The sequence below is a fragment of the Gouania willdenowi genome, chromosome 11, assembly GCF_900634775.1.
Source record: "Gouania willdenowi chromosome 11, fGouWil2.1, whole genome shotgun sequence".
Lineage (NCBI taxonomy): Eukaryota > Metazoa > Chordata > Actinopteri > Blenniiformes > Gobiesocidae > Gouania > Gouania willdenowi.
The window spans coordinates 20,342,505-20,486,683 of NC_041054.1; the positions used below are offsets into that span (position 1 = coordinate 20,342,505).

Below are 144,179 nucleotides of genomic sequence, written 5' to 3' on the forward strand. Positions count from 1 at the left end.
TAACTAAATACTGTCATTATTAACACTGCAGTTTAAACAAAATGAATCAACATCATTATATATATATATAGGCTATTAAAATAAAATGAAAAATTAGATTTGCTATCAACAATTTAGTCTTATCAATAAATCTTTGGGTTTATCTGCTATATTGAAATATTTTTCTAGAATTGCGGGAATCTGGTAGTATTATTTTAAACACCCACTTTCTGTGAGATGCAGTGAAATTAACTACACTTTATTATTTAGTTTCAGTGCTGTGTAAAATGACTACACTCTAGTTGATGAATTCATGAATTAACAACTTTTCCATTTCATCTTTAACAGTTGTTCTTCTTCCCTACAGTGGCATGCTGTGCAGCAGCGCCCTCTACTGTTAAGGAGCTACAGCAACTATCACATTTTTGCATATTCCGCATTGTTACTGTGAAATGTGCACCTATTTAAGACAATTTATTTATTTATTTTTTTTTTCAATTTGATCACCTAATGTTTTTAGAAATCTCTTTACTGAGATTTGTGTCATTTATCTGGTTCAAACATGTTTTAATTGTTGTTCTCCCTCCATTTAGCCTAATGCACCTCCACCATTGGCCACCTGGTTCTGCTCATTTATTTCTAGTAACTAGGGCTAACCTGATCCGATATTTATGTCGATATCAGAAAAAAAAAAAACCTGAGTATTGGATTAAAATTGCAGATACAAGCACTCCGATACAAGCAGTCCATTCGTTAGAGATTCCAGTAGCTGACAGAGGAGCTCAATATAAAATTAAAAATAATTGTTAAATCTATATTCGTTCATAGAGGATTTTTTTAGGCTAAAACTCTGGGAAACAGGCGAGTTTGGGAAAATAAAACTCAAATACTATGATTTTTAAGACATGTGTCAAACATAAGAGAAGCTAACAGAAAGCTAACACAAGAGGAAGGTTATGTTTTATGCGGTTATTTATTAAAGATTTAGTCATTGTGGTTAATTGCAATTGTACTTCAGTAATTTCAGGGGATAAAAAAACAATACTGGTAATTGTCATTTTAATTGCAATTGGAAAAAATGTTGGTCACTGTAATGTAATTGACCCCAACCCTGACTTTATAATAAAATAAAATAATACACATACGATTAGTGGCAGTTTTAAAATCTTTATTAAAAAATAAAATAGGAAAAAATATATTTACATAAAAATGTCCCAAAAAAAGAAAGCTGCTGTAGTTCCCTCTGGTCACTGGAAGCTCTGTGTCCATTTTAAAGGCCACACCGGAATCAACCAGGACACAATAGGGCTGCAATCTTTAAACAGCAGCCGCCAGTTTAAAATCCCTCATTGTAATTCAATGGAAGGACGCATTACATTTGCATCTAAATGTATGTGTGTACATTATAATCTCAGCGATCCAAGTCATCCAGGGAAATAGTGACCTGTATGAGCACTACCAAGACTTTTCAATCAACACATTGCAATTACAACCGGCTAAAGCACAGAAAAGAAAAGAGAAAAGTAACTGTGGAGCGTTGGACCACTGAGATGCACCATTTCAATCCATACAGACATGATGGAATACTGCATGTCAGTCTGCGTGTTAAATATGTTCCACACATCTGCTGGTGACACTCGTTCTGATCTGTCGGAGCAGGTGCGGAGGCAGTTTTTTTTAAGGGTTCCACAGGCAGTTGATGTTAATCTGAATTTATATCCAATTTATACTGCATAGCATCACATGTAATGTCTTTTCAATGATTGGAAAAAAAAAAAAAAAAAAAATGACGAGATTACACAATTTTTGTTGTTCTGAGCAAACGGATTTGGTCAAATCAATGCATGTGAATTCCTCCATTTCCTGTACGTGAAGACGAATTGATTGGACATTGAGCTGCAGCCCGGACTGACAGATCGCAGTCGCCACACGTTTTAAAAAGCAGATTTATAGGAAATGAAAAATAAATGTGACGATGTAACAGTACTGAACCAGTCTCCGTTAAAAAAAAAAAGGGTTAAATATGGTTGGCACCTACATTTGTGAAGGACACCTACAGAGAGCAAGTCGCTCTCTGGGGGCGCACACGTCGGAATTAAAGACCTGCACGAGGCATGAGTTTGGATAGTTCCTCACACACACGTTTCACAAAGTCACGCACGCACACACACACACACACACACACACACACACACACACACACACACACACACACACACAGACTACACAGACCCGACTGACATCAACATCCTTCGTTCCTTCCGTCTGACTCAGAGGCTTAGAAAACTAGACTTTTAAACACATCGCTGTGGGGGTGGGGGGGGAGAGAAGCTGGGTCGTGAGGTCAGGGAGTCGGACACACTCTGCCGTGTTGTTCATTAATGGCAAACCAACCCCTCAATGGGAATTTTTTTGTTTTGTTTTTTTACCAGAGTGGATGCAGAATTTAGAAAAGAATCCACTTGCATAGTAATAACACCAGTGTGTGTGTGTGTGTGCGTGTTGTCAGTCCTCTGAGAGTCACACCATGTGCTCGCGAGAAACGCCGTACACACACTCCAAGTAAACACAAAGAAAGGCATTGCAAACAATTGGCGGAAGTACCTGGCGATCAAATATACACAAGATTCCTGAATGGAATCAAATTATAATTCCCTTTCGCGTCGGCTCAGGAAGTACAACCCCCCCCCCCTCCCCACCCCGACCCCTCTTTCTCCTTTGTGCTGTAGAAAATAAAACCTTATCGTCGCTCTGCACTGCTGTACAGCTGATTTACTCCAATATTTCCCCCCTTTTTTTTTTTTTTTTTTACTTTTTTTTGGAAGCAGAGTGAAACTCCCACCTGACACTCAGCCTTTTTTGTTTTTTCATCCTTGATCCGCAAATTCAAGTGAAACGAGCTGCTGCCGTGTGGGCTTTAAACCGTCCAATTGCGCCAAAGCCTGCAAAATAAGACACGTGTGTACACCGTGAGCAGAGCCAACTCAATCCTCCAGGAAAAGAGAGAAACAAAAAGGTGACAAAGAGGAGCCCAAAGAGAGAAGACCCTCTCACAAAGTCCAGGTGGTTACTATCTAGGTAAAATAGCTCTACAGCTAGTGTGAGGAGAAATATATATGACAGATGGGAGCACCTGATCTCACAGGAGGAGGAACACACACGCCAATATCTTCTTCTTCTAACACACACACCGGTGCTCAGGAGACGCTGCTCGGGGGAAAAAAAAAAGAAGAGTTTTGTAAACAAAAAAATTTAAAACCTCTAGAAAAATAAAAATAACCGTATAAAAAGCTTTTACAAATACACACACGGAATTAAATAAGCATTCGGTTCCAAAAAAACAAAAGAAAATTATTGCACGAAATAAAAAGGTTTCTTTTTTTTCCCCCAGGTGTAAACTTTTTTTTTTAAAAAAACAGGAAGCTTAGCGATGAGGCCGAGAGAACTCGATAATGGCCTCCACCACCGAGTCTCACAACAACAACCGACCGGGGGGGGGGGAGAGGGGTGAAGCCATGCAGGGATGGAGGAGGCGGAGGGGCTGTCGTGGCCTCAGAGTGAAGGCTGCTGGTCTCTGGTCCTCCTTCAAGACGAACGAGGAGTCTGGGCTGAGCCGCCGCTGGAGGAGGAGGAGGAGGAGGAGTGGGTTCTATCTGCTCAGGCTGACGGGCAGGCTGTCCCTCTTCCTGCGTCGCCACGTGGTGCGGTGATACTGTGTGTGCGTGTGAGTGCGGTTGGCCGCGGCAGCGTTGTTCACCAGCGGCGGGTTGTGGAAGCCCTTCACGTTGAGCTTAGCGGCGTTCTAAGTCACACAAAGAAAACACACACGATTATTAGGTGCAAGTAACAGAATACAATTACTCACATTACTGTAACTGAGTAGCTTACTGTATATGGGCACCAGGGTGTGGGTCAATTATAATCAGGGTTCCCACACTTTTTGCACAATGACTTTTCCAAAATATTTTACCAAATTTCCATGACTTATTTCTGAACTCCTGAGATCTATTTATTATGTCATGGTATATAATATCGCGATACTATAAAATGCAATTTTGTAATCGGAATATTTTTTTTTTGTAATAATTTATTTTAAGTTCGTTGGGGGTTTGATTTACCTAAACAACGTCCAATTGGTCAAAGCAGACATTAGTTCTCTATACTTTTCCTGCAGTTTAGTATGTGTAATGTAAATGACTGAATATTAGTAAGCTTCTTTATATATATATATATAAAAATAAATATCTGTTTATTTTATGTATTTATAGACTGTCCTGTTAAGTTCAGAGAGTGTTTAAGAAGTACAGTCCACATGTTTACATGTTTCGTGAAACGTGAAGTTAGTTAGACATGTTGAAGAGGTAAAGCCACATATTTGTTTGCTTTATTGTTGTAATCTGTGCTTTAAAATGTATATTTTATATTTGTTTAAAGTTTAAATCAATTTGAAATTGTTTATTATGAAACAGATTGATCTATTGCTTGTTTTCATTAAAAATAGCATATTAAATCACAATCGCAATATTGAAGGAAAAAAAAAAAATCGCAATTAGATTATTTTCCAAAATCGTTCAGCCCTACTGTATTTCCAAAACTGTTAAATTATTCCATGACTTTAAGACTGGAAAATCATTTATTTTATTTTTTTATTCCATAACTTTTCCAGGAATTGCATGACCGTGGGGACCCTGTATAATTGTAATCAAGTAATTGATAATTACTTACAATTATGGCTTGATTAGTGAGGATGCAGAGCAGCCGTAATGAAACCGTAATGAAAATGTAATGTAGTTTAGATAATTGACTTTGTAATTGCCATGAAAATTTGCAACATGAAAACTGAGGAACCATGTAGTTAATTATTATTAAAATGTGTTTCATATCAAGTTTTCCCACATATGATCATTTAAAAAAATAATAAATTGAGGTGAATACAGACACAAAAAGACTCAGATGCCCACACCAAAAATATTAAAACATGTATTTACATGTATTATGAAGCCTAACAAGGTAATGAAGAGATGAGAAACTATTTAGATGATAGATAATGTATTTGTGTGTATTTTACAGCTGATTTAAGACATGGGTCAAAAGTGAGCCGTTATCATAAGAGGTTGCTAACAGAAAGCTAACACAAGTGGAAGGTTATTTATTAAAGCAGAACTAAGTAACTTTTTCACCTTAATAAATCCTTCGCTGTTGTAGGCACGCGCACACACTCGCAACCCAGCGCTCCATCAGGCAGCACACACACAAATATCCATCCATCCATTTTGAGAGCCACTTTGTCAGCACGCAAACAAACACATCACACACATTTCCACACTCCCTTCCATATTATTCCCACATCATTCATTTATTTTACTTGTCTCTCTTCCTCATACTGTTCACATGGTCACATGGGACTATATGTGTGAAAGCACCCTTAGTGTCACTGTTGTATTAGGATTTTTCAGTGATCGGTTGCTACTGTCTTGGGAGAGCAAAGGTGCGCATGTAGCGATGGGGTGGGGCAGGGGGCGGGGGGTGCAGAGTTTTTACGACAGTGACATAACCAAAAGGGACCTTTAGTAATTTTGATGAATTGTAATTGAACTTGAGTAATTAAGAACTTAATTGTAACTGAACTTCAGTAATTAAGAACTTAATTGTAATTGAACTTGAGTAATTAAGAACTTAATTGTATTTGAACTTGAGTAATTAAGAACTTAATTGTAATTGAACTTCAGTAATTAAGAACTTAATTGTAATTGACTTTCAGGTGGAAAATCATAATTGTAATTTTAATTGGAAAAAATGCAGGTCACCGTATTCGTAATGCAGTTGCGATTGAACATGAATAATTGAATACATAATTGTAATTGACACCAACCCTGGTCAGTAGGTTTCCTGTCCTGCAGACAACAGGACATCTTTCTCAGTGAGGAGCAGCGTCTGAAAAACTTCAACGCTGCTTTCAGCTGAGATATTTATCAGCCATAATATTTATTTCATATGTTTGAAAGAACATGGGTCTGAGAACCTGCATTACAGTATACTTCTTTTTTTGTTGCACTGCAGCAGCACAATCGTTGGACAAAAAACCCACGTTGGTTTCCAGGAATGTGTGTTTTGTAAGTATTTGAGCAAGTGTGAAATATCTACAGGAAATAAAAAAAGTGTGTTTTATTGTTTTAAGCTTTTACGGGTCCGGTTCCATGTATAGGCAACCTTAAACTGCTTCTGTAATTATATTAGCCTTCATATCTCACTTGATCTGATATAAAGTGTAATTAGCATACATGGAATTCTAACAAATTAGACGTTTTATAATTGCATTGCACCAGTACTGGCAAATAGTTTGAATGGGTAGGATGTTGTTTTCCACCACGTGGAACTGGAGGGTTGCAGCAGAAGTGATCTGCCACAGCTCATTGAATATTTATGCACGAGTAATAACTCATCATTTATGGCATGTAATGAAAAAAGAAATAAGGCATAAACAAGGGCACAAATATTAACAAACACCAAACAAACACAAAGAGAGACGACGTGAGGGAGTGAAACTCATGTGTATGTGAAAGACGATCTGTTCTTGAGTGTGTTCACAGCATCCGTCGCCTACCTTGTGTGTGTGGCTGGAGTGGGGGCTGGGCGGAGTCTGGGGACTGGAAGGGGCAGGGGCATGAGCATGGGCTGGGGGTGGCATGTGGAAGAAGGGGGGGAGCCCGGTGTCTATACACACCTGTCTGCCAGGTATGGAGTGCATTGACAGGGCACCGGGCAGCGAGACGCGCGCCTGCAGGACAGAAGCGACAACACGTCAAACTCATCCAGATGTTTGTTTAAACGCCATGCAGCAGCAGCAGCAGCAGCAGCAGCTAGAGCTAGGATGTGACGCCTCTCACCTGGGAACCAGGAGCCAGCAGCAGGGGGTGTCCTCCCAGGCCGGGCTTGCAGGCGCTGATGTTGAGACCTGGAGGTAACGCGAGGCCGAGCGGCGGTAATGAAAGGTACGCTGGCAGGGCTGGAGGAGGGACGGGGCACGGCAACGCGGAGTCTGAGTCCTGAACGGTCAGAGAGAGAGAGAACGCTCAGAGCTCCTCATGGCATTCATATAAACACCAGATCAGAATTATAGGCCAGACATTCTGGCTCACATTTGCATTTCCCTCAGAAGCACATTAAATATTTACACAGTTTGATTGAGCCTCAATCTTTCTGTGTGAATGAATGCAAGAACACGACAAACGACCTCACGGAGGACATCCCTCTGGTCGAGTGGATTAAATTCATTATAAATTATAAAACATGTTTAACACTATTACATTAGCTGTTAAAGGGATCCTCTATTGTTTTTACAAATGTGGCCTAAAACCTATGTAATGTCCTTATTAGAAGATCTATGCCTAACAAATTGCATTATTTTCATTTTATTAACTTTTAAAAATGGGACTACCCTATTGTTTTCTATTGGAGTGAAGCATTCCGTCTGTTTTTTTTTTTTAGATAATTTAGAAGCTTTTTCAGTCAAAATGTCAATTTTTGCTGCTTTTGGTCGCTCTAAATAATCAGGAAAAGTTAAAGATGATGATGTAACCCTCTTGTTTGCCGAAAGAGGATAAAAACAGTAAAATAATCTATGACTGTAGGGGCTGACAGTTCCAACTCCACACTTTGGTAGTCGACAATGAAGCAGAGAAGAAGAGCTCAGTGAGAGGCTGATGCTCTGATGGCTGAACTAAATCACGGTCAGTTGAAGGACTCCCACCCAAAAGGACTTCTATCCTCAGAGCCTTCAGAGCATCAGCCGCGCACTGTTTAAGGGGAAGTAAAGGTCCCTTAGGAGAGCTCTTCTTCCCTGCTTCATTGTCTAATACCAAACCATGGAGTGGGAACTGTCAGCCCGTGGGTCACAACTTTTTTTATCCTCTTTCGGTAAATAAAGGTTTTACGTGAACATTCTTAACTTTTCCTGATTATTTAGAGCAACCAAAAGCAGCACAAATTGGCATTTTGACTGAAAAAGCGGCGAAATGATCTAAAAAGCTGCTAAATGATCTATAAAGCAGCCTGAATGCTTCACTCCAATAGAAAACAATGGGATGCTTACAGGCTAATGAAGCCATATGACGTCATCAATCATGTGATTTCAAGATGGCGGAACACAGGCTTTAAAACGGTAAAGTAGTCCCATTTTTAAAAGTTAATAACAAATATGGTGCAAAAATAATGTGTTTTGTTAGGCATAGATCTTCTAATAAGTACATTTAAAAGATTTTAGGTCAAATTTGTAAAAACAGTGAAGGATCCCTTTAATTTATTAATTTGAGGCAAGGAGATAAGGTTTTGTGATACAGCTACATGTATTTTTGGGACTTTAACATCTCTTAATATATCAATTCATTAGTTTATTTAGGAGGGACAGTACAGAGAGCATTGTTACATTTAAAAGAAACTGATGCCATGTCCATGGGCCATCAAAGGCTAATTTGTAGATCCGGTCCCCAACATAAAACACTAATACATACAGTAGTTATATACACACAACATGCTAAAATATAAATAGTTTACAATCGTGTTCGCAGGCTTGGTTTAACTTTAACCCGCGCTTCACTTTGCAGTGAAACAAGTTTAGATCTGTGAGGGTTTTCAGTTTGTTTTTCTAGATCTATGGACCCTTTACTGTGAAGGCGCTTTGACCCAAAGTGGTCTCACGGCAGCACCTGGGGGCTACATTTCTTTATCATTTTACTTACAATGTCTGGCATAAGATTATACACACATTTAAAATGTAATGTTAAGAAAGCATATTTACCTATCTAGACTTGGGAAAAAAAATTGTTTTCTATAATTGTACAGTAGTGCCACCTCATGGACCTTTGGTCTATTACTTTTAATGCCTGTTTGTACAGAGAGATGACACTTTTTATGGCCGACTGGGTAGCCAGTCCCCAAACAGTGATACAGTATGAATAATGGGAGAGAATCTTTAGTCAAATTAAATTCAAGACTTTTTAAGGCTTTTTATTGCCATTTGAAATTCAATTTAAGACCAAATTCACAGTAAATATAATTGCGGGAAAAAACACCCCACATCATTTAATAAGGGTCGGGGTAATTTTTTTCCAGTGTCTAGTGCAGACGTACAACTGGCGGCCCCCCCAACGTAAACACACAAAATGACAGTAAAATACACAAAACAGACAAAAATAATCTAAATTACTCCAAAAACATAAGATGACTCCAAAAATAGCCAGAAATCTATAAAACAACAACAACTAAACCACTAAGAAAAACCATTAAGAAAATTATTTGTTGGAGAGGCAATTTTTTGGTAAATTTACATTTTTCCATGTTGTTTATAAATAACAAAAAAAAGAATCATACTTATGAGTTAAAATTTAAGACTTCTGAAACATTGATTCAAGACATTTTAATGATAACTAAGGCCTTATTCATAGATTCATGAATTTAATGCCTTTTAAGACTTTTTAAGGATCCGTGGTAAACCTGGGTTTTAGGAGTCGTTGCTTTCACTACTTCTCAGAACAGCATGAAAAGCCCCTTAAAAAGCAACACTACAGAACTCACTCACACATGCTGTCCCTTAAAGCCAAAGGTGGCACATATTGTGCCTCAGCAAATTTGACCCAGAATGATCTTTCTGGAAAAACTTTATGAGTCAAAAATATTGAGATGTAAGTTTTGGTGAATACGGAGCACCCCTAAAAACAATGGCGTAAGTGTTTTTGAATGATCTAAAGACAGGCAGTCGTTCCTCTAACCACTGAGACACACTGACCAATGGATTGTTTAGTAATCAACCGTACAGATGCGTATTTGGCTTCCTGGCTCTGCTATTCCTGGAGTGTGGAGAAGTAGGAGGTTTCCTTACATTGTCCGACCCCGACAGCGATGAGACGGAGGAGGCTGATGAGTGCTGCTGTGGGCTGGAGATGGACATGGGTGAGTCTGCACTGTGGGGCGACACTGAGTCCCGCTGCTCCTCTGAGCCCACCGCTACGGCCCCGCCCAGCACACACGACTCCTGCTCCGACCCAGGCTCCTTGGGAGGATGTGCTGGACGAGAAAAAAAGAAAGAGAAAAAAGTGATTCGACTGCACGAACCAGGGTTGGGGTTAAACTATAATTGGAATCACATACTAATTATGATGTAATTATAATAGCAATTGAAAATATCTGTTTCTGTTGGAATCATAATTGAATTTAGATAATTGACTTTTTTAAATTGTGATTGTCATGGAAATTCTATAAAAGCTGTCAATTTCAATGTAAATAAACGCAAACCTGTGGAAGCATGTTATAGTTTTATGGCTTTATTAAATTATTAACATATGTCTCATATAAACCTTTTCCAGTGCCTGTCAATTCTCTCAGAGATCATTTTATCATTTTTTAAAAATAATATAAATCTAGAGGTACACTGACAGAACAAAAGGCTCACACCAAAAATATTAATACTAATGAATAATATTTTCATAGATAAGAAAGCCTAACAGTGTAACTAATGAGATGATACATCATCTTTTTAGCGTAAGAGATGCTAACAGAAAGCTAACACAAGAGCGGGGTTAGGTTTGATGAGGTTATTTATCAATAGCTCGGTAATTGTGATTAAATATAATTGAACTGAAGTAATTGAGAATGTAATTGTAACTGACTTTCAGAGGGAACATAATCATTTTAATTTTAAATGGAAAAAACACCGGTTAGAGCACCGTAATCATAATTGACGTGGATAATTAGAGATGTAATTGTAAATAAAAAATGTAATTGACTAACCCTGAACACAAGCACGGGTTCAATTACAAAACAATATCATCTATTTAAAAATAGATATCTAATTAGATTATTTACTGAAAATAAACTCCTTGGAGTAATAATTGATGAACAATTATGAAAAAAGCTAAACATTTTCTGGATCATGATGCTCTCTGATATTGTTCCTTAGTACTTCCTTATCTCACTTATTGCATTAAAGTGTGAGGAAACAATTAATAAAGTTCCATACATGCATTATTCCTAAAAATGAGAAAATATGGAACAGCCTGGATTCACAACAAAAGCAATGCCAAAGTATTCAGAGTTTTAGTTTTAAGTCACCTCATAAATGTCTGGTCTGGTTACAGTACAGTGAGGATGGGGGCGGAGCCTATTACATTTATGGCTAGTCTTGTTTTGTTTTGTTGTAAATGCATAATCATTGTTGGTATTTTACTTTGTACTCTTGTAAATCTTAAGTTACTGATTATCAGTGAGTGAGTTTTTTTCCTATTGTCTTTAGTATTTGTTTGTATAGTTATAAAAGTCCAAACAGACAGAAGCAATATGGTGAAAATTGTAAAATTTACACCATATATGTTGCTTTTTGAGCAACATATTGTTGCAATTATAAGTGTGCATATATATATAATCCTGGCTGCTTTAAGTACAAAATGTCACTTTTATTATTCTTTTTTTAAATTAGCTCTTTAACCTTTTATTTATGTACTGTATATACCCCTTCTGGGTATGAATAAAGTATATATCTATATTTTTAAATATCTTTAATTGTTTTCTCTGCTGGAGTTTTTTTTTTTCATTATTATTTCTTTTCCCTGCTCGAAACAAACAAATAAATCAAATTAAATTAAAAAAAACGTGAGGAAATCCCACCTCTGCTGTCGACCCGTGACAAATCCCTGCCCCCCCACTTCTTAATGATCCACTCCCTGTAGTCGATCACTTCCTGCGTCAGCCTGATGATCCTTCCCAATGTGCTGCAGGAATGACAAATATATTTTTTTTTTTTTTTTTTTTAAATGGAATTTTCCTCTGAACCAGAATCTGTTCATCCTGTGGTTGACAGCAGTGATTTCTCACCTTTCACAGTCTTTGTTGGGATACGATCGTGCTAGTGGAGACACAGCGTGACTGAGGATGGTGTAGGCGTAGTCAAACACCTGCTTGACGTGCATAGCTCCGTAGGATCCCCTCCCCACATCATTACCTACAATAAATAGAAAAGTATGAAAGAAATTGTCCCAATGACTGTATTGCACCACAACATTTTGAACACTTTAAAAAGTGATACAAGAAGGGAACACTACAAAACTATCTTGAAGATTAGATACATCAAAGATTTATATATTAAAAGAAAATATTCTGGTTTATTTTTTCATTACTTTTTGATACAAACGAACATTAACGATAAAAAACATATATGGATATTGTACTGTATATATTTTTTTAGTATTCTTACATAATAAAAAAACAAATGTGATTTTTTTAAATGTTATTTTGTGAAGGAGGGGTAGGCACCTCTAAGTTCCTTGAACTTCTGCCTACTCCTTTTGAGCACTTTCTCCTTTGACTACGTGTTATCTATTGTACATAAAATGTGTTTTTATGTTGCTCAAATAAATAAATAAACAAAAACTGTAATAATATTTCCTTTTTAATGTGCTTGATTTTAGAAATATGTGACAGATTCTAAGTTTTAAAATGCATGCCTGAACTGGACATGTCAGGACGAATAATAAAGTATGATAGTTGTTAATTTTGAACTCCATCCACACACCTGGGAGCAGGGGGTCCTCTATGCAGAGCATGGATGGTCTGTATCCATTGATCATGAGCTTCATCATCTCCTCTTTGGCTATGTACGCTCCGCCGTTTTTGATCCGGATCCCCGTTTTCAAGTAGTTGAAGTGTCGGCCGTAAAGCTCGAAGAACTCGATTAGCAACACGCCCAGATTCTCACTGGGGTTCCGAGCGTCGATCCGAGGGTGCAGCTAAAGAGATCACACACACACACACACACACGATCAGACAATCTATACCCGCTCCTGTGTTTTAACCATGTATGCATGCTCTCCTAATGTTTCACTATTAGCATTTTGTCTGCATGCATCTTTACACCGGGCGCCACATGCAGTCCTCGGTCTAATTTCATTTGGCCTCAAAATACAAATACTAAAACCAAACAAAAAAAAAATCTATCTGAAAATCTACAGAATGACAGAAAAGTTTACAAAACGCCAACAAATATACACAAAGTGACTCCAAAAACACAAGGAGGACCAAAAATATACACAAAATGAGAGAAAACTATACACAATGACAAAAAGCATACGCAGAATGACACTAATAACCCACAAAAGGACAACAAATACACACAAAACAACATCAAAATACACAGAATGACGAAAGACTTTACAGAATAACAGAAAAATATACAAAATGACCAAAATTATACACAAAATGACTCAAAAAACCCACTAAAGGACCAAAAATATACACAAAATGACTCAAAAAACCCACTAAAGGACCAAAAATATACACAAAATGTGAAAACTATACAAAAGAACTTAAAATCTACAGAATGACAAAGGAATACAAAATGAAAACAAATATGCACAAATTGATTCCAAAAACGCACTAAAGGACCAAAAATATACACAAAATGAGAGAAAACTATACATGATGATAAAAAGCCAAAGCAGAATGACACTAAAAACCCACAAAAGGACAATAAAAACACACAAAATAACCACCAAAATACACAGAATGACAAAATAATTTATAGAACAGAAAAAATATACAAAACGATGACAAATATACATAAAATGACTCCAAAAACACACTCTACACAAAACACCAAAATACACAAAATGAAAAGAAAGAAAAAAAACACAAGATGACAGCAACACACCAAAATGACTCCAAAACACAAACATAATGTTTCCCAAAACACACAAAAATGACAAAATTATACACAGTGAGAGAGAAATGTACAAAATGACAGACATACACCAAATAATAAACACCAAAAATTCACCAAAATGACAGATAAAGATAAAACGACAACACTCCACAAAAAACACTGACAAAAAAAAAAAACAAGACAAACAACAAAAACATACAAAAATGACTCCAAAACACACAATAATACACAAAATGATTATACAAAGTAAGAGAAAAATGTATGTTTCATTTCCTGTATTATTGTTTAGTTCAGTTATTATAACTGTAAAATTGTAGCACCTTGTATTTATGACCAGGCTGGACCAATCAAAACACGTTCTCTTAATTTATTTAAAATGTGTTTGAAAATAATCAAATTATCTAGGGAATATTTCTGTACATATTTACACAAACTCCTGCAAATTAGTATTTGCACAGCCCAGGTTGGGGGTCAGTGTGTACCTGCAGGAAACTGATGACCATGAGGATAAGGCTGTAGGAGCTAATGCCCCCAGTGAAGACTTCATTCAGATCCCTCTGCAGCAGGAACTGCTTCAGGACAAAGATGAGGTAAGGCAGGACCGGGTACTTCTGAAAGGAGACAGCAGCGAGTGAGAAAGGCTGGTCACGTCGTCTATTAGCTTTAAATGATACATGTGTGTGTGTGTGTGTGTGTGTGTTAGAATGGAGCATGGTTGACATGCTCAAAGAACAAAAGAACACCCTGAAAAGTGCAAAAGTTGAGCATTAGGTTGCACATGCTTAAATAAATGGCAACTTTTTACATTAACGTCAACAAACCACATTTGAAAGACGTGCGATACTTTTGACCAGATTTACAGCAGTATTTGTGATATTTAATTTTCTTGTAAAAATATAATGTCAATGTTAAATCTAAATGTTGAATATCATATCGAAATGTAAATGTTAAATGTAAATCTTAAATGTTAAATCTAAATTTTAAATTTAAATGTTAAATGTAAATCTCAATTGTTAAATCTAAATTTTAAATCTAAATCTAAATCTAAATGTAAATCTAAATGTTAAATGTAAATCCTAAATGTTAAATCAAAATTTAAAATCTAAATGTTAAATGTAAATCTTAATTGTTTAATCTAAATGTTATATCAAAATTTTAAATGGTAAATGTTCAATCTAAATGTGACGAGTGAAACTAAATATTTAGCTAATCTGCAAATTCACCGGACGTGCCAAAAAAAAAAGCTCAGAGACAAGAACGAGCACTATCCACAGACTTCATCTTAACATTTAAGGTTAACATTTAAATTTGAATGTAACATTTAGATTTAACATTGACATATTTTTACAAAAAAAGTAAATATCACAAAGTTCATAAGTACTGCTGTGAATCTGGTCAAAAGTAACATTAAAAACATTCACTAACATTTTTTAATCGTGTTTGTTGCTAAATGTTTATTTTAGCATGGTCACATCGTCTAACAGGTTTAAATGATATGTGTGTGATAAAAACAAACAGTGCTTGTGACATGCTCATGCACAAGAAAAGAAAAATCCTGAAAAGTCTAAAAGTTGGAAAAGGCCTGATTAATTTCAGCTTAACTGTGCAGAGTCAGCATTCACACAACTAAACACAAAAAAAAGAAAACGTCATGTACTGTATGCTCATTTGCACTAAATGTGGGGACAGCTTCTGGGGAACTTTCCCAGAAGATTTATACTCAGCATGAGGGGAAAAGCTAATGTGGAAGCTATGAAGCTAGCTGAGAATGAGACGGTGCAGTTCCAATACTTCATAAATGACTGAAACGTCCTGGTGTATCTTTGAGCTTTAGCTACAACCTGTTATTACTGCTCTACTAAACTGCCAAATGGGACAAACTCTGTGTTTATATGATTGCAGTAGATACTAAATGAAGACTGGGGCCTAATATTCGCAAGTATCCCCACTGAAAATAGGGCATGACTTCATTCCTCACAGGAAACATGCTCTGTCCTCTCTTGCTACATGGAAACCTTTAGATAACCTTTAGATGACAAGACTGCACTGGAGTCTGTCACACCCAAGCAATGACAACAATGACTTGAGTTGGGTTGACTCCGAGCACAGCTGTCAGCACCATGCTTTCAGGCCCAGACATGCTAACCTGGAGAATCCAAACGTAGCAGCACTACAACAGCAGTAGACATAAGCCAGAGGCTGAAGGCTATGGCAGAACTCCCTCTGCTCTGAGTTAGCAAACAAGCGTACTGTAGATCCACCTTCACGTCAAGTAGAAACTAGGAATGTAAGAATATCTAATGGTTTCCACTAGGGATGTAACAATTCACTCAACTCCCGATACGATACGATTCACGATACTGGGTTCACGATACGATTCTCTCACGATTTATTTTACAAAACGGGACTGTCGACAAATGATGATTGAAAAATATTCTTTTATTTTTTTGGGGAAGAAAACTAGAAAATACGGTACTATTTTCCTTTTATTTTTCATTGTCAAAAGAATTCCTTGATAAACTATTCAAAACAATGCAATTTAACTAAAAATAAATCTTGAATGAAATAAATAAAGGAATTACACAAATGAAGAAGAAGCCTATTAATTTAAATTCTGGTTCTATAGTAAACAATGCAAAACTACAAAATAGTTATTTTTCTTTTTAAAAGTGCAACTGAAAATGTGTTTTGTGCCTTAACAATTGGACTTTTAAAAAAAAAAAACAGTCTGCATTGTATTTATGTCAGATATTTGTTTGAACCAGCAGAGGGCGCTGGTAACCCAGTGGCCGGTTGGAATGCAGCTACTCTGTGCAGTGAAGAAGAGATGCTACGCTAGAAGACAGAGCTAATAGAAAAACGTGACTTTTACAGATATTCACGTAATATTACAGATATTCTTTCAGTGCTAAGGGGGCAAGGAATCATTTATGAATATGTTTGAGAGTAGAAGGTGGCCAGAAAGAAATTAGTAGCAGACTCCGCCCGCCACCTCGGCATTTGGACAAGAGAAGGATAAATATATAGCGCCCTCTGCTGTTTATAAAAAGTACTAGGATTCAATTTTCAGAGAATCAATGTGAACCGTGATACCTATGAATCGATTTTTAACTGCCTAATGATTAATCGTTACATCCCTAGTTTCCACTGACGGTATCGGCGCTAGTCATGTTACAGTTCTATGTACAGTTCTACACGTATATAGTTAACAATTATTAAAATATGTTTCATATTAAGCTTTCCCACATTTTACCATTTTAAAAAATTGAAATCTAGGGGTATACTGACACAAAAAAGGCTCCGATACCCACACCAAACATATTAAAACCTATATTTTCATTGATTAGGAAGCCTAACAAGGTAACCAATAGATAGGACAGAGATTAGATGATAGATATTTGTTTTCAGTGTATTTTACAGCTGATTTAAGACCCGTTATTATAAGAGATGCTAACAGAAAGCTAACACACAAGAGGAAGATTAACTTCTATTAGGTTATTTATTTCAGGCTCAGTAATTGTGATCAAATGTAATTTAACTTTAGTAATTGAGAACGCAACTGTAATTGACTTTCTGAGAATAAAAAAAAATAAATAATTGTAATTTAATTGTAATTGGAAAAAATGCTGATCACTGTAATGTTAATTGAATTGTAATTGAACATGGGTAATTGAAAAGATAACTGTAACTGAAAAATGTAATTGACCTCAACCCTGGCTACAGCCAACCCAAAACGTGATGTAACCACGGCGATATTGAGGCACTTGTAACACCGTGGTATGGTGATGTTGTCAACACCGTGACATTTCTATAAGAAACTGTTTGAGCTTCACTCCTGCACTGATGCCAAAACGGTTCAAATCAATCACGTCTTTTTAAAATTCTATCAACTACCGTCTATTGACCTTTTCCTTTAATGCTTCCTGTGCAGTCATTTGTGACGTGTTGTCGCACCTTTACATAGTCTTTAATAAAACACGCCGCCTTGACTCCCGTCTCGACGTTAAAACTGATGTCCACCTTCACCTCGGTCTCCTGGTCTGTCAGTTTGATGATTGGCACCTGGAGGACAGAAGACATATTGACATAAACGTTAGGAGTCGTGTCAACAGCTGAACGCGTGCAGACTGCAGGCAGGATTCTGATTTCATTGACTGGCAGCTAATACAAAGAATGCCGCTCCCAAAGTAACAACATTCAAAGTGCAACATAAACACTGCAGCATTCCTATCATATTGGAATATATGCTGGTTAAAAAAAAAAAAAAAAAAAACTACCTTTGAAAACACATTAAATCTCAATGGGGGACAAAAGAAAAAAACAACCTGTACATCTTTCCTAAAAATGAAAATAATCTACCTCTCCAAAGCTAGATTGAAGGATTTCCTTCTTATATATAAATGTGTCGCAGCCTTCTGTAAAACCATTCCTGTTAATATCCCAGGAGTTGAATTGACTTGATGTTGAATATACTGTGAATAAAAAAGAACTCAAAGAAAAGACTTGAAGATTTTATATTTACTTTTGATGTATCGCTGATTAACTGAAGTCTAAGAGCTCTCACTTTTCTGCCAAGCTATGGCGTCACTCATCCATCATTATACTTTTCCCTTTTCCTCCACTGAACAGATTATAAGATTACAATTTCATTTAGCAGACAATTTTATCCAAAGTGACGCACGACACAAGCAGTTAGGGTTAAGGGACCTCTATCTATCCTTTATTTATCCCTTATCCTTTATATCTATCATTAATATTCCTTTCGAAAACAAAAACGGTTTTTGGGAGTATGTTGGTCAGTTTATTTGCGTGAGTGTGTTTGTCTGTGTGTGTACACGATAACTTCAAAACTTATGAACGGATTTTGATGAAATTTTCAGGAACTGTTGATATTGGGTCAAGGAACAGCTGATTACATTTGGGTAATGTTCTGGCTACTAAAATAAAATATATAGATATACAGTATATCCCATTTATTTTCCCATCCACACTGTGGAACTCCTGTTTAAACATTGTTTTAGAACAATGATGATGTCATCAGTGTACACAGACACACAGACACACACTGACCAACATACTTCCAAAAACCATTTTCGTTTTTGGAACAGTGTCTCTGTGGAGACGTACGAATCCGATCGGACGTTTTCGAAAGTCATTATTACTGGCTTATGTTTTGTTTTTTTTTATTCTGCCGCGACTACCGAGTCATATTCCCTGTGATGTTTTTTTAAAACTGTACTTGGTAAAATAAACTTTTCTGATTCTGATTCTCTACAGCCCACAGTGATGGACCAGGTTGGAATCGAACCCGTGACCCTCTGATTACAAGCCTGCTTCCTTAACAGCATTCTTCCCAAACTGGTGGGCATCAGAACAGGAAGGGGGATAGAATGGCTTTGCTGAAGCATGAAAAATATTATATAATATATAAAATTGATTTTTTTTTTCTTTGCACTTTATTGATAACAAGTTTTATTACTGTTCTAAAATACAGTATGTGCTACTCTGTAGTGGCCCCTCAACAAAAACGAGTAGGGTGTCCCGTTCTGATATTGATATCGGATATCGGTCCGATATCAACCAGAAAACAAATATCGGATTTTATCGGACTGCATCTAAACGCTCCAATATCATAACCGATATAGTAATTTCTTTTTTTATTTATTTTATTCAATTGTAGAATACTGTATATATCATGTTGAAGGTCAGTTTTTCTCATCCCTACTGTTGTTGACTATTGTTCTCTGTTTGAGTGACATCACCTGATCAAGCCTTTTCTAACATTCCACACTACATAATAAGTCATAAAAGTATGTATGATTCGTGTCGATATTGTACCGAATCAATATCGGTATCGGCCAACACTCAAGCCTGAAATATCGGATTGGAAGTGGAAAAGTTGTATCGGGACATCCCTAAAAACGAGTTTGACTCCCCTGGTTTAACGGATCAGGAAACAGGATTTTTTTCACAAGTGTACCTTGATTTTTCTTGAATTGCTTTCAAGGACGTAATATTATGATGGAGCTTATTTATTACTTTTGAAAACGATTTACATTTTTAATATTTGTAAATATCTGCCAAACAGGATTTCTGGCGTTTGGCTGACGTTTGTGCACTCAGTGATCTCCTTTTGTATGTTTTGTATTATTTTGTGTATTTTTGTGGTCCTTTTTTTCGTGTATTTGGAGTCATTTTTGCATATATTTGTTTTCTTTTTAGATACTTGTCTCTCGTTTTGTTGTTTTGTGTGTTTTTGAAGTCCTTTTGTATACATTTAGTTTAATTTGTTTCATTTTTAATATTTGTGAATATCTCCCAAAGAGGATTTCTGGCGCTTGGTTGACATTTGTGTTCTCTGAGTGATGTTGTTTTGCATATTACTTTTGTTTTGTGTGTTTTTGGAATTATTTTGTCTATTTTGTGGTCCTTTTTTGCATCATTGAAGTCCTTTTGCATATATTTGTTTTTACTTTAGATATACCTGTATGTCTCCCATTATGTGTAATTGGTTGTTTTGAATGCTTTTGAAGTCATTTTGGATACATTTGTTAGTGTAATTTATTACATTTTTAATATTTGTGATCTTGTTTCGTATATTTTTTGTTTTGTGTGTTTTTGGGATTATATTTTGCATTTTTGTGGTCCTTAATTGTGTTTTTGATGTCATTTTGCTAATATTTGTTGACATTTTTGATATACGTCTCTCATTGTGTGTATTTTGAAGTCATTTTGTATACATTTAGTTTAATTTATTTCATTTTTCATACTGTATATGCTCTGGTTTAGTTTTTTTGTGGGTTTATTTATTTTTTTATTTGGGTATTTTTGTGGTCCTTTTTTGTGTTTTCACTTTAGATATAAGTCTCCCATTGTGTGTATTTTGTTATTTTGTGCATTTTTGAAGTCATTTTGTATTCATTTAGTTTAATTTATTTCATTTTTCATATATGTGACTATCTGCCAAAGAGTGCTCGCTGTTGTTGATATAATTAGACCTGCTGTCTACTTTGTGGTGCTAGGGTGTGCTCACCTCAGGTTTAAACGCTACACTTCATTCATTTACAATATGCATCAGAATCAGAGCTTACTGTAGCTTTGTCCAGCACTTTGATGGAGAAAGGTTCAGCCACGTTGTGTTTGCGTAGAGCTTGTTCTAACTCCTGCAGCGGAGGACGATCCCATTTCCCAAACACCACCAAGTCAATGTCACTGATGTTCAAAAGAAGGCGGAAATAAACAATATGAGCTCCCTGTTGAGAGAGATGCGTGCTGGACTCATTTTTCTTACATCCAGTCAGTCTTACCTAGTTGGCAGGTAGAGTCCAGTGCTGAAGCTGCCAAAGATTTGCACCTAGGGTTTAAAAATGGAGACAAGAATGTCAAACGCTAAACCACTCAGTCACGTTTAAAAGGGGAAAGAAAGTGAGAACAGACCACGGTGGGGCTCAATTACAATTGTAATTGTAGTTTAAAAAAGATGTTGCTGTCATGATCATAATTAAAGTGTAATCAAGTTTGGATAATGGACTTTTTAAATTGTAATTGCCATGAAAATTCTATAAAAATGGTCATTTATAATTTAACGCAAAACTAGAGAACCATGTTACAGTTCTATATACAGTTCTACACATATATAGTTAACAATTATTAAAATGTGTTTCATATCAAGCTTTCCCACATTTTACCATTTAAAAATATAAATCTAGATGTATACAGATGCCACACCAAAAATATTAAAACCTATAATTTCATTGATTATGAAGCCAAACAAGGTAATCAATAGATAAAAAAAAGAAATTAGATGATAGATATTAGTTTTAAGTGTATTTTACAGCTAATTTAGGACCAGTTATCATTAGAGACGCTAACAGAAAGCTAACACGAACGTTAATTTTTATTAGGTTAATCATTAAAGGCTCAGTAATTGTGATTAATTGCAATTGAACTTTAGTGATTGGGAACAAAATTGTAACTGACTTTCTGAGGATAAAAATGATTTTAATTTAATTGTGATTGGTCACTGTAATCGTAATTGAATTGTAATTGAACATTGTAACTGAAAAATGTAATTGACCCCAACCCTGGTTACAGTTTTATGTATAATTCTACACATATGTATTTAACAATTATTAATATGTTTCATATCAAGCTTTACCGCATTTTACCATTAAAAAAATTACTAATAATAACCGAGAGGTATACTGATACAAAAAAGGCTCAGACGCCGACACCAAAAATATTAAAACCTACATTTTGATTGATTAGGAAGCCTAACAACGTAATCAATATATAGGAAATAAATTAGATGATAGATATTCTTTTGTAGTGTATTTTACAGATGATTTAAGACCAGTTATCATAAGAGATGCTAACAGAAAGCTAACACAAGAGGAAGGTAAACTTTTATTTTATATTTTTATCGGTAACTTCAGGTTTAGTAATTGTGATTATCCTGGTCACTGTAATTGTAATTGAACATGGGTAATTGAAAACGAAATATAAATTATAGTACTTCAAATGTATCTGGAAAAAGTTCTCGTCACTGTAATTGTAATTGAAAAAGTAATTTAGAAAATAATTGTAATCGACTTTCTCTGGAAAAAGTGTTGGTCACTGTAATTGAATTGTAATTTAACAGGGGTAATGGAAAACATAATTGAGAACGTATTTGTAATTGACTTTCTCTGGATAGCAATGAATAGTAATTGGAAAAAATGCTTGTCACTGTAATTGTAATTGAAAACGTAATCTAGCACGCATTTGTAATTAACTTTCTCAGGATAAAAAAAACAATAGTAATTGAAATGTAATTGGAAAAAGTGCTGGTCACCGTAATTGTAATTGAACATGGGTAATTGAAAACGTAATTGAGAATGTATTTGTAATAGACTTTCTCAGTATAGAAAATAATAGTAATTAAAATGTAATTGGAAAAAATTCTGATCACTGTAATTGTGTAATTGAACATGGGTAATTACAAAACGTAATTGAGAACGTATTTGTAATTGAATTTCTCAGGACAGAAAATAATAGTAATTGAAATGTAATTGGAAAACATGCTGGTCACTGTAATTGTAATTGAACATGGGTAATTAAAAATGTAATTGTAACTGAAAAATGTAATTGACCCCAACCCTAGAACAGACCATAGACATTGGAGCATGTATCAAGTTGAAATGTTAACGATTCATTTCTGGGTATCAGTAAGCCCTGCCAAGATCAGTATACAGCCAAACAAAGTGTACAATAGCAACAGGGTGGGGGGGGGGGGAGGGGGGTGCACCCTGAAAGGAAGCCAAGGGGAGTTCTTTCCTTTTCCGTCTGCTAAATACAACAAGGCAACAGCACAAGGACAGGCCAGGATGAATGGGCTGGAGTGAAAAGGGAGGCTGGTACAAATCAGGGACTTGATCCATTTATCTGACTGTGTGGCTCACAGTGGAAGTAGAGGAAGCCTGGAAGCCAATAAATCACCGCTGCGCGTGTTTTACATGATTAAGTAATCAGAGTGAGTTTCCATCAAGTCTGCGGGTTTTTTTTTTTTTTTTTTGGACCAGCCTCTGGATCCGCCCTCACATTTTTCACACACGTACCACACAAGTGCTTTTGCCACATTTTTCAAAACAAAGAGAATTCTACAGGCTTTTGTTCACATTTCAAGAAAACGCTTTTAGAAAAACAGGCCAATGTGGCTGCAACAACTCAACTAATGCAAGAAATAACATCTGAAAACTAATGTAGACAATTTTTGATTTATTTCCATAATATGGCAAATCTCAGGAAATGCATTGACCTTTTCAATATGTACATATAGAGAGTTTAATAATTCTAGCAAGTTCATTTTGTTTTCTTTTTTTTAATTAAGATGTTGAGGTTTTATTAATTCAGACATTTTTTACTTTGATCTCCTAACATGTCACAAGAACTCCCAAGGACACATCAAAGCAATCAGCAGACAACTCTGAGGAAGACTGACAGCTGGCAGTCGAAACATGTCAGGAGATCAAAGTAAATTTCCTGAAAAAAGTTGTCTGAATAAATGAAACCTTAACACATTATTCAAAAAAAAAAAAAAAAAAGACATATACTTGCTGAAATTATTGAACTTTTTATTAATTTGAATGAACAAATTTAACATGCATACACTAAGTGGATAATTGATAAGGCTTGTTGGAACATTCGATATTAGGTTTTCGCCAATATGTCAATATTGTCCAACACTTTTGCACATTTGCACCACGTGTTCAAATATGTACATGGACATGTTTATGTGTAATTCATTTTCCCACTGGGTTTTTTGAGTTTTTCCTTGCCTAAGGAGGGTCTAAGGACAGGGGACGACATTTATTATACATTTGCTTAAGTCCAGCAAACATTGGTGCAAACTTTATTTATCAATTTATCATGCGCATGTCCCATAGAATTCAATCAGGGAAACTGCACACACTATTTCACTTTGCACCCACAAATAAACCCCTTTATAACGCTACAGAGTACAGAGTATGTACACCTCTATGTACCTTCAAACACATTCATTTGGCCATAATTGACAACTCTACTTAAGCTCCTCCCACTATATGAATACATATTTTTGATGGACACTGTACTAGTGTTATATATTAAAAGTATTCTATACTTTCACTTTCTCAAATATACATTTAGTTTAAATAAAATGCAGTATAAAAAAAAAAGAACATAATTAAGAAAACACAGTATGACAAAATGTGAGCTGGCACATCTCGTCCCTTTGTGGACTAAACCTACCCTGTATTTGTATATATTTTTTATTACGATATAACAAACATAACTAAAAATCACTTCTAGGCAAAAAAAAAAAAAAATCTGGGTCTTCAGGGTCGCTAAAAATGGGGTTCACGTTCCAAAAAAGGTTGCAAACCACTGAAACAAACTCTCTGTAGTTTCAACACGTCCTGAAAATTAGCGCCAGCATCCACAGATGAGGGCAGAACCCCTCCATGTTTTCACACCTGGGTATCAACCTTCATGACATCTGCTGCTGATTTGAAAGACAAAGGGGGGGCTGTCCTTACATGTCCCAGGATAAGCTAAGCTTCCATCCCCTCAATGTGCCCAGCAGGATGCCTGGGCCCAATAATAACTGGAAACAGTGGACGGTGGATTTTAGCCTAATAAAGCAGATAACTATTTTATAATGAAACATAAGATGGAGTAAACCATTGCTTGCCTGGGTTTTGAAACGCTATTGACAAATAAATAATCATCTGAACTGAAATTCATGTCAAAAGTTAGAACGACTTTTGATGCCCAAACCTCAACATACAGTACACACCAGTGTGCAATTACATTTTTTAGTAACAATTGCATTTTCAATTACCCATGTTAAATTACAATTCAATTACAATTACAGTGACCAGCAATTTTTCCATTTACAATTAAATTACAGTTACTTTTTCTCCTAAAAGTCAATTACAATTAATCACAGTTACTGAGCCTGAAATAAATAACCTAATAAAAGTGAACCTACCTCTTGTGTTAGCTTTCTGTTAGCATATGATAACAGTTGAGTTTTGACCCATGTCTTAAATCAGATGAAAAATACACTTAAAACAAATATCTCACTTTTTTTTTTTTAAATAAATACATAAAAACAATAAGAATATCAAACATCTATTTATTTTTATTTTTTTATAAATTATAAAAATAAAATTAATCAATTAATTTAAATAAATAAATAAAAAGCAAATATCTAACATCTAATTTCTTTCCTATCTATTGGTTACCTTGTTAGGGTTCCTAATCAATTAAAAATAGTTTTTTGTTTTTTTGTTGGTGTGGACAGCCAAGCTTTTTTTTATTTATTTTTTTTAATGGTAAAATATGGGAAAGCTTAATATAAAACATATTTTAATAATTGTTAACTACATATGTGTAGAACTACAACTGACCATTTATATAGAATTTTCATGGCAATTACAATTACAAAGTCAATTATCTGAACTTAATTACAATTTAACTATATTACGACAGCAATGTGTATGTGTGTGTGTGTCTTTGTATAAGTGTGTGTGTGTGTGTGTATGTGTATGTGTACAGATTTTTGAAAATACAATTACGCCATAATTGTAATTAATTTTCAATTTTATGATTACAATTATAATTGAGCCCAACCCTAAAACCAAGTTGTTCCACTCCTAACTCTGATTTCCCTTTCTAAGAGAGAGGGTCTGGATGCTAACATGAATGTATCTGCTGCTACTCTGTTGGTTCTGTGGGGTGAGAGCTGTTGTGTGTATTTTTACATCTGCAGTTGGCCACAGCTCCTTGATGATCATCTCTATCCGCTTTACCACCTCCTTCCTCATAGCTGCCTCCTCAGGCCGAGGGGACATGAAGTTGTAGAAGTCCATCACCTCTTCGTGGAGTCTGGAACAGACAGGATAGTAAACGTTAATGTCACAACAAAGACACTTCTGCCACAACATTTTGCAAAACTGAAAGAACAAACTCCACATGAATACATGCTGGCTATCAGGTATAAAAATAAACTACGAATACGTATTTGGCAATTTGAAAAAAATGGCAAAAATGACAACCTGAATCTGAATTTGTTGACATGTTTGTTCTTTTTACTAATTAAATTGAAAGTAATAATGCAGGAAAAAAGACTGACATTGACCTTAAATATGACCTTGAGCGAAGGTCAAGGTCTCACATTGAAAGGAAATGTTGTTCAATGCTACCAGTCTGAGCACTCGTGATCGACACGATTCATCGATTTTTGCGTGTTTTACGTGTATCGGCATCGCCGCTGCTTGCTGCTGCGTTCGCCGATCCACTTTATAAACAGAGCGGCTGCCACAGGCTGCTCCTGTTGCTGGAGACAGAGGATGCACAGCCCATCCCCCCACTAGCAGAGCGTGAAAGAAGCTCTTCAATCACAACGGCAAGTTTTAAACTTTGAAAGCATCTTTTAACTGTTTAACTTAGCGGTTGTTCCGTGGTTCCACGTGTTGTGTCGCAGCTGTATTTAACGAGCAGCTGGCTGGAGCTTTAGCGCGTGTATGTTTCTCTTTCTCTCTCCCTCTCTGCTTCACTCAACGCTGCGCTGAGAAGTTTTTAACGCTGAGAAGCAATTTACAACTTATTTGAATATTTAATCTGGTTAATGTTGATGCAATTTAGAACAGAAACTAGAACAGTTTGTTGCTTAATGCGCATCTGACATCACATTATTTTCCTCTGATAATTTATGTTCTGGGGTTGTGTTGGAATGGACTATTATTCATGGTTTCTTTTTGTTTTTAATACTATAATTATTAGGGATGTAATGATTCACTCAACTCCCGATACGATTCGAGTCACGATACTGGGTTCATGATACGATTCTCTCACAATTTAGGTTATTAATTTAAATTCTGGTTCTATAGTAAACAATGCAAAACTGCATAATAGTTCTTTTTTTTTTTTAAAGTGCAACTGAAAATGTATTTTGTGCCTTAACAATTGGACTTAAAAAAAAAAAAAACGTCATTGCACTGATTTACGTCAGATATTTGTTTGGACCAGCAGAGGGTGCTGGTAACCCAATGGTCGGTTGGCATGCAGATAATCTAGCAGTGAAGAAGAGATGCTATGCTAGCAGACAGAGCTAATAGAAAAACGTGACTTTTACAGATATTCACGTAATATTACAGATATTCTTTCGGTGCTAAAGGGGTAAGGAATCATTTATGAACATGTAACATTAACATGTAAGAGTAGAAGGCGGCCAGAAAGAAAATAGTAGCAGCTTCCGCCCGCCGGTACACTGCTGGACAAGAGAAGGGATAAATATATCCTCTGCTGTTTAAAAAAAGTATCAATTGTGATACCTACGAATCGATTTTTAACTGCCCTACGATTAATTGTTACATCCCTAATAATTATGTATCTTTATAATCAATAATCCTGTTAATAAAATACATCTTCAGTCAGGCCAACTTCTGTCAAAGCTATTTTCAGAACAAGGACGAACAGTTCTCTTTCATAATATTTCATGAGATGTCTCACTATTTTTTACTTGTTCTACATCACCTGTTTTTATTATTTGTTAAATATTTTTTACTTGGTGTCGTTCTACCTCACCTTTGTTAATTTCAATAAATGTTCCTTTTTTTTTCTAAACGTGAGACTTGTAGCATTTGTTATCATCATTGTGTAATTTTTATGATGTAAATTGAGGGAGAAAAAGTAGTATCGGCTCTAAATATTGGCTCAAGAAAATCAGCAGTGCGTATCGGCCATTGGCTAAGGCTGATCGGCCCTAAACAACCCATAACAGTTGATCCCTAATGAGCACTGTATCTCAATTTGTGGCCAAGTTATAGGGAAAAAAGTATTTTTTTTTTTTTGTGACGTCATTAACTTTGACCCCAACCAATCTTTTTACTGGTAGGTCATACAACTTCGGTCCAAATAAATAAAATACTCCACTTGAAATGAGCTTTTCATAAATGTAAGCATCAAACTTGGAACATTTAGTTTTTTGACACTTGATGCAACCTTGACCTTGACATTTTGGCTTCAAAAAAAGGTCGACTACACACCCTTGACATTGCCCCTATGAGATGATATACATGTCATTATTAGTGCTGCATTAATAGCCTAGGAGGAGCACCAGGACAAAGGACTTGCGGAAGAAAAAAAATAAGAACTCCAACGAGAACACTGTATTTGGCAATGTTCAATTGCCAAATACAAATACACATTATGTGTCTTTATTCATTGGCAGGGACTGAAGGGCTATTTCATTGGCCAGAACATCATGCCATTATTTAGAGGGAAGATTGCATTTGTAGGAGGCAAACAAGCTGTTAAAAACTCATCTCTAAATCAAGCCAGTACAAAAAACAAAAACATTTAATATTAAAACCTAACAAGAGGAAATTGTGTTTTTTTTACAAGCACTGAATGTGGTAGAATTGTTTGTAACAGCAGTCTGAACTTTGTGATTTTGACACTAATGATCTATTTAGATCTTTAAAGCAGAACGTGCTACAAAGCATAATCCAGCTGTTTGAGGCACATTCAAAATACCCATGAGTTTATCACTTGAAATTGCCAATCCCAGACCATTACAATACAGCCAATTAAATCAGATTATTACTAGAACATGTTAATTTAAGCAGAAAGACAGTATCTGGGTCTCGATTACAGATATTCGTAAAATAAAAGTGACAAAGTATAATTGCGCTTTGAACGTGTTTCCATTGAAGGTCGTTTTGGGCAGAAGCCTCGTAACTCCCGTGAAAACTCAAACAAATGTTACTAATAATCTATCTTGTAAAATAGCTGATCTTTGCTGCAACAATCATACTGTCAATTGTTGGGAAATGGCAGAACATGAAAAAACTTGATTTGATCACACTACATATTACCAAATACTGTATATTCTGTCCCCTTCACAGGGTTGGCGAAAGGGCCAGAGCAGCAGTAAAGATGTTTTTTGGCAACACTTTGAATATAATAGTAACTAACATGTATGGGACGCCGAAAAATGGACGGAATATGCAGAAACTGTTTATTTTACTTTTTAAATAAGGCTCCAAATTGACACAGAAATAATACACATGCATGTTTGGGGAAAATGCCACACATGCTATTTTTCCCAGAGAGACGGGTGATTTACAGTCTAGCAAGTAAGCAAACAGTCGATTATGTCCATTTTCCCTCATAATCTCGTTTAAAATCTTGTGCTATGTAATCACGGGCATGTGGGATTTTGTGAAAAATGGAAATAGCTAAATACTCACTTACAGGCTAGTTGGTCCAATATCACACATGTCCATGTTATTTTATCCATGAAACAAATGACTGAGTGACCAGCAGTGTAGCTAACTGACAATCTTGGGATATACGTAATTCTGCGTGATTTCAGCCTAACCTGAAGCATGTAAGTAAATATAAAATTACAGTAATTGACTCTATCAACCCTTTTTAGTATGTTTAGTACCATTTAATAGCCAGTAAAGTCGCCTAAACAGAGAAAGACAATGAAACATAACTGAAAGAGTTAACTGACGCAGACATAACAGGAAATGGAAAATCTGAGCCTCTACATTATTTTTTATAGTGACCATCTCTTTATGATCCCAGTAGATCCATTTTCTGATTCCCACTTCTAGCAGGATAGTAGATATAGATAACATGCAACATCATATCATGGATTTCAAATTGTCTTTATTTTTTATAAAGTGACAAAGTTTGACAGTGACAGTGCCCTCCTCAGTCACCAGTTAAGGAAGGAAACAACACAACTGAAGTATTAAAGCATCTTGTTTGATTTATGCTACTAAGGTTTAGGCTGGTCCTGAAAGCAAGAAGAGGTGAAACCCAAGAGAGTCCAGTGGATGGACCAAAACTCATATCTCAATATTTTTTTTCAAAATATCGATATACAATATACTGTAAATCTTGATATTTTCAACTCAATAAAGTCTGACCAGAAAGACAGTTCTAGGTTATTGCTGATGAAAAATGCCACACAGGCACATTTATTAACACAAACAGCAGAACAATATGTGGCACTTTTGGCTTTTTCTACCACAAGGGACAGCATGTGTGAGTGAGTTCTGTAGTGTGGATGTTTAGGGGAAGGTCTGGGTTAGGACGCACTGAGAAATCCATCTAACTGAGCTTTTCGTGCTGTTCTAAGAGGTAACAAAAGCAGCGACGCCTAAAACAAGTACTTTAATACAAAAATAACTAGGGCTGGGACGATACCCTTTTGTCCCGATTCGATTTTAATCCTAATTCTTGGGTGCCGATTCGATTTAAATTGTGATAGTGATTTTACAAGTATTGCGATTCTACAGTGACGATTATCGCAATTGTTTTTCCTAATCCAAACACATAAGTTGAATCCTAAACTTTTAGAAATATGTCACAGTTCCAAAAAACAATGCACATCACATCACATTTAGTCTTTCACTGATTTATCATTATTTACTCAGTGATTTATTATTATTATTTAGACTGAAATAAATAATAATGCTTTGGAGTGTCGAAGTCTTCTGTAGGAACAGGAGCTGGTCAACATGCTGGAAGTTATATATATATATATATATATATATATACACACACACACACACACACACACACACACACACATACAGGTGCTGGTCATAAAATTAGAATGTCATAAAAAAGTTGATTTATTTAAGTAACTCAATTCAAAAAGTGAAACTTGTATGATATATATATATTAGAGATGTAATGATTAATCGTAAGGCAGTTAAAAATTGATTCATAGGTATCACGGTTCACATCGATTCTCTGAAAATTGAATCGCAGTACTTTTTTTAAACATATATATATACATTTATATATTTATCCTTCTCTTGTCCAAATGCTGAGGCGGCGGGCGAATCTGCTACAACTTTTTTCTGGCCGCCTTCTACACTTAAACATGATTTTAAATGATTCCTTACCCCCTTAGCACTGAAAGAATATCTGTAATATTACGTGAATATCTGTAAAAGTCACGTTTTTCTATTAGCTCTGTCTGCTAGCATAGCATCTCTTCTTCACTGCACAGAATATCTGCATCCCAACCGACCACTGGGTTACCAGCGCCCTCTGCTGGTCCAAACAAATATCTGACGTAAATACAATGCATTGTTTTGAATAGTTTATCAAGGGATTCTTTTGACAATGAAAAATAAAAGGAAAATAATACAGTATATAAAGGAATATTTTTCAATCATCATTTGTCTACAGTCCCATTTTGTAAAATAAATCGTGAGAGAATCGTATCGTGAACCCAGTATCGTGAATTGAATGGTATCGGGAGTTGAGTGAATCGTTACATCATCCCTAATATTTATATTTTATATATATATATATATATATATATATATACATATATATATATACATATACATACATATATATATACACATATACATACATATATATATACACATATACATACATATATATACACATATATATACACATATACATACATATATATATATATATACATACATACATACACACAGATTTATTTCAAGTGTTTATTTTAATGTTGATGATTATAACTGACAACTAATGAAAACCCCAAATTAAGTATCTCAGAAAATTTGAATATTGTGGAGAGGTTCCATAGGTTGCACTTTAGCTTAAACCTGGGTTAAAGCTTGACATTGTTGAATGATAGAGCCTCATGTACTTTTTATTTTGGGTTTAATTTTTCTATGCATTTCAACTCTTGAGGACAATCACAACTAGTAAAAACAAGTTAAAAAAAATATAGATATATCTTGATATGGGTGATGTTGTCATTTTCTATATCGTCAAAATCAAAAACTTGTTCTTGAATCACGGTATATGGTCCAGCCCTAATATCTGAGGTGTATCTCTTTTCCTTCTCAGTCGAGTGTTGGTTGTGGCTTCATTATGATGGTGTTTGTATATTAATAATAATAATAATAATAATAATAATAATAATAATAATAATAATAGTCCAAAATATTGACTAACCCTAACCCATTGAAAGATTCCAACGCTAACTGTTGCTGTACGTGCTCTTTGTGTCTAATGCCACATGTGTATGTTAAAGATTTCTGAGCGGTCAGATGGCATAGAACAGTGGGAGTCTGTTTAGAGACCCTTTGGCCATACATTTTTCTAGGAATGCATGCCATGATGTCAGTGTGAAATACACAACAGAGAAACTGTCACAATCAATTACCAGAGCCCAGGAGGAAGTGAAGGAAGGCAGCTTATTGCATCTCACGATTTGGTAAAAATAAAAAAAAGAAAGAAAGAAAGAAAGAAAACCATAGTGTAAACCAGTTAATGGTGGATTTACCACGCCACGGCATTGTTTTTGAATGAAACTCTGATTAAACTCTCCTTAATAGCCTCGGGAGCACCCATGATGCATCTTTCTGAGTCTGTAGTGTTTTATCTCGTATTAGTCTAGTGTTACTACACTTCTATTTAAGTGGAACTCCCTCCTTATGCGAACCAATAAAGGGATCCCCTGAAGGCAAACAGGGGCAAAGCCGTCTGTGCACAAGCCAAAACCTGCTTCAGAAAACAAGCCCTACCACATCAACTCAGTTCTTCACACTTTCCCTGCAGTGACTACAACTTCCATTTCCCCGTCAACATCAATCCGTGGGTGTGGGGCATACCTGCACATAGACAAATACTCATTACGCAGACATTTCCCAGATGGGTGTAAGTCACCTTGACAAATATCACAATTTATTTCATTATGTTTGGGTCATTCCGTGTCATTTCAACAAATGCATCTAAAATCTCTTTAAGTACATAATTTTTTAAATCACATTTATTTAGGTTAATCTTCCAATTTCTTTATTTAACTCAATTGTAGAAAACTCTTATTTTTAGGATTGACATGTATGTAACCCATTGGTTAATAAGAAATGTGTTTTTCCTTATATTTGTTGTATTGTTACTGAGTGATGTTGTCTTTTTATCGTTTGATTAAGCATTCTCTAACATTCCACACTACAAAACAAATAATAAAAGTATGAATGATTCGTATTGATTTCGCATCGGATTAATATCAATATCAGCAAATAATCAAGGCCGTAACATCAGTATTGTATTGGGCCAGCCCTAATTTAAAGATGTTCATTCGATACAAAATCAGAAATCACATCACATGCAACAGTATGAGGCGCTGTCTGCATCTCATCTGTATTTACCTTTGTTAGATTAAAGCCTGGGCTTCAGACCAGGGGTTCTCAACCTTGGTGTATGATCTGTTTGGCTAATTTTAAAAACTACTCATACCATAATTTCTCTCTATTAGAGCTGGGCAATATGGACCAAGACTCGTATATCGATATTGTTCCCTCAAAATAACAATATATGATATAAATCTTGATATTTTCAACTCAATAAAGTCTCACCGGTAAGAAAATTCTGGGTTAAATTTGCTGATGAATAATGTCACGCAGGCACATTTATTAACATAAACAGCAGAACATTATGTGGCACTTTTGGCTTTTTCTATACTAAAGGACAGCACGTGTGAGTGAGTTCTGCAGTGAGACTTGTTTAGGGGAAGGTCTGGGTTAGGACGCACTCAGAAATCCATCTAACTCAGCTTTTCATACTGTTCTGAGAAGTAACGAGAATTTTAATACAAATTATCCTATAAAAATCTCAGAAATATGGAAAAAAAAAATGTAAAGAAGGACATAGGGCTGGGCTAAAAAATTGATTACATTGATTTATCAAATTTGTAGCTAAAAACAGGTTTTTTGGTGGGTTTTTTTCCCCACCAGTTTTTTGGGACTTTTTCACGTTCCGTCCTTGTGGGTTAACGTAGCCATAGATGTTCAAATTACAGTGAGGAACACAAGTTGGGATTGAATAAATCTGATTGCCTGCAATATTTACATTTAATTTTTTGCTTTAAATTCTTGGTTAATTTTTTTTTTATTTTTTTTTGTATAATTCTTATTTAAAGCTTAATTTTGCACTGTAAACCGTACACATATTGTTTTTTAAAAAAGTAGTGCAATAAAAACACAGATGTTTTCCCCTAACATGATAAATAATCGTGATTATAATATTGATTAAAAAATTATCGTGATTATCCTTTTTGCAGCCCTAGTGTACAATTTAATAATTAATCACACAAATTGCCTATATATGGATAAAGTTAAGCCACTTTTTTTTTTTATCAAATCAATTTGAATATTTCAACTTGACAGTATTATTGAAAAACATTAAATACATATAAAAGTGTAAATTACATACGTTATTTGTGGCATTTTATAGAAATGTCTGATCTGCGTGGCCAATTTTAATAACTACTTATACCATAATTTCTCGATATATTTTTATAAACATATGGATTTAAAAAGTTAGGAACATTTTCAGCAAGAACAATATCAGCATCTTCCTTTAAGGACTACTGTAAACCTGATTAAGCTGGAAAACTAGAGAAATAGTGGAGGTTAAGGCTGTGCAGTTCATTGAAATTAAGTTACGATTTTGATTATTACGCTCAACAATTACAAAAATAATACTTTATTTATTTATTATTTTATTATACATATGTTTTATTTGCAAAATAAACCAAACTTCCACAATTTACAAAGAATAAAGCGCTAAAACACAGGAAAAAACAATTATTAATACTAACTTTGAGCTAAAGTTAGCCTGCAGGCTAAGTTCAACACAGGGGAAGTTGTTGCTCGCGGTCCTGAAGCTTTTGTAATGAAAAACAAATACTTTGCGCCTTTTTTTTATTTATTTACATTCAAATAAAACATTTTCCAAATATTTTTGTTGTGTGCAAAAGTCAACATACTTGATTTTAGTGTTTGCAGGATTGTATTCATGTTTAAAGAATATATTTCACATTGTTTTCTACAGGAAAATAAACAACTTTACGGTTGACAAATAATCGTGATTTCAATTATGACTAAAATAATCGTGATTAGAGGGCTGGGCAAAAAAATGAATGAAATTTAGCAAATTTGTAGATAAAAATGATTTTTATTTTGCAAATTTTAGTTTTTAAAAAAAATTGTAATTACTTGGTTTTTTTCCACCAGTTTTTTCAGACTTTTTCGCGTTCCGTCCTTGTGGGTTACCGTAGCGCAATGTGAGCCAGCCCCCTCTTTATTTACATGTGTGCCACAGACATGTTTAATGTTTTATTCGCACTATGCTGCAATGCTAAGGGAAGTTTATTATTGTTTTCATTGTAATGTTATAAAATATGTAGTTATCTGATTTCTCAACCAGAAAATTTAAGCTACTGTGAAGTTGCTGTTGCACTTTTGCCTAAAACTGGGTTAAAGCTTGAAATTGTTGAATGACAGAGCTTCGTTTACTTTTTATTTTGGGATTGTTCTATGCATTTTAACTCTGGAGGAGAATCACAGCAATAAAGTTGCATTTTTGACAATTTATCTGATGTCTGCAGTCATTTTTAAGTGCATTGAAGAAAAAAAATCAAATCAAAACTGAATTTTCTTTAAAAAAAAATCTGAGATTTTTTTTTTTTAGGCATTATCGCCCAGCCCTACGTGATAACAATTTTTTCTATAACCAAGTCGCCCTAGTGGAATTGATGTTTAAGTAGTTCAACAACAGCTACTCACCAATGGTGTAGGATAATCTTTTTAAAAATGTATATATTAATGATGCTGGTGCATTGGTTGAATTCATTTGAAGTTACTATAACTTAGTGTGAAATTTAAGAATGAATCACAAACATTGCCTCCACATGGACTAAGTTAAGTCACTTTAAAAGAGAAGAACTCTAAACTTTTATTGGCCTGTCAACCAATCCTTCTTCTAAGTGGGAGGGGCCACGGCACAGCCCACAGTTTGACAACAACTGATGTTGAAAAGTCCAGAGTTTGATGTAAAGTTACTCAACAGCTCAGTGTGTAGTCACAAATGTACACATTTCACTGGTGTCGTGTCGTTTTTAGTATGTGAACTACAGCTTTGACAAGACTACAAATGAGTTTATGGTGGAAACCGTTAGCTGCGGCTTCTTCTTATTTGGTTTGGCCCAGAAACGGATTATTACATTTGAATGGAGCACATCCGGCCAAAACCTTCAAATTAAAAGGCGATCAAAACCTCACTCACATTTAGACGAGGGCGAACCATTACTCAACACTTATGAAAGCCGTGCTTTTAACGTACATTTAAACAGCCAGAGTTTGAACGAAGAGTGTCTGAAGACAATATATTAAGGTAATAGTGATGCTAAAACCCGGAAACATCCTTAAACAGTAAATTCTACCCCGTACTGCAGCACAGGCTGTAATATCACCAAGTTGATCATTTTACCAGTTGTTAGAGCTACTATCTTTACCAGAGAACAAATATTTATTCCTGGTTATTGTTTTAATAGGGCTTTATTTACCGGCGAGCAGTTCCTATTGCATATTTACAAGTTTATAAATATTGTTTAATTATTGTGCACAGTACATATTCGTATGCTACATCCGAATGACGTAACCTTTTGAATAATAATAATGATAATTATTATTATTATTATTATTATAAATACAAGTGGTTTCCATGTGTTTCCGAGCAGTATGAACTAATTACCGGTATTATTATAATAATTATAATCACCCATTATATTATAGGTAGTGTCTAGAGTTGCCACTTCATGGGAAATGAAACCAACTAGCTTCACTGCAATATAAAGGCACATTATATGTGAAGGTGTAACTGAGTATAATCAACGGTTCCGTTACACCAGCAGCAAACACGGCAGGTTATCTAACTTTTTTTTTTATTTTTTAAACCCTGGTAACCGTGACCGAGTTACGCCACTCACTCACCCGAGGACCCCCGGGGAGTACTGCCTGCTCTTCCATGGCGTCCATGAGCTCGGACAGCTATTCCCGTTAGAACAACTCGACAGCAAGTAATTCATCCCGTAGGTGCTGGCCTTGTTGTCACTTTTCCTCCGGCCCGGGTGGTGACCGTGCGTGTAGCTCCCGGGCACGGAGGGCTGGAGCTGCGGGTTCCGCTTCCCGCAGCTCTGCTGCAGACTGCAGGCCGGGTGCTGATGATGATGATGGTGGTGATGGTGATGATGGTGGTTGTGGTGGTGGTGATACAGGTTAACGTTGTTTTCCATGCTCTCGCTCAGGTTAATAAGGCGGTTGGCCCCGCTCTCGTTCTTATTCACGTTGGTGTCCCCCATAGTCCTGTTCGCGGGGGTGTCCGTGGGGTCCCGGGGAGACGAGGGGGAGACTGGTCGGGGTTTCCCCTCACCGGTGGACAGCACGGAGACGTTACTACTACTACCACCACCACCACCAGTGCTTCCGTTCAGGATGCTGTGATGGCTGCCCCCGGTCCTCTGGTTGGATCTAACGTTAATACTCGATGCCAGAGCCACATTTTTGAGTAGATCCAGCGCAGTGTAGTGGTTCTGGTTGAGGACCTGCTGCTGCTGCTGGACGGTCCGTACTCCCTGAGAGGTCTCCCAGACTTGCATCCATAAGGCGTTCGCAGGTCCTTTCTGTTCGGGCTGAATCCAAGCCACCCTGGGATCCATTCAACTCTTCTCCGTGGTCAAAAACAACAAACCCCGAAGCAAGTGTGTGACAGCGGCGGCGAGCCAGCCGGGGATCCGCTTCTCTTAAGGCTCGCTACGGGGTTACGAAAAGAGCCGGATTTAAACATGTAACCGGAGCATCGGTGAAGCGGCCCCTGTAAAACACTGATAGGGGGGAAAACGCTAGCTGACTCCTACGGGAATTCAATATGGCGTTTTCGCTTCAAATCCACGCGCATGCGTACTTGTATGGCTGTTTTAAATGACTCCCCCCTCCCCACCCCACCCCCGTCTACCCACCTCTCACTCACCCCTCAGCAGACTGCACTATGAGAAACAGACACACACACATATATATATGGAGCTATATAGCTAATTTTCTTTTATATTAACAAAATAATACTACAAAAAACAATTAAAAATAAAATGTGGAAATGATGGCACACTAATAAGTGTATTTGTTTTTAATTAAAGGATCTTTAATTGTCACCTGTGTTTATGTGAACATGTACAGAATGAAATTTACAAAATTACTTACCCGAGTCCGCCATTAAGCCCTTATATAAATATATAAATGGAAAAAAAACAAAACACACACACATGTAAAATTAAGAGGTAAAAAATATTCACAGCCTTTACATTGCACTAATTAATATATATCTTCCTCTGATCATCCTTTCAATGTATCTATAACTTGATTGGAGTCTGAAATATTAGTTAAGTATTCGGCATGATGTTGATTGGTATATACAAGGGATGATATATTTTGGAAAGTGGGAAAAAATTCTAAAAGAAATTGCACTAGGACCAAAAACCAATTCTTTTATTTGACTTTACCTTCTGGGCACACTTACATACTAACTCTGGCTTTGATTTTATTTTTTTATTTATTTTTTTAACTCAATAGGAATATTAAAAAACTAAATAAACAATAACCAATTTTTTAATTTCAAAAGTGCCACGCTGCAAACAAATGGAACGCAAAAACAGAGACTGACAATTCATGCCAGTCTAAAATGAAAACCAAATCAAATTTGAATGTCTTTGAGTTTCAGTGTATCGGTGTAGCTGGTTATGATTTACAGTCTGCATAAACAGGACTGAATCATAACCTAACCGCTAAAGCGGACATGGGCTCGTCTGTAAACGGTCGCATTTACAGATCATGGAGTCGCTGTTAGCTTACCAATAAACGGGAACAGATTTCGTCACCTTTATAATAAGTGTTGACTCGGCCACTGGGAGTAAGGGCCAAGGTCAAGACAGGCTGACTTGATGATACCGTATCATGTTTTTCTGCAGTCAGTGCCTTCTCCTCGCCCTTCTCTCTCTGCTCTGTTTCAGGTGTCGTGAAGCTGATGATGGCACTTCCTGATCTGTGGTTCACGGCTCAACTAGTCTGGGACACTGATGTTCTATCTCTCTATCCTGTTCTGTTGGTCTTTCTGACCACTAACCCCAACCAGTCGACGCAGATGGCTGCCACCTCTGAACCTGGTTCTGCTGGAGATTTCTTCCTGTTAAAAGGGAGTTGTTTCTTCCCACTGTCGCTAAAATGCTTGTTCATGTGGATCTTGTTGGGTTTTTTCTTTCTTATTAGGAATTTCATATTTTGATAAGCGCATTGAGATGACTTTGTTGTAAATTGCGCTTTACAAATAAAGTTGAATTGAATTGTATTGCATCCTCTACAACAGGTGTCTGCAACCAGCGGCTCTGGAGCCTTATGTGGCTCTTTGACTCTTTTGCAATGGCTCCCTCTAGTTTAAAAATATATATATAAAAATCCATTTGTTAAATCACATTGTGCAATAACTCTACCACCTTCCTACTTCACCTCCTGCAACATCTACAGACCATCAACTTTCCTGCACCTGTGGCTAACCTTAAGTTTAAAATCCCTTTTAAAATAACTGAACTAACAAAAAGACTATTCTGGCTGAAAATAGAGATTTTATTTGTGTGGGGAAAGTTTTATTTACCTGCCAACATGCTGGTGTAGTGTAAAATAACCCTACCGTGAAAGGTTCCTACGGTCGACAATGAACATGCGCACCTGCTGAACTGCGCATGCGCGTCCATCATGTTGAAAAAAGGTAAGAATATTTCATTTGTTTGGGTTAGAATTTGGGTTAAAAATAAGAATTTATCATGGTAAGAAAATCTGAGGTAGCAAAATATTGTACTTACACGTGTAAATATTTACTACACTAGTGCACATGTGCCTGTAGGACACTTTCACGCGTAGGATTATTTTAAACTACAGCGGCTTGATATGCATGCTTGATATGTGGCAAGAAATGATCAATTAGCATGTGTTGACTGGCATGGTCATGTGTTATCAAATTCAAGTTCAAATACATTACCTCCAAAATAAAATGTTTACATAACATTATTTGATATAATTTTAACTCTATAGAATTTTACACACACTAATGTCTTAATTGAGAAGGTATTTTTTGGCTTTAATCCAGGTGAGATTAAACAAAATGGCTCCCTTAAGAGTAAAGGTTGCAGACCACTGTATTCAAAGAAGTCCAGACAGCAGCAGCAATCCATTGTAAAATAGGCTCTAAACCTCTAACCAAAGCACATTTTACATCATCACCATTACCCCGAGATGGAATAAACCATATTATTATTGCGATGTGGCAGCTGTGCGACAGCTGGAGCAGTTTTAACCCTTGGCCTTGATGTTACTGTCAAACACAGGAACAGCCCTTTACTCTGCTCTGCAACGCATTCATTCTCCTAGCATTTCTCTTCCTATTGCTTTCATTTCCATGAAGCTCTTGAGCGCGAATGCTCACTTTCAAGAGTGTAATATATGACACAGCAGGTGGTGTTGATCATTCCAGACTATTGTGTGCTGCTTAGCCCTTCGCCGAAGCCATTTAGGATCTATGACGGGAGGCTGGATGTAGCACAAACTGTGCTGTCTCCAATGAGAGTGTAAAAAAGAGAGAGCAAGGGAAATGTCTTGCATAAAGCCCGCCCCCTAACCACTGCTACTCACGTGCGAGCGTGTGACGCAATCAAAGAAAAGCCCCCAGAGCAAACTATGTGTCAACCAGGATGAAGCTCTCAGAGTAACACACACACCCTCACACACACACATATCCAAGCTCGTCCTTTAATCTGATTTTACTGGAAACATTAAGCGAGGGTGGCACAGCCGATTGAACAGGCTATTCCACACATGTTCTTGGTGGCAGATCCATCTAAAAGCCAAAACAGATGCATGAGTGTGGAGTGTCATCTCACGGCTGGTGGGTTTTTATGAGATTCCCATATTGGTGAGAAGGATTGACCATGCACGGCGTTCCTCAAGAGACTCAAACACACACGCATCAGGGCAGAAGAAGTCAGCCTTACTCAGACTGATACTGATGTAACAGTCCTAGTTAATGTTCCGGAAGCTGGGAATAGTCTGAGGCGATATGTGGCTTGAATTGTAAAAAGGCTGCAGCTCGTTCCACGTAGTTAACCTACATTAGTAGAGAGCAGCAGTTACAATGTGAGCAGAGACTACACATTCACATTCACACGCGTATACATCGCCCGCAGTGTGATGGACTCAGCTCTGCAACAAAGACACTGTTACTAACATACAGATCTTATACAGCAGACACCCTGAACCTCCTGTAGGATGATACATTTAGTCATCTGGAGATGCACATCAACCTGCACCACAATACAATACAGCAGCAGCAACACTACTTCCTGCTAGAAGACGAGGGATTTCTCCCATGTTCATCTATTTGATTGAAGTCACATGGCCTACACCAGACATTGATCAACTGGCAGCCTGTGGCCCCCAAAGCAAATCCCCAAAAATTGTAATTCAAGAAACTGGAAGGAATATGAAGCCCCACATAATACACAAAGTACACAAAAACTGTTTTCCAGAATTACACAAAATGACTCGTAAAACAAAAAATGACAACAAATACACACACAACAACCACAACAAACAAAATGACGACAAATACAGTATGCACAAAACCACAACACATTACAGAATAGCTCCAAAGACACACAAAACTGTTGACAAAATGAGAGAAAAATACAGAGAACAACAAAAAGACAGAAAGTGACCCCAAAAACGCACAAACCGACAGCAAAAATGCAGAAAATGACAAAAAATTACACAAAATGACACCAAGAATACAAAAAATAACATAAACACACATAATGACTCAAAATAACACAAAAAAACCACAACACATTACAGAATAGCTCTAAAGCAGTGATTCTCAATTGGTGGGTCGGGAACCAAAGGTGGGTCGTGGACATGTACTGGGTGGGTCGCGGTCAAAATCAAATTAATACTTAACGTCTATTGTGTAGGGCTTGTCTTTCATCTGGAAATACACTTTTCTTTTGACAGGCATGCTGTGAAATGCATGTTGCACAGGATAATATATAGATTTATATTGAAAAATTGATTATGTATGTGTTTTCAACAGCGATTTTTGAAAAACGCAACTTTTGTTGGTTGAATTCTGCAAAAAATGTGGGTCGCGATTTAATGTCCGTGGCAAAATATGGGTCCCAGTTGAGAACCACTGCTCTAAAGACACACAAACTGTTAACAAAATTACACAAAATGACAGGGAAATACAGAAAACAATAACAAAAGTACAGGAAGTGATCCCAAAAACACACAAAATGACAATGAAAAAGCAAAAAATGACAGAAAAATACACAAAATTACATCAAGAACACAATTATTATCAAAAGCATGACTAAAAACTGACAAAACATAAAAACCACAAAGACAAAACCCCTTTTTCCCTGCTGTGTGTTAATGCTCTGATTGGTCATTATTCTAATGCTGACATGAATGTTGATAATGTGGCCCTTGGCTCAGATACAATCATGTTTGTGGCCTCCACTGTGACAGTGGCCCATCCCTGCCCTACACTGAGCCTGCATGGACCCCCCCCCCCCAATCCTTTCCAGTCAAAAACATTTATTATACTTTTAAAAAAAGATGGAGGAAGCTGATTTTAGGAGTAAGGTAGGATTTCCAAGTGAGAATTTCCATTGAGTTATACTGACATAACTGTAAATCCATGTTGCATAATTCAGTTAAACTTAAGTATGGGCCATCTGAATGAGTTAAAAATATAAACATCTTACACAATTTGAGTTTTGTTTTCAATAGGGTGCATTAGACTTTCTTTCTTTCTTTGCAGACCAACAGAAAACCAATAAAAACACCATACAATGAAAGAATGTAGAAAAACCAATATGTATTTTTATTACACAGTTATTGGATAAGCACTTTTGCCTAACTGTAAGAAGGCCCTGAGTTTGACAGCTGTGAATGTTGAACCTTTCTGTGTATAGTTTGCATCTTTACTTTGCATCCACTGGAGTAAATGCACACAATGATTCCAAAAATATCTACAATATGACTGCAAATAAATAACAAATCGACAACAACAAAAACACACACACACACACACACACACACACACACACACACACACACACACACACACACACACACACACACACACACACAAAATAACTCATAACATGCAAAAGAACAAAAATATGCAGAATGACACAAAAAACACACAAAACAGCATTGAAAACACACAAACACAATGACAAAAATACAAAACACAACAACAAAAAATGCTAGAAAAACAGAAAAACTAAATTAATATTTACAAAACAACAAAAACACACAAACACCCTCTGTTATTTCCTGTTGTAATGTTCATATTATTCACAATTGTTTTTAAAGGGGACATATACCCATTTTTCACCTTTTAAAACAGTTCCCTGTGATCGAAATCAGTGATTCTCAACTGGTGGGTCGGGATCCAAAAGTGGGTCGCGGACCTGTACTGAGTGGGTCCCAAAAATAAATAAAAACTTAGTCTCTCATGCTGGACTTGTCTTTTATTTTGAAAGAAACTTTTCTTTTGACAGGCATGTTGTGAAGTGCATGTTGCACATGAAAATATATAGATTTATGTTTTAAAAAACAGAATGTGTGTTTTCAACAGCTATTTTTGAAAAACGTGGGTCGTGATTTATTGGCCGTGGAAAAATGTGGGTCCCAGGGTGAGACCAGTTGAGAACCCCTGATCTAAATGACATCTCTGTGCTGGGCTTTGGTCAAAACACAACATGAATCAAGCAACAGGGGAGGTTTTTAACATTCAACAAAATATTTGATCAATTTCAGTCAGGTTTTCGTTCTCATCACAGCACAGAAACTACTCTCATCAAAGTGATCAATGACATAAGGTTGAACACTGATTCAGGAAAAGTATCTGTTCTCATTCTATTGGATCTAAGTGCATTTGACACTGTAGATCATACAATTTGTTTCACAGATTGCAAACATGGGTTGGACTAAATGGAAAAGTAATGCAATGGTTTAAGCCCTACTTGGAGCAGCAAAGTTATTTTGTAAGCATTGGAAACTTTGAATCTGACAGATTACCAATGTCCTGTGGGGTTCCTCAGGGATCTGCTCTTGGACCCCTTCTGTTTAGCCTTTATATGTTTCCTTTAGGACACATTTTACAAGATTGATTATCAGAGCTACGCAGATGACACAACTATATCTATCACTGAACACAGTGATAGATAGGTGTTGTGTGACTGCTTAGAAAAAGTAAACTGCTGGATGAGTGAAAATTTCCTTCAACTAAACCATGATAAGATGGAGGTGATTGTCTTTGGTAACAACGAAAAGTTGAGTCTCGATCTTTAAAAGCTAAAGACCAAGTCAAAAACCTTGGTGCTCTGATTGATCAGATCTGACATTCAGCAGTCAGATCATATCTATCACAAATACGGCTTCTACCACCTAAAGAACATCTCCAGAGTGAAAAGTTTAATGACTCAGAAAGATCAGGAAAAACTGGTCCATGCTTTATCTCCAGCTATTGTAACTATTGTAATGGTCTTCTGACAGGAATCCCAGTCAGCCTCAGAATAGACTTTAAAGTTCTGCTGCTGGTGTATAAATCTGTGAATGGGTTTGGTCCAGAATACATCAGTGAGATGTTAGTCAGGTATGAACCCAGCAAGTCTCTCAGATCTATGGATACAGGTCAGATAGTGGAGCCCAGAGTTCACAGTAAACATGGTGATTCTGCTTTTAGTTGTTATGCTGCAAAGAAGTGGAACAAACTGAAGTCAGCATCCAATGTGAATATTTTTAAATCAAAGTTAAAGGCACTCTTTTTCTCTACCGCGTATGATTGAGAGGAAGATTTTTGGTCAGTTGTTGTTGATGTAATGTGTTTGTTGATTATTTTAATTGATTTTACTGATGATTTTAAATGTTCTCATTGATTTTAAGCTGTTGAAGGTTTTCTGTTGCACTTTTTGATCATGTAAAGCACATTGAGTTGCTTTGTGTATGAAATGTGGTAGAGTGGGTTGTCCAGTGACCGAAGGGTTGGGGGTTCAAATCCCGCTCTAACCGAGTCATTGTGTCCTTGGGCAAGGCATTTTACCCACATTGCCTTGTATGAGTGAGTATGAATTGTGCATGTATGTTGGTGGTGGTCAGAGGGGCCGTTGGCGCGAAATGGCAGCCACGCCTCTGTTAGTATGCCCCAGGGCAGCTGTGGCTACATTGTAGCTTACCACCACCGGTATGACTGTGTGAGTGACTGGTGTGAATGAATAATGGTTTCTGTAACGCGCTTTGAGTCTTGAGTTTGAGAACTGATTGGTCGCTAAGATCCTATAGCCAGAACAAAACCTGGTCCCGACCAGGTTAGTCGTTCAGCCTAAGTTTCCATGGTGATTTAGCTCCGTAAGACGTTAGCCAGCTTCGTAGTACAGCACACAGTGATTAAATCCCGAAAGTTAGCATGATAAGTGGTAATCTGGCTTTGTAGTAAACACCCAAAGAATTTAGTTTAATTAGTTTAATTTTAGTACATTTTAGTAAATTTTGTAATGTCATATTCATAGCCCAGTCAGGAGTTTATAACATATATGTATATACAGTATACCAACTTACCCATGTTGAATGCATTTTTACCTACCATATATATTATGGAATAATACATGACAGTTTAAGTAACTTAAATAAGAAAAAAACACATTTGATCGGGAATGGAATTCCAACGAAAATCAAACTCTCGACTCAGGATCCCAAATTGTAACAAATTTCCATCAGGGTGATGTATTATTGCCTTTATCAGCTATTATTTGTCATACCTCTATATAGGAATTATCTACAAAATGAAAAAAATATCTCAACATTTGAATTCATTTACTGTTTACATCTATACTAAAGAGAGCACACACATGTCACACACTCTTAATTCCTTTATTTCAGTAAAAATGAAAGCTGTTCTTAGTGCAAAGCCCATCTCTGCCTGAGGGTGGCAGTGTTGCAGCCCTGAGCAGCTGATTGATCTGTAGAGATTTCCATTTTTCAAATCCTAAAGGACATCCTGATTCCTGACTGTAGCTCAGTCTCTCCAGGCTCTATGGCTAAATATCTGAGGTTAAAGCCAGGTTATGAGATTGTTTTGCATATAAAGAGAAATTTCACAGAAGATGATTTATGCTATAGTGGAGTACTAAACTACGCCCTGCAAATAATGTCCATGTGCAATAGTGATGTAATAATTACATGCCTCATGTAATTACATTGTAATTAAGTGGTAAAATGTGAAAACACATTTTATTACTTGTTAACTACATATATACAGTATGTGTAGAACTGTCACATGGTTCTACAGTTTTGCGTAAAATTATAATTGGCCATTTTTACAGAATCTTAACTGCAATTACGACTACAAAGTCAATTATCTGAACTCAATTACAATTTAATTACAATTATGATGATTGCGATATTTAAAATTACAATTACAATTATAATTTCACCAAAATTGTAATTAATTATCAATTATGCTATTGCAATTATAATTGACCCCAACAGCTGGATGTCAGTGTGTGCAAAGGTAAGGATAAAAGGTAATTTATATTACATTTATTTTACAAATCAGAATGACATGACCTTGGTTGTGTAGGTTTAAAAAAGGGAAGAGGATACAATATAGTTCTATGTACAGAACAGATGCATGAAAAAGCACACTTTTAATGGATCAAATTACAAGTGCATGAGTCAAAAAGAGAGAGCACCAAAGGTTTATTCACAGAGTTTTCCCATTCGTGGCAGAATAACGTTCTCCTTGCTTTATTCCGATCAGGCAGGAGTTGTGGGATTGTTCAGGCAATTCTCTCCACTCCTCATTTCAGGCATGGCTAACTTATCGAAGGTCATGCTGGATCTCTGTTGGATTTTCCCTGCAGCTCATTGTGCTGAGGCCCAGTTTTTGCAGACCATGATGTATTCTGTCAGGGTTGGGATCAATTATTATCGATGAGTAATTGCAATTATGGCATAATTAAAATGTCAGTTGTAATTTTAGGAATTTGTCGCTGTTGTAATCGTAATTGAGTTAAGATAATTGACTTTGTAATTGTAATTACAATGGAAATGTAATAAAAATGTTCAATTACAATTGTAATAAATGCAAAACAGGTCTATGGCTTACAGTTAACAAACATTAAAATGTTTCATATTAGGTTTTCCCACTAGTGTGTAACTGATGTTTTGTATAAAGAGTTTATAGTTATTGCTAAATTCCAACTCTTGTCCCTAGTTGGGTTTTTACATAAGATATTATAATGAATGCACTAAAATCTAAATGTAAAGATGCTAAAATGACATTTTAGACACAAAAAAATTGCATACAATCATTACAACACACTATGAGTAAAAATTAGTAAAATTGTGATTGAAATTTAGTAAGTGAGAATGTAATCATGATTTACCTTCAGGCGAAAAATAATAATTGTAATTTATTTGTAATTGGAAAAAAATGTGTAAAGGCAAAATTTCAGCTGTCCTCTGATTTTGACCCATAACAGTTGCTCTGTGTTGAAGAAGTCCACGCTGAGAAGGAAATGTATAAAAAACACATATTTAATAAAGGAAAGAGCAAAGGATAAATACAATAACCCTCCTCCGCAGGAGGTGACGCGCTGAACCCTGAAAGAGTAAAGCAATATATTTTAGAGCTGATGAAGAGGAAGGGGAGGGAGGGAGTGAAGGGAGGAAGGAGTTAGATGGAAAATGACTGCTTCTACACTTTGTTATGAGACCTTGAGTAGAAACTGGTTTTTGCTGGCACTGTGAATACAGCACAATCTGTCTGTATTGCCAGTACGTAATCTAATCTAACATGACTCAGAAAAGGAACAATGTCTCTGTTGAAAAGTACAATGAATAATGCAGTCAATGTGTATAAACACATGAAAAACTGTACACATGAACACTCATTTGATGATATGATGATTCATATAATAATTGCCGTAACAAATGTAGGTTCTCGTAATCATAATTGAATTGTAATTGAACATGGATAACTGAAAATGTAATTGAAAAACGTAATCAACCCCAACCCTGCCTTCTGTTATTGTTGGGGTTCCTAGTACGGTATTTCCACTGTAAGATTATATATCAATGTATATATGATGCAACACATAATTCTGACAGTGATTCATATTGTAAGTGCACTGCAGTGCTGTACGGATGAGCTTCTATTTGCTTTTCCTGAACAGATTTAACAGCAACTAATAAATTAGCTAAACATTGCATTACACATGCAGATAGTGGGCACTTTGTGAATGAGAAGGAGCCGCTCAATAGACAGAATAAGGCTCAGTTCATTAAATAAAGATGTCTAACCTCTGAATATGTAAATATTTTTAGTTGGGTCATAAATTAATTTATTTCCCTTTCCCTCAGCGTGCCACTATGTGTGTACTTGTGTCATGGAAATGTGATGTAATGGCTGTGATCAGATAGTTTGAGATGCATTTGTGATCCACCATTTATATTGGATACCTTCCCAACTGAACGACCAGATCCCCTGAGTAATAAATTACAGAAAAATACACCGCAAAAATATACAAAATTATTCCAAATAAACACACAAAAACAACTATGAAAATTAACATAATGGTACCAAATAAACGCACAAAATTACAGAAAAATATCCAAAATGACTCCAAATAAACACACAAAACTACAGAAAAAAAAAAAAAAAAAAAATACTACGAAAGAATGCACACACGTCGTCCAAACAGGAAACAGATGCTAAAGCTAGGACAGACTGTAAGAAACGTCTTAAAGGGAACCTGCAGGAAATTAACTGCAGTCATTAATACAAGCTATTAAACTTCCTAAAATCATACCAAAAATGCTGAATACAGTTATTAGAGTTAACTATTGTCATTAATTTCATATTAAACACAGCAAAAATGAACAGAAACAAACACACACTGAGATCACGTGAGATTTGACATCCGGCCGTTAGCTACACATGCTAATGCTAACATTAGCCCACCTGTTTTCCAGAGAAAAATATGGAGGTAATGTAGTGTGATATTGTCCCAAAGCATGTATGTGAGGGTTTCGTCTGTGTCATAGAGATTTCACAAGCTGAAGCTCATCATATTACGTTAGATTTCATGCGAGAATTGACATTTCCGTCTCTCTCAGAAAAATTGGCCGTCATTTATCAACCTTGCGTGGAAACTGGTGCAAATCTGAGTGTACATTTGGTCGTACGACATAGGACCAAGGTGTGATTTATGAAACATTCATATTTGACCAATCCCAGTATATGAATGATTGGGCGTTGATAAATGCGGTGGCGAAATTTGGTCGCCATTAACATGTTACGCCCTCAAATATTCTTGGTTAGGAGGCCACGCCCACTGAGGTCAAACAAATACTGGCAGGGAAATAAATGTTCACGAGACTTATTGGTCTCAGTTGTCCGCATGCTGAAAGCAATAAATAACACATTAGGTTGCGATTTGGTAATTTTTTAACCCAAGGGGTTCTGATTGATTTAAAATCTGTTTGGTGGATGGTTTGGAAGATTAGACTTTTGAAAAAAAAAAAAAAAAACATTATTAATGGCTTGGATTTGTACAGTTTTTTTTTTTTTTTTCAAAGAGACTCAAAGCACGTTAGAGAAACCATTTCTTCATTCTTACCATTCATTCATATCAGTACCGGTGCTGGTAAGCTACATTGTAGCCACAGCTGCCCTGGGGCATACTGACAGAAGCGTAGCGGCCAATTTGCGCCGACAGCCCCTCTGACTAGGGGTGTTGAAAAAAGTCAGTTCGGCAACATATTACGTTGCACAATTCTCGGATTGACTCAAAATGCATTCATATCGATTTTAAAAATTATTATTATTATTATTTATACCTTTATTTAACCAGGAAAGTCAAAAAAAATCTAAAAAGAAAGTACTACATTTCTGCATTTTTGTTGTTGTTCTAGGCATATACTTCAGTTAAGTTGCACTAAAGTCAAAGTTGGTTTAAAAGACACAGGCAGATTATATGTTTTTTTTTTTTTTAAGTTGTTGGCACATGGCATGTTGCAGCCAATGTTTTGAGTGTATAATATGCCAATAAAACATATTTCATATATAATGTTCTCATGAAGGTGTACACATTTACAGACTAGTTGTTTCTTAAGTCATATATTAGAGAAAAAAAACCATGGCAATAATCGCCTTATACTTTAATATCTGGATATATCGTATAGTGAACTATGTATAGGGATACGAATTGCATCGCCAGATGCCAGGCAATACACGCCCCTACCTCTGACCACCATCAACATTCATGAACAATGCATACGAGGCAACGTGGGTAAAGTGCTTTGCCTAAGGACACAACAACGACTGTGATAGAGTAGGATTGGAACCACCAACCCATCGGTTATTGGAGAAACCATGGCTCAGTGATAGAGTGGGTCGTATTTGAGCCACTCATGAGACCAAAAATATGGAAAAGCTATTGAGCATTTTCAGCTGAATGTCCATCAGATGCCTGATATCAAACTAATTCACCATGGTTCTATGTTTTATCCATGTTTAACAGCTGACATCTGCTCTTGTTTTGAAGGAACCATCGGACACTATCAGTCCAAAGTGCTACAAGTTCATCTTTTCACTTTCAAAAAATTCTCAACCCTCGTTGTTGACAGTTTTTTTTTTTAAAATCGCTGCACTTTCCAGTGCTTGAAAACGCTGATAATTCATATTTACCGTACACATATTTTGGTTACTATGACCTCCTCATCCCACAATTCAGCACTCAGCTGAGATGTCAAATCTGTCTATTGTGTCAATCTAACAGACTCTTACATGGACCATGTTGTCACTGTGAGACAACACTAAGAATCTTAGTGATTAATTAGATCGTAGTCATTTATTGATTGGGGGGCAGCTGTGGCTCAGTTACTGGAGCAGGTTGTCTTTTAATGGTAGGGATGGCAGATCAATGCCTCTATGTGGGAATTAGCTCCTGCTAGGGAATGAGCAGTGTACTCCAAGTGCATGAGAGACTAAAAAAGTGGGCCATTGATTGTATCCTAGCACAGATTCCGCCCAGGGTCCACCCCACGGTACAATAAACCAGTGGTTCTCAAACTTGTTTTTGTCCCATTTCTGAATCAAAGTACCTCCTTTGTTGGCCTACAACATTTTCAAATATATATCTAGGGTTATACTGAATAAATTAGATGATAGTTATTTGTTGTTAATGTATTTTACATCAGATTTAGGACCTGATATCATAAGAGATGCTAACAGAAAGCTAACACAAGAGGAAGGTTAACTTTTATTAGGTCACTTATTTCAAGCTCAGTAATTGTGATGCATTGTAATTCAACTTAAGTATTTGAGAATGTAATTGTAATTTACTTTCTGAGGATAAGAAAATAATTGTAATTTAATAAATAATGGTAACTGTAATCTTAATTGAACATTGATGATTGAAAACGTAATTGTAATTGGGAGTTCAAAGGCTGCTCTATCCAAGTCATTGTCATTGTGTCCTTGAGCAAGGCACTTAACCCATATTGCTTCTGTACCATTACCGGTGTGACTTGGTATCAATGAATAATGGTTTCTGTAATTATAAATCCAAGCCATTATTATTGTTGTGGCGGTTTTGAATGAAATGAGATGGAGTCAAGTTGAAGCGTTAACAGGTCAGATGCAGACACAGGGTTTATTTGGTCAAAGGGTGTTTGGGACAGACCGGTCTGGGATTCAAAAGGCTCAAACATACTCGAGCGAACACCTGCAAAGCTCAGATTTTATTACCGCGCTGACTTCTTGTTGGTGTCGCACAAAACACTGCTCGGCATTATATCAACCTGCAATAAATGTAACACCAACCTGTATTTCACCCTCCTGGTGAAACAGAGGAGGAAAGATGAACACGAGCTTAGGGGAGAGACTGGCAGATGAGCTTCGACAGTAGCGACATCTTTAAACCACGTCCTAGGAGTACAAAGACTACAGAGAAGCGTTAAGAATCATGGGACATGTAGGATTGTAATGGAAACTACTACGCTGTGGCGAGCACAAGTGTGTAAGCTCTGAGGTCCGTTGTGCGTGGGGTACGCCCGAGTATGTTTGAGCCTTAAGGTTTCAGTGTGTGTGTGTCCAATGAATCTGTAGTTGTTCTGTGCCCTCAGGGCTTTTGTATGCTGCTGATAACGCTAAGCATAACAATGACAGTCTCTGAGAAGAGGCCTTGGCAAATGTTACCAGTACGATAGTATTTGGCCTGCTTAGGGCAGTTTGACCAGAACTGACCAGGAGAGATTCTGTTATCACATATCAGATGTGATTACAGAATAACCCCCCCCACCCCCATTTATTTTTCATGCCTTTATTTGTTCATTTTCCACACTTTCTCTCTCAAGTACCCCCTGTAGTGCCATCTCACTAACCCCCTTTTGAGAAACACTGTGATAACATTGTGTGTCAAACACTGATGGATACTGGGCTTGTAAAAAGTAAAGAAAAAGATGTACCTTTGGGATGGTTTGGTGTGTCTCCTTTAATGCCTTGCTTTTATACACAGAAACATTGGCCAAGGAAAATAACCATTTCAAAATATTCAAAATATTCAAAATATAGCTGCCCAAGGAACTATCATAGAAATAGGCTCAGATATGCACAATAAAGTATGTGGAGATGAGGGAGTATAAAAATGTGTAAATACACATTAAAATTAGCTTTCCTTAAAAACAGCTTATCTATCAGGTGGTTTAAGGATGATCCAGACATTGCAGAGTCTCTCATCTACCTAAATGAACTAAATGTGTGGCTGTGTGGTTGTGTTGTGAATGTGAACAAATGCTACAAAAAATGCAACAGATGATTGATGGAAACATTAAATATCCACTTCACAGTTTCATTCTCCGTCTGGGAGAATATGGAGATGAGAGGAGAGTGAGAGGGGGAGTTTATTGCTGCTGCTGCTGGGTGTAATGAATGCACAGCACAACTATTCAGCAACACATCATCCCTCCTCATTCCTCTAGGACGCTAAATAGTGGTTCCACTTGCAGGATTTTGATTTGCAGGGGTTTGGTGGAGCTTTCTGAAAACTCAAATGAAGAGAAAAGGAATCAATAAAAGTAGCTTTGAGATAATAGCATAGCATAGTATGCTTGAGTTGTGTGATTGCAGCAGCTTGTTGAGACATCCATTTGTCCTTGTGAAGTAACAGCATCCAGAACGTCTTTGTTGTGCATCGGTAATCAATCCCATTAACATATTCAAGATTCCTGTGAGATTCCAGTGTGTTCTAGAAAACAAAAGGGATCAGCGCCTTTCTGTTTCTTGGGTAGTCTTCAAACTTAGCGAGGTACCATCTGCAGAGCAAACACACACACACACACACACACACACACACACACACACACACACACACACACACACACACACACACACACACACACACACACACACACACACACACACACACACACACACACACACACACACACACACACACACACACACACACACTTTCATCAATTAGTTCCCTTTAAAACATATTGTGCTATCAGAGAGATTGGAATGATGTGGATGCTAATTCTTACTTGTGGTGAGCCACAGCCCTGCTGGCAAGAACCACTGTGGTGAAGATAGCAAAAGCTGTACTGGGAGCACTGTGTCCAGCCAGAGCGAAACCAGTCCACTCTGTTATCTCTCCCAGGAAGTTGGCCCCGGACACGTACTCAAACATTCCGCCTGTGGGAAAACTGGATGTGAGGACAGGTGTGCTGCTTAAACATGATGTTAACAGAGGCATTGCCAATGTCTTTGGCTTGAAATGCTGATAACAGTCGCTCCACACTGTCCATAAACAAGAGTTCACTTCAAGGTTGGGGTAAATTACATTTTGCCGTTGCCAATGACATCATCAATTATTCACGTTCAATTACAACTCAATTACGATTACGGTGACCGGAATTTTTTCCAATTAAAATTACAATTATCATTCTCCCCCTGTAAGTCAATTACAATTACGTTCTCAATTACTAAAATTCAATTCAAATTAATTACAATTACTGAGCCTTTAATAAAGAAGGACAAATTATCCCCAAAAAGACTTAATGGGGACTTTGATCTCAGGCCTTTTTTCTGATTGTTTGATGTTTTTCTGTGTGCATGTCTGTCTCTCATTTTATGTTCATTTAAAAACCACTTTTTCCATCTTCTGTGAGAGAGGTATTTATGTTAAGATACATCATGGTGGTATATATTTATTACATGAATATAACTATATGAATTTGATATTACGTTTTGCAATGTGTTTTATTTTTGTCACAAACCTTTTTTGGAGCTATATCTGGTGTGTGGACTCACTTTTGCTTCTGTTGTCACCTTTAATAACTAAGCCTATAAAACGTAACTTTCCTCTTCAATCAATCAATCAATCAATCAATCAATCAATCAATCAATCAATCTTTTATTTGTATAGCCCCAAATCATAACCAATGGTATCTCAAGACACTTTACAGTAGAGCAGTCTTAAGGACTGACTCTTCATTTTATGGATACACACATATGCATATATACGTATAGCGTTAGCCTTCTGTTAGCATCTCTTATGACTCGGGATCTCCCGATACAACCTTTTCATTTCCGATATGATATTGACACTGCAGCCTTGAGTATCATCCAATACTGATAATGATCCAATACGATATCAGCATGAATCATACATACTTTTATTACTTTTTTTCTTAATAAAAAAAATTATAATTACTTATTTTGTAGTGTGGAATGTTAGAAAAGAAAAACTGACCCATTTATTATTAACCAATTTGTTACATACATTTTAACCTTCAACATAATATCTAAATGAATAAAATTAATAAAAAATGAGTTGCAAAAATAAATAAATAAATAAATCAATCAAAAATTTTAATCCAATATCCGATTTCAGGCTGATATCAGACCGATATCCGATATCGGATTGAGACACCCCTACTTATGACAATGGGTCAGTTTTAACCCCTGTCTTAAATCAGCTGTAAAATACACTAAACAATATTATCTATCATCTAATTTGTTTATCATGTCTTGGTTACCTTGTTAGGCTTCCTAATCAATTAAAATATTGGTATTCCTATTTTTGGTGTAGGCTGAGGCTTTATTGTGTCAGTATACTCCTCGATAAAAAAAAATAAAAAACAAAATAAAATAAAAAATGGTAGTGGGAAAACTTGATAAGCCCTAGAACTGTGACATGATTCCCCAATTTTCCATTTAATTGAATTGTAATCGACAGTTTTTAATTTCCGAATTTTCATGCCAATTACAATTACAAAGTCAATGATCTGCACTCAATTACAATTTAATTATGATTAAAACAGCAAAAGTGCACTGCAGACAGTGGGTTCAGCCGAGCTCGATATGAAATGAAAATGACACATTCTTGGCAGACGGTTTTCCAGACATGCTTGAAAGTGAAGTTGGCGAAAACAAAGCTTACAACATCCTCCTGCCTCGCCTTCTTCACTTTATTTTCTTTACGGGTCCATAATGGATTGTTTTCAAAGGTTCAGCAGGAGTTCATGCTAAAGCAGCTATTATAGTGGCTACACCTCCCTGACAGGAAAACCCCATCATAAAACAGGCTTTAACTCCCCCAAGGAAAAAAACCTTCTGTGGTGAACCCATAACATGCATATAGTGTTCTCTATATATTGCCTGCAAGATACTTTGTTGAAAGGAGTTTAGCAAAAAGTCTGAATAGTGTTTCCTCCGTTTCCTTTAGTGTCAATTTCATAATCAGAATCAGAATGGATTTTATTTGCCAGGCATAGTTTAACACAGCACAAGGTATTTGACGAGGCAGTTGGTGTGAATCCCACACCAGATTGGTTGTCAATATAACTCACAACCTTTTCCTAAATGTCCTAAATCTAAGAACTTAGATGTACACATAAGAAAATATCATCACATCAGAAGATAAAATTACTGACTATCATAAATGGTTTCTAAGAAAAGCTGTCCCCTTTGAAGACACCGCAAACAGAGTTAAAAAACGGTGCAAAGGCAATAACTCAGGAAAAATTTATTGCGCGTTTCTCATTTTCAAACTTCATCAAGGTATTGATACCTTGAAGCCACACACCGAATTTGGTTATCCTATCTTAAAGAGTTTCTGAGAAAAGCTGTCCCCTTTGAAGATACCTCAAACAGAATGAAAAAGGAACAAGGGCAATAACTCCAGAAAAAATAATTGTGCAGTTCTCATTTTCGAACTCCATCAAGGTATTGATACCCTGAAGCCACACACCGAATTTGGTTATCCGATCTTAAACAGTTTCTGAGAAAAGCTGTCCCTTTTAACTCGGATGGCCGGACTACATCCTCCTTCAACACTTTGTGGTGGAGGATAATAATAATAATAATAATAATAGTAATCAAGTATTCATTTATTGTCACAAAAATAGTCTCTTCGTGGCTAGAGTTGTAATACACTGTCAGTAGTAATACATGGAATTCACAAGAACTGTAGTCTTATTTTCTGTGAATGTAAATCAATTTTAGTTGGACGAGCATACATCGTCTCTCCTAATTTGAGACAAAACCCTGTCATTTTAGTTTAAAAGGAACAGCAGTAATTTTAGGAAAACAGCAGGGAGACAGCCGCCTCCGTAAAACCTCAAAAACCGGTTCTTTTTTCCAATGAATGTTTTATATAAATATATAAACTGTTGCTTTTAATAAATCTGGGCTTGTTGGAAAAACTAATACCAATGTCAATGGATATCACATTTTATGGCAAATATTGGCCGATAACATAGATAAGTATTATAAATATTCCTTTATTCATCTCACAATGGATAAATTTACAGGAGTAATTCAACTTCTCATAAAGAACTATTTATTCAATGGTTTACTTTTCTATCATTGCAGTAGCTCACAGCAGTGAGTACAAGCCACACGTTATGCAATAATTTAATGAGATCTTACCTGCGAACAAACCCAGAAGTTTGATATAACTTTGAAACCATTTAGGTTTATAATTGCATCTTGCTGAAATATTTTGTTGTTTGAGTGGGTCGTAAAACTGATTCAAAATACAAAAGGCCTTTTTTATATAACATGCATCATTTACCAGTTCTGCACAGTTATTTTAATAACAGGGTGCAACCACATTATGGTTTACTTTGCATGTATTGTAGGAGATTTATGACTCTGTTTATGGACATTGTATGTTTCAGAACATTATAGGCTTCCATTTTAAGACTATCTATACAATTTAGCTTCTTTCCAGCTACAAAAAGAATTTAGCTTCAAACATCACACATGACTTTAATTATTAATGAGTGATGAGTTATCTTTTGTAACTTTTTCCTGTTAGATGATGCTATTTTACTGCAACAATCTAGAATGCTTGTGTTCTAGAAAAAAGCATGAATTGCTGCTAGAGTTTAGCCAGTTATTTAGTATTTCACATGTATTTGTTAATTCAATTTACTATACTAGTACAGTGCTTGTCGGAAGTATTTATTCATGTGGGAGCTTAAGTAGAGTTGTCGATTATGGCCAAATGAGTATGTGTTTGAAGGTTGGATGTACAAAGAGGTGTACATACTCTGTACTCTGTAGTGTTATAAAGGGGTAAATTTGCGGGTGCAAAGTGAAATAGCGTGTGCAATTTCCCTGGTTTAATTGTATGGGATATTTATGTTTGTCGTTTAGTGTATTTTTCTGTAATGTATGTTTTTTGGAGTCATTATGTGTATTTTTGTATCTTTCTGTTGTCTTTTTGTGCTTTTTTGTATAATTATTGTTTTTTGTTGCCATTGTAGTGTGATGTTTTTTTGGTGTAGTTTTGTGCATTTCTGTTGTGATTTTGTGTATTTTTTTTTTTTAGAAATATTTAGTTTTTTACTCATTTCAATATGTTTGTTGTTGTTTAGTGTATTTTTTTTGTAACGTATGTGTTCTGGAGACATTTTGTGAGTTTTTGGAGCCTTTTTGTGTACATTTACAGATACTTTGTTGATTTTTGTTGTCATTTTGTGTGTTTCTGTAGTCATTTTGTATATTTTTGTGCATTTCTGTTGTTGTTTTGTGTACTTTTTGTAAAAATGTTGTTTAGTTTTTTGTTTTATTTCACTAATTTAGTATATTTTTTTTATCATAAATTCCTCATGTGTGGTGAGGGCGTGTTTTGAGATGTGTGTGTGTGTATGTGCTTGTGTAAGAAAAAAATTATAAAATGCATGTAATGAATTGTGTGGCGCTCTCTCTCTGTCCCTTCTCCGCCCGAAGTGACGGTGACTTCAAAATAAAATGAAAATAAACATTTTGCAACACCAAATAAGTCCAAAATAATGGACGCACAGACTGGGACTATGTACAAGCTGCTAAAAAAAGTTTAAAAACAGCCAAAAAAAGCTGTAATGAAACGGTAATGCAACGTTTCAGTCCTTAGGACCCTCTCGCTCTCATGTCTAATGTCGCGGTGACTGTCTTCAAAATAAAACAAAAATAAACATTTTGCAACACCAAACAAGTCCAAAATAACGGATGCACATACTTGGAGTATGCGGAAGCTGTTAAAAAAAGTTTCAGCTCGATCAGACACCACGTCAGTGAGACGTTCACACCACAAAGACACGCGCACGCAGACAGTCCTGTAATTAATAGATAGATGTGATTCAGATGTACCAGCTTGATTAATGAAGCAATAAAACACTGTTGTCATAATAACTGACTGCATGACTTAGGCTTTATTCACAGAACTTGGCTAAGGCTGAATGAGCCCAATGATTTTGCATTGTTTGTTTAAGAATCAATAAAAAGGGAAAAAAACATTTTGTTTTCTTTTCTGGGACTGGTTTTGAGTTGAATGATTTCAAATAAATTAGAGACATATGCGAAAGCTGCTGTATTCTTGAAAATGTCACCAAATAAATCTGGGTGTGAGTCATGGGCATGGTTTGCGCTGTGTTATGAAAAATGAGTGTTAAAAAATTGCAAAATTAAAAAAAATAACGGTACATGAAAAGTGTTGGCGTGAAGTGTGTGCTACTCTTGAAACTTGATGTTATTGTATTTGCATATTATTGTAATTAAAAGCAAAAATGGATTCATTTTCAATTACAATACTGTAAAAACTAAATTGGGAGTCAACGGTTGCCCTACCCTGCTGCAAATAAAGGGCATGAACAAGTCATGAACAAGTCCAGTGCTGTATTTAGACTGAATAACAAACTGTCTGCTCTTCACATGTACAGACATGTAATGTACGTGATCCGCTGCGGGTTCGCCTCGCCGTCTTACAACATTACCGTCAACACTGTGTGCGGGAGAATCTTTCAGTGCCAATGAAAACAAAAACCACAGAGGAATGTGACGCTCACAGAGGATGAGACCAAACAAGGAGCAGAAGACATCCAGCGACAAACCAGTGATTGTGCCGCCACTCTGATACTGTATAATCATGTGACCACACTGGGATAATTAGCATCTCGCTCACTGACACTGCGCTTTGATGCCACAGTGTGATTACTGCTTCCTTGACTTTCTCGTTACCAAACACCAAGCAGCGATGAAAAAAATAAAATAGGTTCCGACTGAAGCTGAGAAGGCAGCACCAATGAATCTAAAATGAATCTAAATCTAACCACTGACATTATGCTACCTCTGGGATCCAAGTTAAAGAGCAGAGCTGAAGGATCTGCTCTTTAACTGAGTTAACGTTAAAGATTTTCAAAGGTTTCCACCTTGATCGTTACAGATCAGTGTTGGGAAAGTTACTCTAAAATTGTAATACTGTACATTATATATTACTAGTTAGAGGCATAAAAACAACATATTTGTATTACAATAATACCATCTTCAAAATGTAACTGAGTTACACTCCTTTAAGTTACTTTTTAGCTAATTGCACATTTATGTCATGTGAAGCCATTTCAAAATACTAATCTTATTACATGAGTCTTATTCTATGTGTGTGGGTTTGTGTGATGCTGTTGGGGTTTCTTGTGGGTTGTTTGCTTGGGGTATCTTTTTATTGTATGTAAGATTTTCATGATGTAAAGCACTTTGTTGTGCTGCAATAAAGGGAAACTAATCAGAGCGCTGTCCGTTTATCATCCAATGGATTAATACCATAAATAATCTCAAGCTTTTACACATTAACAGTGTCAGCAGCTTCATGCCTGGGTTGTTTCATTCCTGCCTTTTCTGTAACAAGTGCTGTTTTTGGTCTGAACTATGGATTTTAATTATTCCTAATTTTAAACTTAAGCAACACCTAACCGGTCGGGACCAAGTTATGAAGTGGATCAGATCTGGGTGAGTATAAAAGGTGTGCTGTACTAACAATGATGCCCTTTGCAGTCATCATGGATTTAAATTCATCATATTTGTTTTGGATGATAAGCTGTTCCTGGTTAGACGCTGCATTCTCCACCCCCTTTTATGGAAACGCACAAGTACCGAGGCTGAAAACCCTTGGTTTAAATTGGTGTGTTGTTATCACATGCACGCGCACGCGCACACGCACACGCACACACACACACACAGTGAAAAACAACTTAGCACCTTGTATCCACAGGGCTAATAGTTTTTGTTGCAGTCCCAGATATACTGTATGTACATATGTATTTGCACCATTCATATTGAAATAACGATGCAAAATATATGTATGATAATATTAACAATAACACAAACAAAGGTGAGGAAACACAGGCCATGCATTCCATGCAACCATGGCTCGATAAGATACTGTTCTTTACATTTGATTAGTTCTACATGCAGGTAGACCAGATCTCGTGTTACTGTTTTACCTAGTACAGCGGTCTGCAACCTTTACTCTGAAAGGAGTCATTTTGTCTAATCTCACCTGGATTAAAAACCTTCCGGCGCCAAAAAAATCTTATCAATGAAGACAATACTGTGTGTAAAATTCTATACAGTTAAAATTATATCAAATAATGTTATGTAAAAAACATTTTTTTTGAGGTAATGTATTTGAAGGGCTACAAAAAATAACTTAAATTTGATAACACATGATCATGTCAGTCAACACACATGCTAATTGATCATTTCTTGCCACATATCAAGTATGGATAATAAGCCAGCAGGTTGGCAGTTAAATAAAACATTCTCCACACAAATAAAATCTATACTTTCTTCCAGAATAGTGTTTTTGTTGGTTTAGTTATCTTACAAGGGATTTTAAACTTATGGTTAGCCACAGGTGCAGGAAAGTTAATGGTCTGTAGATGTTGCAGGAGGTGAAGTAGGGCGGTGGCTGAGTTATTGCACAATGTGATTTAACAAATGGGTTTATCATAATTATATTTGAAGTTAATGTCATTAATCATGAATACCCTCTATAAGAAATAAAAATTCATTATTTTAAGATGCATGTAGTGTCGTATTATCTGCACATATAGCCATGGTTGCATATCTTAGTTCCAATGGAAAATCATTAGTAAAAATAGAAAACAAAAGGGGTCCAAGACAACTGCCCTGGGGCACTCCACAACTCATTCCCTCAACCTCAGAATAGCTACCATTGAAATAAACTTTATATCCTCGATTACTAAGATAACTTTCAGTCCATTTTAAGGCAAATGATTCAAATCCATAACAGCTCAATTTATTTAACAAAATATTATGGTCTAAAACATCAAAGGCTGTACGTAGATCTAAAAATATGCTACCAACTAATTTTTTGTTTTCAATTTCCCGTAGCCACTCATCTGCGATCTGAGTGAATGCTTTGTCGTAGGATATTATTGCTTCAGCACCTTCGTCCAACCACCAACACACACACAACCATCTGTGATTTCATGCATGAATTCAACGTCGGCCCACCGTGACAAAGCCTGTGTGTGAACAAACCCAGTCTGCACAGCTTACAGCTGCCTTTACCAACATGACCCAGAAACTCAACAAGCATGAAGTTGAACATGTTTTTTTTTTTAATTTCGCCATTCGTGGTAATGTAGGATTCCACTGATTAATACCACACAATTTATACTTTAGAGATTCTCAACCTTGGTGTTGCGAGACACTGGGAGGATATTTTTTTTTGAACAATTTGAGCCCGTTTATGCTTATTTTTTTGCCTTTTTCCTGCAACTACACTTTTTTCATCACTTTTTCTTGCCATATTTTTCCTATTTTTAATGCATTTTGGCTACATTACTTCCATTTCTGCCACTTCTCCATTACATTTCAATGCCTTTTCTGCACGTTTTTCACTTTCAAGACATTTTGGGCACTTATAAAATCTTTTCCACCACTTTTTGACACATTATTGTCACTTTTAAGTTTAAACCTCCTTTCACCATATTTCATGCTTCATTTAGCCAATTGAACCACATTCATAATGTGTCATTCCCATCATTTGCCATTTTAAACTAATTGTTCCAACTTTTTTCTGCCCCTTCTAAGTCAATATTGACACTTTGAACCCCTTTTACCACTTTTTCTGACTGTTTTTGGCCACTCTAATTTGCATTTGTTAACCAACTTCTGTGGTTTTTAAAATCCCATTTCACCACCTTTTTTTGGTCACTTTTAACCCATTTTATTTCTGATTAAAATAAGGATTTACATCTGTTAGATGACTATATACTGTGGCCCAAATAATAATAAATCTCCTGTCTAACAGTGGATATTATTCAGATAAATAAATAAATGTGGTTATCACAGAGCACATGTGTCTAACTCAAGGCCTGTGGGCCAAATCTGGCCCTTAAGAGCATTCAATTTGAGTCCGCAGGAGAAAGTAAAAATGAAAGAAAAAACATGAATCATTGCTTAAATGATCAACTAATTTAGTCTCTCCAAATACACAAATTCAATGAAAACTGCAATATTTGCCACTAGCTTGCTTAAATCACATGACGGCAGTCTTTTTTTAATCTCAAATTGTTGAGAGAACTCTACATTTTTCAGAAATCCTGCAACTTTCCCCATATTATTCCACAACATTTCCCCAAATAAAATAAAAATTGTTTACAAAATCAAGGAAGTCCAAAGCGGGGATCCTGCAGGGACTGACATCTGTTACTTTTTGCTTTAATACTGTTGGTGCCTTACATGCACGACATATCATTTATATGTCGATGTGCAAACTAGGGCACATTAATTATGGATGTAACGATTAATCGTAAGGCAGTTAAAAATCAATTCATAGGCATCACGGTTGATATCGATTTTCTGAAAATTGAATCGCTATATATTTATCCTTCTCTTGTCCAAATGCTGAGGCGGCGGGCGGAATCTGCTACTACTTTCTTTCTTGCCGCCTTCTACTCTTAAATATGTTCATAAATGATTCCTTACCCCTTTAACACCGAAAGAATATCTGTAATATTACGTGAATATCTGTAAAAGTCACGTTTTTTTATTAGCTCTGTCTGCTAGCATAGCATCTCTTCTTCACTGCACAGAATATCTGCATGCCAACCGACCACTTAAAGTCCAATTGTTAAGGCACAAAATACATTTTCAGTTGCACTTTTAAAAAGAAAAAGAAAATATTATGCAGTTTTGCAATGTTTACTATAGAACCAGAATTTAAATTAATAGGCTTCTTCATTTGTATTATTCCTTTATTTATTTCATTCAAGATATTTTTTTAGTTAAATTGCATTGTTTTGAATAGTTTATCAAGGAATTCTTTTGACAATGAAAAATAAAAGGAAAATAGTACAGTATTATCTAGTTTTTCCCCTCCCAAAAAAAAGGAATATTTTTCAATCATCATTTGTCTAGAGTCCCATTTTGTAAAATAAATCGTGAGAGAATCGTATCGTGAACCCAGTATCGTGAATCGAATTGTATCGGGAGTTGAGTGAATAGTTACATCCCTAACTTTATGGTAACATTTCTCGTTTTCTCCGTCTATAATCTGTGGCCCCTTGAGATCAAAATGCTCCATATTTGGCCCTTGAACTAAAAATAAGTTTTACACCCCTGCTTTTGAGCATTCATTTAAATACATTCATATTTTCAAATGATTTGATTTTACTTTAAGGATTGAAAAAAGGTTTAATATTCAAGTTCTGGGGCAAAAACATATTATTTGGAAAAAATTAAAAGCAGACACCAAAGCAAAGAAGATCAATGGAGTTTTGGAAAGTAATATGATTATCGTCAGGTAATGATTGGAATGATTATACTCACATCAAAAGTCTTTTAACAACTGTGTGAGGCACACCAGCATGGTGGGAAACCTCATTAGTGGTGTCAATAAAAATACTCCAGTTTTACTCTGTCAGTCTTTGCCTCTATACTAGCATTAGCATTAGCATGGTTGTTGCTGAGTGAAGCGCTTACCTATGGGAATCTTGTAGCCAGTCTCACCAGGTTTCCTTAGGTTCCTCAGGATGTGGTCTGAGTGCAGATTCACGAGCCAGCCGACAAGCCACAAAACAAACCCTGATGACAAGACAAAAAAAAAAAATAAAAAATCAAACGCCGCTTTAGCAAGAGATTTCACTGATAAACAATAAGCTATATCAACCATTGAACATAAGTACCAGTTACAGGGGTGGACTGCGTCAAAAAATCAGTCCTGGCATTTTCTATCCAGACCAGTCTACTATAATATCAGCAGACACCAGGTAGAAGCCGTTATTAAATCAGTTATTCTCAACATATGGCTCTCTATGTCTTAATTTTATTTATTATCCCACCAGAAAACCTCTAAAGGGGGAAACTTTGAACCCCTTTTTACCTATTTCCTTTGGCCATTTTGCAACATTGTCCCATTTTTGCCCCTTTCCTTTTGCCAATAAATACCCCTTTTTTCCCCCCAATTTCTTGTGAATTTTTGCAAGTTCTATTTGACACTTTTATCTAACTTTTGTCTTTTTTTGGCCACTTTTCATCCAAATAACTAACTTTTGCCAAATAAATACCACTTGTTTCCTTTTTCCCATACATTTTGCCTCCCTTTGTTCCACATCTTTGCCCTTTTCCACTATTATTTGCCACCTTGCCCATTAAAGACACCCTTTGCCATTTTATACCACCTGGTTCCTGGTTATTTGCCCATTTTTTGACAACTCTTGACTGCTTTTGGCTCATTTTAGTCTCCTTTCACTCTTTTCTTGCCGCGTTTTTACTACTTTTGGACCATTTTTGGCCACCTGTTATCATGTCTGCCTCTAAGTAGCGGACCGTACCACTTCAGGTTGACGGCTCACCGAGACGATGCCCGGTATGCCAGATGGCCAGTCCACCCCTGACCGGTAAACACATTTTGAATTGTGAGGTTTTAAAAATGTTATGTGGTGTTAATGGAGGACATGACTAGATTCAAAATCCTCAGAATACACAGCTGGGATTTAAATATAAAAATAGTAAAGTGTGCAGAAACGCCAGAATAAAAAACAATCCCCAAAATAAAGTCACAACAGGAATTTGAATCTTTACATGTAAAATGAACAATTCTCTTGCAATGACCAATTAAAACAAATATTAGGACAAATCATCGACTCAGCTTTTTTTTTTATTTTCACAGCCATGAAACACATGAAATTAAAGGTTTTTCTTTCTTTCACCATGACCATCTGCATCACTGCAAACTGAGCATTCAGGATCTGTGACTGGGCTAGTGCTGCCATGGCGATCAATTGGTTCGTTAGCAGACACCCCACTGAGGCCCTGTTCCTCACTTCTCATGCTCGTGAGTATTTGTTCTACCTAAGCCCAGAACTGCTCTGTTCTACTGTGAATACATTAGGTCTAAACACTTTGACGCCACAACCAAAGATAAACGGAGAGCTTATGTTTGTTTGTTTATCCTTTTGAAAGGTAATTGTTGAGATGTGTTCCCATGTTTTATTATTGTTAAATATTGATATTTGTTTTCAATGAAGTGATGTCATGTGACTGACGGTGATTGATAAATGGCCTGCACCTGTGTGAGTAATATGAGTGTGAGTGTGCCACGAGACTGGTGGTGATCACTAGAAGCAAAATATGTGTCTTGCTGTGTTTTAATGGTCACAATCTCACTGTGACAGATAACCTGCTAACAGTGATGAAAGGTGATGAATGTGACGGTTGAATAATACTTTTATTTCTGCTGAATACAAATGTATTTGGGTATGAAGTAGTGATGCTATTGATCCTGGTCCAACTCTCAACATTTTAGTGAAAGTATTTTAATTTGGCATATTCTGTTGTAAATATCACAGTGACTGCCCTCTATGGGTTGAAACCCAGCTATTACAATTGATTTTTGCTATTGGCTGAGAACAAGATCAAGTGATGTTTTTGGACCATTTTGCATCACAAACAAGCACTGCTAGCCCCGCCCCTTTTATAAAAACTAGCACCTGTGGGCTCTACAATCTGTGGTGAGTAGGTTGAATTGAGAGAATAGTGAATAGAGAAGTATATTGAGTAATGAGTAGCTAGTTAGCCTAGCATATATTGTTCATTGGAGATTTTATAGATGGTTTTCACGTCATCAAACCGGAAGTCACCTTATTGAAGGTACTCAGCAGGTAAACAAAGCAGATCCCAAAAGTTGAACAAAAGGAAATGGTGAATTAATGCCGTGTTTTTGGCCGTATCAATCGGTCAAACAGTGAAATTTATTTTGAGTTTTATAGACTGCCAAAAGTTATAACAAATCAGGAAGAATAATGTCAGAAGTTTTCAGAGGAACGGAAGCGCTTGTGGATAGCAAAGCTAAACCAGGATCTACGAGGCAAAAATCTGGACAACATCCAAATGTGTCAGGTAAGTTAATTATTGATAGTGGCTCTTAACTAATTTTCTAGTGTGATGATAAGAATATAATTCATATCAAGCTACTGCATGTGGCATTATTGACTTAATATAATCACATTTAATAGCCTGCTACAGTAGCAACACAGTTGTTAAAATGTAGAGCTAAAATGTGCTGTATTTCTCATTGTATTCCAAGTAAAAAGGTCTGAACTTTATCCAAAAGATGAGCCAGATTGGGTTAGGGTTAAGGGCGTGCGATCTGACGATATTAGATCGTAATGGATGAAAACATGATGATGATCTGCCAAATCATGGAGATCGTAGAACTGTCTGTAGTGCACAATTTATACCTCGCGGTGCCGTGTCTGTGCCAGTGGGCGTGCACTGTAGCTGTTCCCATTCAATGTTCTTGAAGCCAAATTACGACGCTTAGGGGCGCTTTCATCTTGCAAATTTGGCATCATTTGGAGCCAGAGTCTGCGCAGTAGGGTCCAGAGGGAGGATCCCTGGTAACACGCCCCGCCCATTTAGCGTACTGCCCTTATGAGTTACGCAGCCCAGCTACGACACGAACTTAAATATCTTTCCCACTTGAAATTCTACCAACATCTTGTTCAGATGATCAGATCATAGAGGTTAGTAATAGTGCTAGTAGCTCAAAAAAGACAAAAAAACTGAACGGAAAAGTTTAATGGCATCTCGGCTTTTCTTCACGACGTAACTGCTTATGCTATTCACAAAGAGAGCTATGCAAGATCCGCAGCTGTCAATCATCCTTATATATGACGTCAAGAACTCAACAGCCTTTTTGTTTGATGTTAATTGTACTGGGAACCAGTTTTAAAAATTCCTTACATACATTTTTAAAAAATGTTTGAAAAGTACCCTAACAAATGATCTTTTATCATTTTTTCTCTTTAAGGGCGATGGTTTTAAATGTGTGAATTGGTTTGTTTTAATGGTAAATAACATTAAAATAGTTTATATGATCTTAATGTAAAAATCGAGATAAAATCGTGATCGTGATTTTACAAAAAAATATTGTGATATACAATTTTTTCCATATTGTCCAACCCTAGTTAGTCTTAAAACCAGGTAGTTGACGATATCAGAATACACAATAGACGGAAGACTCTCCGGGTCGTCATTGATCCAAGACAAAAGAGCCGACTGGTATGGATCTGTACCACCAATAAATCCTAACTTTTTCCAAATATTGTGCCCTTTCCTGCGGACCAAGTCCTTCCCTGTATGCCTTTGCATCTATAACGCATTTTGAGGAGCTTTTCTGTGGTTTCGGACATTTATCCATTGCAGTGTTTACCTCTGAGTGCCTCCAATATGGCCACGCATCCGAGATACCGCCCAGAAAAAAACGCTCAATAGTATAGACTAGGCGTGTCTTAACTGTTCCAGGAGCCCCACCCATAATCAGCAGGTCAGGAGACAGCATGGTTTTAGTCACTCTTTAATGACACCTTATTCATGCTAATGACAGGTGTCATGTCATGCTAATGACAAGTGTCATGTCATGCTAATGACAGCGTAATGTCAGCCTTATGTATGGAATTTCAAGTAAATGTTCTCATCCAGGCAAGCATTTGCCTGGACAAAAAAAAACATGAATTATATATATTTCCCTGGCTTTTATTTTGAAAGAAACTTGAGAAGCAGAGGACCATCTCTACACATTTAACACAAGATGGTGGTAATTTACTTACAATTTGAAAAGCTCATGTTTGGAGAATTTCATTTCCGATTAGATAATCTGAAAAAGGCTCATTTAAATCATTTTAACTCTTCCATTAAAGCGCCAAATATGAATCAGTTAGATCTCAAGTGGGCTGCAGATTATAAGTAGGAAAAAAAAGCTTTTCCAACATTAGCGTACCCTAGTTTGCACTTCCACGTATACAAATTATAAGTAAAGTAAGTACATTTCCAAGCAATAAGTGACAGACCTCACTCAAATTTTCTTTTCTTTTTTTTTTAAACACATTTTATTTAATTTGGGGATGTTTTGTGGAATAATTTCAGGAAAATTGCTGGATTTTAGAAACATTTTGAGTTTGTTCAACAATTTCAGATAAAAAAAAAAACTGCCATCATGTCATATATATATATATATATATATATATATATATATATATATATATAAAACTTTGAGCGATGCCAAATATTGTGGAGTCTTATTATATATTCTACATTATATATGGATATATTTATATAAATGTGTGTATTTGGAGGTATATCTTGAACTAAATGACTTTGTAATTCACAATGATTCATGTTTTCTCTGTAATTTTTACTTTTGTTAAGACATTTTTCAAAAAAATCACGTGTTTTCAACAGCTATTTAAAAAAAATGTATTGGTTGAATTGTAGGAAGAAAAAAGCGGGTTGTGATTAAATGACCTTTGCAAAATGTGGGTCCCAGGGTGACACCAGTTGAGAACCCCTGGTCTATAACATTATAATAATATTCTGTTGCAGAGTTCAAAGTTTGCTACAGAAAAACATATCTGCACTCATCTATGCAACACAAACAGAAGACATTCATGCAGAAAGTGATGATTAAAAACAAACAAAACAAAAAACACCTACCAATGATGAAGCAAGGGTGTGTAAGCCAGGACGCAGGGTACTCAGCATGATGACTCAGGTATTTGATCTGCATGTAACCATTATAAATGCAGAAGATAAAGGCCAGGATGAATGAGATGAAAGGTGTCGGTTTCCCTCCGCGGATTAAGAAAGGATAGATGAGGGATCTGCAGAAAAACACACGTTTACTAAGGATGTAAAAAGAAATCGATTCAGCGATATATTGCAATATTTCACAGCGTGATTATCGTATCGATCCAAAAAAAATGGCAAAATTGATTGTTTTAACCAAATGAAAACCATTTGACTGCACTAACATGCATAGCACATAAACACCCGTCACTATAGTGTCAGTGAACCACATCAGACCTTGTTTACCTACCTCACTGCTCAGTGCATTTTAGCTTGGACATACTGGACACTTTCAAAGATGTATGTGGTTACCTTTAACTGTTCTCGCAAGTTTTAAAATAAATTGTATGCTGTTGCTATTGGTCCGGACCCGGACCTCAGACAAACCTATAGTCCCGGAGAAGTGAAAAATAATCCTACGCGTGAAAGACTCCTACAGGCGTAGTAATTATTTACACGTATACGTACTATATTTTGCTACCTTAATTTTTCCTACAATGATAAACCCTAATTCTAACCCTAAACTGAACCCTAACCCTAATCGTAACCCTAAAAATTAAAGGAAAGATTGTTACCTTTTTTTCAAAATGACGGACGGGCATGCGCAGTTTGCCAGATGCGCATGCCCACTGTTTACCGTAGGAAACTTTCATGGTAGGTTTATTCTACACTACACCGGAACTTCCTGTGCGCATGCGTCCACATCCGCAGTAAGCCGAATGCTGGTAGTTCCCGTTAATATCGGGATATATCGTATCGTACCGTGACCTATGTATCGGGATACGAATCGTATCGCCAGATGCCAGGCAATACACACCCCTAACCCTAAAACTAACCCGGGAAATACCCTAAAATGTTTCTTTTTTAAATTTTCTCGTATATACGTATTGTTAAAGGTGGAATTTCCCGTGTTAATAATGTTAAAATGAAAAAAATTAAAAATTAAATAAAAAGATAAAAAATAATCAGATTCATGGCAATGCACACCCCTAATAAGCGGATTCGGCATCTCGCTGCGCGCAAAGCATGCTGGTCCGGGTCAAAGGTCAGGACTACCCAGCTCCCGCCTAGCTCGTATCATAAAATGTAAACATGGCCGAGTCTGACAAAGATATTGAATATTTTGAGCGTTGTAAAGTGGATGTTTTAAAAGAATATTGTAAGAGACGTGGACACGTTGTTACTGGGAAGAGGAAGAAAGAACTGGTGGCCCTCGCTTGGGCATTGTCATTTCAAAAAGCGCCTATAGTTTTGACAAAACAGCAGGAACGAGAGGCTGTCAACCTTGATTATAAATCTCTGCTCGAGATCGATGTTGACAGTTGATCCTGGGGGGATCGGGCATATTGTGGCGAGAAAGAAAAGGACGCCAACAAACCCCCGAAACCTGCTGGGTGAGAGACACCTCTCTAACATGTACACCACAATATAATATTTATGTAACGGGTGAACGGAAGTCAGTGGGTGGGAACCACGGAGGACGTCCGTGGTATTGACGGACCTACTTAACCGACGCACAATCAGTCCGTCTCCCTCTCTGCTCCTCACTGAAAGCACAACACGGCTGCTGTGCACGGAATCCCGAGATAAAGCTTGTAAGTTTCTTTAGCCCTTTAAAGCTCATTGCACTAGTCACTTTACATGCCGTCCTTTTAACCTAAACAAATGCACGTTTGTATAATTAGGCATGATCAAAGCAGAACGGGATTGAATCTCCGGCCAGAACGAGACAGTGAAGCTCCAGTTGAATATTTATGGGTTAAATTACCATAACTATCTGGATGTGTAAAGGGCTGTAAAAGGACCCGTTTTGGCAAAGGACTGTGAGTGAATCCTTTTTACCTGTCACTGTTTTTATCCCACCAACCTTTTAGCCATTTGTATGTTTTAATGTAATCATGTCACCTTAATTGGTAATTATGTATTGCTGGTAATCATTATATTTATCTATCACTGCGGCCGTATTTTAAGTTGCTGTGGTTTTGCTGGTTTGCTGTGTGCCCTGAGTTCAAAGTGATAGTATACTTATCGTGATTACTGGGATTATATTGTTTGATGTGCCAGTGTTAATAAATGTATTACAACCTACCTCCAGCCTTTTTTCAGTTAATTCTGAACACCTATTGTTAATTCTAATTGCTACAGAATTTGGCGCTGCGAGCAGGGTAGCTGGTTTTGGGTTTTGATTAGTTTTGGTGTGGTGGGATAAAACAGTGATAGGTCGGCGGCGCCGGGGGACTGCGGAAGGAACGGCTGAAGCTGCACCATCCTCCTCGGGGTGACTGGGCAACATGGAAAATCTGCATGAACTTCTGGAGCAACTACAACAACTCAAAGCATCCAATGAACAACTGAAGGAACAGCTCCAACAGACTCAAGATAGCCAGGCATCTGACTCCAGGCCTCGGCCTTCCACCCTGAACATGGCTTCCTCTAGCACTGGTATTTTACACAATGAAACTGAGATACGCTATGTATATGTGCCTAAAGAACGCAAGTGTCCGAAGTTTACTGGTAACATGAGTGTTGATTTGCTTACTGTTGACCAATGGCTTGAAGAGGTACGTAGGTGTTTGGAGGTTGCCAAGGGCTGAACAAATGTTATTTGTTAGAGACCACTTGGATGGTAGTGCCAAGGCTGAAGTTGATCTCTACCCGAGTGTTAACCGGGATACTCCAGACAAAATTTTCACCATTTTAACTGAGAATTACAGTTGCACACAGTCTTACATAGCCGCACAATTACAATTATCTCAACGTAGACAGCGGGAAGGCGAAACGCTTCGTGATTATTCACATGCATTAAAGTCATTAATGGATGTAGCCATCCGTAAAACGCCCGGCGGTATTCCAAACAATGATTTGATTCTGCGTGACCAGTTCGTGGAACACATCTCGGATGATACCTTACGTAGGGAACTAAAGCAGTGTGTCTCCAAAGAACCTAACCTTTCCTTTATTGAACTTCGTGCGGTGGCCATAAAATGGACAGAAGCCAGTATAACCTCTAACAAAAGTCGATCTCGAGCATTTTCCTGTGACTCCCAGTGTGCGGAAATGGTTGAAGCTAGTGCTAATCTAGTGGCCATTAAACCAAGTGATGAAATAGCAGAGATAAAAGAATCACTCCGTAAACAGCAGTCTCAATTAGACACCATAATGCAGCATCTCACGGCACAGCTTCCTCAGCCCAAAGTTGATGATGAACCGCAGAGCTTTGTAAAACGGCCCCGTGTACAGGGCGATGGTAAGCTTATCTGCCATCGTTGTAATAAAGTAGGACATATTGCAAGGTTCTGTAGGGTTAATTTAAACATTAACCGTCGTGCATTGTCTACTTCAGAAGCTGTCTCATGTAGTCAAGTGGTTGGGGGGGGTCCTGACTCTCAGCTGTCAGGAAACTAAGCCCCTCTGGTGCAGAGAGCCAAGCATCAGAAATGGGATCTGTGGGCTCACCCAAAGAACAAACCAGGCTTTACTCCCGCCTGGTGGGAAGATGTCCAGTGGTACAGGTCAAAATGGGGGATGTCATGGTCCCTTGCCTACTGGATACTGGATCCATGGTCACCACAATTCGAGAAAGTTTTTTTGAAAAATTCTTCAGAGGGGGTGGGATTGCTAAAAAAATGCCATTGGTTACAACTTAAGGCTGCTAATGGGTTAAAAATCCCCTATAAGGGCTATATGGAGCTTGAAGTTGATGTCCTGGGAAGAACTCTGCCTAATATGGGAGTTCTGGTGGTTGAAGATCCCCCCAATGAGTCCACAGAACCACAACTTGCGGTGCCTGGGCTCCTCGGAATGAATATCATTCGTTGCTGTTATAATCGTTTGTTTGAACAGTTTGGCCCTGGTCTTCTTCAAGCGCCTGTCATTCAAGCTGCTGACAGAAGTTGGGGGGAAGCACTAGTGAAATGCCAAAACATAGAAGCTCTGACCTCAAAAGGGTATCTGGGAAAAGCCAGAGCCCCAGGCCAAGCCGTGTGTGTCCCAGCCGGCTCCCTGACGTGGATCCACACTGTATGCACTTCTGCCTCCCAATTAACACTTCCATCTGTGTTATTCGAGCCACCAGCAGCAACAGTTACACTGCCAGCAGGTCTCCTGGTCTCATCAGCCCTCCTCGCCATTCATCAAGGAAATGTGGAGATCCCTGTTGTTAATGTGGGCTCCGAGGATGTTTGGCTGCGGCCTCTCTCTCAACTAGGTGCGCTCCATGTAGTCGACTTAAAACAATCTAGAAAGGCTGTTGTGTTTGAAGAGGTGGAAGACCAAGACGCTGTTGCAGTTATCCGACAGGTGGAAGCGGATGAGTTGCCTCTTGACCCCACAAATTTCTCCTGGTCAAACCTTTCCCCTGAGCAGAGTCAGCAGGCGGCTAAACTGTTGGAGAAGCATAATTCAGTGTTCAGTCAGGGGGGTGGGGACCTGGGGTGCACTGAATTAGTGGAACATGAGATTCAGTTGCAGGATGACGCTCCAGTGCGGCAGCGCTATCGACGCCTCCCCCCATCCCAGTATGAAGAGGTAAAGACTCACATCCAGGAGCTGTTAGACAAAGGGGTGGCGCGACCAAGTTCAAGTCCATTTTCATCACCGATTGTGCCTGTTTTTAAGAAAACGGGGGAAATGAGACTATGCGTAGATTACAGAATGTTGAATGCCAAAACCAAGAAAGACGCGTATCCATTGCCGCGAATAGAGGAGACTTTAGACTCTCTTACTGGTGCCCAGTGGTTTTCAACACTAGATCTCGCAAGTGGTTATAATCAGGTGCCGGTGGCAGAAAAGGATAAGAATAAAACCGCCTTTTGCACACCATTTGGGCTTTTTGAGTTTAATCGAATGCCGTTCGGGCTGTGCAATGCACCAAGTACATTTCAAAGACTAATGGAGCGCATATTTGGAGATCAAAGCTTCCAAACGTTGTTGTTGTATCTTGACGACATCATTATTTTTTCCCCCAACTTTGATCAGCACCTTCATCGACTCGATCTGGTTCTGTCCCGGCTAAAACAAAATAACCTTAAGCTGAAGCGAAAAAAATGTAACTTTTTCCAATCTGAAGTCAAATACTTGGGTCACGTTATATCAGCTGCCGGAGTAGCGACAGATCCAGCTAAAATAAGTGCAGTCACTGAGTGGCCAAGACCTACTACATGTAAAGAGCTGCAGTCTTTCTTAGGATTTGCCTCCTATTATCGCCGGTTCGTGGAAGGGTTCTCCAAACATGCAGTGCCCCTTCACAAGCTCGTAGCAACGTTGGGGGGCATAAAACAGGGAAAGTCTAGAGGAAAAAATGCTATTGCAGAGCTCTGGGCAGAGGATTGTGAAAGTGCATTCCAGACACTCAAAAAGATGCTAGCGACCACTCCAGTACTCGGCTATGCTGATTTTACAAAACCTTTCATCCTTGAAGTGGATGCAAGCCATGCAGGGCTAGGGGCAGTGTTATCACAAGACCAAGATGGTAGACGCAGGCCAATTGCTTTCGCTAGTCGCGGACTTAGACCCACAGAGAGAAACATGTCTACTTACAGTTCTCGAAAGCTTGAGTTTTTGGCCCTCAAATGGGCTGTCACCCAAAAGTTTCGTGAATATCTGTTGGGTAACACGTTTTGCGTTTTTACTGATAACAACCCATTAAGTTACCTTCAGACAGCAAATTTGAGTGCAGTTGAACAACGCTGGGCTGCGGAGCTAGCAGTATTTAACTTTGAAATAAAGTACCGCCCTGGTCCGGCCAATCGAAATGCCGATGCCTTATCACGTCAAACACAACCACAAGACATCTCGTTAGTTGCCCCGGGCTTTATTGTCCCAGGAGAGGTCCATCAGTCGACTCAGCCATCCAGTTCAATGACCAGAGCACAGTGCAATGCAAAATCAGCCCACCCCTTTCGCCCAAGTGCTGACCTCACCACACTACAAGCAGCTGATCCTAGTATTAGTGAGTTCCTGAAGTACTGGGGCAGTGGGGTTCCCCCGAATAAACAAGCTCTAAATGCTGCAAGCAAAGACGTAAAGAAACTGGTACAGCAGTGGTCAAGAATAAAAGTTAAAGATGGAGTTTTGTATCGCCAGATCCAGCCTCCAGGGGAGCGACTTTTGTGGCAGCTTCTTTTACCACAATGTCTGAAAACTGAAGTTTTAAAACATCTCCATGACAACCACGGGCACCAAGGGATCCAACGCACCACCAGTCTTCTAAGAAGTAGGTGCTATTGGCCCTTCATGGGACGAGATATTGAAAAATACTGCCAACAATGCCATCGTTGCACCCTAGCAAAAGCAGCCCAGCCTAAGGTGCGGACCTCGAGAGGAAGCCTAATGGCCTCAAAGCCCTTAGAAATAGTGGCAGTGGACTTTGCCTTGCTAGAAAAAGCCACGGATGGGAGAGAAAATGTGCTGGTCATAACTGATGTCTTCTCTAAATTTTCCCAGGCCTATGCTACTCGTGATCAAAAAGCAAGCACAGTTGCCAAAGTCCTTACAGATAAATGGTTTTACACCTATGGAGTCCCTAAACGGATTCATAGTGACCAAGGAAGATGTTTTGAAGGAGATCTGTTAAAACGCCTATGTAGCCTATATGGTATTGAAAAAAGCAGAACCACCTCATACCATCCGGAAGGCAATGGGCAGTGTGAAAGATTTAATAGAACCTTGTTTGATTTACTGAGGACGCTCCCCCCAGAGAGTAAAAGAAAATGGCCACAGCATCTGTCCGAAGTTCTTTATGCCTACAATACCACATAGCACCAATCAACCGGTTTTTCACCATTTGAGCTTATGTTTGGCCAAAAGCCTCAACTCCCTGCAGCTCCAGTTGAATATTTATGGGTTAAATTACCATAACTATCTGGATGTGTAAAGGGCTGTAAAAGAACCCGTTTTGGCAAAGGACTGTGAGTGAATCCTTTTTACCTGTCACTGTTTTTATCCCACCAACCTTTTAGCCATTTGTATGTTTTAATGTAATCATGTCACCTTAATTGGTAATTATGTATTGCTGGTAATCATTATATTTATCTATCACTGCGGCCGTATTTTAAGTTGCTGTGGTTTTGCTGGTTTGCTGTGTGCCCTGAGTTCAAAGTGATAGTATACTTATCGTGATTACTGGGATTATATTGTTTGATGTGCCAGTGTTAATAAATGTATTACAACCTACCTCCAGCCTTTTTTCAGTTAATTCTGAACACCTATTGTTAATTCTAATTGCTACATTTATATACTAGTTTACTAGTTAGCTTTAATGTAGTACAGTATATGTCAAACTTACTGATTTAATCCATTCGGCACGACGTTCTGGATCTTTTCTTTCAGTAGGAAATGGGATGAGTACGTATGGCGGGTCGCATATACATCGTGAGGTTCCTTTATTGCACTCGTGAACGGGGCAAAACTCTTTCATCCACGTATTAAGCCCACGTGTACCGTTGGAATAGCCACGCACTGAACAATGGGACCCTGGCATATTGCCTTAAAACGACCTTAAGCAAAGTAAATGCCTAAAAGTCGGTATCAGTAGCCGGTTGTTCCGCTAGACAGGGGCTTTGTTGACACGCTGGGTAGTCGTGAACTCTGACCCGGATATATTGACCCGGGAATCGCGCATGCGTACTGATAATGCTGATTTGGCTTATATCTACAGATACCAGATGTTTTCTATCTCTTACATTCACTTTGTAATCTGTTCTTGAGGTGTCCAGTAAGGTGTTGCATAATTACTCAGGGATGACCTAATCTGGAACATGATGCATAACTACTTTATAAGCTGTTTGACAATCAAACATTATGAGTAACTCAGTGTCACCCACCTCTGGAAGTAGTGACACATGTACATGGCAATGAGGATCTGATTGGGCAGAGCTGAGGTCTGGGTGCAGGACGTCCACAGCAACAAACACACAGGAACAAAGAAGGCGGGCAGCTCCTGCACGAACCAGGCCAACTTGGCATCAACTGGGAACCCGTATTTACTGCTCGAGTATCGGCCATAAGGCACGTTCTCAAAGAGCAGCGACACGAAGGTGTAGGCTGCCATTAAAACCATGAAGTAGGCCATATAGTCCACTATGTAGCGCCCCTGCTCCTCCGAGGAGAACAGTCCAGAAAGAAGCGCGTCCATTGCGACAGTTCAGCGAGTGTTAAAACATTTAAAACAGACAGTGTGACAAGTTCGTCTCTGCACAGTGTGCGCTGACTGAGGCTCGCGACACAGTCTGACCAATCAGAGCTGTCGGCGTACATCGCTTCAGCCCGTCTCAACCAATCACAGTAGCCTACTCTAATTTACATTTCACTCACGGCACGTCACAGTTGTCGTGACGTAATCTAATGAAATGAAAACAACCCTCATTAGACGTTATTCAAAACACATTTTATTTGCTTTCTAAATTATTACACCTGTATATTCGAGGTAGATTTGTGTGTTTACTATTCAATTAAATTAAAAAAAAAAATCACTTCAATAAAAAAAAATGTAAAAAAAAAAATGTTCAGATTTAATTACTTGGCTCGCAAATATTATTATTATTATTTTTTGTGCATTGAACACTGAAAATATTTATATTTGATTGGAGTAAACTTTTTGTGATTGAAAATCTTTTAAGATTGAAGTGATTTTTTATTTATTTTTTGATTGAAATGTTGTTTTTTTTGTTGTGTGTTTTTTTTTTTTGTTTGTTGATTGAATAATGAAGACACAAATCTACCTCCATAATAATTAAATAAATAAATAACTAAACACTCTCAATGAGATGACATCTGTGATTTTTGCAGAACAACTGAAGACAATATGCTGCACTTGTTTTTTACGAATGTCCAGTAATTTAATCCGTACGCTTCAGCGTGCAGTCTAATTTTTAGTCAGGCAGGTGTGGGCCACCTCTGGGTCCTCATTCACGTGCGTCGGAGCCAACACGTTGAACGCTGGTTAGGATCCTGGAAGTTAACCTGAAGCGTCCTTCGCTGAGCAGTGGATCTATCTCCTCCATTCCCCGACCTTAAAGCTCCACGACGCTCCGCAGGCTTTTCTCCAGGGTGATTTGTTGCTCCAACATGGGGAAAAGGAGCCGGCAGCGGCAGAAGAACCAGAACACAGGAAGAGACTCAAGAGACAACGCTGTAAGGCTCTTGGCTGTGCAAAAGCAGCAAACCTGTAGTGTCCACCCACAGTGATACAATATAACACATTATTGTTTTTAATCCCAAATGAGTACAATAATTTGCATTCGACTTTTGAGGTGTAACTCAACATGCTAAGCTAGTGCTAGCTCTGTAAAAACGTGTTTTGAGTGAAATTAAGCTAACATGCGTATTTAGCATAGTCGATATAAAATAGTTTTAGAAGTACACGGTTGAGTTTGTCCAAACCATCTTCCTCTGGCTTCATTTAATTCATTCCTGACGCATTTATATCTTTAGACAGATGTCAATATTGATTTTCAACTCAGTCTAGGTGAATTAATGGATGTCGTCATCGTAGAATAAATGCTGTCAGCTGTTTTGTTTGTTTGTTTGATATATCAATCAGTCAAACGTTATTTATATAGGACCTTTTTTTTTTTTTTTTTTTTACAAATTAAATATAAGTGCTTCACAGAAATTTGCTAACGTGATTGACAGAAGTAAAAAATGATAAAGGTTTATTAGAGACTAATGCACACAGAAGTAATTTGATAAAATAATTAAAAAGATGACAGAATAAAAGAGTCAGAGATTAAAAAAACAAAAACGCACAGAGAAGAAAACCATTTTTAAAACGCAAAACATTAAAATTACTAGGGATGTCCAGATACAACTTTTTCACTTCCGATACGATACCGATATTGCAGCCTTGAGTGTTGGCTGATACTGATATCGATTCGATACGATATCAGCACGAATCATACTTTTATTACTTTTGGGGGTGTCCTGATCCGATATTGATATCGGATATCAGCCAAAAAATTAATATCGGATTTTATCGGACTGCATCTAAAATCTCCAATATATATTATATTTATTCAATTGTAGAATACTGTAGATCTTATGTTGAAGGTTAAAATGTATGTAACCAATTGGTTAATAATGAATGGGTCAGTTTTTTTCATCCCTACTGTTGCTGACTATTGTTCTCTGTTTGAGTGACATCACTTGATCAAACCTTTTTCTAACATTCCACACTGCAAAATAAGTAATAAAAGTATGTATGATTCATGCTGATATCGGATCAATGTCGGTATCAGCCAATACTCAAAGCTGTAATATCGGTATCGTATCGGAAGTGAAAATGTTAGAAATGGCTTGATCAAGTGATGTTTCTCAAACAGAGAACAATAGTCAGCAACAGTAGGTATGAGTAGGTTTGTGGCTTGTCTCAAATTCGAAATTGTTTCAATTGGGGAAAAAAAAGTTCAGATGAAAGGATTGCCATCTGTGAAAGTCTGATAGCTTGTTTTTTTGTTTTTGTTCTGGAATAGTTATCCCCTTGTTTTTTGATGCATTTCTCATATAAACAGGTTCCCGTAATCTCCCTCTTGTATCTATAAGCAACATTACCAGGCCAGTCATTGCTCTAAAGGATGTATGTGCATGTCTTGAAAGGGACTTACCTCTAGTAGTCATTGACCCTTTGATTTAGAACAAAATATAATTTATACCAGTTAGTTTCTTTCTTGTGGTTGACACTTGACATTGTAGCTCTTGTGTTTCAGGGCTGGGGAGCAGGTTATGCAGACATTGTGAAGGAGAATAAGCTCTTTGAACACTACTACAAAGAATTAGGCCTGGTGCCTGATGGAGAGTTTGATCAGTTCATGGAGGCGATGAGGGAACCGCTCCCTTCAACCATCCGCATCACTGGATACAAGAGGTGAGCCATGTTATTTCATACACCTGATGCTGCACCATTGGTTTGTTATTCATCTGTAGACATTGACCTATAGTAAAACATTTAAGATGTCCGTGTTTAAACAAATACCATTCGTATTAATGGTAATGTTCCCCTATTTTTGTGCGTCTAAGTCACGCTAAGGAGATTCTTCACTGCTTGAAGGAGAAATACTTCAAAGATCTTCAGGAGCTGGAAATCGAGGAGCAGAAGATTGATGCTCCTCAGCCGCTCAGCTGGTAACTCTCATTGTATTGTTTACCTGATGAGTTTTATAGCACAAACCGGATATTTAGATGAGCAACTAAGCCCCACAATGTGTGTCCATCTTCTGCAGGTATCCTGATGAGCAGGCCTGGCATACCAACATCAGCAGGAAGATCATCAGGAAGTCGCCCCTATTGGAGAAGTTCCACCAGTTCCTGGTCAGCGAGACTGAGTCGGTAAATAAAAGGGAAATTTGGATTTGTCTTGAAGAACACTATGTACTGAAGATTTTTCAGCTTAAATATTTCATTCATTGAGGTCTAGGATGTGTAATTTAACTTCTTCAGCCCGAACGAACCCGCAGACGACGGCAGCTCCAACTTCTGTGACTCTCACGGGTCTTAATGTTGTAAAGAATAAATGAAATCACACATTCTATATCACTCCCTAATCCTAAGATACTCGGCTAAAACTGTAGCCAACCCACATTCAGAACAAAAGACCACAGCACACACCAGGCCGTTATGCTCAAAGAGGGAAAAGTCAACAACTCCCCAAACTCAGCCTTTTTCCACTCCTGTGAATCACAAAATAAACAGAGTTCTATAACAAGAGCCTACGTTAAACTACTGGCTGAGCTGAATCCACTGATACTGTATACAGGTCGGGTATGTTATGTACCAAAAAAACCCACAAAATCAGAAAATACACAGTGGGAAAAGTCAGCAATGATGACAAATTGTCTTACCTTTGGAACAACTTTTGACAAACAATGTGTATAAAACTCCATATTTTGATAAATTCAAATCGGGTTGTTGGATAGTCTACACATGTGAGCACTTCTCAGTCAAGAAATCCATCCAATGAGCACAAGGCTGGTCCCTCGTTTATCCAGCTCTGATTAGCCAGGGGTAAAGCCCAGTTCCATAGTGTTTGATATCACCATTTTTACTGGCTCTGAGCTTTAAAACACTGTCAAACATTCTGATTGGTCAAAGCATTGCTGAACTAGAAATCTGAATAAAAATAGATGTTTATTTCAAGCCAAATTGCAACATCTAGTCGTCAAACATAATTAACTATGATTGGAATCAATTTGAGTGATTTATTACAGTTACACACTTGTTCCCAAACTTGTGGAAAACTTAAGCACAGTTGTGGCAAAGTGGGCTTCCGCCTAAACTTTTTTGCACAAGAACAAGTGTATCTTTGGCCTATTGGGTATTATTATCACCAAACTTGCTGCAGTTAATGCCCATACATTAGTTTAATTGTTTCTGCTTTCATTGCCTTCGTTAATGAGAATTGGCTTTATATTTGATGTAAATCTCTAGGTTTTTTTTGGGTGGACTACATATTTCTGTATTTAAAACATGATTTTTTTTGTCACTCAGTATCATATATTTCCAAAATTTCACATCATCTGTAACCACTAAGGGTTCAATCTGAACAAAAATTAGCCATGTAGGTCATGTTGAAGCTTAGAGAAACGTTATTTGTTATGGGCATGCAGGGTTCTTATCAGGAATTTTACACAGTATTGGGGGATCGTGTGTTGCGCTATCTAAAATTTTTTAACTCTCTGAGGGCCATACTTAGTGAAGTAAAGCTAAAGTTTGTTGGGATTTTTTGTAGTTTTTTAAAAAAAAATTGTTCCAGCCTTACTTTAAAGCTAAAAGTTATTTATATATATATATGTTTTCCACTAATAAATACTCATATGCTCTGTAGAGACAAGAAATAACATGTTATTCAAGACTGATTCCAAGACGTCCTTTTCAAATTTAAATGAGGTGTTCTGTGGGACCTGCTGTAATATTGGAACAAATGCAGACACACATACACGCAGAGGGCACGCGCACACACACACACACGCGGAGGATGCACACAGTACAGCTTTAATCAGGCCAAAAAAAGAAAACCCGGCCCGAACTGTCCGACCAGAATGAAGCTTATGTCTTTTTAAGCCCAAACACATTTCAACTCGACAATGTTCACATCCGTGCGTATAGAATGATCCGTTGCGAGTTTTAGAAACATGACGAGCAACTTCATGTGCGCTACGTCTGGTTGAAGTACTGTTTTTATCGGACGATGCATACAGGCAGCATCGGGGGCAGCTAAAGGGCTGCAGGGGTCCTCAGGTAAAGACGGGAACATCCGAGCAGATCGCCTGTATTAAACTGACGGTGCTGATGTGTGTTTCTGAGTTATTCAGATTAAAAGAGAGAGAACAACCCGTGTATGCCTGGAAGTCTCGCTTGTGTGCAACAATTGTTATGACGGTACCGATTTAAAAAAAGGTGCCATCGCTTCAACAGCGCTTGCTAGAACCTTGGTATGTGATTTTCAGCGAATACTGAAGAGGTTAAGTGTTCCCTATTTTTATGTGAGTTGTATGGCTCCTTACTGCTTTTTAAAAGTTACAATGAAATAAGGCCTCAGACACAACAATAAAGAGATATCAGAGTTAACAGTGTGGTCTTTTTCCTCATAGGGGAACATCAGTCGACAAGAAGCAGTTAGCATGATCCCTCCTCTCCTGCTCAGCATTCAGCCTCATCACAAGGTGAACAACTGTCTGACTGGGCTTTGTGTATTTGTTGTTGTATAAATAAAAAAAAAAAGAGGAAAGAAATTGTGATGAAAATGCTTCTCTGGGCAGATCCTAGACATGTGTGCAGCTCCAGGGTCAAAAACGGCTCAGCTGATTGAGATGCTACACTCTGACATGGACATCCCGTTTCCGGGTGAGATCGAATAACATACCCGCTCTTCCTGCACATAATACTGGTTGAATTCTTGAAACTGCGCTGATTTGCAGTAGAATGTTGAAATTAAGATGAGAGTTCAAAGGATAATCTCCTCACTTCAGAGGGTTTCGTCATCGCCAATGACGTGGACAACAAGCGCTGCTACCTGCTGGTGCATCAGGCCAAGCGTCTCAACAGCCCCTGCATCATGGTGGTCAACCACGACGCCTCCTGCATCCCCACACTCCAAGTCGACGTGGATGGAAAGAAGGACGTCCTTTACTATGATCGGATTCTGTGTGACGTACCCTGCAGGTCAGTGTCTGCACCGATCAGATTTGACTAGAGATGTTGTTCCTTAGTAAGACGTGTAGCAATGAGATATGTTAAGACATAAAGGGAAGATGGTTTTATATGTTGGGTGTCAAAACCTGGTGTTAAAGTTCTTATAGTTCACCTTGATTTGAGCTCCACCAGTACAACCATGGTACACAAACCTATAAGTGTCCATTCAAACCCTTTTGCATTTTTTTATGCATCTTTATTCCTTTTCCTCACTTTGTGGCTATTTCATACTTTTAAACAAGGTATATGTGTCGGTATTCATTAGTAAAAGTAACCAAACAAATGTATCACTAATGGCATTAAACATGAAATCACAGATATTTACAACTTATAAGTGTGTTTTTACTTTAGGATCAAAATATATTAACTATTATACATTTAGAAATATTAGTATAATTGTGGGGCGGACACATTACAACCTACAAACCACAGTGGGATCAATGTTAAATGATCCTTCTACTTTGTAAATGGATAAAGTTAGGATTAAAAAAAAGGTTAGGCAGGCTTAGCATATCAACATCGTTTGCTGTCATCAGCTGTTCAGTTCTCGGGCTTCATTTATAAAAGTGTGCCGAGGTAAGATCACTTAAAACCAGGAAGTGCATACTAATATATTTATTCAGCAGAAAAAAGTTGTTTTAGGGTGGACTTACACTTTATTAAACTACTTTAATAGTTAATCGTTGTTTAAATTGACTAAGATTATAAATATTTACTGATAGTGAGGGTATACTTATTGATTATATATTGTGTTAAGATTAAATGTCACTAGGGATGTAACGATTAATCATAAGGCAGTTAAAAATCGATTCATAGGTATCACGATTGATATCGATTTTCTGAAAATTGAATCGCAGTACTTCCACAAGTGTAGGCGGCGGGCGGAGTCTGCTAATACTTTCTTTCTGGCCGCCTTCTACTCTTAAATATGTTAATAAATGATTCATTACCCCTTTAGCACCGAAAGAATATCAATCAATCAATCTTTATTTGTATAGCGCCAAATCATAACCAATGGTATCTCAAGACACTTTACAGTAGAGCAGTCTTAAGGACAGACTCTTCATTTTATGGATACACACATATGCATATATACGTATATACACATACATATGTATCCCCCACCCAACATGAATTCATCATGGCGGCAAGGAAAACCTTCTGTTAAGCAGCAGGAACCTTGTGTGGATCCCATTCCTATGATGAACAGCCATCCACGTTATGCTGTGTTGGGTGTGTGCAGAGGGAAGGGTGGAGACAGAGTTGTTGAGACTCTGTAACTCCACACTGAGGATCCCACGGACCTGCAAGACAAAAGCCAGAAGGAGTACAGGAGCAAACACACAAGGGAAGAAGCAGACATAGAGGGAGTGTTTGAGAGAGGAATGGGACCCTCTCCGGTCCCTCTCTAACCTAAATGACCTCTCTCTTAACGCCCTCTCCAACCTCTCTCCAACCGAGCATGCCAGACCCCCCCCCCCCGGCAGTCTATGCCTATTGCATCTTAATTATGAGCTATGAGCTGGTTCCTAACTAAAAGCTTTACCAAAGAGGAATGTTTTGAGCCTAACCTTAAAGGTAGAGAGGGTGTCTGCCCCCCGAACCGTGGTTGGTAGATGGTTCCAGAGAAGTGGGGCCTGATGACTGAAAGCTCTTCCTCCTATACTACTTTTAGAGACGAATGGAACAACGAGTAGTCCAGCATTTTGAGAGCGTAGTGTTCTGGGGGGATTGTATGGCACTACAAGCTCCTTGAGATAGACTGGTGCCTGTCCATTTAGGGCTTTATAAGTGAGAAGAAGAATCTTGAATTCTATTCTATATTTTATGGGAAGCCAATGCAGAGAGGCTAATACAGGAGTAATGTGATCTCTTCTCCTAGTTTTAGTCAGTACACGTGCTGCAGCATTTTGAACCAGCTGAAGTGTCTTAAGCGACTTGCTCGGGCAGCCTGCTAAAAGAGAATTACAATAATCCAGTCTAGAGGTAACAAAAGCATGGACTAGTTTTTCGGCGTCGCCCTGAGACAGAATAGATCTGATTTTAGCAATGTTACGGAGATGAAAGAAGGCAGTTCTTTAAGTTTGTTTTATGTGAGAGTTGAAGGATAAGTCCTGATCAAATAGAACCCCAAGGTTTCTAACAGTTGTGCTTTGTGCCAGAGTAATGCCATCTAGGGCAGTTAGGCTAGCATAGGTTTCTCTAAGGTGTTGTGGGCCCAGTACAATGACCTCAGTCTTGTCTGAGTTGAGAAGAAGAAAATTTTGGTCCATCCAGGCCCTAATGTCCTTTAGACAGGCCTCAAGTTTAGAGGCCTGTCTAAAGTAATATTACTTGAATATCTGTAAAAGTCACGTTTTTCTATAAGCTCTGTCTGCTAGCATAGCTTCTCTTCTTCACTGCAAGATATCTGCATGCCAACCGACCACTGTGTTACCAGCGCCCTCTTCTGGTCCAAACAAATATGATGTAAATCAGTGCAATCACGTTTATTTATTTATTTTTTTTTTTTTAAAAAGTCCAATTGTTAAGGCACAAAATACATTTTCAGTTGCACTTTTAAAAGAAAAATAACTATTATGCAGTTTTGCATTGTTTATTATAGAACCAGAATTTAAATTAATAGGCTTCATTTTCATTTGTATTATTCCTTTATTTATTTCATTCAAGATTTATTTTTAGTTAAATTGCATTGTTTTGACTAGTTTATCAAGGGATTCTTTTGACAATGAAAAATAAAAGGAAAATAGTTCCGTATTTTCTAGTTTTTTCCCCCCCAAAAAAAATTTGTCTACAGTCCCATTTTGTAAAATAAATCGTGAGAGAATTGTATCGTGAACCCAGTATCGTGAATCGAATCGTATCGGGAGTTGAGTGAATCGTTACATCCCTAAATGTCACCAATGCATTTGGTACAGGTCATTGTGTATTAGTCATTCATTTTGTGTGGGAAGTGGTGGAAGATTTGGAGAGCACTGTGCTGGTAATGAAAAATAAAATAATGTAAATTTTTGTGAGTCTGGTTTTCTCATTTATTCCTTCCTCTGTGATCATTCTGATGATCAGTTATAGAAGCACATTGAGTGAATTAAAGAGACCCAGAGTTTTCTGGATGTTTCATACATCAAACGTGTGTGGTCCTGTGTTCCACAGTGGAGACGGCACCATGAGGAAGAACATAGACGTGTGGAAAAAATGGACAACAAGCAACAGTCTGCACCTCCACGGGTAAGTCAGGGTCACTACGGGGACTAAAGCCACCGTGTAGTCCACCAACTGGACCACACAGAGACACAGGGTCTGTTCTGGAGCCAATAAATGGATGGGAGTGAGACAATGTGTGTATTTGCTAGACTGCAGCTTCGTATCGCTGTGCGAGGTGTTGAACAGCTGGCGGTAGGAGGGAGGATGGTTTACTCCACATGTTCTCTCAACCCTATTGAGGATGAAGCCGTCATTGCAGCGCTGCTGGAGAAAAGTGAAGGTAACAAACCTGCATAGTTTAACCTCATGCTTCTGTTGTGTAACGCTCTCCCTCTCTCACGTCTTTAGGAGCGTTGGAGCTGGCTGACTGCTCAGGAGATCTGCCCGGCCTGAAGTGGATGCCTGGCGTAACGTCCTGGAAGGTAAGATCCCTGTCTTCTTTCTATGGAAGCATACAATAGCACGTTTTAACTGAAGAAGTTCTACTTAATCTATAGTTGATGACCAAAGAAGGCCAGTGGTTCTTGGACTGGTCAGAGGTCCCAAGCAGCCGACACACACAGATCCGTCCCACCATGTTCCCACCCAAAGACCCAGAGAAGCTCGCAGACATGCATCTGGAGAGATGGTATGTGTGAACACACAGCTGAACGAGGGCTGCACAATCAATCACATTTTAATCGTGATTTTGGTTGCCACGGTTAAATAAATCTGATCATCTGCAATAGTTGGATTTAAAATATGGGCTCAGCACTCTGTAATGTATTTATTTCAGTAGCCTTTGGTACCTTTTTAATTATTAGGTTACATTTTTTGAATATTGATTTTTGTATAATTATTTAAAGCTTGATTTTGCACTGTAAACTGTCCTCATGTTTGTTTAAAATGTTTTTTTTTCTCCCTGTAATGATAAATAATTGATTATAATCATGATTACAATATTGATAAAAAATAATCGTAGTATTATTTTGGCCATAATCGTGCAGCCATAAATTGAATACCTTCAATATGTTTCATATTATTATTAGCCAGTGCTACTTAAGTTTCTTCCCACAGTCCAGAAACTGTTTGTTAGATTAACTTGATTCTTTAAAAAGATCTTAGGAATGAATTGTTTAAATGCAATCATCCATCTCATAGAAAGGGTTTACCCACCTTAGAGTCCAGCTGGGATAGGCTCCAGCACTCCCTGTAAACCAGTACAGGAGATGTAGGTCCAGAAGTAAATGAAAATTAAATGAAATTAACCACTAATGTATCATAGTGATGCAAGTACCTATTAAAGCAAGGGATCTCTGTGTCTGTGCCTCAAATATCTAAATATCTCTGGTGTTCAAGGACAGACAGAGTTCATACTTGCTACATAGCTAGAGCTAGGTTCAAAGGTGTGCGACGTAGGATTTTTTGGGACTGAAATGGTCTATTAAATGTATTATTTCATTTAAAAAAAAATATCATCCATCTCAAAACATGCCCTCACCAAACATATGGTATTTATAATAAAAATATACGAAATAAGGAAAATAAAACAAAGTACACAAAACGACAACAGAAATGTACAAAAATATACAAAATGATGCCAGAAACACACGAAATTACAACAAAAACCAACAAAATAACTGTAAATATACACAAAGGTTCCAAAAACAGACAAAGTGACTCAAACACATGCATTACAGAAAAATACACCAAACGACAACAAAATTATGAAAATTAGTAAAAAACTAAATATTTATACAAAAAATACACTAACTGACAACAGTAATGCACAAAACTACACACAATGACTCCAGAATGACGCTGCAATGGCAACAAAAACTATAATTGCACAAAAAGACAACAGAAAGATACAAAAATACACATCTCTACTTAAGCTCCCACATACTTTTAAATGCGATACATTTTTATTAATTACTAATGTATTTGGAATGTCACAAACTTTGAAAAATCCTAAATAAACAAATCAAGCAAATGAAAAATAAAATTGACTTTCAGTCTTTGTTAGAAAAAATATTGCACTGAATAAAAATCTCAACCAAAAACAATAAAATAGATCCTGTCTCTGTTAAAGAAAAAAATGTTTCCCACACACAACCAAAATGATAAATAAAATGATTATCAAGTCTCAAAAAGCAAAATTGTTCTTCAATAAATATCCAACAGTTAAACGCAGATGTTAAAGTTGTTCATTCCTTAACGAGTAACTCTGCCAATCAAGTGAGGACCTTTGTAACCCCATTCACACAATGTATTTATGGTTTTATTTACATGAAGACACTGTTGAAATGTGATGGAAACACGTCGGATACACATGCTATGCTATCTTTAACAAGCAGAGGGCGACATTTAGTCATTTTATCAAGCAACTGAGTACTCAAAGCCCTTATCTGCCCTGATGCACACAACTAAGAGCTAACATCTGTACCTGTGTGTGTGTCATGTCAGTATGCGGATTCTGCCACATCACCAGAACACTGGGGGTTTCTTTGTGGCTGTTCTGGTGAAGAAAGCTCCCATGCCTTGGAACAAACGATATCCCAAGGTAACACTGTGTACATAGACACACACAGTGGAGTAATGATTTCTAGATATATATTAGTCCACCTGTGGGTGTTTAAGTGTATCAGATGAATTGTGGAAAAACAATTCTAGTAGTTGCCTTAATTACCTGCTCAGTGTGACTTATGTATTTATCACCTGCTTCTTCTCCAGCTGAGAAAGGACGCCTCGTCCAGCTCCGCAGCCCCAACCAAATGCTCCACAGAGACCTCAGCCGTACCCAGCCCCACCCCAGAGGGCACCCCTCAGGAGGCTGTGGAAGATCCACCAGAAGAAAAATCAGACACAAAGGGTACAGAAGAGGCCCCCAAAGGATCCAAACAAGACAAACTGTGTGGGTGAGTCATCGCTGTCTGTGAGCTCAGACTTTACTGTTTAAAAAGAACAAGAAGTTCTGGTAAACACTCGTGATCATGATGTTATTTTGGAGAGATACATTTTAAACACTTCAGCCTTTCCCTTCTTCCCAGACCACCTCCTTCAAAGAAGATCAAGCTCTTTGGGTACAAAGAAGACCCTTTTGTGTTCCTCACTGAAGATGACCCTGTTTTTACCACCATACAGTCAGTAGATTAATTGTTAAAGAGCTTATTCTAACAATGTTTTTTTCGCAAAATAAATGTAAAAATTTTTGTTTAACTCCTTCCAGATCTTTCTACGATCTGGCTCCTGGGTTTCCCAAGCTCAATGTTTTGACCAGAACCCACGATGGCAAGAAGAGACACCTGTACATGGTGTCCAAGGAGCTCCGTAACGTGCTGCTGAATAACAGTGAGCGCATGAAGGTGCGTGTTCTTCAGGGCAAAAAATTATTGCTTACCTGTATACAACTATTCAGATTGAAGCTGTTTTGGTGTTTATATTCAAAAGCTTTCAGATGATCAGATCAGTTTGTTTTCCTGTCTAAGACGACATGTTGAAAACAGGTGAGACTAACTGGGGGTTTCCACTGGATACGTCTCCGCTGTGCCACGGCACCAATCCGGTTTTGCCTCGCTGTCCGCCGTCCGGTAATTCACACCGTGCGTTTTGAGTACTCCACGGTGCACTCCGGATGGACGACTGTCACGTCACGAGACAGAGCAGTTCTCACGATATTTATATAATCGTGCGAGAACACAGTGAAATGTATGTGTTATAAACGCAACAATAAACAGATAAACAGGTCAGTGTTCCTAACGAAGGAGTACAAGAAGGTTGGACTCTGGATTTGTCATAGCCACATTTTTTAGCAACAGCCAACAGAGAAGAGATAAAACTGCACCAGTAAAACATGAACTAAATCAAAGTTGCTGCAGTTTACAGTGAGTTACAGTATGAGAGGAAACAATATAGTGAATGTGATTTTGCGTATATCTGGCACCGGACTACCACATCTGGGAAGGAGCTGACACCCACCGCAGCGGACCCGGTGGAAAATAACACTTAGACTAAAGTGGAAACCTATCAGCTCTGGTGACGTGGCAGTGACGTAACACTGCTGAGCCGCATCCAGTGGAAATTGGGGGGTAAGATCCCTGTGGGCCTTTGACCTGCAGTGTGGGACAGCCCTTCTTCTCCTGTGTGTCTGATGTTTCTCTTTTCTGTCATTTTCTCCCTCCCAAACTGGAGCATGTCTGTTTAAACCGAATCAGAATCAGTTTTATTGGCCAAGTTTAGAACAATACAAGGAATTTGACTTGGTAGTTGTAGCAAAAGAACACAACACACCGGAGCAGCCATTTGTGGTGCCCTCATATTTAGGTGAAAAAGGGATTTAAAAACAGGAGGAGAGGTGAGGGGAAAAACTGCCAATTTGAGACTGATTTCCCTTAACAGAGAAGGCAGTGTAAAACCAGGAAAATAAAACTGCTTTCGCAAACATAAATTTGAGCAGGACACAGTCAAAGAACATGAGACCAGGCATGTGGGTAGGTTTGGGTAGGAGGTGGGCAGGGGGAGGGGGTCCAGGCGGGTAGGAGAACAGGATTCCAGCCATTTGGGGACATGGGCGTGCTGTTGATGGCCGCTGCAACTACACCTCCATGTGGCATAATTAAAGATTTAACAAAAGAAATTTAGGATGACATTATTTTGGATTGTTTACAAAAAGTCCAGCCACCCTACGGAGGAAGCTCATTTTGGCAGCTTGTAACTGTGATCTTGTTCTTTTGTCCACTACTCAAAACTCATGACTAAAGGTGAGGGTAGGAATGAAGATTAACTGGTAAATTGAGAGCTTTGCTTTTTAGCTTAGCTTTCTCTTCACCATGGTGGATCCATGCTGAGTGTCCATTACTACAGACGCTTCTTCGTGAAGAAGACCCCGAGGTACTCAACCCAACCCAGAAAAGGCAATCCATCCTTTTCCGGTGGAGGACCATGTACTCAGATTTGACGATTTTCATCCCGGTTCAGTAAGAGATGGTCATGGCCTGATGCAGCCTGCAGGACCACATCATCTGCAAAAAGCTTCGAAGTATTCTCTACACCGTTCCATAACGTTGATAGTCGAGGTTAGCAGTGCACTATACAAAGTGTTGACAGTATACTGGTTTTTCCTCTTAAGACGTTGGTGGTCCAGAACCTCTTTGACACTGTCCACTTAACTCCTCCCACGTCCGGGTTTTTGTTTTGGCGACCAACGTGGCTGCACTCTGCTTGGCCCGTTAGTATTCCCAGCAGACCCTCAAAATACGTTTGGGTCTGCCAGTTCTGACCGGCATTCTTCCCGCCATCTCAGCCAATTCACCACCAGAAGGTGATCGGTTGCCATTTCTACCCCTCTCTTCACCCGAGTGTCCAGGACATGCCCGATGACACAACCACAAAGTCATTGAACTGCAGCCTAGGGTGTCCTGGTGAAAAGTGAACATATGAACACCCTTATGCTTGAACGTGGTGTCTGTTAAGGACAATCTGTGGAAAACACAAAAGTCCAATAACAAGCACTGCTCTCGTTTAGATTGGGGGGGCTTTCCTTCCAATCACACATCTTCAGGTTGTGAACGTTGAAGTCCCCCAGCAGAATGAGGGAATCCCCAGAAGGAATGATCTCCAATGCTCCTTCTAAACAATCCCAACTGGGTGGATACCTGTTGCCCCCACCCAAAGGCAAAGTGAGGCTACCCTCTCGTCCACTGGGGTAAACTCCCAACATACAGTACCCGAAGAATCGTCAGCCTTGCCCGACATCTCCCACCATTGGGAACTCCAGAGTAACTCTTCTCGAGAAGACCGGTTCTGGAGCTCTTGCTAGTCAGAACTTCTCAAACTCGTGCACCAGCTTGGGATCCTTCTCCACCAGAAAGGTGACATTCCACATACTTAGAGCTAGTTTCCATAGCTGAGATTGCCAAGGCCCCTGCTTTGGTCTGCTGCCCGATTCACATTGCACCTAACCCCTTGCCTCCCTCCTGCAGGTTGTGAGCCCACCGGCGAATGGCTCCATGGGTAAATGCCCAGCCACCAGGCGCTCACTTACAAGCCCCATCCCCAGGCTTATCCCCTTTCACAACAAGAGATTGTGATATAGGCAACACATGCTTGCTCTTGCATGCTGTTTTATATTATTTATATTTGTTATACCACTAAATTATTCAAGAAACCATTATCAATATTTCTTCATCACTCAGCAGCTGGTAACTTTTCCATCATACATGAAATTGTGTTAATAATTGTATCTGAAGTAGCATCTGCATTAAAAAAAAAATTGTGACCAGGGCTCCATTTCTAATGTATTAATGGCATTTTTACACTAAGTGGTACCGACATGGCTGTACAAAACATGCTCTTTGAACCTACAGTCTTTTTTAATAGTGTTTGTTTACACTGCCTTGAGCTTCCTCTGAAATGTTTCCTTGCTGTGTAATACAACCCCAGACCAAGGTCTTCACTATGCTTTAATCTCAAAATCACCACTGTGTCGTGTAAATGTGCCATCGAAAGAGGCTCGAGTATAATTCACCTTTTCAACCTATACACCAACCAATTTAATCATTATATTAGCCCAACATCTGTGTCCACACCAGAGGTTTTATTTGCGAACACCGAGTCACAAATTTAATGTCTTCAAACAAAATTTTGATGGATTTGTTATTACGTTAGGCGTTTAAGGTGGCACAAACACTGATGATATTGTAACTATATGGTTATAATTTTGTATATGAGCTCTAGGAGTCTGGAGGTCTTAAATCATGGAGCAGTGATCAGTTACTGTGCTCCTCAGGTGATCAATACAGGAGTGAAGGTGTGGTCACGCAACAGCGATGGAGAGGAGTTTGGTTGCGCCTTTAGACTGGCTCAGGAGGTAACACGCACACACCATCAGAAGAGTATAAGAAACCTCAAGAGTATTTTACATTTCTGTTGTTAAGCCATGTCAAATAAATACTAACCTTTCAAATTAAAAGAAATCATTTCCCACACAATAGCAGATAATTGGCAGAAACTAAAGAATCTTCATGTCTGTACTTTGCCGTCCTACCAGGGCATCTACACTCTCCAGCCATACATCCGCTCCCGGATCATCCAAGTGAGCGTGGAGGACGTCAAAGTTCTTCTCACACAGGAGAACCCATTCCTCAACAAGCTGGAGGACAAGGCACACGCTCAAGCTAAGGAAATGGGTACGTAACCTTCAAGAGGAACTTTTTAGGAGCAAGCTTTCCAGCAGATCAGATAGAATTTATTCAGAACCCTCTCAAAATAAGCTGAACAGCAGTAGCTGAAAGGATTGCACATGGAAATAAAAATTTTCTCCTGCTGAGTGGATGAGTCGTATTTCATTAAAGAATGCCGTCGTCTACATCTTATTCACATGATTTTTGTTTTTCTCCACAGTAATGGGAAGCATTGTGCTGAAGTATATCCCAAACCCAAAGTAAGCAAATAAATGTTAAACCATTAGTGTTTAGAAGTTGTTTTTTTCCCTACGATCTGTTCTGATGACCCTTGTTCCCTGTTTCACAGTAACCCAGCAGAGCCCCAGTGTCCCATCCAGCTGTGTGGCTGGAGGGGAAAAACCTCCATTCGGGCCTTCGTCCCCCGCAATGAGAGGTTCCATTACCTCCGAATGTTGGGCGTTGAGGTCTTCAGGGACAAGCAGGGCCTGGGGCAGAAAAGTAAGGATGCAGAAACGGAGGCCAATGACAAGATGGAAAGGGACGTGGAGGAGGGAGAGGACGTGGACTTAGAGAACGGAGGAGAAAACCTATCAGAACCTCAAACTGACAGTGGCCTCAAAGAGAGCAGTAGCTAAGAATGACAGACGAAGAAAGACGAGCTGTAAACCAGGTCCAACCTGTCTTTAGAAGACAGAGGGAGAAGTGCCTCTTTAGGGTTTGTGTTTAGCACAGAAGGATTCCCTCCCACCGACGAGACGCTGCTGGGATTTGTCACCTTTGGATTGTTTCCAGGAATTGGTGCTTTACTTCCAGTGGCCTGTCCTATTTTAGAAAAGCTGTTTTTTGTTGTTTTATCAGAGGTTGAGATTTACTCACCGTGCCGTTGGCTTCCTTTCAGTTGCTCATGATGTATTCTTTGCCATTTTATTTTGTATACCTGGCCATAGGCAGAAATATTGAGTTTATTAAATGCGTGAAATTGACCATTGACCAAGTGTTTTACAGCAGTGCTGGTTTAAATTGGCTCTTTAAACTTTCTATTGCTACACTGGGAAAATGAAAATACACCTTGTTTTTTAATAACATTTGCATTGTTAATTCTTTCTATCTTAAGTTTTCCCAACCAGCAGCTCAATCATAACTACTTTTCTTGGATAGATCATCAGTTGGTCACATCACTGACCATCATTCGCACCATGGTTAAATTTACATATTAATAAACTGACATGCACATGTTCAAGTTGAATATTATGTTTTCTTTTGGCCTGACTAGTTGTCAGCAAACCTTAACGAGTTGTTTAAAAGTGAATTTTTACTCTAAAAAAGGAAGGTTATTTTGACCATTTGAGAGGTAAAAGTCAGCTGTAGGTGAGACAGTCAATGTGTTGTACAACCCAGATTAAAAGCCGTTTGGTGACTGTCGCGGAAAAGCGACAACCTTTTTTTCACATGACCTAATTTGATAAGACTTTTTGACTCAAAAGCGAGTCAAATAATTGTGCTCTCACATTTATCTCATTAGCGACACCCAAAGTACACCATGCTGAAAAAACAAACCTATGCATTCAAAGAAAAATGACCTAATTTTATTTCTGTGAGCCTAATGGCTAAAAACTGTATAAATCAATGTCCTAAAAGTACTTATTGCAGCATGTGCTAATGGTTCCCAGATAGATGTGTATACTATACACAGTATGTGTAATTTGCATAAGTGTTTTAATGATTTTATAAACCCTAATTTCAAAAAGCACTAACAAATCTTAGCTTATAGCATCAAAGGAGAAGCCAGACAGTTATTTACTTGTATGAAAAACAAGTAGCCTGCGATTTTACGTTTTGTAGTTAACGCTCATAAGTCTAAGCACCACCATCTGTTGACAGAAAAATACCGAGCTTTTTGAGGTATGTTGGGCCTCTGTTGGAAGACCTACACAAGCTAAAACTTTCTGGATGCATATCTATGATTAGTTAGCTAGTTAATTAAAAAGTAATGTTACAATGAAAAGAAATGTTTGAAATATTCATCTTCAACTAATACCCTTATAGCACAAGTGTCAAACTTGAGGCACCGGGGCCAAATCCAGCCTTTTAGAGCATCCAATTTGGCCTGCGGCAGAAAGTACAAAAGTCAGAAACCATGAATCATTGTGTAAATTACCAACTAGTTCATTTATAAGTATCTCCAAAATAATATGCAAATTCAATGAAAGCAGTAATTTTTAATTGCAAATTATTAAAAGAACAAAATTTTTCCAAAATACTTACCTTTTGTCTACCCATGCTGTTGGGAAACTTTTTGATGATGCCAATTCCATTGTTTCATGTGACTCACTGTTTTCTTCTTCTATCATGCTAAAAATGTTAGGGTAACAGGGTTGCACGAACGTCTTGGGACAGATTCCTTGATAATAATTCATATTTATAATAGTATATTTATTACAACAAATGTTTCCACAATTACAAGAGACATCTATCAACAAAATAATGCAGAATATAGGGAGCTTATGTTGCATTATAATTGTTTTAGTTGATTTTCAATTTGGTCATCAAAAGGGTGGGACGAGAGAAAAATGCCATTTTACATTTGGTATTAAAAATATATTTTTTCAATATTTTCTCCAAATTTAATTAGATTTGGTGTCAGGACAAGTACAAGTTACTCATCAACTAATTGCTTTAACAATTTGAACATGGATTTTATTAAATTTATTGGCTGGGATGTAAAATGTCCTCCAATTCTGGAATGATTTATTTTATTAGTAATGGCATTACGGTAACGCGTTACAGCCCAACCCTGAGTGATTCATTGGAGCCCTGTCCACTGTTACCCAATATTTGTGGTGTGATACAGTTTTTCTAAGCATAGGCCATTTACAAGTGAAAAATAATTTAGTCAAACTAATTTGATGGTTTGGGGTGCTGGGCATGGAGGTTCTGCAGCTGGACCCTCTTGCCCTCTTGAATGAACTTGCGAGTTATATAATTATTCTTATGAACTATTATGTAAATATTACATAATTATTCACTCTTAGGCCCTATGCTACAAATCTAGATAGTTATAACCTGGATTAATCTCCGTTAGCGGGATTCAACTCACCACACATTCCCTGTCAGAGAGAAACTGTCTTATGATAGTTGACAACAACATGCTAATTTAAGCAGATTTCAGCCACGGTACATGCGCGTTCGAATAAAAGTGGTGGAGATTGCAGTGTCTGGCCGATCACTACAATGGAGAACCTGGCAGAGCGAGCGTGATCACAGGAGGAACAGCTTATAATCTTAATTATATATAAATATAATGAATTTCTATCCATGATGACAGAGAAGAGCAACAGTAGTGTTGCGCACCAGAAGGAGGAGCTTTTATACTCCCTCAGATCTGATCCACTTCATAACTTGGTCCTGACTGGTTAGATGTTGCTTAAGTTTAAAATGATGAATAATTAAAATCCATAATTCAGACCAAAAACAACACTGTTGTTACAGAAAAGGCAGGAATGAAAGATCACAGACAGGAAGCTGCTGACACTGTTAATGTGTAAAAGTATGATATTATATTAATCCATTATAAGAGATATCCCAACCAATGGATTGATATAATCAATAATGTGATTCTTTTACGCATTCACAGAGTCAGCTGATGAAGCCTGTGTCTCGATCCGTATGCACAGACAAGTGAAATCACATTATTCATTGAATTAATGACTTCACTCATCCGCGTATATGATCGAGACACAGGCTTCATCAGCTGACAGTAGATCAGTCCATCAGATATAAATGATTACCTTTCCTAAAGGATGTCATCGGTAAATGAAAAGATTGCATCGATGTCTAAATATTCTATAATATAAAAATGTCGACGCAGTGTGGATCAGCTGTCAGATCAGATCCACACAGAGACGTGTTCACTCATCACCTTTTATTGGACAGCTCGCTTTCTAAGAGAGCTGATTGGTCAGGAGGCGGGACTTTATCACTCGCTAAAATCCTAGCCATAGCAAAACCTGCTCTCGACCAGGCTAGTCGTTCAGCAGAAGTTACCATGGGGATTGAGCTCCGTCAGACATTAGCGAGCTTCGTAGTCCAGCGCATACTGATTAAATCCTGGAAGTTAGCGTGGTAAGAGGTCAAGATTTATAACATGCCCCCTTAGGATTAAAACAAATTTCAAACTGTGTTTTTACCTTTGAAGCAAATTAACATTTTTATTTTATTTTATTTATTTATTTAGTTTAACATAATTGTAGGTTCTGTCTTTGGGAGTAACCACAATTTTTGTTTTTGGTCTTCAGAAAAAGTCCAGAAACTGCAGTCATTAAAAAAAAGTAAAAAGTCAATTTTATACAGCGAAACGTGAATAATATTACATGAAGTTCTCCTCTTGACAGGGTACCAGTTCATTAAGCATTACAACTATCTGTTTATGACAAATTAACCTAACATAACACAAGTACAGTATGTGTTTGAGTCTGTGTGAGGTGTAATGTAAGATACCATCATCACATGCTCAGAGAAAAGGTGACCCTAACCAGTGATCCACATACTTCACATCCAGTGTCGTTTAGAAATCCTGCTTAAAATCCTGCAGGAAGAAGCAAACTTGACCACTGCATGACCACAGTGGACTTTCAAACATCCTCTTAGAATAGAACATTTGATGTTCCTACATATAATACAGTGCGACTGATACATACATGTAATTACCTCCAGCTTTCTTCACACAAACCATGACATTTAGAAAATAATTGAAGGCCTATCAAATAGATAAACGATGTACTGTGTTTTGCCAGTTTTGCCGCAGCAGCTTGATAGCACAGGATGGACGTTTCTGTCTCCTGTTTATTACCCAGTCCAGCTGCCATGACAACAGCCGTCATGACAACCAGCCTCCTCACCTCTCTGTGGTGATGGGAAGAGAACAGAGGACAGAGAAACCTCAGAGAGCATCCTGTTCTCATGCCTCGCTCTACTTCCCTCCATGTTTCTTCTTCTTCTTCTTCTTCTCCTTCTCCTACTCCTTCCTCCTCCTCCCATTTGACACTAACAAGCACTGCAGGAGGTATATGTAGTGCAGGAGTGCAGCCGTCCTATTAATCCCTCTATGGCTGGGAAGATGGCATTAAAGTTCAAATAGCCCAGATAAACTTGTTGTTTGATTATGAAAAACATTCACTCAGTGAGACTTAATGACTGTGTGTTAAAGAAGCTTGAAAGTGAAGGTGTAGCCGTCAGAGAGGGGGGAGGGTGGGAGTCAGTCAAGGATAAACAGGAGAAAGAAACATCATTTTAAAGCTGAATAAAAGGAAAGCTTGTGGAAAAAAAGAGTTTGAAAAGGATAAAAGCCTTGTGAGGATGAATGGATGGTGGCTGATGAGTACATTGATTTGGACAGATTGTAAAAGGTTTGGAGTTAAGGTAAAAGTCAGTGAGTCATCGGCCTGCTTGTGTGTGTGTTTGCGCGAGTGTGTGTGATGATGATGTGCGTGCACATAAAGTCTGGGATCTGATTGGTTTGTGGCTTGTAGCTCCATTGATTACCAGCTACCTGCTAATGCTGCTAATGACATCCTTCACTGCGCTCCAAAATCTCCATCTCTTCATTTCCATCGTGTTAGTTTGTAATTAGACTTGAACACAGTCTGTGTCTCTGACTTACTGATGCATCGCACAGCTTCTCTTCTATTTGACGATCTGTCTTTCTCTTTGTGTGTCTGAAAGCACTCCAGGTCCTCTAAAGCTCAGACTGAGAGAAAGTGTCATCTAGATTTAAGCAGCTGGTTTCACTTATCAATACACGGTTTTAACTGGAATAGATGCTTCAATCTCTACCCAACATGTTTGGAGTAAGGGTAACTTTTTTGCTCCAACATTTCTTTAATTAATGCTGCGCTTCTATTCGAGCATGAACGGTAAAGGATTGTTAGGGACGGTGATGGATTCAGGAACAACTTGTAAAACTCGCACAATACATTTCAGTGTTGTAAAAACACATTGGTGTTCTTTTTAGAGTTGTTCAAGTTGTTCCTGAATCCATCACCGTCCCTAACAATCCTTTACCGTTCATGCTCGAACAGAAGCGCAGCATTAATTTGAAGCTTGGACAGCGCGACCAAGGAAATCGGAAGCCTGGATGGCTTTACCGCAGTGAACAATCAGTCTCGCATAAGTATCTCACTTCACCGCAGTACTATCTCGTGGCCATGCGTTATTATCTCTTGGCAATGCATTATTATCTCGTGGCCACGCATTTATTAACTTGTGGCCACGCATTTATTATCTCGTGGCCACATGATAGTAGTTTTTTTTCTTCCAATGTCACCAGTAGTTTTTCGTTAATGAAGACTTGTTTGATGGAAGTCAAAAGTCTTATTGATGGAGCTAAACCTTTAAACAAACTTGCCTCATTGTGATTAGCAACCAATATGTGCTTATTATACATTTATTTATATTTATTATCTTTGTCAAGGAAGTGCATGTTTTTTACTGGAATTTATTTGTTTGTTTGTTTGTTAGCAAGATTATGTGAAAGGTACAGAACCAGGGCTGGTTGTAGGCAGGCATATATGAGGGGGCAGTCAGAAATGTTAAGGGGGCATCATATGTACACATCATGCTCCATCCCCTGTGCTTATAGTAACAGTGTTTTCTTCATTGAATTGGGTTGTTAGCTATGTGTCCAACCCCAACCTAGAGAAGTGGATTGCACTTAGTCAGGCCTCTACCTTCAGACATGTCCAACTTGGGTGTCCTACTTGAAGATTAAGCTCCTGTTGGTATATCTCTTAATGCACGCAAACCCCCTGACCACAATAAGGTGGTAATCCCTTAAAGGGGGGAATCCCTAATTCAGATTTGATCAAGCAACAACATAACATATATCTTAACTGGATGATTTTGATTTTGGTTCTGTGTTGATGACTTCACCCAGAGGGAGGGGCCGTGGGGTCCCGGGGGGTTTTGGTGAAACTGTGTGGGTCGGATGGGAGTGAATTTGAACAGTAGTGTCTGTTTCAGTCTCCCTAAACGGTAACCAATCCCCTGTTGGCTCTGTCATGGTCGCCATGGTAGCCGTGGTAACTATTGAGTACGGTCTGGTGACAACAGGGTGTGAAAGGAGGGCAGGGGGACCGGGGGGGGCTTCGGGCTCGAAGGTGGGCCTTGGCCAGCTCTGCTACAGCCCTGGAGTCAGCCGAAATGTGCACCTCAGCCCTGGTGGTGATGGTGGGACATGGTTGGGCTGTGAGAGGGCCCTCTCTGGTGGTGATGAGACCCTGTCTCCCCCCCTTTCACCTCCTCCCCCTGCTCATTCACATCTTCTACACGACATATGATGAGAGCTTCCACCTTCTCCAGAGTCTCATCCTGTAAACGTATCCCCAGGTTGCGTCTAGCCGAGGATGAGGCTGTCTGGAAGGGGTCTCGCCAGTCTGCTGTGGGCATGCCCAAGAGGGCTTCAAACTCAGCCTCCATGGCCACCGTGTAGTGCAGTGACGTGCGGTGAGGTTCATTGCTGGTGAGGCTCTGACTTTTTCAGAATCAGATTTACAAATATTTGAACCCATTTATAGAATAGAATAAATTCACCATTCGATTGGCAGCTTGCACATTGACTACTGGTTGTGTTTTACATCTCGTATCAACATTATTACACACACACACACACACACGTAATATTCATAGCACCTCAGAGAAAAAGTGCATTTGTGCTGCACCCTCATTGTTTTCTTAATTTGCCATTGCAACTCCACAATTCATACTCAATGAAAAATAAAACAGCAGTGTATTCATGGTCTTACCTTTGCTCTTAGTGTCTTACACACTGATCAAACTCAATTATGTTCTCAGTTTAGTCAACAGCAGCAGAAAGGCAATTTTAATGGAAGATTATTCAAATTAAATGTACCTTTCACAGACAATGAATGTTGTATTCATCATCAAATTTGTTATAATTACATTTGAAGATGTTAGTTAACTACAGCATGCAGAATTAACCTTGTTTTTTACTCTTCCAGCAAAGGTGATTCAACTAAGTCAACTGTAACAAAAGTTGGCAACACATTCAATTGTACAGTAGCACTTCCAGTGGTGATATGGCTAAAAACAGGAAACCTGTGTGTGTGGTGTGCGGTGCGTCCGCAGCCACGGCTGAAATTGTGGCTAAAAGCCTGGCTCTCTGTAGTCGTGTGTAGCGCGGCGGCCCCTGGTCCGTGTGAAGTAGTATGAGGAGCGCCGCGGCCGCGGTGTTTGTCACGGTCCCGACGGTAGGAGACCACCGTCTACCCGCCCTCATATCCCCGTCTATCCATAACAGGAGTAAAAGGAAGAAAAAGCAACTCAGTAAAAGGACGTTTTGGTCCTTTAAAGGACTTTCTTCAGGCAGGCATGCTTACTAACACACGTGTAAAAACGCGCAGGAACTAGAGTGTAATAGATGTGTCTCTCATGGAATCTGAGCATTGAGTGAGGAATCATAATTTTTTATTTGAGGGGGCACTGCCCCTTCTTGTCCTCACATAGGGCCGACCCTGTACTGAAAGGATTTTTGTTCAATTTTAACGAAAGTTAAGCCTTCGGCCATGGAAGATTCCATTAAATTTGGTAGGGGATCCAGACCAATTAACTGAGCTTGGATCGCTTACAAAATCAATCTCATCATTGGTGAAATTTAAAAAATGCATGTCTCTGTTCATAATTGACCAATCTTTACATTGACTTGGTTATTTCGTGTTGGTTCTTCAATTACTTTACCAAGTTTCATCCAGATCAGATCCAGTTTGCGCATTCCATCCTGATTTTTTTAATTTTAAATGGGGGTGCCAATTAGGGTTGCCACAAGTACCTCGAAAAAGTAGTCTGACTACTGATTGCTGATTACACGTTTAAAAAGTAACTCAGTTACTGATTACTTGATTTTAAAAGTAACTAAGTTAGATTACAAGATACAAGATATGAGTTTCATTCAGCAGCTGCCGACAACACCCTCAACATAAAAAAATGAAACCAGTTTTTCCAATAATCGCTTTAATGAAAGTGCATTTTAAACAGTAATGTCAAAAATGTATCTCCTGACAAACTTGTCTGAAAAACATACGCGTTTATAAAAAAATAAAATTAAAACAGTCTTATGTACCTGTATGTATGTGTACTGTATGTACCTGTAGCTGTCATATTTAGGGTGCATTCACACTGGTTTAGTACCAGACTCGGTCTGAATGGGCGGGGGACAGCTGATCGTTTTATTACCTTGGTTTGGCTCGGTTTGCATTCAGAGCCGAACTTCTGATTAACACCAAACAGCCTCTGGTGCAGTTGCATGAGCAAACCACTTGAGGGGGCAATACTGGAGTAGAGAATTCTCTTAGCAGAAAAACTGAAACCTGAAAAAGAGGCTCTCGTCTATTGGTGAGTTCTTAAGAGTGCGCAGAAACGGTGGTGGTGGTTTTAATGCCCCGTTTGGCCGTTGCAGGCTCTCCTAACCACCCACATCTCCAATACTTCCTGTCTTTAGTCAGCGCTGAGAAGAGTTGCGTTCACCTGTTCGATCTGCTCTAGAATTTGTTTGCGTGTTCGCATTCGAGCAAGTGAATTGTAGAGCGTTCACGCCAACGATCCTAGACCGTTTTAAACGCTCTAGGATCAATGCAAACACACCCTTACTCTGAGTACGTAACCGTGGAGTTGTCCTCATGTTAAAAACATGAGGAGAATTACATATATAGTAACTGATAGTGATTTGGATAACTTTAATCTGATTGCTGGTTTGGAAATAAAAGTGGTCATATTATTATATATATTTTATTTTGAGCTTCTGTGTGATCCTATTCATCCCATTTTCTAGTGACGTAGATTTGAGGAAAAGGCTGATGCTTATTTCCTACATGTACAGTCAACTTATCGTTAGTTGAAAACTCATCAGACAACTTTGCAACGTACTTCAGGATGTTAGCATTATAATTGCAAAAATAATTGGAATAACACGAGATAATGAGTCACTTTCTGAGAGCACAACTGATCGTTACATTACAAGGGTTGGAGATAAAAATGCTTCTAGATGGTACATGCTGTTCCTTTAAAAGACCTCCTATGGGCAGGGCATGAATTATATGCATCATTTGACATAAAATAAATGTCATTCTTTGCTTCCCACTGAAAGCTATATTAAAACTAATTGTAATCTACATGACCTCCTCTACTCACCTGTGATATAAACATACATCAACTAGATAATACTGTAATGTGCAACAATGTCAACGTGGATTGGAATCAGAGAAGTGGTGCACGTGGTACAACCATGTCCTTTCTTCAACTCTTTCTCCTTCACTGCCTCCTTGTCCCTCACTAACTACGTCCCACCCCTCTCCAATTTGATTTTCTTGCATGCTTCATGCTCTCTGGTCCTCAGGCTTGTGGAAATAGATATATGTTTGGGATTATATAATCAAGCTGTTATGTAATGCAGAGAGAGAGAGAGAGAGAGAGAGAGGTGGGGGTGGCGCTTGTGTGGATTGTATGTGTGTTGGAGAATCTAGTGTTTTATGTTTGGATTAAACCAAGTCCCACCCAGCCACACACACACACACACACACACAGTTTTAAAATCCTGTGGTGAATCACTGGTTGGCGTTCTGATTGTCTTATTGCACAGTCAGTGTGTACTTGGTATCAATGTGTGAATCCTAAAAACTCAACTGCTTTAATGGCAGTGCCCTCTCCCACTCGTCCCTGACTTGTGCTAAACTTTAGTGCATGTTTGTTGAGGTGTGTGTTTGTGTCCTGGCAAATACAGGGGCTGCGTCCAAATAGTCCCTCCTATCTCCTTTACTATCCACTGTTCCTTCACCCCCAGAAGTGTTTAAGTGGTGGCCGTGATAAAGAGCGTCCAAATTTTCTTTAAGCTGAGGAAATGAGGCTCAATGCTTCCTTTTTTACCTCCTTTAGCCTAGGGAACACTGATGCATCCTTTACCAAAGGAGACGAGATAATGCTGACCCACAATTCCTCGCGGCGACAACATTTAAAGGGGCGCGCACACCCAAGCGCTTATGGAAACTCACGTATCTTGTAAGTTACCGATGCAATAATATGCCTTGAACAACTTTAAATAAATAATCTAAAACCCATATCTTATTATATGTAAGACATATTATTGGATTATAACTGATATAAAACAGACACTGTGGTTCAAGAAAAAGGGATCAGAGACATTTTAAGCACATTTATTCAACATAATTCATATTTTTGAGTGGAAGGTGAGTGTGAGCAACGTGACGTTCTTTTAGTTTCACTTGTTCCTCGCAGTCTGGTAGCCTCTTTTCCTTTGATTTACATTCAAACCTTGTGATATTTGACGTTTTATCAGCAGAAAGTGTTATAAATGTTGTTTTTCGACGTCCATTATCAGAAATGTCTGGTCTTTTCACCACGGCAGACGTCACTAACCTAGTTGAAGTGCGTCTGATTGTCAAAACAAACGACATGCCGACATTTTGGAGGTTTTCGGAGACCCGACATTTTGCTACTGACAAAACTTCCGGTTAACTTCAAAACAAGAGCCCTATTTACAAAACCATTAAAAGAAAATGGAAGTCAAGAAAAAAAAGCTTTTGTTTAGAAAAGGGGATGTTTGACTTTTAGCTTGATGCATCATGGGGCGGTTGAGTATAAATAGCGTACCCACCGTGCATACTTTAAAAACGCCCCGAAAAGAGCACATCCAGGTGTTTTTTGCGTACTCAATCTTTCCATACTGTCTAATTTGAACACACTACATACTAATTTTGACGTCAGACTTAGTACACAGAGCTGCCAAGCCTAACCCTTTGAGTGTGACAGTCACGCAATTTGACACATTCTCACACCACACTTGACATTTCTCACGCTTATATTTCCCCATTCAAAATTACTTATTTTTTTTCATTATAATGAGCTTTAGTCCTCGGGACTTGCCGTAGCTCGAGTAACTCTGATTGACTGACCGAGATAACCAGTCCCAGACCAATCCATGCCTCCTTATGCCTAAATCTAACCAACCATGGCAGTCATCACAGAATAATAAACCAATCAGAAGCAACGTAAGGCGGGTCGTGACGAGCTGGTCTCTAATGACACCTCACACAACACGCACCGGGTCGTCGACATGCTTTCAGAAAGAAAGTGTTTCTAGAAGTCAGACGCCGTCTGAGATGGTATGTAGTAGGGATGGGCAGTGTTGACAAAAAAATGTATCCGGATAATTTCTAGTATTTATCATGATAAAGATAAAAATCACAATAAATAAAAACTATGAATAAAAAAAATAAATAAAAAAATTCACAACTTAGTGTAAACAGGTTCCTTACAAACACAATTAAATCTGAATACATCAACACATTTAAAAAGGCTGCAATAGCTGCTGACTCAAACAGCTCATGAGCTGATATTTTATGAAATATATTTGTGCATGTGGATCACTGTTAGTGTTACTGTATGTAATTCATTTATTTCCTCACTTGAAATAAAATTATATATATATATATACAGTATATATAAAAAAAAAGCACATTATAAGCACAAATAACTTCAATGGTGTTTTTTTTTTTTTTTTTTACTGGTGATGAAACATAAATAAAAAAATATTGCGTTTCACAAGTTTTGACGGATGCATATTAGTTATTATGTTAACATTTATTTCACACAACGTGTGACATGTTTAGGTTTTATTCTTCCATACAAGTGTTAAATCTGACAATAAACAAATCGGTGGCTCTCTGTGGTTTGATGATAGTAAAACGTGTTCTTTTTATTTGGCCTATTCCTTATATGCAGTGGTTAGCGTTAGCTCTTAGCTCAGTCAGTGTGTCGGTGGGTTAGCTTAGCATAGTTAGCTTTAGTTGACTTTCCAGTTCATAATCGTTGCTACGGGTTCATCTCTGTCCCCGTGTTTGTGGAACTTTGGGTGGACATGACGGAGGAACTTGAATAGGGTCCCTTTTTTGGATGGTTATCTGGTTTTAACCAAGTAGCGGTCCATGATGTATCGCAGCATAGTAGCTTCTGGTAGCCGTGACGGACACACACACAGACGGTGTGTGCAGGGGGCGGTGGCGGTGCACACCGTGCAGAACTTCCGTAAACAGTGTTCCGGAACGCGTTTTTTTGGGGGGCATTCTTGGCTAAATTGAGGGACAAATGGCTCGTGGCCCTCGCTAATTTCCGACATGGGAATTTATCGTTTATATCGATGGATGACAAATTCTTACCGGTGAGAATGTTTTTGACGATAAATCATAAACGATAAAATATCGCACATTCCTAGTATGTAACTACCCATTTTTGCTCACTGTTTATATTGCTGTGTGTGTGAGTTATAGTGATGGTTTACTCATTTAAAAAACAAACACTGCATGTGTTTTTCTTCTCTTAACTAACTTTCTCTGTAGCAGAGCTGCTGCTGAGGCATTCTTAAAGGGACAGTGTCCTGAATGTGATTTGCAGAGCTGCCCTGAAAAAAGCAACGCTACATAATTTAATCACATTTCAGCCTTAATGAAGGAAAAAAGTCAAAAGACACAACATTTTGTTATTGTGCTGCTAGTGATTAATGAAAGGGTATTTGTGGCTCCACTGACTTTGACCCATTATTGTTTTTCTTGTAAAACTATTGAAAAAAAAATAAAAATATAAATGCAGTTTATATTGCCTATAGCCATTTTGGGGATTGGTCCATATCACCCAGGCCTAAAGTAACCAAGACAGTAATGTTTTATCTTTATCTTTATGATTGTAAAAACTGTGTGAAATGAGGCGTTCAAACACTGACATAGGATTTTATGAATATGAGTGTTACCTCAATAACAAATAGAAATCACTAGACTGATATGCTGACTTGTTATGTAGCAAGTGTTGTTAATGCTACACCACTTTAGTTAAACAAAGTAAAAAGACTGTGTGTGACGATAAGAACTTGTCAGCCCTTTTGTTTGATGTTAATTGTACATGGAACCATGTCTTTTATTCCTTTTTTCCATTTAGTGTGATGATCTTAAGTAAGTGAATTGGTTTGTTTTATTGGTAAATAACTTTAAAATAGTCAACATTTTTTGAATGAAAAGAAATTGAGATGTGATTATTTTTTTTCCCCCATATCGCCCACCCTACGTGTGTGTCCCTGTGCTAGACATTAACTTAAATTAATTAAAACTCTTATTCAGCTACTAAGTGTTATGAACACTGCTAGTAGCTGAATTGCACTTTTAGGTTATATCAACATAAATACATAGTAAATGAAACAAATGCCTTGTTTAATCTATTGTTCATTTGAACTGTTGTTATGATTATTTTTGTATGTAATAATGCCTTTCTATGGACCTTGAGTCTGCTGCTAAGACATTCATTCAATCAAAAATCACTTGATGCTTTAGTTTTTTTTAAATAAATTGCTTTTTAATGACCTCCTTTCTGTTGCAGACAAGGAGGGCTGAGGTAAAGGTAGCACTGCCTTGGGCCCCAGTGTTTTAAGTGGGAGCCCCATGCCTCTGTCATCAAGGCATCAAAACCTGAGACAAAGCAATCAGGAGACAATAAGGCACACCACCAAATCGCCCTAAAAACGTCATGTATTTTCTTTTTCTGTAAATGAAAAAGTTTAGATGCATTTGCTTGCAGCCTCACAGCTTGAGTAGAACACCATGGTCCTGTTCTGAGTGTGTCAGAGGTTGGAGGACACGAACGCAAAGGAGGATGGCAGAGTTGCTCAAAAAAAAATGTCCTTTTTATTAAACAAAAAAAAAAAAAAAACCGTGGGGAGGGAAGGACACCACAGAATAGGAGCAAGACACGGTGCGACAATAATCCAGAAATCATTCTGTGTCCAAACATTCAGCTAAATACTGAAGGAGGCTTGATTGGGAACAGGCCACACTTGTGTTCCAAACATTAGGGCGCTAATCACTCACAAGCCAAACACACTGTAATCACTGATAGGTGGAGACACGAGCAGGAAGACCTGGGAACACAAAGACACAAAGGGGGGTAAGTTACGAATCTAGATTACCTCATCGCGCTAACTTCCAGGATTTAATCAGTGTGTGCTTGACTACGAAGCTCGCTAACGTCTTACGAAGCTAAATCACCATGGGAACTTGTGCTGAACGACTAGCCTGGTTAAGAGCAGGTTTTGCTCTGGCTAGGATTTTAGCAAGTGCTGAAGTCCCGCCCCCTGACCAATCAGTTCTCTTAGAAAGCGAGCTGTCCGATAACAGTTGGAAAATGTGATACAGTGCATAAATTTTCCAGTCTTCAATAAAACAAAACGAGAGATACTCAATACTCTTTATTTATTGGTTTATTTAATAATAATTAATGGTTGAACACAAGCTATATCAAATTGGAAATGTACGCATGTATCAGTGTGGACAAATAATAAATACATATTGAGAGAATGGTGTTCGATTCTCCAAATGTCAAATGTCATGCTTTCTTTAAAAAATATTTGCTCTATGATTAAAATGTGCAATTAGTTACTGAAATGTATAACATTTATGCATTTTAACGAAGGGTTTGGAACATACGAGGAGTTTGCTGGGGGCATTGCCCACCCAGTGGTCAAAAGTTTTCATTACAGTTTTCCCAATTTTTAATAGAACTTACACAATATACAAATTATATATGTTGTTAAACTTTTACATGCTTGCAATTGATATGGATCCTACCTGTTGTTTAACTTAGTGATTTACATCTGCCAGTAAGTCTATCCCTCCATGTTAAAGTGTACAGTATCTCCCATATTAAAGCACATGTATCGAATGTTGTATGATACTGTATATCATGTAGAACATAATAAACAATAACGCTGCTTAATTTGAGCAACTTTACTTTCTCATTCTTTAAGTTACACTGGGGGCTGAACATGTCAAGCTGCATTTTTCATTTATTTTGGCAGGTCCATAATACAGCTTTCAAAACTTATGTTACAGAAATTATAATAATAAGTTAGATTGGTAAATTTGTTTTCATTCCTTATTTGTGAAGCAAAACTTGAGACGTTTTTTTTTTTTTTCTACCCCCCCCCCCCTGGCAAGAACCTCAAACTCCGCCCATGGTTTGGAAGTCACTTAAGAACAAAGAAATCTCCGTAAAGATTGTCGACAACCATCCACACTCCCGTTGCTTTGTGTCAGGGTGACTGAATTTGCTCAGGATGTAAGAAATGTCTTCCTCTCAGCAGCAGAGAGAAGCAGATGGGGTGCTATGTCAGGATGACAGTTTGGGGTTAGTTTTGCCCACCTGCAACTCTGATCCTGCTGCTTCTATCTACCACACAGCATTTCTATATCTGCCACTGTCTTTGATTTCTTCCAAATAACAGAGGCAGTTCTCTTCTGACTACTAATAACCTCAGGTTAAATAAGTTTGAGGGTTATATATTAAAGCTATGCTATGGGGTGCCAAGTGTAAAAATTTAGTATAAAAGTTGTAGCTAACACATTTTCATTATTTATCTCACTTTTCTCACATTTAGCACATTTTCCTATACATTTAACCACATATATAGAGGTAAAAAAAAGCATTAGATTTAAATATCTAAATCTAAACAGTATATGTTATATCTAAATGTTAAATCCAAGTCTAAATGTTCAATTTATATATAAATCTTAAATCTAAATGTTAAATCTAAATCTAAATGTTGAACTTAAATGTTTCGCACATATGCTAATTGGCCCTGCCCCTTGTAACCTCAATCAATACACAAGCAGAGACACACACAGTCGATCCCACCCAGCTCTTTACCCTTCACTGATGCCTGCCTGGGTGAAATGTGTGGCTGGTTGTCTCCCGGCTGCGGAGATCGAGCGTGCGGTCACGGCAGGTGGATGAGCTGCCCTTCACGGTACACTCTAAACACAACAGTGCAACACAGTTATTAAAATTTATTTAACATTTAGATTTAACATTTAGCATTTAGATATGATATATAACATTTAGATTTAACATATATTATTTAGAATTAGCTTTAATATTTAGATTTAAACATTTAGATTTAACATTTATATACAAAAGATTTAAAATTTAGACTTAAATTTAACATTTAGATTTAACATATAAATTTAGATTTAGATTTAAAATTTAGATATAGATTTAACATTTAGATATAGATTTAACATTTAGATATAACATATAGCATTTAGATTTAAATATTTCGATTTAATGCTTTTTTTTTTACCTCTATATATGTGGTTAAATGTGTTAAATGTAGGAAAATGTGCTAAATATGAGAAAAGTGAGATAAATAATGAAAATGTGTTAGCTACAACTTTTATACTAAATTTTTACACTTGGCACCCCATAATCTGCTGCATTGCATAAAAAAGTAAATACAAGATGCAGTACTTTAAGTCTGTCTTACATTAAGTTTTTAAAACATATCTGCAAATACGGAGCAGTTTTATCTCAAGTAGGCCTCAGCTTTTTTTTATTATTTTTTTTATCAATAACGTACCTTAATTACTTCCAGATATATTACATATAAAGTATGGAAGGCACAGAAATAATTAGGAAAGATTCTGTGGAATAAATTGAGAAAAATTGCAGGAAAATTTTACAATTCTACAATTTCATTTGGCATTTATCCAAAGCTACGATACAAGCACTTAGGGTTAAGGAACTTGCTCAACATCCTGCTTCCTAAAACAATACGTCACCACTGCCCACATTTAGAGTTCTTTCAACAATTTGTTTTTTTAAATTAAAAATGACTGCATCATAGAAACACTGTGAGCTATTTGGAGGGGCTCTGATCATCGACAAGTGTTTTATTTGTTAATTTACACAATGATCCATGTTTTCTGTCATTTTTGTTTCTCTCGTTGTACAAATTGGTTCTTGAGAGCTGGATTTGGCCTCAGACCCTTGAGTTTGACACATGTCCCCATAGAATTATCAAAATGCTGGCTTTTTTTTTTTTTTACAATAATACACAACTTGATAGCTCCTTTTTTTGTAGGTGTTTCACTGCATAGAGACAAAAGCAGCATCCTCACAGACATTTGTCATGATTTGGGTTCATTTCAATTTTATGGCACTATGTGGTGCATTATTAATAATTTTTCAATTTGTATGTCCAGAGTCAAGAGTTCTATTCCAGCTCACCTGATTTTCTGTTAATTTCTATTTCTTGTCCTGTAAATGTTTTACTATTTAGCATTGAAAGTGTCTATTCGTACGGTTGCCGTACGAACAACCCCCGGTGCTATTGGTACGGTTACTGAAGTACACGTACGTAGCGTCTTGGGGTTAGGGTTACGGTTAGTGTTTAGGTTATTTTTAGGGTTAGGTTTAGGGTAAGTTTTGGTCTTAGGTCAGTCATTTGGCCAGTTTAGGTCACGTGACTATCGCTTGACGTAAACTGGCCAAATAGGGGCGCTGCGTACGGATAGAATGTCGGTATATTGATACGGCAACCGTATGGATAGCCACTGCTTTTAGCATTAGGTTGGTAGTTTTGGTGTTTTCCAAGTCTGTGCTCTGTGGGTCTGGGCTCCTTTTGATATGTATAGAGAAGTAATATGCATGTAATATGTATACTTGATTTATAAATTGGTATATATATTATATACCAATTTCCCTTGAAATAATATGTCTCCAACTCACCATTTACTACCTCCACCAGCATATTACCATCAAAAAACCCTCCAAAGAATGCATGAAATGCTTAATATAGCCTGTGTCTGGTAAACAGTAACAGTAGCCAACAGTTAAAAGGACTCAAAGTGTTTGTGTTTTTTGTTTATTTCAGTGAAGGCAGGTGGTTGTTTTTTTTTTCGTTAAAAGCTCTGAAGCATGGGAACAAAAACACATATTTTCATTTTACATCCAAGCCATTGTTTTTGATTAATGAGGAAAGGCAGAGGGAGAAGAGCCAAGACACAGTAAGAGCAGTGAATTAGAAAGTGCAGGGAGTGTGCAAGGATGAAGTAAGAAAAGCTTTTAGGAGGATCACTAATGGAAAGGTGTGATATTTAGTTGACATAGAGAAAGATTAAAATTAATCATCTTCTGTGATTTACACTGAAATCAGCCAACCTCTCGTTTGTACTCTGTAATGTAGTTCAGCCCAGGTCTTAAAAACCTCCACGAGGCTTCTAGGCAAGGCAAGGCAAATGTAGTTGTATAGCGCATTTCATAGCAAGTCGATGTGCTTTACATGATCAAAAAGTGCAACAGAAAACATTCAACAGCTTACAATCAATAAGAGCAATAAAGCTGATATCCAGAGTTTCTGAGAAATCTATGTTTATGTATGATTCTTTTGAAATGTGAAAAAAATACCTAACTAGTCTTTTACTATGTTCTACTGTCAGTGGTCACTCATATACATTAATGTATATAAGTCCCGCCTTCGTCCTATAGACCCCTATACAAATGGAAACAATGGCTGACTGCACCCAGCCAATAGGCTTCAACTTCCTGTTTTTGAGACCGTCAATTAAAGTGAATGTGGAACTGTGCACGGAAACAAGGCAGCGCGTCACAACAGCAAACATGTAAATATGATTTTGGCTCTTACCTGACCCATAGACCTATATCAAAGCGACCCGATACGACCTTGTTATGTTCCGCGTTGCGCATGCAGAAAAGTAGAGGTGTGGCTTCTGGTAGATTGGGAGAGGCAGTGGGAGGAAGTGAGGCTGTTTAGGGCGGGACATCGAGACTTTTCTCAGAAACTCCGCATAGCAGCTTTAAAGTTGGCAAAAAAACAAAACAAAAAAAACCATTTAAAATCATCAGTAAAAACATTTAAAATCATCAACAACAACAACAAAAATCTCCCTCTCAATCATACACAGTCAAGAAAAAGAGTGCCTTTAACTTTGATTTAAAAATGTTCACATTGGATGCTGACTTCAGCTCTACTGGCAGTTTGTTCCACTTCATTGCAGCATAACAACTAAAAGCAGCATCACCATGTTTACTGTGAGCTCTGGGCTCCACTATCTGACCTGTGTTCATAGATCTGAGAGACCTGCTGGGTTCAGACCTAACTAACATATCACTGATGTATTCTGGACCAAACCTATTCACACATTTATACACCAGCAGCAGAACTTTATATATATATTCTGAGGCTGACTGGGAGCCAGTGTAAATATTTAAAGACTGGAGTAATGTGTTCGACTCACATGTTTGGTAAATCATTCAGACTCAAAAAAAATTCTTTAGCTTTCTTTAGACAATTTAAATGTGCCAATGCGGTTTACTCATTTTAATGACACTTTTGTAATTGGGTTATTTTCAGAGCCTGTAACAGACACATACCACAACGAGTCGTTTTTGAATTTTTGACAATTTTTTCACGTACCAGATGACAGTGCAGTGTCCAAGCCGAGGCCAAACACAGTGGACCGACACCAGCAGATGACATGGCAGCCCAAATCATCACAGACTGCGGAAACTTCACACTGGACTTCAAGCAATGTGGATTCTAAGCTTCTCCACTCTTCCTCCAGACTCTGGGACCTTGATTTTCAAATGATATGCAACATTTACTTTTATCTGACAAAAGGACCTTGGACCACTGAGTAATAGTCGGTCCACTGTGTTTTCTGAAGTCCACAGTAAACACAGCCATCTACCAGGAAATTTTAGAGCACTTCATGCTTCTTTCTGCTGAGAAGCTTTATGAAGATGCTGATTTCATTTTCCAGCAGGGCTTGGCACCTGCCCATGCTGCCAAAGGTACCAAAAGCTGGTTCAATGACCATGGTGTCACTGTGCTTGATTGGCCAGCAAACTGGTCTGACCTGAACCCCATAGATAATCTATGGGGTATTGTTAAGAGGAAGGTGAGAGACACTAGACCCAACAATGCAGATGACCAGAAGGCTGCTATCAAAGCAACCTGGACTTCCATTACGCCTGAGCAGTGCCACAGGTTGATCACCTCCATGCCACACCCCGTTGATGCAGTAGTTCATGCAAAAGGAGGCCCAACCAAGTATTGAGTGAATAGAAATGAACATACTTTTCAGAAGCCTTACATTTTTGTTTAAAATGTCCTTTTTTTATTGATCTTATGTAATATTCTAATTTTCCGAGTCACTGAATTTTGGATTTTCATTATCTGTAAGCCATAGTCATCAACATTTCAAGAAATAAAGGATATATGTCACTCTGTGTCATGAGCCTATATTATATATGAGTTTGACTTTCAGGAATAAGAGAAAAAATATTGAGCATTTTCATAATAATCACTGTAGCAAAACCATTATAAAGTTAATTTTTCACAATACTGCCAATTTACCTAGCTGCTCATTATCTAGTATACCTCTCTATTCACTCTTCTCTCAATCCTAGTTTTTATAAAAGGGGTGGGGCTAATCATGCTTGTTTGTGACACAAGATGGTCCCTAAGTATCACATGATCCAAAAACCAATTGTAATAGCCGGGTTTCAACCCATAGAGGGCAGTGACTCTGACATTTTACAACAAAATACAACAATTTGAAATACTATGACTAAAGTGTTGAGCATTGGATCAGGATCAATCAACAGCATTACTTCATACCCAAATACATTTGTTTAGTTGCTCTTTAACAAAGCCAAGAAAAATGGTATATAATGCCACAATTGTGAGTCTACACTAATCATCTGTCCCACACATGAGTACTTGTCTGCTCAGTGTCAAAGCACAACCTCTAGCGTCCTTCTGTATAATGAACTGCTGAAGGAAACAATAGTGACAAAGACGTGTGACGTGAACGGGTGTGAGAAGTTGGGGCGAAGGAAAAGGCTTCTGCAGAATGAATCGATGACAGAGAGGAAGAGAAGATGGATGAGGCAGATGAGGAGAGAAGCTGGTCTGAAAGTCAGAGTTGGAGGCTGGGTGGAGGAGGTGAGCAGTGAGTGCAAGGCTTTATTTAGTGCATGCCTACAGGTGTTGCCTAGTAACAGAGAGGAAACAGATCCAGGGAATGAAGATCATGTCTCCCTTTATCTTTTTCACTTCTTTTCCTTTCTGCTCCTGGCCTTACTTCTTTCTCCAAAAAAAAAAAAACAACAAAAAAAAACAATCTCAGCCAAGGCTTGCCCACACACAGGCAAACACACTTTTTTTTTTTTTCCAAGCTCCTCCTTCACATTCCCTTGTCACACACGGACAGAGCCAAAAACCTTCCCCTCATTAGCAGTCTGGGAGTCTGCTGTCCTCCCATCAAGAGGAGAGGAATGGAGTGTGAGGAAGAGAGATAAATGAAAGAGGAAAAGTAGACATGGATGAGGGAAAAAAAAAAACACCTTTCAAATATGTCCGCTTAAAAAGAGAAAAAGCACGTTTGCCAAGGCCGTTGCCATAGCATTTGTTGCTCTGTTGCCTTTCCTCATCACTTGGCTCAGTGTGTTTTCACTATTCAAACTCACAGCCGCCACAACTCCAACACAACATAGTGACTTCTAATGAGTCATACTCCTGTTCTTCATCATTTGGTACTTATGAGACAGTAAACAACTCAATGCACCGCTCTATTGATCTCTCATTGATTGGGGTTCAATTGAGGGCACTATGGGTGAATGTATGTGTAATTGACCAAGTTTACCTGTAAGCCTTTAAGGAAATACGAAGGCTATCACATGGGAATGGTTGAAGCATGAGTCTGGGATGGTTCATCTGTCTACTCTCACACAAATTACAGCAGCGATGAGGGTAATGATCCACGGATCTGTGTAGGTCTGGGCTGCTAAAGTGAGGGAAGCTTTTGTGTTTTAATCTTGTTATTCTCTTTCATCTGGGGAAAACATGCAAAAGCAGCCATCCTGAACGTCCCAGGGGATCTGACTACTGCCCGTGTTCATGCATGCATGTCTTGGGTTGCAGCAGTGAGTGTGTGCTTTGCATTTTAACATCAAATCTTTCACGACAGACTTGCCAAAGTGCTCAATTTCCCTCTCTATTTTTTCGGAATCACACTCAGGGATCATCAGTGTGCATCTGATTGACCTTGAGACAGAGATCACTTTTAGTTTTATCAATGAAAAAGTCTTGTTTTTTCAATTTTAGCTAGATCGTATTGCATCTTTAAAAAACCCATTGGGAGTCAATGGTCTGTGTTGTGACAGACTGGTACCTGTCATCGACATTGGAATTAGGTTTGGTATGCAATGGGACCAATTTTTGGTGCTTTTGTGTGCGTTCACTGTTTATGTGGTAATAACTTTGTTCACTAATAAAATATCACATTTATTTAAATTTAACATGTTTATTCCCAATACATATAATAACAATTACATCAAAACAACATCCAACTGTTTGCATTGTAACCAGGGCCTTAAATGAACTTTTTAGATCGCCAGCCAGCATGGCTAGTAGATTCTTAAAGTTACCAACCAACCAGATTTTCCAGATTTTTCCAGCAAAAATAAACTACATTATGAGTGCCACAGAATAGATTTAATTGTTGATTGCAATATATATAGAGATAAGATATAAATACATTAAAATGGTAAAAACTTAATAAACAAACTTAACAGATGAAAATTGGATCCATGGAACACTGTTTGATGTTAGAAAAAAATCAAGTACTAACTTCTTTTCAGATCCTCTTCTTTTTTTTTTTTTTTTTTTTTTTTTTTTTTTTTTTTGGGTACTTGTACTTTTTTTTTTTGAACACTTTATTTAAAGATTTTTCAGTTTTATACAAACAAACATTTAAAGAATCAGGGCTTGTTCAAACTTATTTTACAGAGATTTACACCACAATGCCAACCAGCGGCACATGAGCCCTAAGCTTGCGAAAATACACCCATAAAAATAGATTACACACACACAAAAACAAAAAGAAAAAGAAAAAACAAAAAGAAAAAGAAAGAGAAAAAAAAAAACAAAACAAAACAAACAAAAAAAAAAAAAAAAAAAAAAAAAAAAAAACATATGTCTATACAATACGCTGCACAACCCAACTCCTCAATGATTGAATTTTGCTTTACACATCCCACTCAAGTAAAAGGCAAACCTTCAACATAAGCAATGAAGGGCGACCATGTCCTATGATATTTATTTATTGACCCACGTAAGCTGTACCTTAAATATTCCATTTGCAGACACATCATCAACTCTCGTACCCACTGAATAAAGGAAGGAGGTTGTACGTCCTTCCACTTTGTTAAAATGAGTCTGCGGGCCAAAAGTGATGAAAAGGCAATGGCACTGGTCTGGTACGTAGTCAATCCATGTCCACTTGGGACAACACCAAACAATGCGGTAATCGGATTGGGATCAATCTTTCTGCCACACACATGTGAGAAGGCATCAAATATAGAACCCCAAAACCCACCCAATGTCACACAGGACCAAAACATATGGCACATGGTGGCGGGCGACTGTTTGCATCTTGGGCACGCATCATCAGAGGTACCGTATATTCTAGCAAGCCTGGCCTTAGTGAAATAAGAACGGTGAAGAACCTTAAACTGTATCAAACAGTGTCGTATGCAGATGGACGTTGAATGTATGAGCCCGATACTTAAATCCCAGGTATCATCAGATATTTTCATGTTTAGGTCCTGTTCCCAGGAAATCTTCACCTCAGCCAAAGAAGTAGGGTCTATATGATGCAACGCATTGTATATTTTGGAAATCTGTCCTCTGGAAATAGATTGTAACTGCAAGCAGTCTTCAAGGGGGCAAACATGTGATTTGTTTGGATACGTGGAGAAATGCTTTGATGCAAAGCTACGGGCCTGTAAATATCTGAAAAAGTGAGATCTGGGAATATCAAAATTTTTTGCTAAGTCTTCAAATGACATAAATGAGCCATTAATAAACAGGTCCCTGAAAAACACAATCCCTTTTGTTTGCCAAATTTTGAAACCCGACTCATTTAAGGCTGGTAAAAAAGAAGGGTTAGAAGTAATAGGAGTATAAATAAGGATCTGTTTGAAGGAAAAGTGGCGACGACATTGAAACCAGATACTGAGAGAGCTTTTAACCAATGGATTCGTGGATTTTATTTTCCCCTCTAATGGCAATGAGGAACACATTAGAGCTATGGGTGTAGTTGGAGGACTAGAACCCAGTTCCATAACAGACCAAAGTGGGCCGCCGCCCTCTTTAAATGTACGTAGCCAGGTGGAAAGTTTTACAATATTAGCTGACCAGTAGTAATACATAAAATTTGGTAGGGCAAGGCCACCTTCAGCTCTAGAACACTGTAATCTGGATTTCCGAATCCTTGGGCATTTCTGATTCCATATAAATGAAGTCACAATACTATCAATTTTTTTAAAAAATGTTTTGGGAAGAAATAAAGGCAGCATCTGAAAAAGATACATGAATTTAGGCAAAACGACCATCTTAACAGTATTAATACGCCCGGCAAGAGAGATGGGTAAAGCTGACCAGCGCAACAGATCCGCTTTGGTTCTATCAAGAAGCGGGGTGAAGTTATATTTAAAAAGACTGTTATAGGAATTGGAAATTTGTACCCCCAGATATGTAAATGATTTTTCCTCAATTTTGAATGGAATATTTATATAATCCAGGTCTTTAGCTAGCTGGTTTATGGGAAAGAGTGTACTTTTACCCAGATTCAACTTGTACCCTGACAAGCGGCCATACGAGGCAAGCAGTTCCAACATTCTCGGGATAGATTCCGCCGGGTCCGATATGTACAAAAGCAAGTCGTCCGCATAAAGAGATAATTTATGAATAGCTCCTCCTCGACTAATCCCCCTAACACCTTCATCCGAACGCAGTGCCACAGCCAAAGGCTCGATTGCAATATCGAAAAGCAAGGGGCTCAAGGGGCAGCCCTGGCGGGTACCTCTATATAGTGGGAAATAGTCTGAAACAATATTGTTAGTCCGAACTGAGGAGAGTGGCACTGAATATAAAATCTTAATCCATGATATGAATTTTGGCCCAAAACCAAACTTGCTCATGACCGATAACAAATATGGCCACTCCACACAGTCAAAAGCCTTTTCGGCATCGAGAGAGACAATCACTTCAGGCTGATCTGTGGAGTGGTCAGAATACAAAACATTGAATAAGCGTCGAATGTTAAAATAGGACTGTCGATTTGCAACAAAGCCAGTTTGATCTTCGTGAATGATTGTGGGAGCGATACTTTCAAGGCGGAGTGCAAAAATTTTTGTAAGAATTTTATAGTCCACATTTAGTAGACTGATTGGCCGATAAGATTCACATTTTTGAGGGTCTTTATCTTTTTTTAGTAACACAGAGATTGTGGCTTGGGACAAGGTTTGCGGCAACTTATTATTTGTATGTATTTCTAAAAACATATCACAAAGTAGAGGTGCCAACTTATTTGCAAATGCCTTGAAAAAATCACACGAAAACCCATCTGGACCTGGCGCTTTGCCGCTCTGCAGAGACCCAATCGCCCCTAAAATTTCAGCTATGCATATAGGTCTCTCAAGTGACTCCTGTTGATTTGTCGCAATTGTAGGAATATCTAATCTACCTAGAAATAAATCTATATCGTTTGTAGTACCTGCAGTCTGACTGGTGTAGAGTTTTTGGTAAAATGTCTTAAAAACTGTATTAATCTCTTTAGGGTCAGTTGTTGTTCGACTAGAGTCTACTCTGATTTCAGGTATTGAGTTATCTGAGACCGACTGACGCAGCTGATGCGAGAGAAGTCTATTGGCTCTTTCTCCGTGTTCATATAGCTTTTGTCTTGTTCTGAGCAAAAGTTTCTCAGTCTGTTTAATTGAAAGAGTTTCAAATTCAGATTGCAGCAATAGTTTTTGTTTGTACAGATCCGGAGATGGATTACTAGCATATTGTGAGTCCAGGTTTGCTATAAGCTCAGTTAGTTCCCTAAGTCGATTAAAACGTTTTTTATTTTTCTGGGCTGCAAAGGAGATAATTTGGCCGCGCAGGTATGCCTTAAGAGATTCCCATAGTATGGATTTTGAGATGTCTGGGGTATCATTAAGGTCCAGAAAAAAATCTATTTGATACGTTAAGTATTTACAAAATTCTTCATCAGACAACAAAGTTGAATCAAATCTCCAGACCCGCTGCACGGCACAAGAATTCGGAAATGTAATATCTAGTTGAACCGGTGCATGATCAGAAATAACAATGGTATGATATTTACATTTGGTAACTTCAGGAATAAGAAAATTATCCAATAGGAAATAATCAATCCTAGAGTACGAGTGGTGTACTGGGGAGAAGAACGAATAATATTTTGCGACGGGCTCGGTTGCACGCAGCGGGTCAGAGATACCGTAATTTTGGAGAAAGGAATTGATAACTAAGGCTGATTTGGAAATCTCTGCAGATTTGCGCGCCTTCGATCTATCCAGACTTGTATCAAGTACAAGATTAAAATCCCCTCCCATTATCAAATAGGAAGTATTGAAATCAGGCAATAGGCCAATGATTTTCTTAAAAAATTGTGGATTATCCCAGTTAGGGGCATAAACATTTAATAATGTGACCGGAGTATTGTGCAATTTACCTGTAATCATGACAAAACGACCGTTGACATCATGTGTTACATTTAAACAAACAAAAGGGAGATTCCTCTTAATAAGTATAGCGACCCCTCTGGCCTTGGAATCAAAGCCCGAATGGTACACTTGTGAAAACCAGTTACACGACAGTTTATTACCCTGAGTGGGGCGCAGGTGTGTCTCCTGCAAAAAGACAATGTCCGGTTTAAAGGTCTGAAGATGAGCAAAAATCCTTTTACGTTTGACCAGATTATTAAGTCCCTTCACATTCCATGTAATAAATGTTGTAGAACAGGGCCCAGCTGTTTGCAATGGATTAGAGGAGGTGGCCATGTTCACACTGAGTATGGGCAGTCATGGTGGGTGTGAAGCAACATCTGTATGGAGCAAGTGAGTGCAGCCAAGTAAACAAAGAAAGGAGAAGTAAAAAATAAATAAATAAAAAATAAAATAAAATAAAATAAAATAAAATAAAAAAAAAAAAAAAAAAAAAAAAAAAAAAAAAAAAAAAAAAAAAACACACACACACAATGTAAGAAATCCAGCCCCCACAGGCTGTCTCCTCCACGCAGGAGGAGACAGCCTCAGCCCACCCCCCAAAGAGCCTAAATGTAACATGTAACTTGTTCTAATACTAACATTCCCCTCAGCAGGGAACAAAAGGTTTCTAAAAATACTTAACTGACAAAATACGGTATGACATCAAACACTGCCATCCAACTTACTACTCTACAATATGCGGGTTAAGAGAGAACAATTATATTAACAATCACATTATGAACCAATGAGTTCCCCATCATTATATTATATTCAGCCCTCATCCTGTCTGCCATTCTGCACTAAATGCTTCATGGTGTAGTCCTTAGCAGCCACTGGATCGGTAAAGAACTTTTCCCCCAAAGGCGAGGAGATCCTCAGTTTTGCGGGATACAGCATACCATATCTAACGTCCTGGCAGCCGCGGAGCAACTCCTTCACATCCTTGAACGCCCCTCTCCTCCTCACTACTGTAGGCGGCAGGTCCGGAAAGATGAGGATCTTGTCATTATTGTAGAGCAGGGGCCCGTTCCTCGCCGCTTTGCGTAGAACCTCCAGTTTTTCTTGGTTGTAATGAAACTTAACAATGAGCGGCCTGGGTCTCTGTCCTCTCACCGGGGCTGGTTGTAGACTGCGATGCGCCGCGTCCAGTGTGGGGGCCGCATCCAAGCTCAAAAGTTCCTGAAGTAGCTTAGCCACACAAGCAACAGGTCGTGTCCCGGTCTCAAACTGTTCTCTTACCCCAAGTATTCGTATGTTGCAGCGGCGTTGTCTTCCCTCCAGGTCCTCAGTTTTATTCACAAGGGCTGATACAGTCTCTTTCAAACTGTGAACCTCTTCCTCCAAAACCACCACTCTATCGGAGTATGTGTTTGTAGCTTCTTCCAAGCTAGTTAGCCGGGCCTGGTGGTCGGAGAAGCTTGTGGCTAGCGGGTCTATTTTTGCACATAATTCCGTCCGGACACCATACAGTTGCTCTTTGAAATGACTGCGGAGGGAGTCAATGGTCTCGTAGAGCGTTTGGCACTTGGATTCTACTTTTGCCTCCAACGTACTAATCTTTTCCACAACAGTTTTTTCCAAGTTAGCTATCGCAGCCATTAGCTTAGCCGTATCCGGGGATGTAGCAGCAGCCTCGGCTGCTTTAGCGAGTTCCGCCTTTTTGGAGCTTTTAGATCCAGACATTGCGAAAATGATATTTCACACGGCACTGGTACTTGCAGTAGGGTTTCAGATGACGGCAGGTAGCGCTTAAATGTCAGATAGTAACATATATTTATAAAAAATCGGTGAAACCCTGCGGGGCAACAATGCTACACGTCCTCACATGTCGCTGCTCACGAGCGCCCCCCCCTTCAGATCCTCTTCTATCTTCATTTTTCAACTCCCGATAAATATATCCACATATTTGTTTGTTTGTGCCTAACCAATTTTACATCATCATTCTGTCTGACTCCTCCGATAACAAACCATAAGACAATCACGCTCCCCTAAGCACGTAACCAATTGTTGTATGACACGTCACGATTTAGTGTTCATGGGAAATGTAGGATTAGTACAACCAGCAGTGTTGCCAGATATACATTACATTTTAAAGTCTAAACACACACAAAAACCCTCAAATTCTGTGACAGAAAACAGCCCAACCTGGAAACAAAGGTGCAACATCGTTTCTGCACCCTGTCGATTCAAACAGATGCAGTGGTATTTGTTTCATTCGTCACCAGCCAAAATGGCAGGTGAGGCTACAATGTTACCCGCCAAATTAACTTTGGCGGGTTGGCGGGTGTTCATTTAAAGCCTTGATTGTAACATCCCATTTGTTTTACTATACAACTCAATTTCTTAAAAATGCACAAATGAAAATGCAGCTCTGTCTCCACCCTTTCCTCTGCACACACCCAACACAGCATAACGTGGATGGCTGTTCATCATAGGAATGGGATCCACACAAGGTTCCTGCTGCTTAACAGAAGGTTTTCCTTGCCGCCATGATGAATTCATGCTGGGTGTGGGATACATATGTATGTGTATATACGTATATATGCATATGTGTGTATCCATAAAATGAAGAGTCCGTCCTTAAGACTGCTCTACTGTAAAGTGCCTTGAGATACCATTGGTTATGATTTGGCGCTATACAAATAAAGATTGATTGATTGATTGATTGATTTGACTTTTGTAAAGGGAGTCACTGTTGCAGCTCTGACTTGAACTTTAGGTTTAACCATGGGTAAGATGGAGCGAAGTGCTAAGTTTAAAAAGTACAAAGATCCGCTGATAATGACGACTAATGAAATCTTAAACACAATGGCTTATTAACCTGGAGCCGACGAAGATGACGAGGCTTCATTTGCATCGTCATTGTCGCTGTTGCTGCCATCACCAAATGTTAAGATTATTTCTTCTCCTTGATGATGGCTGCAGATGACAAGTCGCTAACGTGTGTTTAAATCAGTGCTTCATCAGTTTAGAAGTATTCCCGCCTCTGCCGTTGCACTTTGCTTCACAAATATTGCATTGAGCGTAACCTGCATTGCATTTTGAAAAGTGGAGGCATACTTTTGATGCTTGTTCAGCAGTAGCTACTGCCGTCATTATTCTCTTAGGTGTGCAATGCTGTGTTAACATGGAAAAACACCTACTCTTCCTCTCCCTCGCATAGTCACAAGGATACGTTTTGGTATAGGTACATGGTACCGTTCGATTTGACTTGAATCTGTACCGGGTCGTACTTATGGAATTCAGTCGGTACCTATAAACAGGGGTGGACTGGGACCAAAATCCATCCGTGGCATTTTCTGTCCAGACCAGCCCACTACATTATCAGCTCACAACATGTAGAAGCCATTTTAGGTCAGTAATGCTCAACATGTGGCTCTTTACGTTTTAATTTTAATTCCCCCAGAAATCCTTAAAAGGGGGGAACACCTTTTTACACTTTTCCTTTGGCCATTTTGCAACTTCCTTTGTCCCATTTTTGCCCCTTTTCAAAACTTTCAAAACACAGTTTGCCAATAAATATCCTTTTGTTCCTATTTTTTGTCCATTTTTGCAAGTTTTTTTATACTTTAATCCAATGTTTGTCCTTTCTTTAATTTTTTGGCCACTTTTCATCCCAATAAGCTACCTTTTGCCACCAAAATACCACTTGTTTCATATTTTCCTGACATTTTGCCTTTTTTTGTTTCATATTTTTGCCCTTTTTCCACTCTTGTTTGCCACATTTTGCCTGTTTAAGCTACCCTTTGCTATTACATACTTCCTCTTTATTTGTTCCATTTTTAGGCCACTCTTGACTGCTTTTGGCCCATTTTAGTCACTTCACTCTTTTCTTGCCACGTTTTTGCCACTTTTGGACCATTTTTGGCCACCTGTTACCATGTCAGCCTCCACTTGCTCGTAAAATAAAACACGTAGCGCACTCCAACTTGGAGTCAACGGCCCACCGGGACAATGCTCGGTATGCCGGATGATTAGTCCACCCCTGCGTATAAATGCATGTGTGAGAAATTACAGTTGCTTGTAATTACAGTAATGTGAGACTCACACTAAAAACTAGATCCAGAAAAACAACAGAAATGGATGAAAATAGTAAAAAAAAATATATGATGGTGTAATGTGTGTGCATGTATTAGCAGCATGCAGAGCGTATTGAGGGTAGGTGATTCATGGAAAGACTCCGTGTGATTGATTGCAGGTGCGGCACATGTGATTAATTGCACTTGTTTCATATTCCAGTATAACGGCTGTAATGGGAGCGCTACCAGAGCATACAATGCTTCAGAGGAGCAATAGAACTAAGCTAACAGAACTTTGTATAAATACTGGGCAATAAAGATCCAGAAAATCTGTTTATTGATAGAATTAATCGAAGAGGGAAAATTGTTATGAGCAAAAAAAAGAAGCAGTCTGGCCTCATGGAAAGCAGGTTACGAGTGAATGCACAGCTAGAGGCTAAAAATAGAATGTTTCCCACATGTACTGTGCCATATTAAATATGTATACTTAGCCCTATCTGCTAAGAATGGCAAAGATGCTTCAGAGAAAGAGAGAGAGCGATGGGGAGAGGGAGGGAGAAATGGGGGTGAGGGAGCTGCCAAAGCTTGTTGAAGCCTCCATCCCTTTGCCAGAGCTTACATAAGAGCTAACAGGAGTTTAAAAGGAAAAAAGTACAGGCTTTACACTCTTGATCTGTATTTAACTCACACATATAGCTGCAGAAAGAGACAGACTTGACCAATACCAGCACCTACTCCCTCTTTAGAAATCTATATTTGTCGGCTCTACGCAAATCACTACAATACATCTTAATTTTACCAACTCCATGGTAGTGGGTGTGATTAATCATCCACAGACATAGAATATGAATGATTAAATCTGGACTGTTTGTGTGGTATATTTTATTGAAATCAGTTAAATACTTGATTTTGATTATAGGTACTGTAGGTGTTTTGCTGCTACACTATTAATTGCCTTTTAGAAAATTGGAAAATGACAATTTCAATTTTTAGCTAAATAGAAATACTACTAATAACTGGGGATAGGATAGTAAATCATCCTGTCAACATACTTGTTAAGTCATAAACAGAAAGGAAAAGTATTCAGTGTTAACTCAGTGACAAAATGCACGTACCTTGAAATGTGGTTACCTTGAAACTCACCATTTCTTATGGCTAACTGAACTAAGAACAGGTTGATACACATCCGTCTGAATGACGGACAGAGTTCCTCTACAAATGTCATGACATAAGACTTTAATCAGTTGTGTATATAACTACGGTCATTAGTTTTGGTCTGTCATTGAACCAGCTGTATCACCACAGTTGGCAGCTCTATCAGACACTGGAGGCACACAGCATGTGAGACTGGGCTGTGGAGGAACTATGGCCCCTGAGCTTTTGGGTAGTAGTCCCATGATGTAACGCGGTTCACCTTTCACGGCCTCGGTGTTTCACAGATTTTTTTTACAATGCAATTTTTGCATGTTTTTTTTTTTTTTTTTTACAGCGTATGAATGTGCATTGTGTTCTGCATCCTGATTGGCTAAGGGAGAACTTGCGCATTGTGTTCGTGTCCTGATTGGCTGATGCATCACGAAATGTCCATATGTCCAGATTACATACAAAGTCAATGGCTAGACGCACTCCAGATGCGAAATCTTTCCTGTGCGGCGGTGCACTGCAATCCGCGCATCATTTGTTGACGATAACGTCAGGCCGTCAACACGGACACCGGTCTGTTCACCCATTCACCCATGGAGTAGAAGCTGTGTGTGACCACCTGGAGCTGTATGACACGGCCTTTATAACCGGGACCGGACTAGGAAGGATTTGGCGTGGAGGAAAATCAGCGAGGAGGTGGTAGTAGCAGGTAAAAGTTCTCTGTAGTTTTTTTCTTTGAAAGTCGGCACTGAGCTCCGATAGATTAGCCGCTAATCACACCGGCTTTTTTCACTGGTGGTTTATGTTTGTGAGAGGAGGAAAAAGGAGCACAGCTCCTTTCTTCAGCAGGTAGTGAAACTCACCGAGTTGAATGTGTCGGTGGTGGGCAGGGTTTTGCTTCAACAATATGAAGAGAGTGGGGATATTTTTTGATCCTGCACACTCTGAAGTGCTGTATGTTTGCAAGTTTTCTATCCAACAAAACCCACAATGTCGACGTCTGTCTGAGAAAAGTCTAAGAAGTGTGTGGGGAGGGGTTATACAGCCTTAAAACATTTATAATAATTGTAAAACATAAAGCTGACTACTTTGCAGATTTCGCCTTTTGCTGGTTATTTTTAGAACGTAACCCCCGCTATAAACGAGGGACTACTGTACATGGAGATTTACAAAATTTTTATTCACATAAATACAACCCATTATTTCCTATTTAAATTGGTAAAAGTGCCACAATTCATGCCAGTCTAAAATTAAAACCAAATCATGTCACCATCATGACATTCTTAAAAAAAAATTTCTTTCCGTGCATAACAAGTTTAACAAAAACAGTGTACAAAACCCAGATTTAAGATATGGACAGGTTTTTTTTTCAACAATATTAACACGTTTACATTTTCTCACAGCAATTGAGACCTTTGGCTCAATTGACTACGTCTCGTGCAGCTGAAAAGACACACTTTGCTCATTTGATGGAACGATACGCTTCACCACCCACCTTGCAAAATCACGATACCACGATACCACAGGTCAACAATATATCTTGTGACCTTTTAATATCACGATATCTTGTCACATGATATCTTTTCCCAAAAGTATAGTGTAGAATCAGTCAAGGAGAAGACTTTAAACATTAAAATATTTGAGCTGTAAGCTAGACCTATTGCTGCACAGAGAATCAGAGCTACTTTAATAGTGTGCTTGTATATCATTGATAATGCAATGACTGTGTAAGCATCAAACTTTTTATGCTGGTGTTTCTAATGACCTGGACAACTCAATTTATTTCTTTGATTACCTCAAACAGATGACTAGATTTATTAATCAATAACCCTGATTCATGTGAAGCTACAAGCACCATTGTGGTTCTCTCTAGCTGCATTTTCATTACCCTTGGAAATGTGCAAAATTTAAATAACGCAATAAAATCTGGTAATGAAAACCAAAATTTTGAAAAACACTCAAATATCACAAAAAAGTTTTTACGCTTTCATGAGGAGGAATTTCAGAGGTTTTGATATTGAAATGTGTCGTAAAAGCGCCATAGAAACGCCTTTTCCGCAATTACACGTCACAGGACGTGACGTACCTGATCACATTACTACCACATTAGGTGTGAAACAACAAAGGAACACAGAGTGTTATAAGGAGGTTTGAGGCGTCCATCTTCCTGCGCCAAAGTCTCGTGGGATGAGATTTTGCGGGAGTTACGAGGCTCCTGCCCAAAACAACGTTCAATGGAAACACGTTCAAAGCGCAATTACGTGTATTTTGTTGACATTTAGAAATATTGCTTTTATTTTGCGGAAATCTGTAATGGAAATCCAACTTCTGTTCCCTTCACAGTAGCAATGTGTAATGCCATAAATCTGACAATACGATACGATTCATGGTTTGCGTTTCTTAACACGATACATCACGATACTAAACAATACAATATACCTCATAATATATATATCACCTTAAAAAGTATTTATTTTAAACTTGTCAGAACAAGTAAATGGCAACTTACTTTAATTCAAGTACAAATATCAAAAACAAGTGGTATGTTTATCAAACTGTCAAATTATATTTTTACAAAAAAGTTAAACTTTTGCTTCTACAGCACATTCCGATTCTTTGACGTTCTTAAAAAAAAAAAATAAATAAATAAAATAAAGTGCAACTTCCAAGCTAAAATGCATTGAGGAATGAGGTAGTTTAAAAATGTCTGATATGGTTCACTGACACCTTTTTTTTTTTTTTACTTTGTCTGCACATGCTGTTGAAGGTCAACACTACATGAAGTGCTATCTCAAACAACAGTGATGCATGTTTTACTATTGCAATTAAATATACTAGTATAGTGCCCGTTGGAAGCATGTTTTCATATAGTGGGAGGAGCTCAAGTAGAGTTGTCATTTATGGCCAAATGAGTATGTGTATGAATGTATCAGCCAGTGTCTGTTTAAAACTAGTCTTGAACCAGTGTTGATGAATGATCAAAAGATTAAAAAAACGCCTCCATGCCAGTAGTGCTACAGCAAATTATTATTTTAGTAATCGATTAATCTAACTTTTTATAATCGATTAATCGGATTAACGAGGAACATGTTTATAAATGGGAATGAAGGGAAACATGTTTTTTTTCTTTTTACTTCCATCTCTTTATTTAACATCACAGTTAAAAAAGACAACAGTACAAAAAGTGCACATGTTCTCATTTGAAATGCCCCAGAGCTGATGATATATCAAATCATAAATAATTAAAAAAAAGGTTTTAAAGAAGTGCATGAAAAATAGGTATTTTGTTGCTTAAAAGGACCTGAGATTTTAGAGCAATAACAACAAACATTAAACTGTTACCAGGACTTGTTTTATATGTAACGTTTCTAAACTTCGCAATAAGGTACATAACAGAACATTAGTTTAAAAAAAAAAAAAAAAAACAGTACACAAAGTGCCATTGAAATGTCCCAGAACTGATAAGATATAAAATCATAAATTATAAAACAGTTTTGAATAGCTTTGCTTTTTCAAACATCTGTAATAACAAAAACACACAAATAAATGCTATAAATATATATATATATATAAAGGTTTTAATAAGTGCATAAAAAAGAGGTATTTTTGTTGCATAAAGGGACCTGAGATTTAAGAGCAATAACAAATGAACATTAAATCAAAATCAAAAACTGTTGCCAAGACTTGTTTTATATAACGTCTCTCAACTTAACTGTTGTGTAAATTATGTAACTTTCATTGCACAACACAATGACACACACTCGTCCCACAAATTATCACTCACTCTTCTTCAGAAAGGTTGCATTGCAATGCTGAAATATTAGCATGTCTACGTGCTCCTGGCTAAGGCTGGTTCTTCTCTTAGAGGCTGTGTTGCCAGCAGCATTGAACAGCAGTTTGTTTATTTTCTCATGCATGGCACGTAAAAAGGCACCAAACCCTTACAGACTTCTGTGAAGTCAGGATTTCACTTTGTGGCTTACAGGTGAAGGTTCTTCTGCTTGACATCTCTGCCTGCCAAGCCTCCTCCAGCGCACTTATGGGCGGCTGGGACCACCTTTCACACTTAAAACCTAACAAAGTTTCGTCACTTACCCGGTCACTGAGCTATCCTCTCCGCTTTCCACTCTGACATGCCTACGTCTAGGTGCTGCATCATTGTGGTCGTACTCCCGTGCCATACCAGGTCCGACTTGCAAATGTTGCAATTTACGTGCTTCTTTTTATCGTTTAACGTAAAGTGCTCCCACACTTTGTTTTTATTCCTTTTCTCTGCTTCCGCCATCGTTCCGTGCTCCTCTTCTCCTTTTCTTGCTGCACGCCGTCTCCATGACAGTGACGTCACAGTTCTGCAACATCGTTGCGCAACACGACGAATCGATGACGCAATTCGTTGTCGATGCATTTGATAATCGATTATCAGCGATTACATCGATTCGTTGTTGCAGCATTACACGCATTACACATATCTAATTTTCTCCAAATTAAGAGCAGAAGTGAGGAGTACTGATAAATCCTACTCAAGTAGAAGTACTGTTACTTGATTGAAATTGTACTCAAGTACAAGTAAGTCATACATAAAATACTGAAGTACAAGTGAAAAGTAGCTCAATTAAATAGTACACAAAATAAATGTCACTAGTTACTTTCACCTCCCACGTTTATTTTTGGTAATAAATTTTGCCACAGTTCCCTTGCATACAGTAAACATCTCATGTATAAACTCATTCTCTGGTCTTTGGAGAAAGCAGACGTGTTTTCATTCGCTCCGATAACACGATCTTGGCTACAGTTGGCTACAGCTGAACAGCCTGAAAAATTGGGCCCAAGACTAAAGGAAAATGGTGTAAAAACCGCAGGTAGGCCCTTCAGAACCCAATTCGGGTTTGGAAAAGGTCAAGGAGATGATACGCGAGGGTCTACGAAACCTATCTGCCGAGATAAAGTCGTTGGAAAAGACGCTGGAAAACTCACTGGAAAACCTACAAAGCGAAGCAAAGGTACTGAAAGAAAAGAATGAAAAAAATGCTGAAGAGATAAAATTGTTGAACGCCAGGGTTGAACAGCTGGAACAAAAGGAAAGGGAGAAAGATGTCATCATCACAGGCCTAAAGATAAAACCCAGGAGTTACGCGAGTGACGAAGAAACAAAATCGATTGAACAACAGGTCATTGACTACCTGGAGTCGAAGGACATTGTCCTGAACCCTGACAACATCAACTCCTGCCATCTCCTGCCAAAGAAAAAGGATAACAGAGCTGTAAAAATAACCTTCACGAATATGAAATTCAAAGGAGAACTACTGAAGCAAGGAAATAAACTGAAGGGAACGAAGGTGTACATCAATGAAAACCTGACTAAACAAAATGCAAGCATTGCATGGGTAAGCCAAATAAAAAAAGGAGGAAAAATTGTGAGGACGTGGACAAGAAACTGCAGGATTTATATCTCACCACTGGGAGAAGAGAACGGAAAACCAATCCTCATCAAAACGATGGAGGACTTGGGAAAATACGAAGGATCCACCTAAACAACAACATTACTGATGGTAATCATGGATATGGACCCAGATCTATATAAACACTGGAAACAAAACTCAGACTGTGATTATTTTACGGAGACTGAATTAAATGTGGAAACCAAGAGTAAAAAAGTCATCTATTCATTTCAATTGCTAGGTGGTGGGGTGATTAAGGATTACATTAAATATAAATTCAAAGTGTTTGTCATATGTGCAGTTAGAAACACGTTTTCCTGTACAATGAAATTACTACCTTGCTTATGAACTAAGATATAATAATGTGTTTATACAAGTTAAATCTAACAGTGGAAAATACAACACTGCCAATAGAACTAACAACAGCTGGATTAACCTTGATGTAGAGACAAAACAAGCTGCAAACTTGTGTGTCCAAAAGAGACATTCCCGAGTGGTGACATTATGGATGAAAAGGGAAAAAAACTTCCAAACACCTTCGAAAGAGGAACTATTCTTGAACTGGAGGAATGCTAACAATGTCTGGCAGGGAACAAGGCCAACACGAACAACGATAGAGAGGAGGAGGAATAAAAACAAGACAACACTGACTACAGATGAGAATACACAAAAAAGGACTGTTCAGAACAACTCAAGAATGTTTGACCAGAGAGACATGTAAACCCATGTAAATTTGCGATGGTAAAACAGGGGACGGGACCCAGATAAGCAAACTGCTTCTCTCGTCTCCTTTTGTACAAAAAAAAAACAAAAAAAAAAAAATGTAAAAAAAAAAAAAGTGAATGTAACCATGTTGGAAATAAACTGAATAAATAAATAAAAATAAAATAAACTTAAAAAGGAAGAGATTAAGTCTTGCACAATTGGAACTTTATTTAATTTCCACAAAGGTATCTGTATAAAATACAAGGTTTGTCAAAATGTACAATTTAAAAAAAAGTGAAATAACACCAATTAATTTAATTCAAAATTTAAAAAAAATTGCAGGCTCTAAGTATAGCTACATTTATTAACTCTAAAACAGAGAAAATAACCTCCATTCAATGCTTTACGTTTAATCTGATTGGTCGGCTATCATGTGATGCATTTCATTGTTGTCTGGTCATTTCATTTGTTGTAGTTTCACAATGTCCTTTGATCATTTTAAAACAAAAAAGAATAATTTACTCCGAAACGGTTGGGTGTAGAAATGTAACAAATTACTTTACTTCTTTTAAATCATACTTAAGTACAAGTAAAATTACTGATTTAGAAATATAATTTTAAAAAAAAGTTCAAGTACCCACAAAAGGCAATTATATTACAGTAACACATGTACTTGTAATCTGTTAGTTTCACATCTGATTAAGAGTAGATAACATCCTTAATCCTGTATGCCACTGCTGGAGGAGCATCATCCTTCCATTTCAAAAGAATCAAACGTTGAGCTAAAAGTGTTGAAAAGGCCATTAGTTTGCGTTACCCAATCTGTAACCTCTCCAAAGTGACCCCAAAAAGCCACATAAAAGGATCTGGAGTTCTATTTGATCCAACTACAGCAGAAAGCACACCGCAGATACCAACCCAGTATTCCTGAATTTTAGGGCAGAGAATGTAAATGTAAATTAAATCTTAACAGACAGAGGCCCTACCAGTCAGAAAGTCCAGGAGCCACTCACAGAGGATGATCTGTAGTCCGAGAGAAAACAGGTTGTGTGTGTGCTTGTGTGGGATGACCGTATTGAATGCAAGGGTCGTAATTCTCCAGTGTCCTCCCTTGACTCTTTTTTAAGATGCTGTGTCCAACTAAGAGCGGTTCAATAGCCATATATGAAAGAGAAAAAACAAAGGCAGTTCACGTCGCCCGGATTGGCGCTACCGGGGCCCCACCTTGGAGCCAGGCCCGGGGTTGGGGCTCGAGTGCGAGCGCCTGGTGGCCGGGGCTTTGCCCACGGGCCCCGGCCGGGCAGAGCCCAAAAGGATGACGTGGGTCCGCCCTCCCGTAGGCCCACCACCCGCAGGAGGGATCATATGAGGCAGATGCAGTGTGGATCGGGCAGTCGTCCGGGGCGGGGGCCTTGGCGATCTGATCCCCGGCTACAGAAGCTAGTGTTAGGGATGTGGAATGTCACCTCTCTGGCGGGGAAGGAGCCTGAGCTTGTGTGCGAGGTGGAGAAGTTCGGACTAGATATAGTCGGTCTCACCTCGACACATAACAAGGGCTCTGGAACCAGCCTTCTCGACAGGGGTTGGACTCTCTTCTACTCTGGAGTTGCCAATAGTGAGAGGCGCCGGGCCGGGGTGGCTATACTTCTTGCCCCCCGACTTAGTGCCTGTACGTTGGAGTTTACCCCGGTAGACAAGAGGGTAGCCTCCCTCAGCCTTCGGGTGGGGGGACGGATCCTGACTGTTGTTTGTGCCTATGGGCCAAACAGCAGCTCGGAGTATCCACCCTTCTTGGATTCCTTAGAGGGAGTACTGGAGAGTGCTCCTTCTGGGGATTCCCTCGTTCTGCTGTGGGACTTCAACGCTCACGTTGGCAGCGACAGTGAGACCTGGAGGGGCGTGATTGGGAGGAACGGCCCCCCTGATTGGAACCCGAGTGGTGTTTTGTTGTTGGACTTCTGTGCTCCACAGATTGTCCATAACAAACACCATGTTCAAGCATAAGGGTGTCCATATGTGCACATGGCACCAGGACACCCTAGGCCACAGTTCGATGATTGACTTCGTAGTCGTGTCATCGGACTTGCGGCCGCATGTCTTGGACACTCGGGTGAAGAGAGGGGCGGAGCTGTCAAATGATCACCACCTGGTGGTGAGTTGGCTCCGATGGCGGGGGAGGATGCCGGTTAGATCTGGCAGACCCAAACGTATAGTGAGGGTCTGCTGGGAACATCTGGCAGAGTCTCCCGTCAGAAGGAGCTTCAAATCCCACCTCTGGGAAAACTTCAACCATGTCTCGGAGGAGGCGGGGGACATTGAGTCCGAGTGGGCCATGTTCCGTGCCTCTGTTGCTGAGGCGGCTGATCGGTGCTGTGGCCGCAAGATAGTCGGTGCCTGTCGTGACGGCAATACCCGAACCCGTTGGTGGACACCGGGGGTGAGGGATGCCGTCAAGCTGAAGAAGGAGTCCTCCCGGGCCTTTTTGCCCTGTGGGACTCCGGAGGCAGCAGACAGGTACCGACGAGCCAAGCGGAGTGCAGCCACGGTCGCCGAGGTAAAAGCCCGGACATGGGAGGAGTTTGGTGAGGCCATGGAGAACGACTTCCGGACGGCTTCGAAGACATTCTGGACCACCATCCGGCGTCTCAGGAGGGGGAAGCAGTGCACCGTCAACACTATGTATGGTGCGGATGGTGCGCTGCTGACCTCGACTCGGGACGTTGTGGATTGGTGGGGGGAATACTTCGAAGACCTCCTCAATCCCACCGACACGCCTTCCAATCAGGAAGCAAGGCCCCGGGACCCGAGAGTGGGCTCTCCTATCTCTGGGGCTGAGGTTGCCGAGGTGGTTAAAAAGCTCCTCGGTGGCAGGGCCCCGGGGGTGGACGAGATCCACTCGGAGTTCCTCAAGGCCCTGGATGTTGTAGGGCTGTCATGGTTGACACAACTCTGCAACATCGCGTGGACATCGGGGGCAGTGCCTCTGGATTGGCAGACCGGGGTGGTGGTCCCCCTTTTTTTAAGAAGGGGGACCGGAGGGTGTGTTCCAATTATAGAGGGATCACACTTCTCAGCCTCCCCGGTAAGGTCTATTCAGGGGTACTGGAGAGGAAGGTCCCCCGGGTAGTTCAACCTCGGATTCAGGAGGAGCAATGTGGTTTTCGTCCTGGCCGTGGAACTGTGGACCAGCTCTACACCCTCAGCAGGGTCCTCGAGGGGGTCATGGGAATTTGCCCAACCAGTCCAGATGTGTTTTGTGGACCTGGAAAAGGCATTTGACCGTGTCCCTCTGGGATTCCTGTGGGGGGTCCTGCGGTAGTATGGGGTATCGAACCTCCTGATACGAGCTGTTCGTTCCCTGTATGACCGGAGTCAGAGTCTGGTCCGCATTGTCGGCAGAAAGTCAAAATCATTTCCGGTGAGGGTTGGACTCCGCCAGGGCTGCCCTTTGTTACCGATTCTGTTCATAACTTTTATGGACAGAATTTCTAGGCGCAGTCAGGGCGTTGAGGGGGTCCGGTTCGGGGGCCTCAGTATTGCATCACTGCTTTTTTCAGATGATGTGGTCCTGTTGGCTCCAACATACCGTGACCTTCAACTCTCACTGGATCGGTTCGCAGCCGAGTGTGAAGTGTCCGGAATGAGAATCAGCACCTCCAAATCCGAGTCCATGGTTCTCGACCGGAAAAAGGTGGAGTGCCTTCTCCGGGTTGGCGATGAGGTTCTGCCCCAGGTGGAGGAGTTCAAATACCTTGAGGTCTTGTCCACGAGTGAGGGGAGGATGGAGCGAGAGATCGACAGGCGGATTGGTGCGGCGTCTGCAGTGATGCGGAGCCTGCACCAGTCCGTCATTGTAGAAAGGGAGCTGAGCCAAAAAGCGAAGCCAAAATATTGCGGAAATATGATCGTTTCAGGCTCTTATTTATGCCATTTTTCGTGCACCTTATATTACAACTTGTCTCATTTAAATTCTTATTATTGTTCTTCAAAATAAGAGCATCTGTAATTCTGACGGAACTCAGGAAATAGTAAGAAACCCACAAAAATTGCCTACAAAATAAAATGTTCATCTAAAACAGATAATAGGGTTATTTACACTTACTTCACAGTTTTCATCTTTGGTACAAATGAGACATCTAACCATCTGACTCCATCCTTTTTATGATCAACGGTTCAGGGTCCAGGTGGTGGGGGTATGTACCAGCCAACATCCAGTTTCTTTTTGTAAAAACACCATGATTGACATAAAAAGTCAAGAAAGATATAATGAATAAATAAAAATGTATTGAGGATTTTTGGCGACATGCAAAACCTCCTCAGACTCCTCAGAAAGAACAGGTGCTGCTGTTTTCACCATATACTCTATGTGGTGTTGAGTGTTAAATCCTTGCAGATGTGGACCCCCAGATATTTGAAGCTGCTCACCCTCTCCACTCCCTGTCTTTGGATGAGCAGTGGCTGATGAGGGCTCCTCTCCTTCCTCATGTCCACTGTCATCTCCTTGGTTTTGTCTGTGTTAAGGGTAAGGTTGTTGTCCTAACACTAGGGATGGGCTATATGGACTAAAAAAATTATCCCGATAATTTCTGGTTTTTATCATGATTGCGATAAACGTCATGATGAATAAAAAACTATAAATAAATAAAACGATTCCCAACTTAAAGTGAAAAAAGGTTCCTTACAAACACAAATACATTTGAATACATCAACACATTAAAAAAGGCTACAACATCTGCTGACTCAAAGAGCTCATGAGCTGATATTTTAGAGAATATATCAGTGCATGCGGATCACTCTATTAGTGTTATTGTACAAAATTAATGTATTTCCTCACTTAAAATGAAATTTTTATCTAAAAAAAAAAAAAAGCACATGAAAAGCACAAATAACTCAATTGTAATCCTTGAATGCTTTTAAAATGAAACTGAGAGAATTTGAGACTGCCTCAGTTGTCTGTAATTGTTTTATTTGATTCTTATGTAATCCTGTCATTTTAATGTAATGTAAATGTATTTCTGTTCAGTGTTGTAACTTTGCTGCCTCTTGGCCAGGACTCCCTTGAAAAAGAGGTTTTTAATCTCAACGGGATTTTTTTTTCCTGGTTAAATAAAGGTTAAATAAATAAAAAAAAACAATCAGTGTTTTTACTGTTGCTGAATCTTGTTTCATTCATCTTATGAGTTACATAACATTATGGTTAATAAATAACTTTCTGATTTCCTGTAATTAAACCTGATCAAGCTGGAGATTTAATCATTCAGTATATCTATGTGTAATAATCTCAATATTTACATTAGTCTAATGGGACCAGCTTTGTCCTGTGAACACGTAAAATATAATTAAAAAAGATTGCGTTTCACAAGTTTGGACGGATGCATAGTGACATTAATATTATGCTAACGTTTATTTCACACAACATGTGAATTGTTTAGCTTTTATCCTTCCATACAAGTGTTAAATCTGACCATAAACAAATCGATTTCTCTCTGTGGCTTTATGACAGTAAGACGTGTTCTTTTTGTTTGGCCTGTTCCTTATATGCAGTGGTTAGCGTTAGCTCTTAGCCCAGTCTGTGTGTTGGTGGGTTAGCTTAGCATAGTTGGCTTTCGTTGAGTTTCCAGTTCATATTCATTGCTACGGGTTCATCTCTGTCCCCGTGTTTGTGGAACTTTGGGTGGACATGACGAAGGAACTTTTATAGGTTCACTTTGTTTGATGGTTATCAGGTCTTAACCAAGTAGCGGTCCATGATGTATCGCAGCTCGGCAGCTTCAGGTAGCCGTGACGAGCACCACCGTCTGTGGGTGTGAGAGCTGGGGGCGGGAGGTGTGATGCACACCGCTGGGGAGCTCCCGTAAACAACGTTCCGCTCCAGAGAATAATAAGTTGACAACATACAGGGGCAGTTTTGGCCTGTGGAACAAGGATTTTATGGGCATTCTTGGCTAAATTGAGGGACTAATGGAATTTATCATTTATATCGTGGGATGACTTATTCTTACCGGTGACGATAAATCATAAATGGTAAAATATCGCACATTCCTACCTCACACCAGTGTTAAGGCTCAAACATACTTGGGCGGACATCCTTTAACCTTGCATCCAGGTGTTACACGTTAAAAACATCCGATTTGGCTGGTATAGTGTTTTAAATATCAAGACAAAACAATGCAATTTTGCGACACAACAAACCATTAAAAAAAATACAACCTATTCTAAAAAAAAGGAAAATATATATAATACACTATAATACTATAATACACTATAATACTATAATACCTACATGTAGAAAACATGTACAGTGATTGTAAATGGTGTGTTTCAAATTTATTATAACTTTTTAACTTGTAACTTCATTTTTTTGGGCGGTGTAATTTTGCACCCCTCCTGCCAATGGTGACCTAGATGGCCGCCTAGGTTGCCTAACGGGAAGACCGGCCCTGGCTACAGGTGTGTATAGCGTACCGATATTATGGAGCAAGTGTCTGACTAACTCTGACCTAGTATCGTTATTGGGCTTAGAGACGCAAAATAAATGTCTCTGCAGGGTTTTTCTCTTGTTATAGCAACCATTAGCTTTACACTCCACCATTGTTTAGAAACTTAGAACAACGGAACACCGTTGCCTAGCAACAGCTACAGTAAAGAAGGATGTAACTTTGGAACTCACGTGTCATGTGGCATTCATTTGAGTTCCAGTCACAGATTGACATACACTGAACCTTTCACAAGGTACAAAACTAATCTTTGCGAATCTTTGCCAACAATTGTTATAAACTCTGAAAGCAAGATGTCTTACAACAGAAGAGGCCGCAACATCAGGTTCTCAGCCCGGCCATATAATGTTACAAACCATGGCCGATGGACAGAGCAGTACTACCGAGATGAAATAAAGCGGCTGAATGAAGTATTCATGATGGAAAGGAACAATGGCTGGAATGCACACTGTCATTTAGAGAGGATGGCTAGGGAACTGGAGCTAACCAAAGCTGAGGTTTTAAGACAGAAATACATGAAAAAAGTGTTAATAAAGAAGGAGAAGGAGGCAAGGGAAAATCTGGAACGGGTGGAGAGATACACTAACCCAGAAACTCTCAGCACCGTCAAAATGGCCAAGCAGATCCACGACATCAGACGGCAAAAGAAAAAGAAGGTCCTTCACAAGGAATACGAGGAACTTAAGGTAGCCTACATTGTTCACCAGGAAAGGTTTAGCAAAGAGCTGCAAATAGAGAGAGATCTGAACAAAGTTGTCCAGGAGAATATGGCCCATTGTCATGCAGAGCTTATCAGCCAACATGAGAGTGAGATCATGGCTCTAAAGCAGCAGATTGATGGTCTGCAGCATCAGCTGAAGAATGAGAACAAGGCTGGCACTGATAGAGTTTTTCCACCGGGCAGGAGCTGGAGCTAACTTGGAGCTAGCGCGTGTTTTGGCTCCGGGCCATTCTGTTTTCACCAGCATAGCTCCAGCTCTCGGAGCCAAAAACCGGGGCTACGCTGGCCCCACTTTAGCTTCTGGTCTACAGCTCAGCTCTGAAGTGGGCGGGTGGTAGGCGGGGTTATCCACGGTCCTCCAAAAACGAAAAGCAGCCATTTTTTTAAGCTGGTGAGCGGCTGGTCACGTTAGCGCAAATCCGACAAAAAACGTTTAAAAGTGAGTCCAAAGTAAGTCCAAGAAGATAGAGCAGTGGTCAGAGGAGGAGAACATTGTTTCCTGGTACTGTGGGAGTCTGAAGAGATTCAGGGGAAAGTGGACGGAGCCGCACGGACCGAACAGAACTACAGCCATGGGGGAGCTCGTCCTGTAGAACTGTTACTAATCCCGGTAAGTTTTTCATCCTGTTGTTAAACTACTACCAATATTAACTTGCTACAATATTCCCTCATCATTATGATGAACGTTACGTCTAATGTGGTGCAGGCTAGCCAGTTAGCCACTGGTTAGCTAGGAAACCATAACAATGCTTTAATATTCCTGAAAGCAGCAGTAATATATCATTAACCTGTATTCAGAACTTCCCGTATTGTTACATAATTGTCATGTAATAATATTACTGAACTATGTGGTAACAACGTTTCTGATCATTTCAGAGTTGGATTTGGAAGTTCATCTGTAGCTCAGCTCGTCTTCAACTCAGAACAAATCCAGTTAGATTTATTCATTCTATGCAAACATGTACAAGATTATCTGTTGGTCCATCCTAAAATATCATTTGTTTATGAACAAATGAAACTATTATTAAGAACTAATATAGTTTTCTATTCCTGGACAAAACCAGGCACATTTTAATCAAAAAGCACTGCACACTCTTTATTGTACAATTGTTTTACTATATTTGAGTTACTGTCTTGAAGTTTGGGGAAATACATACATGACGAACATCCAATCGTTATTCATAATGTAAAAAAGATCCATCAGACTCAGACATAACGCTGGATACAGAGAACACACACATGGATTATTGTTAAAAACACCAGATTTAAAACTCCAGATCACATCCAACTCAAAACTGTCCAAATGATTTATAAAACAAGTAAATGTTTACTTCCAAAAGGTTTGCAGAAAAGATTTTTAGAGAGAGATGGGGAAAATAATTTAAGAGAACTACCTTTCAAGATGAAATATGCTAGAACAACAGTCAAAAGAATGAGTATAACAATACCAGGGGTTAAATTATGGAACTGTGTAAGGGATGAAACAAAACAACATAAATCAGTTTAAAAAGTTTTTAAAATCATATGATGTTAGTAAGTATAAGAAAGCAACAATTTTACCAAGTACATGGCATATGTACATTCATGTGTAAGTACATATGTATATATGTTTGATGTGAATGTATAAACTGTATATAAAACTTGTGTAGAATATATAGTTAAAATAGTAATATAAGCTAAAAAATTTTTTGTGTGATTATCTAGAGAGCTTTGTTTAGTTTTGTTGTGATAAGGTAGGTTTGTATAAGCTTTGCTTCAACCTACACACTTTTGGCTTAAGGATTACACAATTGAGTGTTTGTTTTTGTATTTTCTGATTGTGGAGACTGCCAAAATAAATAATAAATTCAAATATTATTTTGAATGCTTCTATGCAGGGAAAAAAGGAGGATGATGTTAATGCAGATTTTCTTCCATGGAGCAGTCAGGGACACAGTTCATGGACCAGAACCAGCAGGACCAGAACTATGGCCATGGTCCATAACCTCCAGCTCATGATGAACTCCACAGCACTGGTGTTGATTCTGGAGTAGATAGAATCAGGCTTTGGCCCTTTCTAATAGAAAACCCACAATCATTTTTTAAGTAAATGTTAATATATATTGAGTTGATTTGAACATCTATTTTTACTTTGTGTAAATAAAGTTACTTATTTTGTATTCTACAAGGACTTTGTTCATTGTTTGTTGCCTACTTGTAAGCACACATGTATTTTATTTTTATTCAGATAATTTAATTACTCTTTACATCCACTTTGTTAGATAGAAACATAACCTGCTGTAACACACACTATTAGGTTTGTATTTTTTTTTATTTTGATACATTTATAGAATTGAGAAGTTCATACAATACTCACCTAATGAGTAGGACATTTAAATAGAATGCAATTAAGATTTCCTCAATTCAAAATGTATTGTAAAAAATCAAACATCAGCAATAGATATAAAACAATGGAGTCAATAAGGTGTTGTTGATCATTAATAACACAAGTTGAACAACATGATGAGGACACAAACGTTTTAATAAAGCATCCCTTCAGTCACACACAGTAAGTCCTTGTTCCAAATATATTAGAATGAAATGACATCAGGACTCCTTAGTTTGACACAAACTTGAGCTGATTCTGGTCGTATTGAGTCCCACCAACAGCATGGTCACGGATGTGCACAGTCAGCATTAAGAGCATCTATAATGATAAACAAACAAATCAAAATCAACTCTTTGCCTTTATCTGCTGTACTTATGCAGGCGTAGTTGAAGCTAAGTAGCTTAGCAAATGCTAACACGGTCATTGTTAAGCAATAAAACGTCTTTGATAATTACCTGTGTTCACAAATGTCGCAGATTCCTGTGACTCCAATGAAGATGGTTACATTTGTTCAGCAGAATCTATACATAGGATAAGATAGTATTCATACGATGTCAACAGTCAAAACATGGGCTTCATTATGACGCAAGTGCTCATGGGCAAACTGTTACGTAATCAGTGACGTACTGACATATTGTGGTGACGCAAGGACGTGGCTCCAACTTGCCGCTGCTGCGGTGGAAAACCAAACCGGTTCTTCAGCAAAACAGGAGGAGCTCTGAAGTACCTCGGGTACCAGCCCCAGCTCCAAAAAAAACCTCCGTGCTCTTGGTGGAAAAGCCCTATGAGGGGATAGCTGTGTAGGAGATGGCTTGATGAGAGAAGAACAACCTCTGGCCATCTAGTGGTCCTGTCGACCATGGTAAGGAGGTGAGTAAAGCCTTGGGAGGGGGGAATTGGACCCATCAAGTCCAGATGAACAGGCAAACCTTCTCTCAGAAAACAAAAATGGCTTGATGTGGCGATGTATTTTGTCCGCTGACATGGCACAAAGGCTGCCCAGCTCCTGATGTTCTTTCTAAGGCCTGGCCAGACAAACATTTCCCCCACTAGTACTACTACTTACGTATGGAAGTAAATCTGCGCCATTGGATTTTAAATTCAAATTTTTAGCACTGATTTTTTTTACATTGACTTTTTTAACATTGATTTTTTCTTTTTGCATCGAAAACAGACTTCAAATTTTAAAAGCCATCAAATTTCTAGCACTGAATTTGCTGGACATTGAATGATTTGATACAGGGATTGATTGCTTCTCCTTGGTTACCCGGATGTTAATATTTTGATCAAATAAGTAAACAAAATAATAATAAAAAAAAAAAATATATATATATATATATAAAAATGTAAATAACCTAACCAAACACTCTCTGCTTGGTTAGCCCGCTAACAGAGAGATATCCCGGATATACTTAACCAGCTTCGTAGTACGGGCCCAAAAAAAAAATAATTAAAATAATATTAAATATATAGATGAAAAAACGCATGAAAAAGGAGAAAAAAATGATTTTTTTAAATTAGCAACTTTCTGTGTAGAGTATGCAGGTTCTCCTCTTGCTTGCTTGGGTTTTCTCCGGACACTCCGGTTTCTCCCAGCAATGGGAATTGATAAGAGTT

The 144,179-nt window shown here is 38.4% G+C and overlaps 3 protein-coding genes across 5 annotated transcripts; 1 reads left to right on the forward strand and 2 right to left on the reverse strand.

Moving 5' to 3' along the window:
- Positions 1–1,130: 1,130 nt before the first annotated feature.
- tent4a (terminal nucleotidyltransferase 4A) lies at positions 1,131–37,951 on the reverse strand. Of its 3 annotated transcripts, none has more exons than XM_028461889.1 (13): positions 37,018–37,951; positions 25,972–26,095; positions 20,995–21,041; positions 20,779–20,899; positions 17,642–17,749; positions 14,170–14,298; positions 12,542–12,755; positions 11,845–11,971; positions 11,638–11,741; positions 9,857–10,041; positions 6,867–7,025; positions 6,704–6,757; positions 1,131–3,781 (listed from the first exon to the last, which is right to left on the reverse strand). In XM_028461889.1, the coding sequence occupies exons 1-13, from the start codon at positions 37,740–37,742 to the stop codon at positions 3,629–3,631; spliced, it is 2,250 nt and encodes a 749-aa protein (XP_028317690.1). In that variant the 5' UTR covers positions 37,743–37,951; the 3' UTR covers positions 1,131–3,628. The 3 variants fall into 3 exon arrangements, with proteins under 3 accessions (XP_028317690.1, XP_028317689.1, XP_028317691.1); XM_028461888.1 differs by having other exon boundaries at positions 6,584–6,757; XM_028461890.1 differs by lacking the exons at positions 20,779–20,899; positions 20,995–21,041 and having other exon boundaries at positions 6,584–6,757.
- A 14,722-nt stretch (positions 37,952–52,673) lies between these two features.
- srd5a1 (steroid-5-alpha-reductase, alpha polypeptide 1 (3-oxo-5 alpha-steroid delta 4-dehydrogenase alpha 1)) lies at positions 52,674–77,836 on the reverse strand. The gene is made up of 5 exons (XM_028461998.1): positions 77,446–77,836; positions 69,491–69,657; positions 64,478–64,579; positions 53,743–53,893; positions 52,674–53,511 (listed from the first exon to the last, which is right to left on the reverse strand). The coding sequence occupies exons 1-5, from the start codon at positions 77,754–77,756 to the stop codon at positions 53,445–53,447; spliced, it is 798 nt and encodes a 265-aa protein (XP_028317799.1). The 5' UTR covers positions 77,757–77,836; the 3' UTR covers positions 52,674–53,444.
- Positions 77,837–78,514: 678 nt separating this feature from the next.
- Positions 78,515–95,409, forward strand: nsun2 (NOP2/Sun RNA methyltransferase 2). Its single transcript, XM_028461665.1, has 19 exons — positions 78,515–78,754; positions 80,326–80,483; positions 80,636–80,740; positions 80,839–80,944; positions 83,206–83,277; positions 83,374–83,458; positions 83,584–83,776; positions 86,960–87,034; positions 87,160–87,290; positions 87,359–87,432; positions 87,508–87,638; positions 89,456–89,552; positions 89,723–89,907; positions 90,040–90,132; positions 90,219–90,354; positions 93,777–93,857; positions 94,038–94,176; positions 94,391–94,430; positions 94,520–95,409. Exons 1-19 carry the CDS (start codon positions 78,689–78,691, stop codon positions 94,806–94,808), a joined length of 2,256 nt encoding a protein of 751 aa, XP_028317466.1. The 5' UTR covers positions 78,515–78,688; the 3' UTR covers positions 94,809–95,409.
- Positions 95,410–144,179: the final 48,770 nt, after the last annotated feature.

Coding starts and splice junctions, on each gene's coding strand:
- tent4a (XM_028461888.1), bottom strand. CDS start 37,742: ATGGATCCCAGGGTGGCTTGGATTCAGCCCGAACAGAAAGGACCTGCG. Junction 14,299..17,641: donor TTATTAAAGACTATGTAAAG/GTGCGACAACAC, acceptor GTCTCCTTTCAG/AAGTACCCGGTCCTGCCTTA. Junction 6,758..6,866: donor TGCTGGCTCCTGGTTCCCAG/GTGAGAGGCGTC, acceptor TCTGTCCTGCAG/GCGCGCGTCTCGCTGCCCGG.
- nsun2 (XM_028461665.1), top strand. CDS start 78,689: ATGGGGAAAAGGAGCCGGCAGCGGCAGAAGAACCAGAACACAGGAAGA. Junction 80,945..83,205: donor TGGTCAGCGAGACTGAGTCG/GTAAATAAAAGG, acceptor TTTTCCTCATAG/GGGAACATCAGTCGACAAGA. Junction 89,908..90,039: donor AAACAAGACAAACTGTGTGG/GTGAGTCATCGC, acceptor CCTTCTTCCCAG/ACCACCTCCTTCAAAGAAGA.
- srd5a1 (XM_028461998.1), bottom strand. CDS start 77,756: ATGGACGCGCTTCTTTCTGGACTGTTCTCCTCGGAGGAGCAGGGGCGC. Junction 64,580..69,490: donor ACACCCTTGCTTCATCATTG/GTAGGTGTTTTT, acceptor TCTTGTCATCAG/GGTTTGTTTTGTGGCTTGTC. Junction 53,894..64,477: donor TGGCTACAAGATTCCCATAG/GTAAGCGCTTCA, acceptor GTTTTCCCACAG/GCGGAATGTTTGAGTACGTG.